We start from the raw sequence: 135,005 nt of genomic DNA, 5'->3' as shown, positions 1-135,005 counted from the left end.
TACAAATAATGTGAGGAATGATACAAAGAATATGAGAAATCCTCACATTCTTCGTACTCTTCCTCACATTCTTCATACCATGGAAATTTGACAATTTTTCATATTTTTTGAATTTTTTTTCACTTCTAAATATAATAATATTGTTTATTGATATTTAATTAAGCTTAGAAATGATTGAAATTATTCTCAAAAAAATTTAAAAATTAAAATACTAAAAAAATTGGAAATAGTACGAAGAATGTGAGGAAAAGTATGAAGAATGTAAGAAATCCTTATATTCTTCGTACCCTTCTTCACATTCTTCGTACCTTTGAAATTTTACAATTTTTCACTTGAAAATACAATAATATTGTGTATTAATATTAATTAAACTTAGAAATGATAGAAATTATCCTAAAAAAAATAAAATTAAAACACTAAATAATTATAAAGGATACGAAGAATGTGAGTATGAGTACAAAGAATGTGATGACAGATACAAAGAATTTGTACCATTGAAATTTTACAATTTTTTGAATTTTTCAAAAAATTATTTCCACTTGAAAATACAATAATATTGTTTATTGATACTAATTAAGCTTAAAAATTGTTGGGAATTGTCCTAAATTCCTAATTAGTAAAAGATTCATTTTTGTAAAGAATATTATATAGAATATTTATAAGTTGATAGATTATTGTAATATTAGATTTTTTTATAGAATAAGGAAGGTTATTGAAAATATCTCTATAAATATTATAAGTCATGAGGGAAAAAAGTTATGAGATGGAGATAGGCCTATAGAGACTATAGGATGTGGATAGAGATGTGAGGAAAAATGGGAGGTACCCGGTGGAGTGAGATGACTCGTGGTAAGGTATGAAAATAAAGAGTATGGAAACAACGGATGTTTTAGGAACTCAATAATTGTATCTGGTTCTATCCTTTGTAATATTTTCTATTGTATAGTAAAATGATTCTTTCTCATCCGTGGACGTAGACATGGTTGGCCGAACCACGTTAAAACCTTGTGTACCTTATGTGTAATTGTTTTATCTTTGTGTTGTTGAATTAACCTTATTTGCATGAAAGCTTTCGCTGTCACAACAAACGATATCAGAGCTTGGGTTGAAGATTTATAGAAGAGCAAAAGATTACAGAGCACACAAGACGAAGACAGAAGGAATTTTAGTTGAAGGTGGAGTCGATTGCTCCCCTCTCCCGTGGTGATATGATACAAAAAGCTTGTGTCAATGAGAGGTTGAAGATCGACTTTATGAAATTTGATACAAGGTGAAGATTGTTGGGAATTGTCCTAAATTCCTAATTAGTAATATTCATTTTTATAAAGAATATTATATAAAATATTTTTAGGTTGATATATTATTATAATATTAGACTTCTTTATAGAATAAGGAAGGTTGTTGGAAATATTTTTATAAATATTCTAAGTCATAAGAGGAAAAAGTTATGAGATGGAAATGAGTCGAACGGGAAGTACGAGAGGGCTCATGGTAGGATATGGATACAAAGAGTAGGGAAACATGAGATGTTTCGGGAACCCAATAAATGTATATGATTCTTTCATCTATAATATTCTCTATTTTATAGTGGAATGACTCTCTTTCATCCGTCAACATAGACATGGTTGGTCGAACCACATTAAAACCTCGTGTTAAATATATATAATTGTTTTATCTTTGTCTTATTAAAGTTTCCACTATCACAACAAAAATGATGAAAATTATCCTCAAAAAATTAAAAACATTAAAACATTAAAAAAATCTTTTTCCAATTTTAAGATTTGTTTTTCTTGAAAATATAATAATATTGGTTATCCATACTAATTATGCAAATGATGAAAACTATCCTCCAAAAACTTTTTTAAAAAAAAATGATACACTAAAAAATTGGAGAGAGCTCAAATTATGCTTAGAATTAATTGAAATGATACAATTTCTTTTTCAGCTTCAATTAGCCATTGTATTGGTTTTTCTACTTTTAATATTTCATCCAATCTTATCCCAACAAAAATAATCAAATTTACAATAAAAAATGAATAATACAATTTTCAAATAAAACTTATTTTAAAAAATTTCCAACTCCAAATAGTTATGATATTCTTTAAAAAAACTAATTACACTTACATTTTTCCTACCTTCTATTTTTTTTAAAATTAATTTTTTTTTTGTCACTTCTAATAGTATCAATATTGCTTAGGCATACTAATCATCCTTAGAAATGATAGAAGTTAGACACAAAAAAAAAAAAAATTGAAATTAAAAACACATAAATTCTTTTTCACATTTTTGTACCATTCCCACGATACTCTCCAAAATTCTCAAATTTTTTATATTAAGATTTTTTTTCCACCTCCAAAAAATACTTTCAATATTTAATCCCATCCTTCCCATAAAAAAAAATTATATTACAATTAATAAAAAAATTAATAATACAATTTTTAATTAATAATTGATTGATCATAATTCTAAATTTTAATAAAAAAAATACTCATTTTAATTTAATTATAATAAACCCTTATATCATAAAATAAGTGGCAATTTTTATTTCACAAAATTATTATTTTTACAAAATTTTAAATATTTTACAATTTTTATAAAATAAATTGTTCAATAATATAGTTGGTGGTTGAAAAGATAATTTAAATGTAAGCATGAGATTGCTTAAAAAGACAGTCACCGGTTGGTAACTTGTAGTATTGGTTTTTTAAATTTTTTTATTCATCCCCCACCTTACATGTGGCTTATTCTTATTGGTTAAAAAATGGAGGTATGGTAACGAAAAGCACTTGTCGGTCCCATTGAATGACCCGCTCTTGAATCTTTCTTCTTCCTATTCCAAATGCAAGAATAGTCAACCTCCTTAATTTCTCGGCTAATATGTCAGTGTTCTTGTCTGTCGGTGCCTGGTGCCTGGTACCTAGTTGTTTGGCGTTGCTTTGGCAATTTGCCGACTGAGAGTGAGCAAAAGTCCAATTGAAGTCGGATTGGGCATTATAAAGGGAAGGTTATGATTTGAGATATTTTCTTTAAAAAACAAAAAAAAAATTAAATATTACTATCTTGGATGTGAAGGAAACTTCAACCACTGAAGCCAAAGATGTACGACACAAAGAAATATTTGAACATAAATAATTTTTTTACTGGTGCATGTTTATTTTGAATTTAGAATTTGATTCAATGATTGGTAGTTTTAAAATGCAATATATTGCGAATTTTGTTTGTTATGGCTGTTGGCTTGTTGATATCAACCTTGCATTCAATGACTTGTGTTAATTTTCTTTTCTTGTTTCATAATCTTTTGGTTTATTTCATATGCAATTTTAGTAATTAAACATTATATAAAATAATACTTTCTCCTGACTTCAACTTGCAATGCGGTAGGTTAACTTGTTTTACAATTATGCATGATGTACAAAATATTTATATTAAATATGTAACACTGTTCATTTATGCATAAAAACCTTTTTTTATTTTAAACATTTCTATAAACCTTTGGTAAAATAAAATAAAATAAAATAAAAAAGTTTTTATTTTGTGTTTCTACACCTCTCCCTCTCTTCTAGTAACTTCTTTCTCACCATGCTATCGTCTTACGACTCTATCTCCTCCGTTGTCACAACATCTCCATTGTACCTATAATATGACTTCATCTCTACTGCATTCGACTATTGTTCTACATACATTGGCCAAGTGACTTTTGGCACACTGTTCCACACACTTTCTAAAATTGAGTTTCACCCATTGTGAGATACAAACCGTCCTATGGCTTTGTGGCCAGACCTTTCGCTTATGGTGCCCAAGCACCAACTCTATCACTTAGGGACATCAAAGGTGCTCATACTCCCAAAGCGTACTAAGGTTGAAGTTATCTCACATAGGAAGAAGACAAAGAGGGGGAAGCTTTTGTGTGTGGAAGCCTCCAACCCTTATACTATTCATTCTAAAAAAAAAGGCTTTTATTTTTATGTTAACTTTTATATTCTCTTTTTCTAATTGAGAGAGAGGTTGTAATTTTGTCTTAATTATATTCTCTCATAATTAAGAGAGTTTTACCACGTAAATATTTTTTACCCATTGTTTTATTTATTATTCTATTTTTAAATTATCACTATGGATATCATTTTATAACAATGGTATTAGATCCTAAGTTTAAGACAATAGATGGTTACTTGTGTGATTAGCACATGTCTAAAAAAGTTCTGTCAAAAGGGTGATAGAGCCTAAGAAAAGCAAGTTTAAGGGGGATCATTGTGTATTTAACATAGGCACTTACTACTATTTTGGGTTATTGTTCACTGCATAAGTGAAACAAATGGCGACAAAATTTGAAATAAAAAAATTCAATAAGAGCAATTTTGGGCTATGGAAAATGAAAATGAAAGTCATCTTGAGGAAGAAAAGTTGACTAGAAGCAATTATTGAAAGGTAAAAAAATGTTGAAGACAAAAAGTGAGAGCACATAGATGGGATGTTGTTTCAAGCTTGCAATTAGCAATAACAGATAATATACTATCAAACATCTCATAATTATAGTCAGCAAAAGAAATTTGGGATACTTTGACAAAACTATATAAATCCAAGTCATTGCACAAAAAAATCTCATTGAAAAGAAAACTCTGCACTCTTCAGATGTCAAAATCTACTTCGATGATTGAACACATTAACACCCTGAAAACTCTATCCTCTCAACTATCAACTATGGAGCATAATATTAAAAAAAAAAAAAAAAAAAAAGGACATGTTGAACTTCTACTCCAAAGTCTTCTTGATTCATATGATTATCTTATCATAAATGTGGAAAATGGTGCTTTGAGGATAATGCTAATGCTAGTCTTTAATGATGTTGCGGCCACTGTACTTAAGGAAGAAAGTAGGCGTAAAAACAAGGAAGACAAAATATCATCTTCTTAGTAAACTGAGTCTTTATTTATTTTTAAAGAAAGATCAACAAAACATGATTCTAGTAAGAGTCTCAAACAGAATAAGTCAAGGTCCCAAGATAAGAAGAAAGTTAAATGATATCACCATAGAAAGCAAGGGCACGAAAAAAATGAGTGTTGACACTACAAAGGGGTAGAGAAAAACATGAAAATGAAAGAATCTATGCCATTAAATACTCAAAGTCGTGTAGCAAGTACTTCCGATGAAGGTCAAATCTTATATAGTGAGGCAACAACAATTGTGAAAGGCAAAAAAAAGATTTGCTAAAGTTTGATTGACTTAGCAACAACATGACATATGATTTTTCATGAGAATGGTTTTACCAATATGAACTAATCTTAGGAGGATTAGTGTACATGGTTAATGATCATGCTTGTGAGATTGTTGATGTTGGCTCCATCAAAGTACAAATGAATGATGGTGTGATTCGTGTTATTCTAGATATACAACATGTGAAGGGCTTAAAGAAGAATATGTTATCAATGGGACAACCAGATGATCTTGGATATGAATTCCATGCTAAAAGGGGAATCATGACGGTTATCAGAGGTGCACTTGTGGTGATAAAGACAAAGAAGATTGTTGCAAATCTATACACGTTACATAGGAGGACATATAAGGAGATGTAGACTTCTATGACAAACTCTAGAGAAGAATTGACAATGAGATGACATTGCAAACTAGGTCACATTTCAAAAAAAAAAAAAAATTGAAAATCTCCTCTGATCAAAAGTTGTTTTCTGGACTCAAAACTATAAATCTACCATTCTATGAGCACTATGTTATCAGTATGTAGTATAGATTAAGATTCAATAGATCTATCGTAAAAAGTAAGGACATTCTAGACTTTGTTCATTTTGATGTTTGAGAATTACCGATCACATCTCTTGAGGACGCAGACTATCTAGTGTTGTTTGCAAATAATAACTCCAAAAGATGTTGGGTGTACCCCCATCAAGAAAAAATCATGTTTTTCCAATATTCAAAGCCTTTAAAGGGCCTAGTTTGAAATGGGAAAAAAATATTAAATGTTTGAAGATGTCTAGACAAGGGAGCTTGAAACTCAAATTATTTTAATAAAAACATAATTTAATGGTTTTATAATATAAGCATTCATGTTTTACTAAAAGCTATTTATGTTTTAACTTATTTATAATTATAAAACTATTTTTATTTTTAATAGAAGTTGAATTAAATTTAATAAATATTATATAAATTGAATTTATAAATCTTTTACAAAATCTATATATATATATACATATTTTAAAGACAATTTCTAAAAACAATTTTTTTAGTTTTTTGTTCTTTAAGAGAATTTTTAAAAACAATTTGTGAAAAAACTTCATTTTTAGAAAATACCAAAAAACTGTATTTTGTTGATTTTAACTTAAAAATAAATTTTAAAATTAAGTTTCAAAAATTTGGAATGCATATAATCATGACCTGTTATTGGGATGACTAAGGTAGTTTTTGCATTTTTAACTTAATTTTAAATAAAACTTAAGATTACACCACATTTAATCATAAAATTGTTTGTTTTTAAATATTTTATTTTTATTAAGTATTAGAGAGTAAAAAAAAAAAATCAATAAATTCACTTTTGTTATGATGATTCACTTTTAACATTAAAAATAAATAAATAAATATTTTAATTTTTTCTATTCAAGCAAAAAACTTAACAAATAAGAAATAAATCAACAAAAAGTAAAAAAAAAAAAATAACAAATCACATAAAATCTAAAAACAAGTTACTTTCATCAAAAAATTAAAGCAAAAAAAAAAAAAAAACAAACAAACAACAAGTTACTTTCATAAAAAAATTAAAGCCAAAAAAAAAAAAAACAAACAAACAAACATCACCTTAAGCAATTCACGTGCTTGACAATTGGTTCTGGGTAGCTTTAGTGAGACTAATAGCAAATTGTGCAATGGCTTTTAATTCTGAGAATTTGTTCCAATTTCTAACTACTAGTTTCCTGATTCTAATTTATCCTATTTTGGAGACCGAAAGTAAAAGTTCTACAATATGCCATGAGAAATAATTGATCCAGCGAATTGTGCTTGATCACATCCACAAATTCCACACTACATGTATCCAAGGATTACTCTCTTCTCATTCCATTTCTGTATTCCTGTGACTGCAATGGAATGGGGATGGAGTATCAGGCTGTCATATCCACCACTACAAGGGAAAAGGCGCTATCTTGACTATCATGTCACCTTCATACAGTAGAGAAATCTCTCCTCCCAGCATAGGGAATCTACCCTCCTACGGAGCTTCAATCTCTAAAAAGAACCTCATATTAAGGTCAGTTTCCTTGATAAACCCACTGTTGTTCCATCTGAGATACTCAACCTCAGCAATGATTATCACTTCCAAAGGGCAGATTCCAATAAATTTAACTCCCTGCTCAGATATGCAGGCTGATGATTCTCTAACTTCCAGATTTCCACTTGGGCTTGGCCATGTGCCAATATAGAAATTTAGTAGCTTGTTTGTTTCTCTAACTAATCTCATATGAAGCATCTCACACCGGCGCAGGTTCACAAAGTCACTTGCCTATGGCAAATCCCAGTTGTTTTTAATCTAAGTTCCAGCATCAAACTATTGGTAACTCCATGGCCGCTTGATCAAGCACCAATTCAAAAGTGCAGAGATCAAAGTTGGCGTGGAAGTTTGGAGGCAAGCTTCCCTATCTAAAAATTGACAACAGGATACAAAAGGCTCAATTACTTAATCACGGGCGCGCAGCTCCACCAATTCCCAACAACAATGACTCACCACACTACAACTGCAGTCTCCAACCACTTCTGATACTTCTTCAACGCCCCTCAGCTATTAAAGGTAATGTTCCCCCAAGATGAAGACACATCTCTAAGATGGACATCTATAGATTCACCTTTATACTCACACACTCGCATTCACTGCAATATGTTCTTAGCCTCGAAATTTGAGATTTCAGTTATCTCTCTTGTTCATCATCCCAGAACCTTTATAACTTGCCAATGGGACACCCATAAGGTGCACTGACACTACTCTCACTTCGCAGGTCCGCTGGTTTGCATACAGAGGCGTGGGAAGGATCTAGTAGTGTCAAGGAATCATTCTTACGCACCAATTCCAATGGTGCATATTTCAAGCTCAAGCCTATCTAAAAACCTATACAGTAGTTCTTCTCAAGCACCAATTTCGAAGGTGTAGATTTTGGGACTCTTGTCTAGAAACCAATACAGTTGTTCCTCAAAACAAATGAAAGTTCGAAAGAAGGTCGCCTATCTAAAACCCAATACAGTAACTCTAATCCAGCACCAAATTCAAAGATACATGGAAGTCTACAAGCAAGTTGCCTACCTAAACTTCGATTCAGCAATTCTTCTCAAAGAGTCAAGACTATATTCGCCCAATTAGAAGAGAAGAACCAATTAGCTATGTCACTCTGATAAGTATTTCACCTTTTATTTCCTTCTTCTTCTTAGAACTGTGGTTTGCTTAAATATCAAGATGAACCTTATAACTTAGCAGTCTAAACATATCTTAATGTAATCAGAGTGGTCTTAAAAATGTCCATGCCACAGCTTTGGAACTATCCTGTTAGAGATGTTCACAAAGGCCAACATACTCACAGTATGTTTAAGAATGGTCTGACAGCTACACAGATTTGCTAAGAGGAAGGCAAACATGGCAAAAACGCACACGATTATGGAAAATTCAATCGGTATTAGGATTTGAAATGATAAACTACCAGTAAAATTGTGCCTCTTCTTCTAGACCTCCAAAGGAGCACCAAAAGGGAAAGAATCCTAAGATCGCAGCTAAGCCTCCACAGATTTACTGAGATGAAAGAAAAAATGGCAAAAACACGTACAATTAGGGAAAATCCTCTCGGTGTAAGGATTTGAATTATAATCTACCAGTATAATTGTACCTCTTGTTCTACACCTCCAAAGCAGCACAAAAAGGGAAAGAATCCTAGGATCGCTGATGAACCTCCAACACAATAGATTCTTGCGTTAACAGACCGATAAAGAAGTACAATCCAATAACAGAAATGGAAAAACACTCTACGCTGAACTCAATCAATTAATGAATTCATCACAAAAAAGAAAACTCAACAATCTCTCACTCTAAAAAACCACAGAACTAACACAAAGAATTTGGATCGAATAAGAAGTTGTAAAAGAAATCAAACAAAAGGAGACGATAAAAGATCACAAATTCCAAAGCCTTTTGAAATCGATCCAAACCCGTAGAAAGGAGAGCGCCACAATTAGAACAACAACCGACTCAAATTAAAGAAAATTACAGATCCAACAAGAAAAGAAAATACAATTTTCTTTACAAATAGAGCCACGAAAACGATCTTATGTACACACGCGTATAGAGGATTAACGAGATGGAGCGCACCTCTGGTGTATACAAGCACAAACACAGATCACCGTTTGCAATCATAATCGACGACTTCGGAATCCGTGACGGATCTCGAATGCTGGACTATGGAGCGTCCGATGGAGTTTATCCATTCCTCCTTCTCCTTCTCGGAGTCGGCGATGAAGTACATGGTGTCGCGGTTGGTGGAGAGCTCGAAGGCAAACTGCTTGTTGAGGACGTCCTCGGCGCCCTTGACGGTGAGGCAAGTACCCACCGGGATGACGCCACGTGGCTTGGAATCGTGGGTGACGTAGGAGTCCTTGAACCAGAAGAGCTTGCCTCGTTTCAGGACGAACCAGCGGCGACGCCAGGTCTTGATGTACTCGCCTTGCTTGGTGAGCCAGCCGGCTCGCTCGGGGGTCGACCAGAAATCCACGCCCTCGTAGTCCTCTGGCTTCGGGTCCAGCCCAGCCGCGGCTCGCCACAGGCCCTCCATTTTCAGCTTCCGATGGAAAACGAAGATGTTAGGTTCTCAGAGTCAAAGCCAGGGCAGAGAAGGTGAAACCTCGGTTTAGGCAACACGACGTCGTTTTGACGAGGAGGTTACCAAAAATAGCAGAATTAGTTGGGCCGGGAGGAAGTGTCTTAATTAATTTTCAATTTTGTGAGTCGGGAAAACGATGTCGCTTTAGATAGTACATGTCATTCTTAACCAGTCAGTTCGAAATTCGAATAGTGGAAAAGTGAAAAAAATATGACAGATTTTTTTTTTTCACTTTTTTTAGAATTATATACCAATAAAAAAATTATAAATTATTTTTGTCCGTATTTAGTTTTTCTTCTTAGCTTTCATAATGAATCAAACAAAATATTTCAAATCTCTTCTAACTTAAGAAATAATCTCAATTTTGTAGATCTGAACTTCAAAAATAAATCATTTTTTACATAAATGTCCTTTGATCTTTAGATTTTTTATATCTATATTTTAATAATAAAAAATTGACAATAAAAAGGGGAATTTGATCAAAAATTAACTTTTTTTTAAGTTAAAAGATATAAAAAAAATTAGATTTTGAAGTCAGGATTATTCATCCTTTTAATGAAATAACTCTTCAAATAAAGTCTTCATGTGGTTGATCAGACAATAATTTTTTGATAGGTGGGGTTATATTCTTTTGGCCAATAATCTAGGCGACTAATGAGAGAAGCAAGACAAAATATAAAAAACCAGGAGATTCCCCCTCAAATTCGTATCAGTCCAAACAGGGAGTTGGTGAGACAGTAAAGAAGTGCCATTGAGAAAAGCCCAATATATATTGGGTTGGGCACAGCCTGTATAAAGAATCTGTCCCTATAATTTATAAATCACTCCTATCATGCATTTTCTAGGCTTCCCAGCTGTTTTAGCTTCATGAAAACTCAGCAACTCGTGGGGCCAATCAGACACCCTTTTAAGATAAAAATCTCTATTTTGAAAAAAAAAAAAAAGAAAGAAAGTAAATGAATAAGCTAATTTGTCCTAAAAGCATTGACAGAGGTGTTTAACGGGGCATACAAAAGATCCTATTGCTTGAGAATGGTGTGTTACAGATCTCAATTTTTTTGTACTTTCATTCAACGGTCTAAATCCGGATCTGTTAGGTTCCTTCAGAATTGTCCATAAGTTAATAGCATATCAATTCTGAAGCTGTTAAAGTTTGTATTTTCCTTCAACTTGTAGTACAGGATCATCCACAACGGGATTTTGCTATGCTGGGGCTGGAGGGTGGGGCAAAACTTTGAGCTTTTTAACGATTTCTGCGACATATTTACCCTGGTAAAAGGCTTGTTGGAGTTCCAGCTCTGTGGGCTGACGAGATCCATCTCCTGCATATGTCCCAGCGCCATAGGAAGAGCCACCCTTCACCTCATTCATCTCAAACATCCCTTTCCCAAAGGTGTACCCAAGAGGAACATAGATCATGCCATGATGTGCTAACTTCGTAATGGTTGTTAATCTGCAGAGACGGATTAGAAGGAAGATTAGAACACTGAAAATCAACTAATTACCAGCTTTTGCTTAACTGGAGAACCAGGAAAAAAACTGAGACAAGCAATAGTTCATTGGTAATTAATTAGCTTCACTTTTAGACTCCCTCATGGTCCAAAGCATTAGTCACCAGCCTTTTCCTTTGATATGTTCCAAGCCCTAATACTTCCAAGATAAACCCTAAAACCCTAAACCATGAGGAGAAATAATGTTTAGGAATTGAAATTTACGAGTCTTTAGATACTTGTGGGAGTGACCAAGGTTTGCTCCCATAGGTGTTTTAGAACTTATCAAAAGGAAAAAGAATTACTTGCTGGATTGAGAAGCGATAGAATGAGAAATCATCATAAATTAACCAGAAGGGATGTAGTTATTATCTTGAAAATTCCAAGGAAAATTGTGTAGGAGAAAGCTTGGAACTGGCAGACGCAGAGTAACAAGCAATTAGAAATTACCATTCCTAGTCTTTTGCACCTTGACATTACCCAATATTAAGAAGGGGGTTAAATGTGAGAAAGCTACATGGAGCCTCTAAGGGAACATATACAAGACAGTTTAAAAAGTTGCAAATTCACCTATCAAATGGATCAAATCTAGAAGAAAATTTACACTAGCAATATCAGCATACTTACATCATAAATAAGAGCTAGCAAAAGGAAGAGGAAGAAACTCACGCAGAATTCTCCTGCCCTCCCCCATGGAAACCAGTACTCCAAAAGATTCCAGCCGGCTTGCCTGCAAGAGCTTGAGATGCCCATAGCTCATCTGTGGCATCAAAGAAGGCCAAGAATTGTGCTGGCATCATGCCAAAACGAGAAGGAAACCCAAATAGAAAACCATCAGCCTCTGAAAGTTGTTCTGGTTTGATCTCTGCAACATCATTTGCTTTAGGAGGGGCCTTCATCTTTTCTAACACCCGATCAGGGAGTGTTTCAGGTATCTGTTCCACCCCAATCCAGTCAAAAGTAAATTAAAACTACTATAAGATTTCTAGCCCTCCTATTCGTATCTCACCGACATTTTGCCTGAGATATCCAAAAACTACCTGCCAAAGTGTTGCTTCAACACCATGAACTGTATTAGCTCCCCGCTGTACTTCCCGTGCCACAATCTCCACATGCCCATATAAGGAGTAGTACCTGTACAGCAAGATACAAATGGTAATTGTTTAGGGAAGGAAGGAAGGAAACCAAATTATTCCAAATTCATATCAATGGTGTGCATGTGCAAGTAATGACTGAGACAGAGGCACCTACACTATGTAGACCTTGGTGGCTGCCATAAGAGCAATCTGAAGAAGGGTTTTGATCTGAGCTCACCAACAATTTATGCAAGTATGTCCAGTCAATAGCATTCCCTGTTAAGACAATGAAACCTACATAATTCACATAATGCATGTACCACCAAGCTGTGTGATTTCTTCAGCTGCGGGATTGAAGTCTAATATGCAATTGGAGATCTCAAGTCCAATTTCTCAGGTTTTTTTTCCCCTCCTTTTTTTTTTTATTTGATGCAGGAAATTGAATGTAAACAAACAGAAAAATAAAATAAAATAATAATAATAATAATAATAATTGAGCACAAAAGCCATAGACCCCATTGACACATTATATTGAAGGTGTCAAATCCAATTCCAAAGTTGGTTCTCTTTTTTTTTTCCATTATATACCACGGACAGGAAATTGAATGTAAACTGAAAACCCCCATATGCTCAAAGACAATATAACTTCAAATCCCTAGACCCATATATACATTTGGGGGAAATTGTAAGCCCAGATATCAGATATAGAGAGCGAGGGAGAAGTTGACAGGCTAGATTTTCAAGTTCCCCAAATTAGAATTATAAATCAAATCCAATTCTGAAAAACGAAGTGGATTCACCACTCAAATGAAAGAACCCTACAACCATCTTTCCTGAACAATACCCAAAACAAACAGGAAAAGAAAACTATAAAACCCTGCATGATTCAGCAGCACACATTCATTCCAGACATTTCATCAAACAAAAAGAGCCCAATAATCGGATGACCCTTCTTGAAAAGGACCCCACCAATTAAAAAATTAAATCAAAGGAGGAGAAACAGAGAGTTATGATAGGTGAACCTTGCAGATCCGAAGGAGAGGCAGCCAAGAAATTTCAGAAGGGACGATGGAGACGGAAGCAAGAATAATTTCTTCAAAGCAAGTACCATGTCAGATCATACGTCAAGGCTTATCACATGTGCTCCTTTGGATTTTTGCTCTTATGCACTCCATTCACTATCTTACGAATTGAATGGATGATTTTACTCCGGGAGGCGATGTAATAGACTCACATGTCCTCAGTACCAGTGGCCTGGCGTGTGCACATGGGACAAAAGGGTAGCCTATACACAAAGCAACCAAGAGAAAGGTTAGGCTATCAATTTATGTTATAATTAAAGTACATTTTTTACATTGGTTGGTGGCAAAAGTACAACCCAAAAATAAGATGAATGGTAGGGGGCAAAATTGTGGTTTGTCCAACTTTGACTTGCGTATGAAAGGGTTGAGTACACCATAAGAAGTGTGTAACTTACTAATTTCACTCAACATATTAGAACACAAACACAAGTAGTCAATATGGCTGTGTATGTGCCTCTACAGTTAATATGCAAGAGAGCAAAGCACTTTCTGGCTTCATTTGATGCAAGAAGAAAGCAAATTTTTTTCATATTTTATGTAGAGCTGAGGTAAAATCTCAAAAGCAGACACAAGACAAGATAAATAGCTTTATTTGATCTAAAAATTCAACCTGATGAACACTGTACAATTTAGGATCATGAGATCCAATTGAAAAGTTTCCTCCCTCTAGTGCTACTCGAAAATGGATTAAAAGGGTGGACAAAAAATCTTAGTTATTTTTCAATGAATGAAGACTCCGCAAGATCAATGGCACGGGCAAGGGCAGCAGCTTTGTTTTCACACTCTCTCTGCTCATCAGCGGGAACACTATCAGCCACGATACCAGCCCCAGCTTGAAGGTGGGCAACCCATTCTCGCCGCTTGTTCATATCCTTGTATGAGAACATTGTGTCAAAACGGCTTCCAGATGGGAACACGATGGTTCTCAGAGCAAGGGCAATGTCCATATCACCCGAAAAGGAAATTCCCCCGAAACCACCACTATATGGCCCACGCCTTGTGACTTCCAGCTGATCAATCAACTCCATGGCCTTCACCTGTATTGTAGCAGAGCTGACAATGTCATCGACATAAAATGGACCCTCATGAAAACAGGTACATAGATCATGCATTAGCGTACTCGTGAAAGCCTGGATGGACTTGACAATTTATTTCCTCACAACTCAGGACCACAAACAACCAGACACCACAAATGTGTAATTAGAGAAGGAAGGCGGTTGGTGCGTGCATACCTTTGGTGCCCCACTAACTGTTCCAACAGGCAATGCAGCACGTAGAGCATCCCAGCTGGTTAAATGATCAAGTAATTCTCCAGTAACCTGCAAAGCCGGTTAAGGATTTTATTAGTAATGAATCAGTTGTTATACTGAATAACAAACTAATATGTTTCTCCAGCATCCATTGCCTTTTATATTATGTTATCAAATCCTATGATGATATGTAAAAACAGCCTTGATAAATTATTACAAAATTTATATTTACCGTGGAGCTGATGTGCATGACATGGGAGTAGCGCTCAATATTCATGAGCTTTTCAACAGTCACAGAACCAGGTTTGGACACCTGTAAGAACAGCTAGTATTAACTACAAAATTATGGCCATTAAGCATATGCTCTGAAAAAGAAATTTAGACAATTTATATATATATATATAGACATATAAGATTAAGATATGTTAATTGTAAATAAAGTGTCATCAGAGAAGCAACTTCAGATAAATCTTTAAATGATTAAATCTATAACTGGTAATATGGTACTATTGCGATCCATTTCCATAAGAATCCATCAACATACAGGAGTTTTTTTTGGTGCAACACACATCAGTATGACACTATTTGAGACTTGTATACATCCTCCATACTCAAGTGAGTTTACAAGGAGAATCAAGATGCATCTTCGAAGTCTGTAGCACCTTCACATAGACACTAAGACATGACAATAGAAATTGGTTCTATCTTAAGTCATTCCCGTCATTTTTCTTCATTTACAAAGCTCAAAGTTTTAAAGAAGAGAGTCCAAAGTTAGGCAACCAGACCAGATTTTTCAAATCAGCCCCACCTATTCAAGGTCTCTTCAAGATGCTATGGAATGTAATTGTGTTAAAAAAACCCCTAAATGACTACACAGGGATAAACCCACCACAAAAACCCACCAGCCACACCTGCGGAACCAAATTAGAAAATCACTTAATAACAACTAAACTTTCCTTTTTTGACAGGTTGTTTTTCTCAATCCTTGATGGGGACTAGAACCTACAACCTCACACATCTCTAGCCCAACTCCTAGCCACTTGAGGATTGAGCCAAAGCTCAAGGACTTAATAACAACTAAATAATAATGACCAATTGATGCATGGTTGTTGCCCTTCAATCATGTGACCAATAAAGTAGACCACACAAAAACAACATATCTTTGAAGGCTTATCTGATGCCAAATCCATGGGTAGCAATTTTAGTAGATTGAGCTTTACTTTATGTCTCTCAAATTTTCAAAATTAGAAAGCCACTTATGTTTAGTGAGCCCAATCATCACTCTCCCATAAACCATTCATTGAAAATACACCATTGCAAGATATATCTTGGATTTGCAATTAGGAATTTACCAGGAAACCATTTGGATTCATCCAAGAATTTTTGACAAACAAATTTGAAAATGGAAGCAGAGTAGCATGTTAAGGGGAGTTGAGAAACTATTTCCAACCTAAAATTATAGAATACTCTAGAATCATTCAGAATTATTATGAATAAATAAGACATTAGGGTGCACTTCACCTTTCCAACATCATTCCTTCCCAAATCAACCAACATAATGTGTTCAGCACACTGCTTTTCATCATTCCGAAGCTGGTTTTCCAACATGATATCTTCTTTAGGTGTCTTCCCTCTTCTAACAGTCCCGGCAAGAGGTCGATTAATAATCCTGTTCTGCAAATAAGAATGGAAGGGGGCCAATCCTTGATAGTCAGTGCCGATGAAAATGAAAATCTAAATAAAAATATGAAAAACCTCATTACCTTGCAGGAAAAGAAAAACAAGGGTTGAAAACAAATTTTTTTGGAATGGTATCATTAAATGTCACCATCATCAGAATTAAGAGTGGTGGAAAAATAACATCATTGACTTGATTAATCCTAGGCTCATTGTAATAGTTAACCTTTTTCACACGCGTGAGAATTTCAGGACTGGAAGCAACTAGAATACACCCTCTCGCCTGGTAACAAGAAATAAATAAATGAAAGGTCAGACTTTAGCATGAAATAAACACTTAAACCCAAAAATAAATGGAAGAGCAAGCACACCTGTAAATAAGTCATATATGGACTTGGATTAACAATTCTCAATGCTCTGTAAACTTCAAATGGGTCTGCAAATGTCCGTCGTTCAAAACGCTGACTTAATACAATCTGGAATATATCCCCAGCCAGGATATGTTCCTTAGCCTCCAATACTGCTTTCATGTATTCATCACATGTCATTGTTGACTTCTCCAATGAAGGACCAAAAAGGCCAGTTTGTAATTTTATTGAACCTGCAGCCAGCTTCGGGCTGAATTTGACAACCATCAAAACATGATAAAAATGAACTTTGAAGGAATATCGATGTTAAGAACGATACGAGAATGATGGGTAAAAATGAATGCTTACGGAACTATATCATGTACTCTTGAGACTAAAGCTTCCAATCGGTTCATTCCATCATTGAAAGCTTCCTCAACAGAAGAATATTGATCTAATCGCACCCAGTGAATCACAAACACTTGCTGAGGTCAAACAAATTACATCAATTAAAAAATCTTTAAAAAACAAATGAAAGAAAATCAATTTAACAAAAGAAACCATCTTATCCATTCAAGATGAACTCCATAGTTAAAAGCTGGAGAACAATACGAAGATGGCAACCTCTTCATAGACACTCATGTTTGAGAACTTCCCCAGTATAAAAGAGTCTCTGAATTACAACATTGTATCAGTGTTTTTATTGATATGTATTTGACACAAAGTACAGATGTCCAACTTTTTATTTCAGTCTGAATGAGCCCTAAAGAACATTTAGGGGCAAAAAGAAAGCCTTCCATTCAAATTAAAGAAATGCCAAAATGGAAGATAACTCTAAAACATACATATATTCGGAATTTTATGCAAAGAATGCAAAGAATAGGATGGCGTGATTAAACATATGTTTTAAAATAAATCAATGATTCATGGATCAAGTGAGACTACCTTCTTCACATGATCAAACACAAGCACATCCTCATAGAGGCCTAGATGAACATCAGGTAGGTTTCTATCATCCTTAGGGGCACTCAAGAATGGCAGCTTTTTCTTTTCCACATAACGCACCGTATCATATGAGAAATAACCAACCCACCCACCTGAACAGAAAAGCAGTAAATCAATAAAGATAGTTAATTATTTGATAATGAAGTTTCTATTTTGAGGACGAGCTGTGTAGTAATATATCAATCGGGAAATCTCTTAGGAATCTACAAAACCAACAAACTTGCAAAATATTTTTTTCCAATCAGAAAAAGAAAACACAAGGATGGACAAAACAAATGAAAAGCTTGAGTCCGACCAAGAATTTTATCTGGTTGGTTCAGATAGTAGATATAAATAAAAAGAAAAAGACAAAACAAACAGAAATACAATTATTATCCTAACCATACCTAGGTTAAATTCAATAATACAATTATTATGATAACATCATCACAAAGATATAAATCAATGTTTGTAAAATCCTCCATGCCCTCCTAATATTGCACATAAATTCTAGCAGTGTGAAATACATAACAGGACCTATACAGTTGTAGGAAGGGTTATAGCTGGACTAAAATGTGCAGTTGAACCCACATAGATGGAGTAAGGTTTTGTTGGATTAAGATGAAACAATAATCTTCTCTCTCCCAATATTGATCTCTCTCACGGTTTGTATTTAAATTATTCTTAGCTGCCCTCCACATTCCCAAACAGCAGCAAGCCTTTGCTCGGATGGAGACAGATGTGTTTCTGGATTTACATTAATTAACAAAATCATGAAGGATTAAAATGATATTCATTGGGATTTCTACAAGCTCAAGTTAACAATTCAGGGGTCTTACCACAAAATGCTTCAGGAAGTTCATCTAAGAGTTGGGGTTTCCACCCCTCCATCATTCTCCGAGGAATGGACATTGGATCCTCCACAATCTCTTCTGTCCTAGAACCTGCTTCATGGTCCATAATTGTAACCATATTCTCTTTTGCCACAATTTCTATGGTGGGTTGGGCTCCAATGACACTATACCTTCCCTAACATAAACATTTAAAAACGCAAATCAGAAAATGCCCAGATTTAGGCTAAAAGAACACATCAACATCCTTTTACATATGCATGCCTAACTCCACTTACGAAATCCTGATCCAAAATTTCCAGGTGTTGCGCTATCCTTTACCCTTCCAACATTTTCATAATATCCGTACAATTGCTATTCCTTATGTATAGGTGCAAAGAGTAAAGGTCTTACAACATTGGAAGACTGAATACCAGGCTCCACCGACTCATACAGAAAGCTGGGTGCATCCCTGTCGTCTTCCTTAACCAAGCATCGATAAGCCAGAACTGGAGTCAAGTGATCAGAAAATATGGATCGATGGAGAGGAATTAAATTTCCCTTCTTCGCAGCTTCAAAAAACTTCGCTGAATGGTCGACTGCAAACACTGGATCACACCAATTAAAACCAACACAATTCCCTGTTTGGTCATTGAGAAACCACAATAAAAACAGAACAAAAATAATAATAATAATAAAATATAGAAAACAAAACTCCGCATCTCATATCAGGAAATGCAGCCTCTTCCCCGGCCCTAAACAACGAGAACCCAAAAATTCAAAAATCCAAATCTCCTTTCCCTTCCCCACATTTCCTCACTAGCCAAACACAGCCACTCACTTCTGACACTAAATCAGAGGAATACCTAGTGAAGGAGACGAGTGAGACAAGCACGCGACCGCATGCCAACGACGCCCTGAGCTGACGAGAGCCAGAGAACCCGATGTCAGAGCTCTCCCGTTATCCGAAACTCCATTCAGACCTCTCCCGTTGCCAAAAACAACGTTCGTAGCTCTGCAGTTAGAGTTACCGCAAGTCGGAGCAGCATCGAATCTCCGATTCGCCGGAAGGAGACGGTGAGAAGCGGCTAGGGTTTCCATGGGAGAAAGAGAGAGAAAAGCAAAGAAAATTTAGAGACTGAAGCTGAGAAAAATGTAGACTGCACCGCTATTTATGGTTTGAGCGACTTGATTTAGGTCCTTTTTCTGACTCTTTCATTTCATGTGTTTGTAACTTTGTAGAGACAATTTTGAATTTCGCCTTCCAAAACAGTAATCCAACGACGTCGTTTTTATGCTTTTTTTTTAAAAAAAAAACGACAGATTTATGACATTCGGGAAAAAAGCATGGCATTTTTATTTTTTTTTCTATTTTTATACTTCCTACACTCAAATTAGAATTTTCTTTTCGATTTTAGGAATGGATCTGAGGAGATGATACTTGTGATCCATTTGGATTTTGGAATCCACGAAATAAAGAAAAATAATTAAGCTAATTATAATTACAATATTAACCCGAGATGCTCAACAAAGGAAAAAAAAATTATAAGATATGATTTTTTATGATTGGATATTAAGAAAAGGAAAAAAAAATATTTTAGAAGAAATACTGATGAAACATTCAAAAAAAATTTTGAGACTTTAGACTATGTTTAAATGATGAAAAATAAAAAATAAATAAATTATTTTGATATATTTTTAGAAAATTATTTCACCTTAGTTTTGTATATTAAAATTAATTAATTAAATTTAATTTTTTAATTATATTTAATTCTCCTTATTAATATATGAAATCTTTCTTTACAAAAAAAAAAAAAAAAATTGAAATTGAGAGAGAAGTTATGGTGAACTTTTCTACGTATCTTTTCAGGACGAGCAGTGGGAAAAGCATGAAAATCATGGGCCGTATCATTCTCAAGTCAGATTAGCATGTGAATTACATTGGCCTGGGCCCATTTCCTCCCAGTCCATATAACTGGCCCACAAAGCCATCTAATTGTAAACCAGAGTGGACGTTGAAGAAGACAGGAGAACCAACTTCATCCATTTAATTTTTCAAAATGAAATTTTCATGGTTCCTGGATTATCCTCAAACCAAACAGTGCGCAAGGCCAAAGAATTTATCAAGTAGGGTGTTACGACCAATAATTGTTTGTTCTTAACTATACAAGTATGCAACACCTCCACAAAGAATAAGCAAAACGAAAAAAAAAAAAAAAAAAAGTTTTCATATTTGAGTTTCAAACAAAACTTTGCATTGTACTTAAAGCTATGTTTAATTCTCGGAAAATATTTGGGAAAAAAAAATGCTAAGGAAAATAATTTTTTTTATGTTTAATTTTCCTATGAAAAATACAAAAGAAAGTTAAATATAATTAAAATTATTAAGAAATTAATATATTTTTAAATTATTTAATTTACATATAAAAGAGTTAAATAAATAAATAAAAGTTTGAAATATTATATAAAAATAATTTATTTACTTTAATTTTTTTTTTCATTTTTTCTTTCCTTTTACTTTTCGTTGCTATTTTTTCTCCCTCAAACTTTCTCAGAACCAAACATAGTCTAAGTATGCAACACTTCCACAAAGAATAAGAAAAAGGAAAAAAAAATCATAAAAATAATTGAAAATGGTTTTAAAAATTATTTTCTAAAATTGTTTTTAAAGAATCGGTTTCTAAAATATTGTGAAACATGCCCTAAAACTTTTTTTTTTTTTCTTTTTGAAGTTTAGAAGAATTTTTTAATGTCTCAAAATAATTTCATGAAAAGTGGTTTTTATTTATTTATCTTTTTTAAATTCGATATGAAAGTTATTACTCCTTGTCACTTTTGGTTTTCATATCCTTTCTATTAGTCCAAAGTTTCTTTTAAACATGATTTGAATGATAACAAAAAAAGGTTGAGAAACTCACATTTTATTTGAGCTTAAAAGTTTTAACTTCTAAAGAAATTGAAAGTTAAGAGCCAAATGAGGATTGAGATCTAAACATAAGGACTTTAGTACCTTGAAGAACCCTTAGGAGCAAATTTGTGAGACTGAAATTGATGCACTAGGTTTTGGTTCATCCACTTAAGCAATTATATCCATCCAAAATGTTTGCAAAATTGAAATAAAATCCTTAAAAATTGGGTGATTTTCTTCTAGAAAGAAAAGCCTACCTAAATATCGTCAAAATTATCTTTAAAAGGTTTCCAAACATGTTAGTAGTTTATAGTTGGACTTTTCCCTTTGCTTAAGTAAAAGATAAAAAATTAATTTTTTTTTTTAATAAGAATACATGAAGGCTATTGGATAGTCAATTGCGAGCAATTAGATTGTTTTAGATGTAATAAAATAAAGTAAATAAAATCTCATAATTCTAGTTTAATGAACCAAAATGAATCTATAAAAGTCATTTTGTGTCATTATAATAAAGATCACCTTATGTGGATTTTTCATAATGTTGTATCACTTTGGTAAGTAGCACCTTATCACCTTGTATTAGTATTGGCACCTTGTATTGTCTCTCTTTTTACTCTATCTCACCTAATATTTGTACAAATAATTAAAACTTTACAAACTTCGGATGAGTGGATAGAAAAATCGAAAGACCTTTTATATCATATCAAGTGACATTCCATCAAGAGTCACAATGAATACTTCCTACTAAAATATATACATCCACATTTTTCAATTTCATATAATATTTAATGGTATATGAAAACTTTAATGTATGTACATGACCTTGTTACCCACTTCAGCTCTTCCAAATAGTCCAATTTTTCCTCCATAGCGATAAAAAACTAAAAGATCCGCTACTTTAATTCCCGTTTGAAAAATAGATAATTTTATATTAAAATTGTATATAAGTGCACACATATCTATGAATATGAAATGTTATGCAAGTATCTATAGGACTTAAATTATCAATAGACTCTCCAAGCACGTTGAAATTCGTTTGAAAGTTGCTCCATCAACCGGAACACTTAGAGGAACGAAGTCATGAATCTTTTCACTATATCCATAGGACTTAAATTATCAATAGACTCCCATGTCATTTCTTCAATTTTGCAATAGCTTGTATTTCTCCATATACTTTATACAATTAATCTTTTCACACACATTAAATGTATAATAGTGGGAAATGTAAATACATTAAATTCATAATTTTGGTCATGAATCTTTATAATATTTGGATTAATTTCACGTGATCATGAAGGCTATAATAATTCCAACATTAGAGTCTCCAAACGATATTCCAAGTAATAACCAGCAATATTGAGGCAAAGCCTCAATCAAGCCATACCCCTCTGGTTATCCTAGATTGAATTAATTTGACTTCACATTTTAGCAAAAAAAAAAAAAAAAAAAAAATTATACCACTCCATGCATGTGAAAGAAAGCAATGTTGAAAAAGGATTATTCATTTTTATTTTCCTTTAAATCGAACACAACAGCCGTCCGATCGCGGAACGAATGATCAAATCCAGACCGTACCCACACAGTCCGACACACCCACTGTACTCACGCATAAAACACTGTTCATGTTAACGGCACAGAGCAGTGGCTACCTCCTTCTTCTTCCCGAGGTTTAGCGTTTTAGGGTTTTAGGTGGGTTTTTCTGAAGCTCAACAGCAGTTCATTAATGGCGGTGAAGCTTTCCAGGGCAGAGAAGAAGGTCCAGTATGACCAGAAGCTGTGCCGTCTTCTTGACGAGTATTCCCAGATCCTCATTGTCGCAGGGTTGAGAGGTTTTTGAACATAAATTAAGCATAAGATTCAACATTTTCATTTTCTTTGCTTTTGTCTTTTTCTCCCTTCAGGCTCTGTGTTTTTCCTGATGTGGGTCTCCACTCTCTAGCAAATTGTTGCTGCTCTGGAAAGAAACTGTGTTGTAATTTTATTTTCTGGGTCATGTATATTTTTTTTTTTAGGATCTGAGAAGATCAGAGTATCCGAGAAAATGGGAAGAAGCTACCTGGTTTTGGAGAACTGATAAAACATAAGATTCAACATCTTCATTTGCTTCCTTTTTTTCCTCTTTTCAGGTCCTATGTTCATGGGTCTCTCGGAATTTTTTTGTTCTCTTTTTTTTTTTTTTTTACTGATTTTCATATTGGGTGTTGTTGAAATAGGGAAACGTTGGGCTGATATTCACAAAGGGAGATTTGAAGGGAGTGAGTGACGAGGTTGCCAAGTACAAGGTATGGCTATGGGTGCTGCTGTGAGGCTGAATATTTTAGCTTTGAACGTATTCAGAACTTCATGATCATACAAAACCCCGTTGGTAATATACGATTACTGTTTGTATTTTAATATTCTCAACTCTCGTATGCTCTGTGATAATATTTCATTAATTTTCTTTGTTTTTGTTTATTTGCTTTCTATCTATTGAATCGTACTGTCTCCATCCTTATTCATTATGTGCTTATTTGGCTCGTTTTTCCTTTTTTTTCCCTTCTGGCAAGTTTGTTAGTGTAGACCCCTTGAAAAACCAAAGGAAATGATAATTTTTTCCTTAGGTTTTGGGACCACCCGGGAAAGGGGATGTCACTAGGAATGGCAACGGGCCGGGTTCGGGACGGGTCGCCCCCATCCCAACCCCACCCCGTTTATTAAAAATAATTCACATCCCCGTCCCATTTAAAAAATTAAACGGGGCGGGGCGGGTATAGGAAATTCCCAAACCCGCCCCGCCCCGTTTAGCCTCCTTTTTTTAAAAAAAAAAAATTTACTTTTAAAATTTTTAATTACATTAAAATAAATATATTTATAAATAATAAAATTATTATATTTTTTTATAACTTATTTTATTAATTTTTTTATTATTATCTATATATTAAAAATAGTAAAATAAAATTAATTTTAAATTTTAAATTAAATTAAATTTTAAAATTGATTTTATATGTAAACGGGGCGGGCCGAGCCGGGCCGGGATAGGGCAATACCCGAACCCGCCCCGGGTTTAAAAAAAAATCTCATACCCGTTAAAAACCCGTTTATTAAATTTCAACCCTGTCCCATTAGGGGCGGGGCGGGGCGGGGCGGGTACCCGAAAAAACCTGCCCGGTTGCCATCCCTAGATGTCATGACCCAAATTCCGGGCGACCCAAAATTTGGCACGTGATCCCAAGTTAAAGGTTTGACCCTAAGGGTTTCTCCTATTCCACATTGGCAGTCAACTAAAACACTCTAATTTTTTTTTTTTCACATATAAGTCTCACTAGGGTTCTCACCAACTAACAATATTTTAAAACCTTACTCAAACATATCAAGATTTAATAAACATCATTGCATCCCAAAATAAAGTTTCATAAAAATCCCCTTAATCAAACTAAAGTCTTATTACATTATCTATAATTCACTTATTACAAGGTCTCAATGCCACAAACACAATAAAAAAATAAAACCTTTTCACTAAACCACTCCAGGGGCATCTTGAAGTCCTCCCTGTCCCATCTGTGGATCCTCAGGAGTGATATTTGCATCTAAAAAGATATAAAAATGAAGGGGTGAGCATTTCCACATTGCTCAGTAGAGTGCCTAACACCCAAAGGGTTACTGGGAGATTACTATATTTCAATAACTCAAACACAACAGTTTACCAATATAAATCAAGTCACACAATTTAACATATAACATTATACTCAATCCCACAACATCCAATCATTAAATGAATGCATATGAACGTGTGACACACAATCATACAATGCACTATCGTTCTCGGGCTTTCACTGAATGATACGCGTCCGCACCCAAATATACTCCCCATTTGGAGTCTTCTCGAGGTAAACTTTTAGGTCTTTCACCCTAGGGATCTTTCTCCCTTCTTAATTTGCCTCACACGGGCTTTCACTTTTCATCACTATTTTATTTTTTTTTCCATTTCATGCACTTTTCACAAATCCCTTTTTTTTTTTTTACAACCATGATGCAAATGAATGCCACAAATTCCAAAATTCCTCAATAATTTCTACAATTCCAATAATTTCAACATTCTCAATAACCAAATAAAATAAAATTTTCACATTAAAATTCCCGAAAATATACCAACGAATTTTCAAAAATTCACACATCAATATACTTGAATTTATATCACATTTTCAGAATTTTTCAATAATTCTAATAATTTCTAATATTTGAAAATAACTAATTTTTCACAATAAAATTACCGCAAATATTCCAATCAATTTTCAAAAATTCATAAATCACTAGATTTGAAATCTTGCCCTAATTCCGGAATTTTCCTACATTTCTAACAATTTTTAACAACCTAAAATAGTTATTTATCAATTACAAAGAATTCCGGAAATTACAAAAAAATCCAGAAAAAATCTCAAATCATTCCAGAAAATTCACACAACATCACAATTACCTACTTAACTCATAATTATCAAATTTATAATTTTTTTCCAATGAAAAATACATTAAATTTGAGTTTTAGGGTTAGTTTTCCCCTACCACAAATCTGAGAATTTGGTTGTTAAAAACGAAATCAGTCATCGTAGACTTGTTTCTCTAGTCGAATAGAGTACTTCCTTCGAATTTAGGCTGAAACGGAGATCATTTGGCCGTCAAACGGCCAGTCAAAGATCCGGTAAGTGCCCTAATTTATGCACAGTAGCCTTTCTCTCTCTCTTCCACGCGTGCTGTAGTTTTCCAATTCTCCCCCGTTTTCCCTTTTTTTTTTTTTTTTTTTAACAGCCCACTTCACATGGCTTTTAAAAGCCACCAGCGACTTAAGCCCATATCCAAGCCCAACTCAATTCCTTTTTTTTTAACAATCCATTATCTTAAACGGCCAATATTCAAAGCCCAATGAATATTTTTATTTTATTTCTTTTATTTTATTTTCTTTTGTTTATTCTAATTGTTTTATTTGATTTTCAATTCATTTTTTTTTCATCATTTTCTTTTACACATAATTTATTTATTAACACCAATCTAAAACTAATTTTTCTCAATTTTATTATTCATCAATTTAATTTAATTTTTCTTAATTAATTCTAATTAATTTTTTTTAAATTAATTCTTTTTTTTTTTCCCGGAAAATTTCAATTTCTAAAATCCTAAGAAATTTTCTACCCTAAGGCTGACATGACATAAAATTTCAACTCGTTTAATTGACCGACACAATAAAAAGAAATTCACAAATCCAAAATTGACACGTGTTCTCCAAACACTTTTTTTTTTTACTTTTCAGCCATCACACCAAATAAGATTTTTCAAACTAAAAATGCTAACGTGGCATAAAATACCCCATCATTGCATGGGAAGCCTTTCTTTTTTTTAGTAGGGGACCCTTTTCGAGCATGGATGGCCATGTTGGTTGTTGAGAGGCCATGCTTACTGATCGAGAAACAGGAGAGTGGGTGATAGCTGTGATAGGAGGGTTTGAGGTTGAGAGGTTTTTGAGGTCACAGGGGGAGGTTTTCTGGGGGTTGGGGAGAAAGCCGCGACAAGAGGAGTTTTTGCAGAGGGATAGGGGGAGGTTTTTCAAGAAGTAGGGTGGGAGGATCCAGAGAGAAAAATGAGCTCAAAAGAGGAGAAGGGAGAGGTACGGTTACCATGGATCTCTGGACTTACTTTATGTATATAATCTCCTTATTTTTGTCTTAACAGTTCCGGTGGATTATCTGATCATAGATTCATATGTTTAGTTTCATGGTTCATGTTTGACTTATGGGTTGATTACTGCTATCTCTTTCACATCTTTGGGTTGTTTTGAGAGCAATGAAGCTCTATTTTAGCCTCACCATCTATCACGCAGGAGTCTTGCTCTGTCTTCATTGTTGTGAGATGCCCTCAGATTCACCCACCTCCTCATGACTATTACCATGCTCATCATCCACCCCTAATACCCGCACTGTCACTCTCCAATATATCCAGCGCCATGCATCATTCGTCCTGCCTCATGCTCACTGAATCCCTCAAACCTGCTCCATTTCATCACCATTTCACGTTCCATGCATGACCATCACCCTCACATACCCACCTCTACCTTTCTCTCTCTACACCACTCCATGCACCCCGAGCCTTCCCGCCTTAGCATGGTCATGCATGGCCACATCTTACCCATATCCACGTCCTTCTTCAAACCCACTTCTCTCCCTCTCTCTCTCTATCTCTACTATACTTTCTCTTGCTGGAAAACTGCTTTGGGTTCTTTTCTTTTCTTGCAAACCAAACAGCGGGGTCGCGGGCTGGTCCGCCGGAGACCGGGTTCAAGACCATTTCGAGAGCACGGCGTCGTTTAGTGCTCTGCCGCTACAGCCGATGCCCAAGGGCGGTGAAGTTTCCGGTCCGATTGATTGCAGCCTCTTTATGTCCGGTCCGCTCGAGCGAGGCACTCTGTCTGGTCCCCTCGATGTCGACGCCAACTCTGACGATGGAAGAGTCCATTTCTTGGCTCCATTGAGCGGACTTTATGTGAAAGAGAAGAGGACGAAGGGTGTTTCGGCAACTCGGAAGGCTCTTCACCGGAATCTTTTCGAGAAGAAGCGACCGTGAGTGGTGCCAGTGCTGAAGTCCATCAACCGGAAGGAAGTTCCTGCGGCCGGAGATAGGGTGGCTCGGAGGTGAAGAGTTAGAGCAATGTTCAGTGAGCTCTAGGGAATGCTCAAAGGGATCAGAAAGTGGGAAGTTTGAGGTAGGAATGGGCACGCAGGCATGGACTGCAGGATGTGTTAAATGGATTTTGAAAAATCTGAATATTTGAATTCGAGGGCATGTTTGGTTGCTGATTTTGAAAACTGTTCTGGAAAACCGTTTTTGAGAACAGTTTTTAAGAACAGTTTTTGGTGTTTTTAAAAAAAAAATGTGTTTAGGAATTGAATTTTGAAAAACAATTTTTGTTCTCAAAAACAAAAAAAACATGTTTGGTTGAGTTAATAAAAAAAATAGAACAAATAAAACAAAAAACACGTTTGAAAGATGTTTTTTTTCTTTTCTAATTAATAAAATATTTTCTTCAAGTAATTTTATATTATAAATTTATAAATAATTTTTAGATATATAGTTCATTTAAATTAAAAAAAACATTTATTTTATTAATTTAAAAATAAAAATATTTTTTATATTTTTAAAAAATAAATCAAACATAATAAAATCATTTTTATTAATATTTTTTTATTTAATCTTTAACTTTATTAAAAATTATAGCATATTCTATTAAGTTGAGATAAAATTGTTCTCGTGATTTGTTAATTTTTTTTTATCTCTACTAAATCTAAAATTCAAAATGCCACCCACTTCTCTCACTCGGGCATCAAGAAGCCCTTTTCTGAAGTTGCCCTCCAGTCGGGAAAATTCCTAAAAAAACCCTTCTCTCACTCTGCCACTCTCAATCCTTGCAGGTACTAATCTAATCATGTTATTATTATTTTTTTTCAACCTCCGTTTGATTCCCAAGAAAATCCATGCCCCATTCAATTTCCGGGAAAATTCATCCCCGTTTGATTTCCAAGAAAATCCATGCAAAACCCCCAAGGAAAATAAAAAAAAAATTGTTTTTCTTTTGCTCCCTGTGTTTTCTGGATCCGTTTTAAGGGTCTCTTTCCTATTGTGCCATTTGATTTAAATTTCACGAACCCTGAATCAAAACTGAGAAACGGGAAAAATCAAGAAGAGGCGACGCGACTGTGCTGGAGAAGAGATGAGAACGGGAAGAAAAAAAAAACACAGAGAACAGATGGTTTTTTTGTTGTTTAATTTTGTTCTGTAAACAGTAAAAAAACGGGGAAAACAACATTTTGTTGTTCTCTAAACAGTGCCATTTTGAGAACACGGGGAACAACAAAAACAAAAACGACTCTCGCAACCAAAAGAGTTTTTGGTGTTTTTTGTTTTCAAGAACAGAAAACAGTTCTTGAAAACACTAAACAAACAGGCCCTGAGTTTCTAGACGTTGTACTGGGCTTGTAGAGGGGAGTGCATTCTTTGAATGTTTGAATATTGAGGTAGCATGGGCCACGTTGAGCTTCTCAGGCAAGCAATGGGCCTTCAGCCATGGGCCACTCCAAATGAAGGAAAACTGATGTGGATAAGTCGCGAATCTTACATTAATGGTGGCCTTTTCGTTCTGATATGCTGCCTCAGGGCCGGTCTAGCTTGCATGGCCACCCTTCTTGGCCCATCTTCAAAGCCCACGAATTTTAAAAGTTGATTATTGAAAATTCGGCTTCTAAATAATTCAAGTTCACGATTCTTTTCACCATCAATTTTTTTTTTTAAACTCTAAATTCAATGTCTCAATTTCCAAAATCCCAAATTTCCGCATTTACTTAATCGTCGCTATTTTCATTATTATTATTATTATTAATTCACTTGCTTATTTCAAAAAAAAAAAATCCATTTCTAAATATTTCTTCAAATTTCCAATCTCTAAAATTTTGCTATTCACAGTCAGTCGCTTAATTGTTATTTTTCATCACTATCGTTAATATTCCGTACTTATTTATTCATTTCCTTTAAAAATCCCCTAAAATTTTAAAGTCCTAAATTTATTCACTTATTCATGTATTTTTTTTTTTCTAAAACAAAAAAAAAAAAAGAATTATTATTATTGTCATTTTCGAAAAATCTTCTAAAACCCGATTCTAAACTAAGTTCGCCAGACTCTAATTCTCGAAACTCAATTCCTTAAATTTAACTCTTCAAAGTTCAATCTTCAAAATAATTTTATTAGGTTCTAATTTTAACTTTAATTCTCCAAGATTCGCATTTTTAAATTTAATTTTCCGAAAGCCCCACAATTTCGAATTTAATTTTAGATCTTGTATATTATTATTATTCTTCCGTATTTATTTATTCATTTCTTTTAAAAATTCCAGTCATTAAAATTCAACTCTTCAAAAAAAATCCGACTTCCGAATTTAATCTTCAATCTAAAGAAATTCCACTATTCACTTTCATCCGTTTAAATATTATTTTTGTTAATTATCATTACTATTCCATAATTATCTATTTATTTCTTTTAAGAATCTCAATCATTAAAGTCTAATTCTTCAAAAATCCGATTTTCAAATTTAATTTTCAATCTCAAAAATCTCACTATTCACTTTCATCCGTTCAAATATCATTTTTGATTAATTATTAACGTTATTCCCTATTTATCTATTTCTTTTAAAAATCTGAATTTAATTTTCGATCTCAAAAGTCCCATTATTCGCTTTCATTCTTTTAAATATCATTTTCAATTAATTATTAACGTTATTCCATATTTATCTGTTTATCTCTTTTAAAAATCTCAATCGTCAAAGTTCTATTCTTCAAAAATTCGACTTTTGAATTCAATTTTCGATCTCAAGAATCTTACTATTCACATTCACTCGTTTAAACATTATTTTTGTTGTTATTATTGCTATTCCATACTTATTTGTCTATTTCTTTTAAAAATTTCAACCATCAAAGTTCAATTCTTCAAAAGTCTGTTTTCCGAATTTAATTTTCAATTTCAAAATTTTCACTTTTCACGTTCATTCATTTAAGTATTATTTTCGTTGTTACTTCCAAATCTAATTCCCTATCTCGAATATTCCACTATTCACATTCACTTGTTTAACGGTTATTATCGCTATTATTATTATCTCATTCACTTATTCATTTACTTAAAATTTCGTCTTTAAATAAGTCTTCAAAATTTTGATTTCCAAGTTTAGTTATCTGAAATTCCACTTTTCCAATTTTCGAACTTAATTTTCAATTCCTAATATTCTAATTCTCGCATTTATTCCATTACTTACTTATTATTATCATTATTATTATCATTTTATTCATTTATTTTTAAAAATTCTGTCTTCGAATGATTTCCAAGATTTCCAATTTTTATAATTCAATCTTCATAGTTTCTACTTCTCAAATAAATTTCAATTATGATTTCTTTCAAAATTTAATTTCCAAAGTCTCAATTTTTGTAATTTAATTTTTTTTAAAATCCCAAACTCTCAAATAATTTTCAGAATTCTAATTTCTAAAATTCACATTCTTACATTTAATTTCTAAAAATCCAATTTTCAAATAATCTCTAAGACTCCAATTTTCAAAATAAATTTCAAAAATCTAGTTTTCCTTCGAACAGTTTTAATTTCTGTTTGGTGATGTAAGTGATATGTTTTGTGCTCTTTATCGTACACTGACCCCAGGTACGCATCCACTCTCATTCTGGTCATTCTCTATGCATGTTTTGATTCTCATATGCGCATAATTGATTTGAGTATTTGTTGATTTTTCTCATTGATTGCTAATTCAGCTTCGTTTTATTAGTAGAGACCCAACTTTAGGGACTTAAAGGGGGTGCTATGGTCTTTACTGTACCTTCCCGATAAGTAACCTGACTTCCGAACCCAATCCGATTTTTCACAGACCACCTTTTTCAAATAAGGAGTTACACTTAGGGTTTTCTTTCTTATTTTGTTTACCCTTTAAAAATAAAACGAAAATAAGTGACGACTTCAATTCATCTTTTAATAAATAAATCATTTTTTCAAATAAAAATTGAGCTCGTCATCAAGTGGAAAACGCATGAGCCAAAATGCGAGGTCCACAGTTAGTGTCTTTTTTTATAAGTGTTTTGGAAAATATTCCTTAAAAACCATTTTATGATGTTTTGTAAAACAAAAATATGTTAGGAAGTTTAAGATGTTTTTAACCTATTTTTAAATATGTTTTTTAAATAATTTTTATATTTAGTGTTTTATTTTAATCAATTTACACGTTTGTATAAGGGAAAATTATAAATAATTACTTTTTAAAATAACTTTTAAAAAATAAGTTAAAACAGTAGAAAATAACTAAAAGATATTTTCTGAAAACATCATATTTTTTGTTTTTAAGAACAGAAAACAGTTTTTAATTGTCGAACATGTTTTTCTAATTTTTTATTTTGGAGAACAAAAAATTATTTTAAAAAACAGTTACCAAATAGATACTTAATCTCTTCACAAAGGTTTTGTCTTTTAAACACATGGGGTTCAAGAGTTACACCTCATTTAAGAGATTTCAATGTGGAAAGTAAGAGTGAAGATGTCAAATTAAATTATCAATATCTTATGATATATTTGATTTTGAAAAAAAAAATTAAGAAAAGAATGAGAGGGAAAGAAAAAACAAAATAAAATATAAAAAAAATTAAGTTCTATAAATTATTTTTATATATTAGTTGAAAACTAACTTCACTTATTTTAACTTTTCTATATAAAATTTAAATAATATGAAAATGTATTAATTTTTTAACTAATTTTAATTATATTTAATTATTTTCATATTTGTTACGGTAAAACCAAAATATGGCAAAATCATCTTTCTTCCAAGTTTTTTCTTTTATGGGCGCGTTCTCGAACCAAACATAACAATGTTGTTGATGGGAAAACAAAACATAGGCAGGTGATTTTGTGGGTTATGATGGGTGAACCAGGCTACCGTATAGGAACCAAACTCAGAGCATGACATGCAAAAGCTCAAAGATTTTATGTGGAAAAATACTGTCTAATGGGTGGAAGATAAATGGAAACAATGTACCCAGTTATATTCTCCAAACGTTTGTGAGGGAAGAGAGCCACAATCAGTCAACTTTAGGATAGAGGGCAGGAGCAACACCTGCTACCAAAAAAAAAAAGACCTTGGCTGTGATATTCTTTCTTGCCTGGTTAGTAAATATGGTGAATCTCACTTTCTTATCCTTTTCTTTAAATCATCCATAATTCAGGTGGGTTATATGTTAAATTAAGTGGACAAAATTTCCTTAGACTTTGAAATAGTACTTCACTAGTAATTTTGTTTGCATTTATTAACTGGCTGGAAATTTGATGGTGTAGAGTGATATCTCTGGCGTGTAGTTTGATATGTAATCTTTAGCTTTGGCATTTACTTATCGCCATGAACAGGTGGGAGCTCCTGCTCGCGCTGGCGTTGTTGCTCCTATTGATGTTGTTATTCAACCTGGAAGCACAGGACTGGATCCTGCTCTCACTTCCTTCTTTCAGGTCTGCATTCATACTTCACCCCCTCCGGCTTCTTTTCGGCCTATAGCTTCACAATTTTGCCTTTTTTTTTCAGGTGCTTAACATCCCAACCAAGATCAACAAGGGTGCAGTGGAGATAGTTGTCCCTGTGCAGCTTGTTAAGAAGGGTGACAAAGTGGGTTCATCTGAAGCTGCCCTTCTTGCAAAGTTGGGGAAGAAGTCATTCTCTTATGGTCTTGTTGTCTTGTCTGTTTCCGACAATGGGTCGGTCTTCAGCCCTAAGGTGCTTGATCTCACAGATGATGATTTGGCGGAGAAGTTTTCTGCTGGGGTCTCTATGAAAGCCTCTCTATCACTGGCCATCTCATACCCTACACTTGCTGCTGCACTCCATATGTTCATTAACGCCTGCAACAATGTCCTCACTGTTGCGGTAGTTGCAGAGTATTCCTTCCCACAGGCTCAGCAAGTGAAGGAATACCTAAAGGTACTTGGCGTCGAGCATGGCCCTGAAAATTCTATCTTGCCTTACAATGTGTCCATATCCAGATGATTGTTTGAACAACCAAATTGCAGGATCCAAGCAAGTTTGCGGTTGTTGTGGCCCCAGTTGCAGCTGCTGATTCTGGTGCTGCCCCGGCTGAGGCTGCCAAGGAGGAAGAATCAGTTGAGTCGTGCGATGAGGGATACTGTAATTTGGGTTTGTTTGATTCAGCTTACTAGTATAGCAGTCTGCAGCATGCAGAAGCAAATACTGGAATACTAGTTTAGTGGGTCTTCAAAATACTTGATTAAAAAGCAAAGTGGAATAAACTTTCTTGAAGTAATGAAATATGAATGTGGTTAATATTCTATTAGTTTTTTCAAAACTAAACATCATTATATGATTCTCTGCCCTTATAATCTGGTCATCAACCACAGGTTTATTTTTTGTTTTCTTAATGTGCTTTCTTTCTCTTGCAATTGAGCACAAAAACATTCAATGTACAGAAATTGATGAGCTTGTTTGGGTTGTTAGAAACTATATTTGTCTGAATATAATTATGCTCAAAGTCATTCCAATCTCGGGACTTGATCTGTCACATGCACCCAGGGAAAAAACACAACTTTTAAATGCTACTTTATACACTTTTTAAAATTTCTTGTAGCCCTTGAATAGTAAGGATTCTACAAATGCTTTCTATCAGCATTAAAAATGTTATTGATGTTACATATTGTAATTGGTTTGAAATTTTGAAATCACTCTTTTTTTTCTCAGAGTATCTTATTTTTCTTAACGGGAAAATATGGGGGATGATTGAAGTATCTGCGGTAGCTCTTTGCTTGCATCCGGCAAATACCCATTCAGATCTGCCATCCATCCAAACGTTTGGTTTCTTATAAACCAGAACCTTTGAAGAATCGAAGTTTTGCCAAGGAACTGATCTGTATTCACAGAGTGAAAGAAGGATTTTAGAATTGAGGTTCACTTTAACAACATATTCTCAAAGAATTATGAGCTCACGGTTTCTAACCTTCAAATTTGGAGTAGGCAAAGAGTTGAGAAATGAAGCCGACACCAAAATAAATCATGAGTTGATATTCTTTAACCAGGACTACTGAAGACAGTTCCGGAAAAATCGAATGCCCTGTTCCAGAGAAAACTCTCAAGCCTCAACAAGGAAACGGAGGCTAAAGAAAGAAGAATCCCAAGAAAATGAAAAGCAGAACCTCTCAGGAGGCTTCAATTTTGTGCCCATACCTGCAATGCAAAAGCAATATCTGCTTCATCTACTTTCAATGTTACTCTTTTCAATTTGTCTTCTCGAGCTTGACCTAGTTTAAGAAGGCCCTGCAGTTTGAATCATGTGTTATTATTTTGCCCGTTTCATTTTTTCAAGTTGGTAAAGATGGTATCAAATCCGATTGTGAAAAGAAGTAAATAACTTGACGTAAGCATGCTGTTATGGAACTATTTCAAGAAGCAATGAGAACTCAAACAGAATACGAGGTATGTTTAGGTTACCTGGTCGCTTAACACCCTGCACATACTTGAAAGTTCTAGAATTCCAATTGGTGGGACTAGAACTGATTTGCATATGTCCACATAAGATTTATTCAGCTGCATCCATGTAAGAAACTCAAAAATCAGCCAATTGCTAGGTGTTTCATGAGTCTTGAATTACCAAAGGTGAGAAAATGTACCTCCCCTACAGTTGTATCCTTCTTTCCCCCACGGAAAAGCTTCACAGCAGAGCATAGTATAATCTGCACCAAAAACAGGTTAATGTGAATATTATTGGAATTGAGATTCAAAATGAATGCTGTGAAAAAAAGAGAGGCAAACAGCATAAGGACAAGAGTTGAAAATCTAAACGTAGAAAGAAAAGAAGCAAAACATGCAGATTTTTATAGAAAGCTCTGCTATTTCCAAATGAAATACACCAGATTTCACATGCTGTATTCAGAAGCAAGAAACCGTGTGTTACAAGTTTCTCCTCGTGACTTACAACTTGAAATTTTACTGGCAACTTGTCCAAGGTTCTTGTTGAAGACAGAGTAAATGGAAAAAATAGAAAGGTAGACATCATCAATACCTTAAGCTTAAATTAGGGACCATACAAGCAACAACATCTAGGACACTACATTAATCAATGAAGTATAAATTAAGTAATATAAGCTCTATAATGATAATAATACAAGAAATAGTAGTACAAGTTTACCTGTTGGTGCTGTGGCAGAGATTGTATAGTGTCTACTATTGGTGATCGAAAAGTCTTGGACAAAGCAGTAGCCATGTGGTCAACCCTCACCTGTAACAAGTTTCTCAAACTCTAAGAACAAGAGGACAAGTACTATCATGGAGCAGATAGTAGTGAGTACTAGGTCACAGAATTATTCGGTCATGAGAATAGTTCAGGAATCAATCAGTAAAAAGTCGTGAAAAAAATTAGAGAAACTAATGATAACAACAAAATATGGAAAGAATTTTGTGAAAAAACTTGACAGAAAGCAGGAACAATAAAAATCAAAGAGAAGATAAATGGCATATGCTCAATATAAAATTATCTTCAATTGTTGGGGAATCTTGTGAATAATGTTGGGATTTATTCTCTGTTAACAAAATCTATGAAATAATTAAAAATTGTTAAATGTCCATTCGATCAAAGCGCCATTTTCTCATTGTGGGTTGGAGCCAGGTCACAAGAACAACTTTGAGAAATGCTCATTTTTTAAAATTGGAATATTCACCACTTTTTCATAGTTGTTTAGTTGGATGTAATAAGCCAAATAGTCATGAAAGCATGCTTGTGTATCAACAACTATAAGCATGGAAGATAATACATGATGTCAGAAACGAGGACTTACAATATTGATTTCCTGATTTGTTAAGGAGTCAAGAGCTGGAAGTGTTTGCTGATCAAAGGCTCCCTTCTCTGATGATACACTTAGGCTATTTACGGATTCTCTCAGCTCTGCTTCTACAATCTCAAGGACACTCCTGGAACAAAATTAAAAAAAAAAAAAAAAGGTTGGTGATCAACACAGTTTGTCTTCTATTCTAATCAAAGCAAGGTTCTTTTGCATTTGGATTCATTTTATTCAGTATATTAAATTTATTTATTTCTCACATCAGGGTTTAAAATGAAACATGCATCACAGGGCTAGTTGTTCACTTCATTGTAAAGACTGCTCAACATTTTATAACACAGGCCCATGAAAGACCAAAAGGTGACGCATTTTCTACGAAGTTTTCATCTTTTGGAATAATTGTCCCACTTAAATGAGGGCACAGGAAGGTGTTAAATATCAACTTACAAATTAGAAATAGGAATGCACCCATGCAAAGAAAAAAGGCCCCATGAAACTCACAGCAAACAAGCTCAGAGAAAAGGAAGAACAAGTAAATGTGGCAGCTTGGTAAAACCTGTCAAGAAGGGCTTCATGCCAGCCACCGACATTCAAAGGATTCTAGTGCAACTCCTAAATTTCTTTTTATTTAGTGGCAGAATATTTAATTAAGCTCCACCATGAAGTATCCACTGCATCCATTCCAATGCAATATTCCCACATGGGTAATTGAACATTTTTAAGCTCACCAACACTTTGCATAAATCCACGGAAAACAAATTTGTAGATTTAACTTTTTAGAATACATTTTACCAGCTTAACTGAGCTCTAGACTATTCCCAAATTATAGGGTTGCCTCCTAAAGTCCTAGTTTTCAAATCTGTAAGATGTAACCAGGGTAAAATTCCGACACTTGCATTCCAGTTCAAAATAGGCTACAAATGAACTCATGCAACAACTGCAATAAAAAACTGACCTGCATACACTAAGTGCTTTCCTCATATCTCCAGATGCAGCTGCAACTTTCTGTCATTTTTCAAACAGAGTCAGTCTTTAAAATAGCTTCCTGAACAAATAGGAATGTTCATTGGTTTTGGATAGTTCAGAAAGGGTGATGATGCAAAGTAATCCTTTTGAATACCTATGCCACAATACAATAGGGCCTAAATTTACACATGCCATGATGTGAAAATAAGCTTTGATTCAGGTATCCTGTCAGGACCCAAAAATTTGACCAATTATTAAAACCAATGGCATGGTTTACACTCAAACTAACTGCAACATCCTTTATATTTAAACAAAAAATGAATAGTTACTCATCAGTAACCATTTCAACCTACTAACATTTCTTTATCTGCTCAATGGAAATATGTTGAGTGAAGAGAAGCAAAAATGAATGATTACAACACATTAGATAATGGATGATAGAGGACTTACTCTTGCACAAAGTTCCAATGCCTGTGGTTGAAAGACAGGGAAAGGAAGTGCCTATTGGAAAAGAATAACCATCAGTCACAAGTTAATAAGAATTTTATTTCTCCTTCAGAATTTAAAGATTCCTACATAACCACTTTATTTTTGTCTTTCCAATTAATCATTCAAAGTTATAATATTTACTAAAAAATTTAAAATTTCTATATCATAAGTAAAGAAAATACCATCAAGGTGAATCTGATTCAGTTTCTAGTGAGAAAAATGGACATCATTGAGATGATCAGTGTTCTCAGTTCTCATGCAGCCAGTAGTTGGAATGAGAGAAACATGTTATTTCATTGATCTAGAACCTTCTTTTGGGACCATAATGATCACAAACTCAGAATTCATTGAAGTACATGCAGAAATATAAAATCATCGAATCCATTAGACAAAAGCATTTTTGTTTATTATTGGAAGGTAAGCAAGGGAACATAGAAATTACCATTAACCTCTGTTGAAGAATCTTGAGGATCTGATCCTTAGAGTAAGCCCGGAAAGTTACAACCATAGGCTTGCCTGGCACAAGAAAGCGGTAGAAACATCCAATGAACACTATTAATAAGGCTATTTTGTTGGTCAATGAAGCTAGAGTGCATCAATCTGGCAAGCTATAACAATTGACTACTGAAATGACTACAAACTTCATTCTTAGGTGCTAACCTCCAATAAGACACCTAAAAATAATCCTTGCTAGTGATAATTCATTGCAAATTTTAGATGACAATTAAGATAAGCTGGTTGCATAAAATTAAATAATTATCTAACTAACCTTTTAAGCACTACCATTTTCCTGAATTTCTAGTTAGCTTCGTCAACAGGATCTTAAAAGACTTGATTTAATAAACAATATGGTAAATATATAATCTGATGAAACCAAGTAAAGAGCTCACAATTCAACGACTGAAGTTTTGGAAGAAAACGATCCGCTAGATCTATAGCATTTGATACTCCTGCAAAATCAAAAGATGGCATGAGAACCCCTTGCACATAAATTTATCATACAGACTTTAACCCCAAAAATTCACCCTGTGCAAGAAAATCCCATATGAATGAACAAAAGACTTAATAATACATTTGCTACAAGTTACACCTATTAATATGCAACTGGAGAATGGTAAAGTTGTAAGCATGAATAGATCATGAAGCACAGTCCGGTCTCTTGTAATCAAATAATCCAATTCATCAGCAATTATCAGCCTGTCAAAAAGAACAAATAGCTGAGTACAAGAACACTTTGACTATGCTCGCATCATGAAACAAAGCAAAGAATTCATATGATGGTCAGTTCAACATGTACCAAGCAAGTATATCAAGGGAATCATGTGTGCTAGTGTAAGTAATGCAAACTTCATTGAGTACACAAAGCAAAAATATTTCCTTACATCATCTTCATCCCAGATGACTGCTGCTTTTTTGAATAAATGTTCCGAAGATGCTGCAAAGGCGAGGTAGAGCTCTTGGTTTTCTTTCTTGGTTGGTGTTTTTCAAGTATCTGCCATAATAAAAAAGCAAATGAGCATATAGAATTCCAGGTTATTCAGTGCAGTAACGAGCATCTGGTATACCTTGCTGAAAATCTCTTGAGTATTTGTTAGAGAAGTACAATTGATGGATAACAAATCAGGTGGCTGAAAACCTGCCTGCAATAGGGATCAATAGTCCCATGAGAACTGGTGTTAACAACTAATTACAAAATAGAAGAGACCAACATTCAGCATTGTCAATTTCCTTTCCGAAAACCCAAAGATGGATGTGGAGCATTGGTAATGTTGGGGGCACCCATTCAACCAGCCCAATTATGAAATTTTGGCACCTAAGTTTCACAAATTTCCATGTCATCTGAAAAAATAGCCATATCTATCACAGCTGATACCCATCTAGAAAGTTAGATCTTTCTCTTTTTAAGATGGCAAATGACTCTGAGATTCAAGATGAATGCATAAGGAACACCCTAGTAACAAATGACCAGAGTTATTGAAAAGAAAATTGCCCAAGGAAATAAAATCAGCCCATTTTCAGCAAATGGGATGGGAGCTAAATCAGCATCTTCCTCATTTCTTAATAAATTAGTCAAAATTCAATGTCCACAGTTGATTTACAAAAGTGTTTGCCAATATCATGAACTATAGTGCGAGAAGTTATTGGTTTTGTTTCTATGAATGATCATGTTTGCCAAGAGCAACAATTTTGAAAAGATCCTCCTACTGAACAGTGAGTGCATGCGCTATACTAAGTTTACCCATTGAGAATAAAAGAGAAAGGATTGGTACAGAATCATTAAACTGCATCATTGTTTGTAAGCCTCTTGGAAGGTGATCATCGCAATTAAATTCATTCCCCCTTTCTAAAGAAACAAGCAAGTTTAATGCCTTACCTGTCCTGCCCAATCAACGAGAGCTCGCCTCACTTTTTCCATGGACAGGGATTTTCCGGTCCCTGGACATCCGCATGCATATAAACTCCCAGCTTTCTCATGCTCTATACATGCCTTACAAAAATCCATAATCCTGTTCTGCTCATCTTCACGGCACACAACAGTGGAAGGCACTGTTGACACGTGCAAGGCCTCCTTCGCTGCACTCATCTGCTTAGAATCTGTACATGGAATAAAAAGTAGTACGTAATTAATATCAAGTTGACATAATTAACCAAATCATCACAAAATCGAAACAACAAATATCCCGGCAATCATAGCTTACCTCCTGGATTCCATTTGGATTTATCCAGAAAAATTTCTGACAAATTTTTCATCGGTGATTTATGCAACCTTGTGGCTTTAGCATCAGAATCTTTCTCGATCTCCTACAGAAAAATCAAGGAAAAAAAATTATTTCAAGAACCATGATGTAATGCTCGATTTAGCTCAGCTTTAAGTAAAAGCGAGACTGTTATTGAGATCTACGCATCACTTTTATTTTCGTATTCTCTTCAATTTTTCCCAGCAATCAAGGTATGTATGAGCGAAACAATTGAACTCACTTTTGAAGGAGTTTTTGGGCTACCATTGACGGATCGGCGAGGGGATTTCCATTTCACCGGCGATGGTGGAGAAATCGGGCCACCGGATATCGATCGCCGCTTCTGAGGCGTCGAACCACTACCGGACCTAACCTCGCCGGAACTCTCCGATCTGACTGCTCCTATGGACGGCATCTTAGTCTTCGTCGAGTCGGAGAGCTTTGGATTTTCAGACAATGTGGTTCTTGAGCAGGGGATACGATAACGATGATATAGGGTTTAGACTGGATCTGGCGTCTTTTCGCGGGAAAAGATAGCCGTAGAGCGCCTATATTTCCCGCCACATGCGTTTTGAGTTCTTTAACTGGGCTACAAAGCCCAACCTGAATATGGGCCTCATCTGGTTAGTTTAAGCCCATAAGATGCTTCAAAAGCTCAATTCAGGCCCGGTATTCAAACAATCAGGAAGGCCGTATCTGATTTGAGCATTGATCCGAAAAGACAAAAGTAGCCAAAAGGTTTATTCAAATTACATTTTGAATCACAGAGTGAAGTAAACGTCGAATTGTACATCAAATACAAACTGCAGCAGATGACTTTGTACTTAACATTTAGTATCAACCGTTTTTATTGACTTGGAGTAGGGGATTCGTATTTTGTATGGACTCCAATGGCGATATGGTAGGAACTGAGGCAGGCGCAGTGGTCCACCATGGCCATCCCTCGTCGAAAAGGACAGGCAGCCTAGATATTTTTTCCTATCAAATGATTAAATTACCGACATGTCCTGAGGGGCCATCCAAAAAAGGAAATGCTTTTCTCAGCTTTCTTTTCTAATCCATGTATGGATGAGAGGAGAGAATGAATCCAATTCACTGTCAGTAAAATGAAGGCCACTAAAACTTTGGGCTGTTTCTCAACGCTCATTGATGGGTTCAATTCAGAGAACCCGTAAGAAAGAAAATATCTTTGCTAGTGAAATATTTTTCACGGGTGGCCTAGAAAAGCCTACGATTTTGTTTCTAAAACTATTAAAAATAGTTTTTAAGAATTATTTTTGAAAACTAGTTTTAAGAAGGTTGAAAATTGGGGGATTGGGATAGAAGGAGGAGAGAAGATGAGGGGATAAGGAGACTGGCGTGGACCTGGCGTCCATAAGCCTCTGTCCTCATCTTGTGCCCATGTGCCATGTGAACTCACTGCTCCAAACGTTTTTCTTTTGGCTGTTCCCTTGATGCCAACGCTCCAGTCTACACCAACTCAAAAGATCCAATAGGGAAAGACTCTGATAGACTATGAAGTGTGCGAGTGAGATAGACCCTGTATTTTCGCTCTTCCCCTCCTCTTCTGGTCTATACGTATTATACAATCTTTTAGCTAACGTGCGTATATGCCTGTAGCCACCGTCATAATACAACCCCTGCTCTTTCTTCTCATCTTCTTATTATATTTTTCTCTTTCACACCCTTAACATTATGCTTCATGAGAACGCTTTTTCATAGGACCCTGAAATCAATGATTACAGGAAAAAAGCAACGCTTGATTAGGAGTCTAATAATACTAGGGCCGTTTAATATCATGCTTCATGGGATAACGTTTTGAACTACCTCGAAATCATTGATTAGAAGAAAAATGTAAATTGTGTTGTTCAAACTCGATATCGTGCAACATAATTTCATGTAATATTAAGTTTATTTCATTTTTTTTTTAAGAATTCTTTTTAAACACAAAGATTATGTTGGCAACTATTATAAGAACGAATTTGTGTTTTTGAGAACACCTTTGGCTATCAAATTTTGAGAATTATTGTTTTTTATAATATTAAAAAAAATCACTTATTTTACAAGTGTTAGTTTAAAATATAATTGTATAAATATGAAATTTTATTTTTTTAAGTAAGATAACAATATTCAAAGTTTTAAAAATATTTTTATTATAATATTGGAGTTGGGACTGAGTATCCAAATTGATTTCGACCTGAGAGATAAGTTCAAAACAAAATTCATCCCTTCTATAAATTTTTTCATCTCTTTGACAAGACACTTTTTGTCTTATAAAAGGATTAGAAAAAAATATTTTTTTATTTTTTTATTTTTTTGGCCGATGACATCAATTAGAGGAGCGTTAAAAGACTGTTGGAGTATAATAATATATTTAGTAAAGTTAATGATGGTAATCGAATATTGTAAATAGCTTAACAGATACTAATTAATTTTAAGATAATATGGTAAAGACTAAAACTCAAATTTGTTTTGAATAGCATTCGAAAGCCGCCTTCCGGGAAATAGTAAGGAGTTGAAAGGTGAGGTGGAAGGGGCCCACGGGGGAGTGATGAATGATGATGATGAGTATGATCGGCTTTAGTAGATAAAACCGTGCAACACATGGACGATAGCTTCAAAAGGGTGGCGGTGGTGAGCACACCCGCACAAGAGGGGTGGACGTACCTCCATGCTCCACTCAAAGATTATCTGCACCTCCTCCTTCATCGGATAAGAAAATGACATTCAACACACCCCACCATCATCGGATAAGAAAATGACATTCAACACACCCCACCATATCATTTATTTATTTATTTTTCTTTGAAGATTGATTTTAAAGAAATATTAATTAATTAAGATTAGAGATATTTTTTAATTTAAAACTTTTACATGCAAGTAAAATATTTCAATAACTATCTTATAGAATAAAGTAAGAATGATGGGATAAAAAGTACGTTGATATCATTATATGTACATATCTGATATTTTAAAATAATATATTCATTGAGGCATGTTATATTATATTTAATATTTAAAATAAAAATTATATCATATTTTAATATTTTCTATTTTAAAAAATTAAAACTTTTTTATATTTAACAAAATTCATTATTAAAATATTTAAATTTTATAAATAAAAACAAATTCATGTTATGTTATTCAATATATAAAAATAACTTATATATCTTATATTAATAGTATGTTATAAATACTTTTTAAATTTTTTAATCATAAATTTAATTTGTAATAAAAAAATATTTTACAAAAAATTTAATAAAAAATAAATAAATTTATGATATATGATATACACCTATTTCATATCTTAATATAAAACTATATTTCATTATTTATCCTATTTAATGTTTAATGTAATTACAATTTTAATTAATTAATTAAGATTAGAGATATTTTATAATTTTTTAATTAAAAACTTTTACATGCAAGTAAAATACTTTAATAACTATCTTATAGAAAAAAGTAAGAATGATTGGATAAAAAGTACATATCTTACTATATGAGTTGATATCACTAAACTTATATATCATATGATATTTTAAGAAAATATATTCATCGATATATATTATGTTTATATTTTAATTTATGAAATATATGTTATTTTTAATGCTTAAAATAAAAATTATGTCACATTCCAATATTTTTATTTTAAAAAAATAAAATTTTCTTAAATTTAACAAAATTCATGATTAAAATATTTAAATTTTATAAATAAAACATATTTATATTATATTATTCAATATATGAAAATAACTTATATATCTTATATTTAATACTACGTTATAAATATTTAAAAATAATAATCATAAATTTATTGTATAATAAAAAATTATTTTACAAAAATAAAGATATAAAAAAAATTATGATATATGAAATATACATATTTCATATTTATAAAAATGATAAAAAAATAATAATAATATATCTCACTATTTATTCTATTCAATGTTTAATATAATAAATGATAAGGTAAAATAAATTATGATATATGAAATATACATATTTCATATTTTAATATGAAACTAACATATCCCGTATAAAAATGATAAAAAAATAATAATAATAATATATTATGTTTTATCATTAATTAAATACGAGAAAAATAAAATATCTCATTTCTTATGTTATCACGTGGTACATGAGTCAATAAGTGTAAAAGGTTTTTATATCTTAGCCTTTTTAAAATCAGCTTAAAAAATTCATGCATTTTACCCTCGGGTGATATTTTGGGTTTCAACAAAGTCATGGAGCATGAGTTGATAGAAAGTGACATAACCATTATTACGCCACTCCAATTATGTAATAGCATGTGAAAATTAACTTTTAAGAGCATTTTCAAAAAAGGAATATGATACGTGTTCAAATGACATACAAAGACGATAAATCAAATATATTCTCAAAATTAGCAATATTTTACAATTTTTAATTACACCTCATGAAAAGAGGGTGGAATTTTATTTTTTTTAATAAAAATATTTTCCATACAAGCACCATGAACGGCATAAATTGTTTGGATTAGATTTTGAAAAGTTATAAAAAAACCAAAATCACTTAGTAAAATTTTTTATATTTTTTTGATTAATTTTATTTCAAAATTATAATATAAAAACTTTATTTTGGCTTATGAAAAAAATTATTTTTTAATATAGACTTTTTACGATACCAAAATTATTATTTAAAAATTATGACTCTAACTTTAATTTCAACTTTCAACTAAAACAAAAAACTGGGAGACTTCTCAGATGGGTTTTTGGTAATGTTCCAAGTGGGTTTTAAAACAATAAAACATTTGATTCCCAAAATATTTGTAAAAAAAATTATGGAAATAAAATATAAGGAGAGAAATAATGAAAAATAAAAAAAAAATATTTAAAATTAATAAATTATTTTGATGTGTTAATTTCAACTCATTTTATTTATTTTAACTATTTTATACAAAAATAGATAATTCAAAATATATAAATTTTTAACTAATTTAAATTATAATGGATTGTTTTCATATTTTAATAAAATACAAAAACTGATAAAATTAATTTTCTTAATAATTTTTTATTTCCTCAATGCTTTCCTAAAATCAAATATAAAATTGTTTAAATTAATCTTTTAAAAGTGGAGAGTGCATTTTTTAGTTCAATAAATATTTTTGTACATGTTGGAGTAATTTTGTTAAAAAGGTTTATGACTAAAAAAATTAGAAAAATGCTATTTTTCCTATCAATTTTTTTTTTCTTTACACATTAAATTGTTTTATTTTTATAAATCAAAGAAAATCAAATATTAATACTTAATTATTATTATTATTATTATTATTTTGGGTATATCTTACTTTATATATATAGAGTTGTGAAAAGAAGTATTGGGCAATCGATGGGAGTGGGCAAGCAATATAAGCCATGGAGAGTGTTGTGGTGTATGTTTCATGTAGAGAAATCTAGCCAACTAGTTAGCTACCGTTTCACATGTTTCTTTACAAACAAGGATCTAAACGCATCATTTCACATGCTCCCCTTTTGTAAAAGGATCGTCTAATTGAGAGAGACACACCATTTCCCCATGTTCCCTTCCTAATCGCTGCTCCATTTACTATTTTGCTTCTTTCCTTGTTATATCATATCATACATCTCAAATAAACCCTTTTCCATTGGCCGTTTCCCCCCCTTTCCCACCCTTTTGTATCCGACCTTTTGCTTTCGTCCTATACCATCATGCACCGCCCTCCTTCTCTTCATTAATGGAGGGTCATTCCACCCAAAATTTTGAATCAAATATTGGTTCTCACGTACAAAACAATAATTATAAGCCAAAATTCCTAATAAAAAATTAGAGGAAAAATGCTAAGGAAAAACAGTACCTGTCTGGCATAATTTCAAGAATTCAAAAATAATTTATAACAAAAATTTATATTTCAAAACTCAAATATAAAAAATAATTTAATGGCTTATTTTTTTTCATTAAATTAATGTAAATATAAAAGTTTGATCACAGGTCAAACTTTCAAAAAGATTATTAGAATTAGTTTTATTCAAAACGAGATTGATCGTCATCAACAAATATTTTCTACTAAGATTACTTCCAGTAAAATGAATTGTAATCACGTTTTTTTAAGTATTTGAGATGAAAATGTATATATACTACATTTTTTCCCTCGATCCAGATATCACATAGTATTACATGTTGAAATTAGAGAGACAATTATTGAGAAACAATGGTTTGACTTTTTTATTGATTAAGAATGGATTTATATACACAACTCTAAAACACAAAAATAGGAAATAATCTACCCAAAACACAAAAATAAGAAATAATCCTAAAATTAGGGGATTACAATCAAAATAAGAAATTACAACTAATTAGAATAATTAAAAAATAAAAAAGAAAATCTATTGTAATGAATTCTCTAATATGTCCCCCTTGACCTATAATTTTTGGAAGTGGCTTCGTGGAAGCGGTTTAATAATTGCTGAGGAAATTGGATGACGATCAAGATAAACAATATAGACACTTTGTGTTGAAAAGTAACCAAGAAAAATACAAGGAATTGAACAAGAGTCAAGTTTATGTTGAGAATAAGGATGAAACCACGAATAACATAAGCAATCGAACACCTGAAATTTAGTGTAGTTGGGTGGAGACTCAAAGAGTTTATTAAAAAGAGATGAGAGATGTAGTGTGGGTGTGGGCATACGGTTGATGAGGTATACAACAGTGGCAAGGTTTAATATGTAATTGTTCCTTCAATTGTTTTAATATGACCGTGAGATGGTTTGGTATAGATATTGACTAAGGTTTGCCATGCATCAAGGGAAGTGGTGGTGTGAGCAATAAGCGGTTGTAGCGAAACGGAAATAGCACCAAGGAGAGCACTAAAGATGAGACGATCATAACGCTTCCAGGTTGTGTATGCCGGATTTGGGGATGCAACACCACTGACGGTGACGATGGGTGGTGGTGGAGTATGAGCACCATCAATGATCATGACCTTCAAGAAGAGATTGAATTTAAAGGCTCCATGTGAGATAATTGGTGGATGGCAATTTGGTGATATTGGAGAGATTAATTGTAAGGAAGGGATGTTGAGGATCTTGGAAGTTTTGGATGGTGATAGGATTGTTGGTGGAAAAGAAGGATGCACCGGAAGCCATCGAGGAGAGGGAAAAAAAAAAAGGAAGAAAATATGTCCAAGAAGATTAGACTTTGATACCATGTTGAAATTAGAGAGAGAATTATTAAGAAACAATGGCTTGACCTTTTCATTGATTATACACAAACTTAAAACACAAAAATAGGAAACAATCTACCAAAAACACAAAAATATGAGACAATCATAAAATTAGGGGATTACAACAAAAATATAAAATTACAACTAATTAGAATAATTTAAAAATAGAAAGAAAATCTATTGTAATAAATTATCTAATATTACAATTATGGAGTGAAATAATTTAACCTTTATAACCCTTATTCCTATAAACATAAAAGTAAAGATAATATTATTTAACACGGTAATTTCTTTTTTATTTATTTCAAAAAGATTTTCGTGTTTGATTAAATTATCATAATGTTAATGTTATTCTCTTTGAAATATGGTCGTAACTTCAATTAAACTAAAGCCAAAAAATAAAAAAAATAAAAATATTACTTTGTGTTATGAGTCATACCATGGTATTAATTGTCTGATATATATTCCTCTTATATTTTTGTATTTTTATTTATTTTCATCATCTTCACAGCTAAAATGCCCCGATGACTGACTCGAGCCTATTAGCCAATAGCCAATAAGATTGGGAAAGCCCTGTATATAAACTACTCGGACGCTATCCGCGTACGCTACAAGCCGAGGAATCGAGACGTGTCCTTCAATTTTTTATTAATAATCGAATTTATCAGATATTCACATTCTAATCAAGTCACGCGAGACTCCAGTAAGCCAATCAGTTCGAGAGAAAAAAAAAAGGAAAAGAAGACAGCGTGAAATTAATCCGAGCCGTCACGAGAAAATCCAGGAGGACGACTGTGACCGTTGATCTTCCTCGATGTAATTTCTTCAGTGCTGTGCCGTCAGTTGTCATCTGTCATCTTCACCAGCCACCTTTCTCTCTCTGTCGCCTGATTGTAACTGGAGCAAGTTGGCTTCAGTAGTCTACAGCTTCGGTCGTTCTGGATCGTCCGTTCCTCACCTCCAGCTAGATTTTTACTTATTTAATTATATTTTTATTGATTTTTAATTTTTTATGCCTGGACTAGGAATAAAATTAATAAAAAAACAGGAAAATAACAAGTTTAGAAAATGACAACTGACAACAAAAACCCTAACTTATTTAATTTAAAAGTATATATTATAAAATAATAATCTACGGAAATGGACGGACGCATGGGTCTTAGAAAAATTAATTGTTAATTAGTAAAGCTTTGAAATATATGGCACGTGCTCATTCAATCCCCCCCACACAGCGACACAACACTTTTTATTTATTTATTTTTATTTTTTAATTTTGACTTTGTACAATGAATTATATTAGAGGTCGATTAGGAGAAATATGAGGCTCGCGTGGGCTACGATTGAGAGGTTGAAAATAAAAGTGGTTAGGCCCCCCAAACATTGTATAGTTGATGTTCAATTTTAAAACTCATAAATACTTTTCTCATTAAGATCATGGTATAATACCAAAACACATTTTTATCTCATGCTATCAGATTTGTAGTACGAATCATATTATTTTATACTCAACTCCTATTATTTTATATTTTAACATTATTTCTTGATAATTTCGTCTCACTTATTTATACTAATTTTTTTATATGTTTTACATTCTTAATTAATAATACAGATTTTTGTAGTTATTAATTAAATTATAAATGTTGTACAATTAATTAAATCTACTTTATGGGCTAGAGATGGCAACAACCTGAATTTGGAATGGGTTACCTCTATCCCAATCCCATAATGTATATTTAAAATAATTATTATCCTAATCTTATTAAAAAAATTAAACGGGATGAATATGAGAAATTCTCAATATGTACCACTTGTTTAATTTTTTTCTTAAAATTTTTAAAATCATTTTTTAAAATTTTAATTATATTAAAATAAATATATTTTATAAATAATTATGACTTTTATAACTTATTTTATTATTATTATTTTTATCCATATATTAAAAATATAAAAATTAAACCATGTACGACTTTTTAAAATAAAAATTTACATTTGTTTGTTTAAATTTCAAACTCGTTTCATTATAAATAGGTACATGAAAAAAACCACCTCATTGTCATCCCTATTTATAGCCACCATAGTTCACATAAAAAAAAGGAAAAGTTTTAATACAATTAAGGTATTGTTTGTTTTTTTGATTGAATATAAAAAAGTTTACATATATTATTTTTTCTATTCCGTAAAAAATAATATGTTGATTTTAACAAATATAATTAAACTGAATCTATTAATAATAACTTCACTTTTATTATTTTGATTCATATCAACATATTGTTTTTAAATAAAATTTTTTCTATTAAGCAAAAAAACATAAACACGCCCTAAGTGTCAAAGACAACTCTTATTGGCATTTGAAAATTATTTTTCTATTTAAATGTTAAAATGAGTAAAAAATCAATATGGGTAGACTTATAAGAAAGGTGTTGATGCAAGGTCAACTGGAGTCAGATTCGTTTAAGTTGTAAAGGTTTAGACAACCTTTTTCTTTGTGTTGTGCCTCTTAGAGTTTCTACTTAGCAATGGAATTGGGTGGGCTTCTTCCCTGCACAAAGGATGTCCGCACACGCCCCTCCGAAGCTTAAATCAGACAAAGATAGGTTAGATTCCCCAAAATAGAGAGTGAATAAGTTTGCTTATGTGCACCTGCCTTGCTTATGCTTTAGGATAATTTTTATAGTGCTCATGAGGAAGGTACCGTAACCAAGCACTTTAACATTCTATATAATGATAATTGTCTTGTAAGTAACAGAGCAATCATTACAGCTTTAGGCGGTTGGTAAGTGACGTCAGAAAATATGACATGATGTCTGATTGTGCAGTTACTCGTCCCCTCAACCTGCGGGAGGTGTGGAGTTGTGTGTGGTAATTAATTAACGTCGACTTGAGGGTTGAAGGAGGTCCCATCAGTCATTTCCCTGTCATATATGAATGATTACATAGTTCAATGGGCCTTGAAGGCTGATTGAGTGGTTCCGTCCGTTAAAAGAGTCTGATTGTGCTTGCTGTACGACCTCATGGTCCATATGGGAAATTTAACTAAATATCACCCTAAATGTAACTAATTAAATTTTCAATGTAAAAATTTAAGTATTTTTAGAACATGAATTAGGTCATGTTCAAAAAACGTAAACTAAATATCATCATTGAGGAAAAGAACCAATTGTCATGCTATTAAAAGCACAAATTAAATGTCATGTTCTCGAAAATACTACATAACATTGAATGACTCATAATAAATATAAATATCGAAAATCAGTGTATGTAATGATGACTTCAATTTTAGTTTTTAATAAATTTTTAAAAAATAAGACATCTTTGTCGAGAGACATGAATGTTTAATAAAAATTATAATATCAATATTTTCTTTTTTGAAAATTAATGCTAAAAACAAAAACCTAGAAACGTGGATTGTATTTTTTTTAGTAAAATATTTAAAAAAAGGGAAATTCCTTTTTCGAATGAAAATTCAAATCCAAGAAGAGTGAATAATTAAGAGAAAGTCACATTATTCAAAAAAATATAACCAATGAAATTTTAACAAAAAAAAATGTACATATAAAAAATTAATCTTATATAATCTTTAGTAGTTTTGCCACAAGTTAGGCGGCGGCGGATCAGAGTATTGTTGTCGTACAGGTATAAACAACTTCCTATCAATCAGGGAAATCTATGGGGCTATGGCAACTACTGATTTAAATGGACTCACTCAAATTAAACGAACTTTTCCCAGTAAAATATCCCATAATTTGATTTACTAGAAAAAAACAAAACCACTATTTACCACTTTTTATAATAAAAGAATTAAAATTGATTACGCACGTTGCTTCATATTCTCTACCCTAAAGATAATAATAATAATAATTAATAAATAAGGAAGTGATGGCCATGACAAAATAATAATAATAAATTGGATTAAAAAAAATAAGGGAGAGAGTTTTAACCTGATAACGTACGGTAGCATCTTAAAGCTAATGCACCGCCAAGAAAGAGGGTTATAAAGTGGCCACGTGTCCATATGCAAGAGAAGAGTCGGTGATATCACGGTTTCACAAACCATTTAATGGCCTTGTGCTCGGTGTGAATACGTGGCGAAAAGGGAACGGTCAGATGGGATCAGATTTCCGTGAGGCAAGCCGCGTTGGACCTAAATATCTGAGTCGTCCACGAGCGATTTCGTAGGCGGCTGACGCGGAGTCGGAGCCAAGTTCCCACCTTTCGATGCAATTTGACTGATTACCGAAACTGCCCTGCCTCCATATACACAATAATATACGGTTTCGTAGTATACAAAGTCATGTATTCAAGATCTACAACTCTTTACGTATTCGGTGTGATTTTTTTCCTTTCTGCGAGAAGGGAAGAGGTCTATCGCATATATAAGCCTCAGAGGCCACCCTTTCTCAGTCGCTCAGATAAAAGTGAAGCTACGGTCGTACTTTGCTTTAGCCTTCGCCGGAGTTCTCACCGGGCAATTATCGGAATATTCATTGAATCTGAGTAAGTGTTCTTGAAAACTACAGATGTTGTTATGGTTTTAGATCTCGTTTTCGTTGTTATCTGTGGCATATGTGTGGTTTTGGATTGAGTTTTCTGATCCGACTTTCTTGGGTGAATGATGGAGTGAGATGGTGTGACAAAAGGAAATTTCTTAATTTGAAGTAAACGAGTGTTTGTGTTTTTTTTTTTCTGTCCATTCGGTTTCTCAGATTTTCCGGGAATCGTTTATTGATTGATGCGTTGGCTTAATTTGATTTGATTTATTTGGTTGCAGGTTGGAGTGAATTGAAGGCAATAAAGCAACTCTTTTTTTCTGGATCCGCTCGAGAAAGTTGCGAGATTTCCGTTTGGAGGGACAGAAAATTCTTGTTTACTCAAGCTTTTTGGGAGGGACTTGGATTCCCTTTTTTAATGACTCTGTTTGGCTAAGCTTTTGGGGTTTTTTTTCTTCAACTGCATCTCGACGTTTTCAGAGTAGTTTTCCCATCAGAGATGGGAGTGAAGGTAGCTACGACCTGTTTGCAGTGGTCACAGCCAATTGTTTCCCACTCGCCTTCTTCTTCTCAAACTCTAGCTTCCGCTATCTCATCTCCCCCTTCCAAACGTCGGAACCGCTGCGACGGAGGAGCGCTCGTGTGTCGATACGTGCACAGACTGGACCGATCAGCTTTCTTCGGAATCCCATCCACTAAGCTCTGCAGTTCCCGATCCTTCGAGTCTCCAAAACCGAGAGCTCACAAAATAAAAAGAGCTTGCAGTGCAGGTCTAGATTCATTATCCGATGAAGAATTCTCGAAGAGAATTGAAGAATTGGCTCTTAGATTTCAAGTCTCCGACGAAGATGAAAGTACAACGAACAACGCCATGGATGCAGAGTCTGAAATGGTATCTGATTCTATAAGTATGGACGCCTGTAATAGTGGAGATTGTTTCAACAGTTCCATCGAAATTTCATCCAAGATCAACTTCGTACAGAAGCAAAGACTATTTCCGTCCTCTAAGCTCGAACCCGTAGAGCCTCCGTGGCCAGAAATCCGGTTAGACCCACCGGACTGGCCTGGAAGAGATGAGATTGTGCCGGCGAATATTGAACGAAAGGCGAACAGTGTTGATCTTCCGCTTTCGCTTCGAATCATTAAAAGAAAGAAGCAATGGCAAGAGGGATTCAGAGAAGCAGGGGAATCCGCATACTGTTCCGTGAAAAAGGCCTTCTCTTCAATGGTGTTCATCATTCGAGAGCTTCACAGTTTCACGTTACAGATGAGAGAAGTTCTCCTCTACCAAGATTTACAGGGCATTCTGGATCGTGTCCAACAAGAAATGCACGCTTCCTTTGTGTGGTTATTTCAACAAGTGTTCTCCCACACGCCCACTCTCATGGTTTATGTCATGATCCTCCTAGCCAACTTCACCGTCTACTCAATAGCCAACAACACCGCAATCGCCGCTTCTCCCCCACCAAGTCCTCATGCTGCTACCATCGAGTCGGTTTTAGTATCCGATTCTCAGCAAGACAAGCAACAAAAGTTCGATTCCTCCATAATCAAGAAGTTCTCGGTATCTTCTACAAACGGTAAAACAACTTCAATCGGAAACAATGGCGGCGGCGGCGGCAAGGTCCGACCCGCCGCTAGTGGAACCGACGGAGACGGCCGTTTTGACAGGTCGGAGTTCCACCAAACAATCCTTCCCGATGGGGTCTCTCAAATCTCCATTGGAACTACGAGAGAATCCGAATCAGTATCAGGCGAGGTAACCAGAGAAGAAGAAGTAGCTCACTGGAACTCAATCGTCGACGAAGCTTCGAAAATGCAAGCTGCATTGCGAGACGAGTCTCTAGACCACGAAACCATGCAGAGATTCGTTTCGCCGGTGGAGGCGAAGATCGAAGCTGACGACTACGCCGACTACTTCAGAGCAGAGCTGCTATACCAAATGGGCCTTGCCCGTGAGCCGAACAATCCTCTTCTCCTCGCCAACTACGCCCAGTTCCTCTATCTCGTTGCGCACGACTATGACAGGTAAAAGTCGCGTCACCCTCCTCCATTGCCGAGTTAAGTCGGTGCCCATTCTACGAGTCAAAAGATTTGTAGTCTTTTTCCAAATCTCCGATAGAGACGTGTGTGGTTACCCGTTCATAGAAGAAGAAGAAAGAAGTGGAATCAGTCACGAACTTCTCACGTGGTGTTGATTGTTGACCTTAATTTTTCTTTGCTTATTCACAGAGCGGAGGAGTACTTCAAAAGAGCGATAGCGGTGGAGCCGCCGGATGCGGAGGCGTACAACAAATATGCGAGCTTTCTGTGGGTGGCGAAGAAGGACCTTTGGGCGGCGGAGGAGACGTATCTGGAGGCGATCGCCGCCGATCCAAGTAACACCTACTATGCAGCCAATTACGCGCATTTTCTCTGGAGCACCGGAGGAGATGACACGTGTTTCCCCCTGAGCCCCTCTGACGACACCCAGGACGCATAAAACCCCCCAAAAAAATCGAATTAGAATTAAAAATGACACACCGCCTCTACCCTCGCCTGTTTGTTGATTTTTATTATGAAATAAGAAGAAGAAAGAAAAAAGAGAAAAGGAGACTTCGTTTTTTATTTTTCCTCTGGCTTCTTTGAGATGTGGGAATGTGGGAAATGCGGGGGCCGGTGTTGGGGCGCGCGCGAGGACGCACATGGTCGATAGGAGATCCGGAGATATTCGGGATCTGTTTGGCCACTTTATTCTCTTGGTGAGCGGCTTACTGGAGATCTACTAATAGGCCAATCGAGAGCTGTTGCTTTGGGTGTTGGGGATCGCATTTTGCATAGATTGATATGCTGCTGCCCACATGCCAAACTGTGATTACATTTTTGGTTTTGAATTTATTTTATTTTTGGAATATTTGTCATTTTTAAATCATAGAAAAAAATGTTGAGAAAGAGCGGTCTGAATAATCCAATCAAGTGTGGGTAATATTTGTTGAAAAGAGAAATTTTGAGTTGGGAATGGGGTGTGAACTAATGGGCTGTTATGACTGCATATAAATGTGAAAGGGGATTGTAGTTGATGGAGTAGGCTCCATTCTTCGATAACTCCACTTTTTTCAACAACACTAATTATTAGAAAGTTGATGCACGGGCAAAAGTCCATTGGCTAATGGGGCAACTATTAGCAAACATATACCCTGGGGAAAGCATATGTTTGGAGTAGAATCACCAAAAATTTGGACCCCTTCTATAAGTGCCCATTTGAATATGAGAAGCTTTTGACGAGTCCCACCAAAACAGGAAAGCCAAGAGAACATCAACCAGATGTGGTAGTTACAAGGTGGGTCAGGCAAAGGATGGTGGTGGTTGACTGGTTGTTGCCACATTAAGTGGCTCAATACTGCTTGTTCTCTCAATGTTTTACAATGCTGTCTTGTGGAGGAAGATAGACCTCCAACATATAGCCATGGCAATTTATAGATGTTTAAAAATTTTGTGAAATATATCATTTCTATTAAGACAGAAGCTCCAAGTACCAAGAAGCACTGCTAACATTCTTGCCACATACACATCATGCATGAAGAGGAAAGACGTGATATAGAATTTTCCTGAAATTGAGTGAATATTGGAGTTTGAGAAAAAAGTTTTTGTGAAAAACACATGGGGCGGACTGTGGAGTGCATATTTATGGGCCCTTGCTCATTGGGATGGGCGTTTGGACAAACAGACAATGACGGCAACTCACGTGAAGACATGGTGAGATTGAGCTGCTCCCATGTCCCCATTACTCTCCCTCCCATGCCTCCCTCCTACGCCAACAATACATTATGGAGGATGTTTTTCTACTTGGGTGTATGCATGCATGCACATTAATTTTTATTTCATATGGAACGCATTTATTAATGTTGAGCCTAGAACGGATGAATGAGTTTTCTTTCAAAATTAAAATTGCTTTTGGAATGAGGTTAATGGGGTGTTTGATAAAACTTAATATTTATTATTTAACAATTTAAATTGTCCTTAAAACTTAATACTTAATTTTTACTTTGTGTTAAGGTTGTTTGAAAAAATCAACTTAAGATTTATTTTAAATTATCAAATTAACATATTTATTTTCACAAATTATAATTAGGGTAAAGGAGGTTGAGTGTCAAGGTTGTGGAATAGCAGAAGTGAAAGAGATTGTGGACTTAATTAAAGCAAAAGAGATTGTGGAGTTAATTAAAGTAAATGAGGGTAAAAAGGTAAAATGAAGATATGAACTTAATAATAAATTAATTATTTTTACTTATTACTTAAAGTTGTTTTTTACTTTAAGTCATATCTGTTAGCTCAAGGGTTCTCATAATAAGGTTTTGATGATGACAAATCGTGGTTAAGTTACTAATTGGTTTGAATTGTAAAGAATCTCATGTATTAATTTGGAAATTCATCAAATGACTTAATGGATACAAGATCAATACGTTAGGAAGACCTTTAATTATAGGAAACAAATGTAAGATGAATGCATGAGTACACTTAGGTTTCACATATCATTTCATGCATCTTTGGAAAACTCGGTTTATTCTTTAAAGTTACAATTTCATTAAAACCCGAGTTTTATCAAATGTGCCTTAGGTAAAATGTTTCAAAATTGACATATTTATTTACCTAAAGACCTTGCTTAAGTATTAGAAGAGAAAAGAACATAAAAATATAGGTTTTAGGGACCAAAATGTTGAACCGGTCGAGGCATTGGGCCAATCGGCTCAACTAGCCAAGGTACCAGTCGACCGGTTCCCTTTGCTTGGTCAAGGAGTGCAAAAAACACCTCTTTTCTAGTAGCCTTTCCTTTCTGATCGAGGTATCTTTCTTCCTGGTCAACCTCTAATTGAGGTCCGGTCTAAACAACGGTAACCTGCTAAAACATTAAATGTTCCAACGGCTAGTGAACCTGTCGACCCTCAGATCGACTGGTTGAGACTGCTTTTTGATTTTATTGGCTCCTGATGTTGGAAACCTATAAATAGAGAGCCCCACTTCATTTATGAGATATAGAACATATGCATTTATTTGTATACCAACTTGTTGTTGCCTTAAAAGCTCTCATTTATTTCTTGGTGCATTAAATCTTCACGTGCATATCCTTTAGTGCACATTTGTAATTCATCCTAACTTTGATTTGTATTTGAGCTATTATTGAGCTAGGTTGAGGGATTCATTCTTGTAAAATTGAGTGTTAAAACCTTAAAATGAGTTGAATTTTGAAGAGATTGTGTAAGAGCTCATTGGAGTTAGAATTCAAATGTAAAGGAGATTAGAAGCTTGGTTGAAGCTTCAAGTTAGTAGAACCCTCACTCGGTTAGGAGCTTGAGGAGAGTGGATGTAGGCAAGGAAGTGTCGAACCACTATAAAATCCAAATTTGATTTCTTTAACTCTATCTCTATTTAGTTGCTTCACCCCCCCCTCTTGGGTGTTTTTCTCATTTAAGATTAACCTTTATTTTCTCAATATCATTAAGTTATTTTACCAAACATTATTAATTTAGTTAATGACTTAAATTAAGTTATTAAGCCACTTTAAGTTATTAAGTTAATTTATCAAATATCCACTAAATTATATTAAAGAAGCTATTAGTCAAAGAGTTCTTCTAATCGCGTTTTGATGATAACAAATCATGGTTAAGTTGTTAATTGGTTTGAATTATAAAGAATTTCATGTATAAATTTGAAAATTTATCAAATAACCCAATGGATGCATGATCAAGACAATTGGAAGACCCTTAATCGTAGGAAATATATGCAAGATGAATGCATGGGTGCACTTAGGATTTTCATATCTTTTCATACATCTTTAAGAACTCGGTTTATGCATTAAAATAACATTTTCATCTAAACCTGAGTTTTATCAAATGAACCTTAGACAAATTGTTTCAAAATTGATATATTAATTTACCTAAAGACCTTGCCTAAGTGTTAGAAGCAAAGAGATCAGAAAAAGATAAGTTTTCGAGCAAAAAATGGTGAACCAGTCGAGGCACTAATGAATCAGCTCAACCGGTTAAGGCATCAGTTGACCGATTGACCCTCCTTGGTCGAGGTTCGGTTGAGAGATGCAAACATTTTCTCTTTTCTAATAGCATTTCTTTCCCGGTCGAGGAATATGTATTCCCAGTCGAGGTTTAACAATCACCTACCAGACATTTAATGCCTAACGGCTAGTGAACCGATCAACCCCAAGCTCAACTAGTTGAGGTTGTCTTTTTGACATTTTGGCTCCTGAAGCTAAAAATCTATAAATTGAGAGCTCCACTTCATTTGTGAGTAAGAGAACACCAACATTTATTTGTTTACCTACTTGTTCTTGCCTTAAAAACTCTAATTTTTTTGTTGGTGCATTAAATCTCCGTTTGCATATTCTTTAGTGCACTCTTGTGATTCTTCCTAATATTTAAATTGTATTTAAACCTTTGTTGAGATAGGTTGAAAGTTTTAAACTTCTTATTTGAGTGTTAGAACCTTCAAGTGAGTAGAGACTTGAAGAGAATTGTGTAAGAGCTTATTGGAGTCGAAATCCAAGTGTAAAGATAATTAGAAGCTTGGTTGAAGTTTCAAGTATAGTGGAACTACTCTCATTCTGTTAGAAACTTAAGAAGAATGAATGTAAAGAAGTGTCGAATCACTATAAAAATTGAGTTTGCTTTCTCTAATTTTATCTCTTTACATTTGTGATTTTTGTGCTTAAATTTATTGTATTTGATTTTTTTTAAAAACCCCAATTCACCCCCTCTTATATGTTTTTCTCTATTAAAATTAGCCTTTATTTCCTGAGAAGCTCAAAGCTTTGGTTATAAGTAAATAAGTTCTCAATGAGTTTTGGGCTTTAAAATTTGCTTAATATGAAATACTACTTGGAATTGCTTTTTTCCTTTTGGTTTTTAAGTTATGAGAGAAAGTTGAAATGAAAATGATAAGTTTTTAAAAATAATAATAATAATATTATTATAAATTTGACTTCACACTAATTACTTTTGATAATCCTGGTATTTTTACTTAATATTTACTTTGGTAAAATTATAACTCTTCCTAGAGTTTTTCCATATTTTCATTGTGATCGTGCAAAGTGGGTTATTTAAAAAAAATTATTTTATGACTAATTTCTTTAAATAAAATTAAATTGTAAAAGTGAATATACAAAGCCAATCAAGTCATATTATGAAAAGCATAACTTGTATTGGGAAATGGGGAAAGTTTAAAATAATGAAAATTATTTAAAGACTTATTTATTTATTTTTTAAATTATTCATTCTATTCATACAAGAGAAATAAAATTAAAGAAATATTTCAATTTTATTTTTAAAATTTTGTCTTCAATCATTCGTTCCTTCCAAAATTTTTCCCATTTCCTCTTCATCAAAATTTCATGATTTGTGGAGCCTAAAAATGTCAAAATTGGAAACCCAAAAAATATTTAAAAAATAAAAATAAGTTATAAATAAGAAAGAGTGAATTTCGATCATATTCTCAGAAATGGACTAAATACATTTAATCTCCATAAATTTGAAATTTCATCATATACCTTCCTTATTTTAAATGAGAGGGAAGTTGGGTGAAAATAAAAAATGAAAAGAATAAGGAAAGTATTTGATAAAATTTCAAACCAGAACGAAACCTCAAAGACCGTGAATAAAATTAACCGAAAAATAACCCATTTTGATCCAACTTGCATAGAGTCCAAGTCGGACTTTATCTTAGGCCTGAAATTTAGTTTTGATTGGGCTCGGCCCACCCCACAGCCCGACAGAATTTGCATCGGAATTTTGGGTCTATGGGTGGGACAAAATGAACTCAAGTAAAGCCCATTTTCCATTCAATAGTCCCTCTCTTTCTATTTTCCCTTATTTTTAACATATATATTTTATTTATTATTTTTATCATTTCCATATTTTTAAAAATATGTGTTCTTATAATTTATTTATAATTTTTTTATAATTATTAATGAGACAAGTGATCACCAAATACGAAAAATTAGTGAAAATTTAAAAGAAATACTAGTCATATTAAAATTTTAATAATAATAATAATAATAATAATAATAATAAAAATAATAATTCTTTAAATAGCACTTCCACAAAAGAAAAAAAGGGCTTCGAGATGCATTGGAAGGGCATAATAGTCATTTAAATTTAAATTTGGTAAGAGATTATTAATCCTACAGTAATCAAAATCATAAAGATGATAGCTTAAAATTCTCCCAAAATTCCTCCCATTAATAGCCACAATTCAATCACATAAATGATATTTGGCACACCATATTGTCAATAAATGGGAGAATCCAAATATTAAGTCTGCACAAAATTCCAAAACTACCCCCATTCACACAGAGAATTGGAATCCACAAGGTATGTTTTCGTCCTCTCATATATACAAGCTTACAGCTAAAATTGATAGTACTTGTTTTAAATATTAAAAAAAAAAGGAAAGAAATTTGGGTTTTGTAATTTAATAAAAATAATTACAATTGTAATTATTTATTATTTAATAGTGGGGTTTAAATGTCTTGCCACCAATCCCTCCACCTCTCTTTCAGCTCGTCTGCGAGGAAGCCCAGGAGTTACAGCCTCTTCAGATTCTCAGCCGTTGGATGGGGTCACACGGTGGCCAAGATCAGCGGCTGGAATGCCATGTGGACATGTCAAAGGGTGAGGACTATATATAATTATATATAGTGCAAAGCTGGTTATGGGGGTTTCTCACAAGTAGAGAAAAATCTCAAAACCGCCTCAAATTAAGTTCTCTTTGATCAATTCCCTCCTTGTTTTAATCTCTTTCAAGCTTTTTTTTTTTCTTCTTTTTTTTTCATGGCGGGTGGTGGTGGTGGTGGGTTTGATGGTTTTGGGGGCTTGGGAAGTGGCTTTGGGTGCGGAAATTTCCAAAGCCACCATCCTGTTTACCGTCCAAGTCCACCATTAACGGCCATAGACAGGTTCTTGGTGGGTCAGAGCCATTTCTCACAGAGGCAGACTCAGAACTCCGAAAGGAACAGTGGAGACGTAGTTTCAAGTAACGGGTTTCATGATTTTTACTCAGCAAGTGGTGCAATTGGTAGCATTGGAAGTGGGGGTTCATGGCAGTTTCTGGAAGAGGATGGTCTGAATTTGAAGGAGAAGAAGAGTTCAGAAGTGGTTCAGAGCGGAGAAGAGAAGGTGGCGAAGAGAAGTTCAAGAGCGAGCGGTAAGAGAGCGAAAGGTGGCTCTTCCGCAACTCTGATTAAAGGGCAATGGAGTGCAGAAGAGGATAGGTGATATGAAAATTCTTCATTTTCTCGGTGAAATGTTCTTTTGTTTCACGCTCTTACTTCGTTTCGAGTTCACAGCACTGAAGTGATCTAGACCTCATTTTTCTTTCTTTGATATGAAGGCAACTGTTGAGGTTGGTGAACGAGTTTGGCGAGAAGAAATGGGCTCAAATAGCTAAGAAGCTGGGCGGGAGGGCAGGAAAACAGTGCCGAGAGAGATGGCACAACCATCTGCGTCCTGATATCAGGGTTTTCATCTCCTCTTTCATCATTTTGTTGGCCATTATCACTTCATTGATTTTATGTTTTGATCACTACTACTTTTTTTTTTTTGGTTTATGAAAGATGAGTATGGGATTTCTAGGGATTCTAGAATGAGTATCTAAGATGTTAGATTTGAACCTAGATTTTCAGATCTTTTGTGTATGATTGTTTCTTAGTAGTTTAATAGGAAAAACCCTAGATTGTCATATCTGGGTTGTCTTCTATTTCATATTCTTTTACAATTCTATATTGGACTTTGAAGAATCTAATGATCAGGAGAATTGTTTGGTCATCATCTCAAGCTAGTTTTTTTTCCTCTTCAAGGAGAAAATGAACTCGCTTAGGGCTTGTTCTACATTCTTTCTCCGTCTTCTCTATGTGATCTGTGTGTTCATATTGATTCTATTTTCAATTTTTTTTTCTTTGGGTAATTCAAACTCAATTCCAAAAAGTGCTTTCTTTCTACATAATAAGCACCTTGACATGCGTCCTTAGGGTTTGAGTGCCTGTTTACACCCCTTAGTTCTCACATAGCTTATATTCCATTTCAGTTCGGCCTTCACTTTCATGTGATCATGGAAACTTTTCAATGATAGTTATGAAAAAGTTGTACCTTTTATCTTTATATGACATTAAATCTCCATCAGTTTTTTGCCTTTTTGGTTATTTTAATATGAAATTACTTACATGGTGAACATTTTCTTTGTGACTCAAACTTTCAGAAAGACGAATGGGATGAAGAAGAGGAAAGAATATTGATTGAGTGGCACAAGAAGGTGGGCAACAAATGGGCTGAAATTGCCAAACGCATCACTGGTAGAACCGAGAACACCATCAAGAACCATTTTAATGCCACAAAGAGAAGGCAAGACTCGAGAAAAAAGAGCAACAAGGATGATCAAAAACCTCAATCTACTCTCCTCCAAGTTTATATCAAAAGCAAGAAACTAGACGATAAATGGACCACCACCACCACCACCCAAAACGCCACCGCCACACCCACATCCTCCACCATCTCAGAGGATCTACCCACCACCCATTACAAAGCTTTCCTCCAAGATTTTTCTGAATCAACCGTCCATGATTCTCCATCCCTCATGACTCAGACATGCGATGAAGAGTTACTATTCATGCAAAACCTATTTTCAAGTGACTGCGGTAATCCACCATTTGTGGGCACCTCCGAAAACATTAGCTCCAAGGGAGCAGAAGAACCAATAGAAGAACAAGATGACATGGCTTTGGACTCTTTTGATTTGTTCCAAGCCAGTGGCTCAGCTGAATGTGGGTCTACTTCCATTCAAGGAAAGGCTTCGTCGACCCATCTTCACTCAGATATTTACATATCCAATCTGCTGAATGGAACTTCAACTCCATCATCAGCTTCCATTGATCATTACTACAGCTATAATATTAACCCCATGAACGTAGAGTTTCTCACAGATCCACCTTCTTCTTCAAGTGGAAAGAGAGAGATGGATCTGATAGAGATGCTCTCTTGCTCTGGGTTCTGCAACCAGGGCACTCACACGAATTTGTAATGCTTGTGGCCTGATGTTTGTTGAATATGTATTTGACGTAGAAACTGTTGGAAGAGATGCTGTTCTTCCAACAATAACTTTTTTTTTTTTTCCTTTGTTTGTGCTTCAATCGCGAGTTCCAACTGTAAATAAATGGAGTTTGCCCTCTCATGTGTAAATAAACTTATTTAACTCTACACTAACCAAAAAATTAGAAACAAATCCTTAATTAACTCTAATAACTAAGGGTGCAATATAGACGGGTTGGCTTGACCCAACCCGATGTTTGGACTTGAGCAAATATTTTTATTATTTGGGTTGAAGTTGAACTAAGTTTTCTCAACTTAAGCTTAAGTTGAGTTGGACTCGGATCAAGATTCAAACAATCAAACCTAACTTGAACCCTATCTAATATTTTTATCATATTTATTTATGATGTTTGTTATCAATTATCATACATGACAATATTAATTTTCTTTTTAGATTATTTTTTTAAAATATCAAATTATAATTATATATATATATATATATATATATATATATATATATTTTATTATTATCTTGAACTTTTGTATTATTTATTATTTAAATTTTAGTATAAATATATATAAAAAAAATAAAAATATCATATGTGAATTTTGAATCATACAACCGAATCAATTTGACCAAACCAAGTGTAACCCGATCAACCCAAATTTAATACGATTAACCCAAGTCTAACCCAAATTTATAAAAATGAGATTGGATTAGGCTTAAATTGAATACCTCAAGTTAGAGATTGGATTGAGTTGAACTTGGGTTAGTTATTTCTTAATTCATGTTGAACTTGGGTTAGTCATTAATCTTAGTAACCCGCCCAAGTTGCAGCCCTATAAATAACTGAAAAAAATTCCTAGAATGAAACTTAGCAATGATATATCCTTAAATTCATTTTTTATATTATCTTTAATCCTTAATTTCATCCTATTTTCAATTTTTTACACACTACCACATTGTAAATCCAAAATAGCCCTAACAAGCTCTTTCAAGTCCCATGGCTCCCAGCCAAGGCAAACAAAAATCAAGATTTGCTTTATTTGGCATCAAATAACTACAAGTAAATAAAAGACATTTAAGGAGCTTTAGAGTTGGTTTGACCCTACTTTCAAAAACTGCTTTTAATATAAAAATCTATTTTTAAAAAGTTATTAATTTTTTTATAAAAAAAATTAAAAAGTCACTTATAATCATTCATGTTGAAGTACACATAAATGATTCTTCAAACAAAACTTTTTTAGATAAACACTCGTATTAAACATATTTCAAATACAAATATTATTTAAAATATTCTTAAACTATATTTGATTCTTGAAAAATATTAAAGAAAAAAAATTATTAAAGAAAATATGTTTTTATGGTTGATTTCATTACGTGAAATAAAAAGAAAATTAAATATGATTAAGAGTTTGTTTGACTATTATTCTAAAAAGTGTTTTTAATGTAAAAAATGTTTTTTTAAAATTAGGTATTTAAAAAAATTTATGAAATATTTTTAAAAATTTTAAAAATTATTTAGTGTTTCAAAAATCACTTATATATAGTGCTTTTTAGAGGAACACTTGATAAATAATTCTTTTAAAAATATTTTTAAAGAAAACGTTTTTACTAAAAACATTTTAAATTACTTACAAAATATATAAAAATAATTTATTAGCTATCAATATAATTTTTTATTTATTATCCTTTCATTTTTCTTTTATATTTTCTTTCTTTCTTATTTTCCTTCAAAATTTTCAAAAACTAAAAATAACCTTAAAATGACAGTGGTGGTAAATCACGGCTCCCAAGTCAACTAGAAATTTATTAAAAATACATAAATATAATGAAAATTCCAATTAAAAGGAATGCTACCAACTTTTATGAAAACTTGGTTTATATTCCTATAAATAGAATTCCTCACAAGGGAAAAGAGGTTTTTGTTACTTTCCTGAACTAATCATTGTTATTTTGTTTAATATATATTTCATATTTTAAATTTTAAATTCAGTCATAACCGGCCCAATAAGTGGAGAAGGATCGGTTGAAGGGTGCTCCATAAATGATATCCAATCTTAAATATTTATATTTATGAGCTTCAATTCTCCTATTCTCCTACAAATCAAATGGTAAGAAAATTTATTCCTTAAATTTGAATTGGAATGGGTTACATTGAATCAAATAAATCCAAAAATAAATGTGCTCCATTGGGTGATTTTATTGACCCATCAAATATGAACAAGCAAAAACAATTCCACCTGTATTCATAAAATTTGTGAAAAAAATAATCTGCCAGACAATTCTCAGAAAAGGTTTTAACTTATCTTTCAGCTAGCAGCTTGCCCCGAGCTGAAGTGATCACATTACAGATGCATTTTGTTCCTCCTTGAGGAAAATTCTACATTTTGGCTTTGACAAAGAAAACTCCAGCAAACAGACCTGGAAGAGAATGGACATGGATCAAAATCAGTTTAAAATGGATATAGATTCAGGAAGCATTCAAGTTATAGGATCGATTACCGAATAGTATACTGAAGAAATTTGGTAGACTGAGGGGAACGTTGAACAACACTATACCAGCAAGGGAGATTGGGATCTTGTTTAAGGAGCCCACCAGACTGCAAAACAGATGTAAAGAATCAAATTGAAGTTGTCAAAACAAATGGCATAGTATTGAAGTCATATGATATTTCATTATTGGATTGTATATTATGAATTAAAAGAACTACAATAGAAGCAAACAAATCAGCCTTGCCGATTAAAATTTCAGTAGCAAATTGTAATTTTTTCTTCAAGCAAAATATATACTTTGAGTTGCACAGTAGCTTCATCGAGCAAGTCAGTAGAAACACTGATTCAAAGATAGATAGTATCAGACAAAAGTTTAGGCCTTAATTGGAAACTATTCTTGAAAACAATTTTTTATTGTTTAAAATAGAAAATAAATTTTTAACTCAGGAAACAGGTTGGACAAGCTCCTAACAAAAAATAGTTTTTGAGAATTTTGTTGTGAAAATAGGTTGTTTTTTTAGAACAAATTTGAAAAGTTTCAAAGTCATTTTTCCTTTTTTTTGTAAACTGTTTGCATTGTATATAAATGTATAGTACTTTTATGGAGAATAAAACAAGAAAATTGTCTTTTATATTTAAGTTTCCAACTAGAATTTTGTTACTGAAAACAACTGAGAGTTTCTAAGAACTGTTCTCAAAAACTATTTTTTTAAAATTATTTCTGAAAACACACCCAAACCGGCCCTTATTTTTCCTAATTTGCAGAAGTCATTCTTGAGTTGATCAATTAACATTACCTATAGGTGGTTGGGCCAGTCTGATTTAAAAACCACATAGAGGTGAAGCTAATGGAAAGTCCAGTCAATCCACTGGTTGTTGCAAGAACCCAAAACATTGGTATCCTAACTACATCCCTGCAGGTTGGCACCAAAAACACATGCATTAAGGTGACAGCACAAATTTGTGAGAAAAATGGAAGAATTAAAAGCATTTACTTACACATTAATAACATATTCCCATTCACCAAATAGGAAAATCAACAAGATAGAAAAAGGTAAAGACAACAAATTATTCAGCAACACCATTGAAACTTCATTAAGAGATCCAGATCTTGTCAACTGTTTGGCTTTGTCCATGACCAGCCGTAGTGTAAGCTGTCACAAAGAATACATTTTGCATGATAATGGATATTGAAAATATGTACAGAAATTCATACAGAGAGCACTGTTGCCAAAGCTCAAACTCAAAATTGCACATCTCCAAAATGAGGTAGAAACAAATAAGCCATGTAGAGAAAATACATACTGAATAGCTTGCTGTTAGAACACAATTCAAAATTTGCCATACATAGCCCTTCAGATTGAAAGAGAGATCTGTGATACCACCGCTTATAGCAGAGATGATCTGCAATGCATTGAGACACATATCACCCAAAACTTAAAAATTATATTGTAACTTTGCAAAGGTAAAATAAAATATTAGAAAGATGGAGAATTCAAGCAACCATGAATAAAAAAGCATGTTTTGGCAATTTTTTGTATACCCTGGCAGAGTGGCAGGTTTCATGTCTTCAATTTTGGTTTTTAGTGAACGACTCTGACAAATATCAGCATATGTAAGGGAAGAAAATGCTAAATTCTGCAAGCTTCAAAATGATGTGCAAATTTAATCAAATTCAGAACTTCCAATGTACCAATCTCAGGAAACACAAAAAGCAAAATATGCAACTACGTATCCAATATAACTTCCTTTTCTTAAAATCAAAATTATCCAGGCAAAGAGGATTGTATTTAAATGTGCCCTATTTCAATGATACAGCCAAACAAATTCTAAGCATAGTAAAGGGTAACAGCCTATTATCTGGCCTATTCATTCCATCCTTTGCTCACACTTAATCATCATCATCATCATGAGAAACCATTTTTCAAATTGTGAACCAAATAACTACAAGTTAACAAGTTTACATAAAGCGAGATTGGAGTATCACGCACCATTAAGAACATGGCAGTCCACACTTTCTGGTTCTGATGCTTATGGAAAATGTAATATTCTCCGATTGCTGTTAAAATATTTGTCACATTCTTCAGAATCGTCACCATTGCAATATTTATGTATTTCAAACTGAAAAAATTCATCAGAAAATATTAAGTTCCCTCAATGACTAGTGGAATCTTATCGTATTTGGTTTCATATGAAAACAATCTTGTTGGTGATCTCTTTTCCATTATTTTCTCATCATAGCATTCACTTCTTTTCCACTTTAAATCTAATAGTAAATTCAGTTCATAACATACCTATACATGCCTGATACAAGCATGCCGATGAAGATTATGTTAACAGGGATCCAGACTCTAATCAGCTTCCAATTGAGCCTTTCTACTGAAGCTACCCCACAGAGGGCCAATACAACAACAACTACAGAACTAATAAAGTTCTGCAAAAATTATGGAGAAAGAAATTAATTTACATCATGGTTGGATGACTTTCTTTAAAACAAGCATGAACAAAGGGGAAAATATCATCAGGAAGTGTTAAATACAAAATCTTCAACATATACAACAAACATGCCACATACTTCCACACTACAGATGCCCTTGAGGCCTGGCTCAAGTGGTAAAAGATTAGAGCAGGTGAGTGGGTTTGTGGGAGGTTCCAGGGTTAATTCACAGTGAGGACAGAAAAAGGAAAAAGGAAAAAAAATGCTTCCACACTACAGATTGGTTACTGATAAAATCAGAACAGATACACAATAGGAAAAACTTTCCTGAAGCATTAATCCTCATATTTAAGTGAAATGTACCTGATAAAACATCAAAGATATTCCTGCATTGAAACCATAACTTGATAGCACAATTTTGTTTAGCAGTATCATGCTGCAAGAAGAAATGCAGTAAGCTGTTCCAGATAGAAGAGGCTCAGATTTTCTTCCCAATCCATGTTCACGCTTTTCACCCCCATCAATCAGAATATTTACACTGTCAGCAGAAGGTGCTCGAGTCCCCCTAAAATACCTGCTTGAGGGAAGTAAAATTTTTTACATGTTGATTAAGGATCAGCAAAATGCATCCAATTTTACAGTGAATTTTAAATCATTCAAATATATTTTTCACAGAATTCCAATTGTCTCTAACTTTCCAATCACTTTATTCTAGGTAGAGTTTTTATGTACTGTCTAAATACCGATATATCAGTTAGATCTGTGCATACAGTAGAAAACAACTAGTAATTGCCAGTTAGAATCTTTATAACAGATACTAGAGGCCACTTGGAAATAAAGAAAGAACAATCCTAATGTTAGTAATAAACCAGAAAAATAATCAAAGATCTTTTTTTTTTTAAAAAAAAAGAAATTGACACGGGTGGAAACTGCATGTTCACTGTTGATATACCACAAATCATTCCTGATCTCTGAAATTCAAAGAACCCAAACAATAAAACTTGGCAATTGCATTCTGAAAATATAAATAATAATAGAATGATAAATCATGTTCATGTGAAAATGCAAGGTGAAAAGTTGCCAAACATACAAAAAGAAGATTAAACTTGCATATGGGAAAATATTTAGACGATACAAAGATTATGATTAAGAAAAGCACTTGCTAGATGAGAAGATGAACATGTTATACCTTGTTGCTTTATGTTCTGCATTCATTGCAATATTGCTAATTGACCTGTTTCCTTGTTTCCGCAGGCCATCAAGGACCTTGTATACTGCATTAACCCTTTCACGAAGTGTCACTTTCCCATTTAAGGAACTTACATCTGATTCTTTGTAATCGTTGTAAATATCCACATCCGGATTGAAATCAGATGTCATGGCATGGACCTGCATTTGAGAGTTAAAAAAGACAACCTTAAAACGAGGAGCAATCAGATATTCAGCTGACAGCTAAGCACAAATTCAAGAGAGAAACAAGAAAAAGAATGATCAATCCCTAAATTAAATCTTTTTATTATGATGTACACATAAGATGAAGGGTGTTACTCTTCTTCAATGAGCAACACAATACATGTCAAATTTATCATAAAGAGTTTCCCTAGAATCATTCATAAATAAGTGTTTAGAAATTTCAATTTGTTCCATTTTAAGATAAATACATTTTGAAAAATGTTATAGACTTGCAAATAGTATTGAAAGGATTTTCAAAAGGGTTTGCCAATGAAAAATTGTTAAAAAAGAAAGAAAAAGAGAGATGTAACTTGATTTTAGAAGCAAATTAAGAAAATCTAAACTATTAAATATTTACTTTAAAATTTCATTTTATATCATATTTTTACTGTATTTAACCTTTAAACATTCAACTAGTTATGGTCCTTGTGACTTAGTCTAAGTGGAAGGTTGTACTGCATCAACATGTGTAAGGAAGCTACCAGTTGCTTACTCTATCTTGAAATACTAAAGATTTGAAAGAATCCTATAAGTATCCCTTGCTACAAATATACTTAGTCTAAATGGTATGATCAAATAACTACCAGGGGTTGCCAAAAGTTGCTTACAAAATCTATAGAAATATAAAATTACTAAGGGAAAGAAACTAAGGTTTTACTCAAACACTGAGTAATCATATATACCATAACAAGGCGTGCTTCTCAATTAAAACTTCTCAGACAACTGAAAATTAGTCCAATCAGTGACTCTGAATCCCAAACTTTGCTATCTCAATCTCAACACGGTAGAGTCAAAGAATAAGAAAGAAGGCAATATTTTTAGAGGTGAAATTTTTTGTCTCCATATCTCAATTCTCAAACAAAAGAACAAAGATTGAATCAATGACAAATCTGCCTGTATTCCATATGCTAAGTCTCTTTACTTAATGAAAATGACCACCTCATCAGCATTCAACAAAAGAACTGACTTTAAACAAACAGGCACCTCAGCTACTTATATCCAAAAAAATACCAAATTTGAACAACTCAATGAACTCATCACAGTAACAAACTTATGCAGATTTCAAAAGCCATGCAGGAAAATTGAAATTAAAAGAAAAATGGAAGGCATAACCAAGAGGGAACTGAGATTGGTTTGCTCGTACTTCTTTATATCCGAAGAATCACAAAATTTCCCAATAACTTCTCTCTCAACACAGTTGAATCCACCACACAAGAACGATTATACCAAATCCTCAAACTCCAAATGAATTAAAAAAAATAAAATTAAGCGTCTTGAAATAGAAAGATTGGGCGAGCCAGAGGGAATAGAAAAAACCAGGAGGACCAAATAGATCAGGTAGAAAACGTGATCGCCATCTTCAGTTTCAGCGTGAACGCAAAGAAAGGAGGAAGCAAAAGGCGCGGATCTGAAGAGCAGAGGTCGAGAAAAAGAAGAGAAAAATGTACAGAAAGAAAACGTAGAGAATGGAGAAGAGGTGTAATGGGGGTGGAAGTGTGAAAAGGGGAGAGTTGAGGAGTTGAATTATTGGCGAATGGAACTGGAATCGAGGTTTCGAAAAGTCAAAGGAAGGGAAGAAGCAATCCATTATAGCTGGAGAAGAAAAAGAAGAAATAGGTGGAATATCTAGGGTTTGTTGATTCTGGAATGGAGTGGAGTGCAGATGATGATGACCAGAAGCAACGTTTTGAAACTGAAATTCAGGTTTTTTGCGCGCAAAATGTGGGGTGGGCCACGGCCCATTTTGATTGGGCCACTTGCTTCTGGGTTTCTTCAATTTTAATCCCATCCTTCTATTTTAATTTTAAATTCTAAAATTTTAACATTATTGTAAAAGGAAAGAAAATAAAAAGAAGGATTGAGAGGAACAATTCAAGCAAAGTGATATAAATTGCTTCATTGCATGCAATTTTTTTTTTTTTTTTTTTAAAGTAGAAAACAAGACTAATTTCTTTATAAAATACAATAACTCTTGTATAAAAAAAATATAAGCTTATGTGACATTTGTTTTTTTGGCTTAATTCTAAATAGAACTTATATTTAACTTAATACTAAATAATGCTTAATAGTATTAAGTTGTTTGTTTTTTAAAATATTTTATTTCTATTAAGTATTAAACTATTTGTTTTTTTTATATACTAAAAAACCAATATTTTTAATGTATTAAAAAAAATATAATTTAACGTATTTCTAAAAATTTCAAAATAATAAAATTGTTATAATAAATAATTTATCATTATCATCCTTAAAAAATAATTAATATATTTATTTTTTATATAACTAAAATAAAATATTTAAACTTAATAATTTGAAAAATAATGGATTGATAAAACCTAAATCAAATTAAAGAAAAAACATAACAATTCAAGTACATATTTTCAAATATCCAAAGACATCACATTTTATGCTAATATCTAAACATTGCATTTCTTACAATGGTAAAAAGCTAAAACTGACAAGTTAATTAAATACTTGAAAGAGTTCATTTGCGATTTGGTCTTGGAACTGTTGCATGAATTCTTGATCAGATGCTGCAAAAAAATTGCTTGTAGTTGAATTTTGATTTTGATTTGCATTGTCACTTTCCAATTCCACTTCATTGTCATATTTAGAAAATAATCTATCCGCAACTGAAATTTGTGGAAGAAAATTGTGAATGGAGAAGCATGCCATGACAATTTTTGTTTGAGTAGTAAACGAATAAGGTGTTATTCTCTTCAATATTGGGAAACACGCCTTAACAACACCAAAAGCACGTTCAATGACATTGCTTAATCTTGCATGGCATTGGTTGAATATCTCATTTTTTCCTACAACTTTACCACCACTACGAAAATCACTCAACCAATAGCGTACATTACGATATGGTGCCATAAAACCTCAAGTGTGTGTATGCTGCATCTACTAAATAATATTTTTCTAAAAACAAAAAAATGATTGAGTTGATTATTATAATGAATAAATACAAATTATATTAAATAAAATATTTACCTAATGGGGGTATTGGAAAATTATGTTGCGGGTTATGGATAGTTTCTATCAAGACTCTTGAATCATGAGCTATTCCTTCTCATCCAACAACAACAAACCTAAATATCATATCAAAATTACAAGTTGTCATAACATTCTGAAAACATTCTCCTTTCCCACGACCTTGATAAGGTACTTGTTGATTAATAGGAATGCATGCATGGATAAGAGTTCCATCAATTGCACCAACAACATCCTACATGGTAATAATTCTTTAAAATATAAATAATTATTTTTATATGAGAATAATACAAATATGATATGAATAATTAGAAGTAAAAAATAATATACCTTAAAAATTTGTCTTAGCCAACGATTGGAGATACCATTTGAACTATCATTGAATGATGGAGGAGTACTCGTCTCTTTTGAGAAATTCACCATGGCCACTAAAACCTTATGGAAGTATTTGTGAATTGTTTGACTTGAGTGTTGGAATCTATTCTTAATCAATTGAGTCCGAAGATTATGACTAATAGTCATAAAAAACATGACCATTTTCTCTTCAACATTCAAATGTTTATTGTCAACAAGCCATTTTTTTTCTTGAAACATGTAACATAGAGAAATAAATCCATGTCTTTCCATCTGCATTAGTTCATAACATGTGTTGGATGAACCATCTAAAAGCTCTTGAATGAAAAGTGAACTTGTAAATGATGATGTAGAGACTCGTTCCTTATTATGGATGTGTCACTTAATAATTGGAGCAACAACACAACCAATCTTTTTTTTTTAAACTCTTGTCACTTCTAACTTTGTATCTTCATATTTCCTCGATTATGATGAACTTGAACCATTTGAGTCATGTGAAAGATTCTCCATAAGAATATCTATTATAAAAAAACAATAGTTGTGAAATAAAAGCATAACAATATAATCAAATAGTTATAACAATGTATGAGTAACAAATATCCATAAAATGCAGAGAGAAAGTCTTATACTTGGAAAAGTTTAAATGTATCAAATATCCAAAACGAACAAACCAAATGTACCAAATTACAATCATCATATAAGCCATATACCATATGCATTCCACAAATCTAAAACAAATATTTAAAAAGTTATTTTCGCAAGCTTTGAATCTATCTTATTCGCTCTTTGTCACTTTCCATCTCCACCCACACCTCTCTATACTCTTTCTTCTTGCAAAACACATTAATTGCTACATAGTATAATGGATCCTCATAAGTCAAGAGCCTCTTCAAAATCTTCATGCATTCTTTGACTAAGGGTCCTTCAAAAGTCTCTAACACATTCATTATTCTATTAATTTCTTCTCGAGTTTGCTCTTTCTTTCCTTTCTTTTGTTTTTTCTTAAAACCTTCTACTTCATCATTAGTATTTCTCGGCAAATTCTCATCTTCTTCTAAACTAATTGAAGTTTCGCTAGACATAGATGTAGAATGTGTTGATGATTCCTCAGCCCCAGAAGCTATCACTCCTCTAGAGCTCCGATTTTTAGACCCAATAGCTAACACGCCTCCAAACAATGCCTCTAATTCTTCCACTTTTGCTAATGGTTTAAAACATAATTGTTTAGTTTCTAGATATTTCTATTTTACAAGATAAACAACAAATTAGTCATGCATACATATATGAGACAATTATTTTTAAAATTCACTCAAATCCATAAGAAAACTACTTGTAGATATTCTTCCCATTTTTCAACTGGAAAATCAAAAGTTTTGGTTACAGAGTTGTAACCATGTCTTGTCATAGTCATCATTTTACTTCAAATGAGATATTATATTTTCATGTAATCCTACCCATTCTTAAGTTGTTTTGAAGTATAGCGTTTTTCAAGTAACTTCTCAAACTCTTCAATAATTCGAGGCCAAACACTAGACTTTAAACCTCCACTTGATCTAAAGCCTTTGTTTGCCTCTTGAAGACGAAGATCAATAAAGTGCTTTCTTTGGATAGGGTTAGTCCGATTTGCCCTACTAATCTCAACATTTTGACTCATTACTGTACAAAAAACCAACCAACATTAATGATTAATTTTCAATTTTTTTTTAAATGTCTAGTGGCATTTTGCATATATATCTAGTGTGTGGATTTGAAAATTAAATTCAAATAGTAGCATTAAATTAGAGACAATAAATATATAGTTTGGATGATGGAAGAATAGACAACAAATATCAATCCATTCACAAGTAACAATTCTATGTAGGTAATGAATTCAAGTAGCACAAGAAGCATTAAAACCCAAATTATGCCAACAACACCATAAAAATTGTCCAAATATGAGAGTGTTTAAAATGATTTTTTCTAAAACACCCAAATATGGACATGCACAGAGAAGAAGGTAGGAAATGTGGGAAGCATATATATATATATATTTTTCATTTTTAAAATTATTGCATAAAAACCCTCACAAGCATTCAGAGGAGTTAATGAAAGTGTTTGACCAAAAAGATTTTTTAAATATTTGATCAAACATGTATGCAATAGCAATTCTATGTCTAATTAAATAGGTTCCCAAACATAAGAACAAGTTATGAAGGAAAGAAAATGAATTCTAGATATCCAGCTACTTAATATCAATGACAAAATAACCCTAACACCATTGAAACATCATTCAAAGCTCCTTGAATATGCTTTGAAAGTTGGAAGCAACTTTAATATTTGACTTTCCATCTATCTAGAGCACATGTTCGTTTATAAGATGCTTAAAGAAAAAAATAAGAAAGATACTTCAAGAAAATGCAAACATATTCTACTTCTAAAATTTTTTCCCCGTAAGTGTAACAAACAGACATGAGCAAATAGAAATATGGGGTCACATGTAGTTTTCTAAGGGTCTCTCTTCTAATGAACTTTATAAAATCATGTATTTAAAATAAAGCTCCAGTATCAACTATGTCCATATGGTGTTCTATACATTCCCAATATGCTAGCATTAGTTCATTTTACCTATCAAAAGAAGAAAAGGAAAAAAAAAAAAGACAAATAAGATTGGCATCTAACCAACATTCTAGCCTAGAACCTTGTGCATTATGCATATGTTATTAGATTTCTATTCATGGTGTAATTTATATTGTTAAACTAAATCACTTCAACAACCATTAACCATCATCTCTTCAATTTACGTTCATTTGAATTGCTTTAAATTGTTCACCCCATTCATTGCATATTTCATACACTAGAAATAATGATAATTACTAAAATGATATTCAAAGACAACCCATGGCCCAATCTAATACTTATAAAAAAAACCCATGCACCTTGAGAAAAATAAGAATTGAAAATCTCAAAGAGGCCCTAGTCACTATAATAAAAACTACAACAAAAATATAACCTCCTTTTAATGGTGTTAATATTATTTTCCAAATAAAAAAGAACAGAAAAGAGTTATGTTCTTTTGTAGACACAATAAGGAGTGAACTTCCTATACTAACAAGGAAGAATCAACTATATTGGAGTCTATCTACTTTGCAGAAAGTTTATACAAGGCTTTGATAAATGTTTGTAAAGAAAGACTAGTGTTGGATTCCATTGAATTAAGAATCCAATAAATCACTTTAGAATTCTTTTGTATGGCATCAATTTGTCACTGTAGGCAGGTTTTAAGGTTATTGCATCAAAATACCCTCCAAGACCTCGGCCTTCCAACTAGTCCTCAAAGTAAAAGAGAGCATTCCCTATAATCCCTACTATTGAATTTATCTAAAACAACACCATTTTCCTCCATGAGGCAGCAAATATCATATATTCAAATAAGATATGGAAGTGCATAATATTGAAAACCATGTCTAATGGAGAGAGTGTAGGAAAAAAATCAAACTAACAATGTAGTACTTGAAAAAGAAAAGAACTCTTAAGAACAACAACAACAACATATGATTGGGAATTTGATGATAATCTTATGGATGCTTCAAAAACTGAGAGATTGTTGGAGAAAATGTTGGAATTGAGCTTCAGTGCCATGCTAAACTACCAATACTTAAAACTCTTACAAAATGGACCAACAATGTATATCAAGCTAACATCCTACCTCATATGTGGGCCAAACTCACACATGGAGAGACAAATAACCTATAACACACACACACAAAAAGAATTAATAGATGGAGCCTCTCAAACTTGAGACCTCTAGGACTAGAGCTTTGACAGTGAAGATATTACCAAATAGAAATTAACATGGTACTTCTAACAAAAGTGAAACATTTTCTACCATTTCTTCTCACCATAGCTTTGAGAAAGCACCTATGGGAAGGCAGTATGTTCTCTACAATAGTGGAATTATTCCAAAACAAAAACATACAAACATTCTTTCCTGCAATATCAAGACAAGGAATGCATGTCTGCAAACTTGCAATGAAAATGTCTCATGAGATGTTTTAGCAACTTGAACAGATTAGACACTGAATAGTTTTGTATTACAAATTCCTATATTAGCAAATAAAATGGAATTAAGAACAAGAGCATATTTGCATACAATGCATTTCTATTGTTTTTTCCTACTGAAAATAGATATAAAAAACCTCTATCCATGATAAACTCATAAAATAAAGAGGGATAACAAATCTTCAAAAAAAGTAGCAAGGTGAAAACATATTCCAAAAAGGGTTTATCCACAAAAAGAAATGTGCGCATACATCTAAAAAACTTAGTACAAGGAGAGAGAGAATGGAAGAAAAGGAAACAAGAAATTATACCATTGCCCAAATTTCATATTTATACAATCCTTTCCTGTCCTCGAGGCAAATGTAAAGGCTTCATCAAGTTGTAGTTCGGGAGCAAATCAAGCTCCACAAGCTTTGAAGGAATAATTTTATTCCCAGAAACCAGGCTTTCATCAAGTTGTGGTTTTGGGAGTAAATCAAACTCCTCATGCTTGGGAGGAATAATTTTATTTTTGATTATCACTTCACACAGGCGCACACACACATTTGGTTATCACAATAGAAAAGATTGTTTCTAGCAACCAAGTATAAGTGAATGACATAGCTTCACTCTGCTCATTAGACAAGTGAATGACACAATATAGGGGCAACAAAAAACAATCCAAGCAGGCCAAAAACAACCCACAAAATCACACAAATGGTTCCTCAAAGCCAGAACTGAATCACACAAATGCATCCACAAAACCCATGAGCATCTCTACAAAATTTGTTGAACCTGTAAACCCATTAAACCCACTCCCACAAAATCAAAATTCCCCACAAAACCCCAAAATAAACCATTGGCATGAGAATTGTACCAGAGAATATATTAATAAACCATTTCCAAATAGAAAACAACCATTCTACCTATGGTTTAACCCCATTGCTAAGAAAGAGTAAGAACGAAAGTTGAAATCTGAATAGAGAGAGAAAATAGGGAAGAAATTACCTTGAGAAAGCTTGGTGATGGTCGTGGAACCAATGAGCTACATAGTAATGAGGTGAGGGTTGGGGATCGTTGGTTGCAATTGAGACTAGAGAGCTACAAGGGATGGGCTAGGGTTGGGCATCGGGTGTCAGGCGTCGGTTTGCAATCATGATTTGGGGGAGGTTTAAAAAACTTGTTTTTTCTATTTAGTCAAAAATTTTAAAAATTCAGTAATAAGTCATCAAAAACTAGAAAAAAAAAAACAACTTAAATTCTAAAAGCAAATTACTTTCAGCAAAAAGCCAAAAAAACAAATGTTACTTTATGTCTGAAATAGTTACTTTTAGAATTTTTAAAATTTGAAGTAGTAATTTTTTTTTAAATTTCTCAAAAATTTGAATAGTCTTTAAAAGTTATTATTTTTTAAGGTAAGTCTTAAAGAGTATTTTTATGTTATATAAAAGTTATAATCATAGAAAACAAGAAAGTGTATCTAAATAAAATCCAAGTTATGAATTTTTAATAACCTTAAATAGGGTTACAATCACAATTACTATAATTAGGGTTTTAACTTAGGCAGGTCCAACCTACCCAGCCTGTGCCCAACCCATTCTTAAGGCATGGGTAAGGTTTAAATGGGTTAGAAAATACTTATGTTAAAATATTAGGATTGGTATAGGTTGAAGGTTTAGGTAGCCTGTTAAAAAAAATTGAAATCGCACATTATTTGCTTATTTATTTATTTTTAATTGTATTATATATTATTTTATTAAAATATAAAAAGGATAAAAAAGAACTTTTAACATTTCTTATTTTAATTATATTAGACTAGTGAATTTATCATTTTTTTATTGCTAAAGTATCTTAGTTAATTGAAGTTTGAGTTTATGGGTAGTTATTTACGTTCAATAAGTAACTAATAATTTATTTTATCATAATAAATGTTTTTTTTTAATAAACGAGAAGGTTAGATGAATATCCAAAAAATTCAACAAGTGAACCGGTAACACTCTCCCTTAGATGTCAATCATTTTAGCATGTCTCATTAAAACTATATTAGGAAAAATTAGTGGGAAAAACCGTAGTGAGGAAAAATAAATCATAATGTTCTTTTAATGCCTTTTAGGTTATTACTATTGCCTTGTTAAAAGCCTTGTTAGTGAAATCTAATGGGACAAACCACAAATGAAGGGAAAAAGAATATAGTGCAATATATATTTATTAGTTTGGTGTCCCTCGTGTTGACACAATTGTATTTTCTTGAGTATTTAATTTGGAGTTCCTTAAATCTTCGCATTCCAATATTGTGTATGAGCTTTTTGGATGTGCAGTAATCAAGGTATTTATATCTATTGGATTATCGTTGGATCTTATTTGTTAAACATTGATCTCACCACTTTTCTAAAACTCATATGTATCGAAGAATTTTGGTGAAATGTGTTTGATTCTATCATCATTAATATATTCTTCTTTGATTTGTATAATACATGTAGCATTGTCTTCATATAAAAAGATGATAGTTTATATGATTCTCGAATATGTTAGATCAAATCTTTTACCATACACATCCATGACTTGTTTGATGAATCACAAATATTTTTGAACTATTTGAGGAGGTGGCCACCATTGGTTGTTTGACTAATCTTCATAATATAACAACATACCATATGTAAATACGTGTGGATGTAAAAGATAGCAAATATCTATATATCCAAGTAGTTATAGTTGTGCTCTTTTTATATAAAATAAACTCATATTAATAGGTCCATGAAGATAACACAATATATGCTTTATATCACTCCATTATTTTTGAGTGGGTGCAAAGCTATCTCTTACTAATAAATTAATAGAACATGCAATGTCTAGTCACATGTTGCTTACAAGATATATAAGTACCTCAATTGCATTAAGAAATGGTACCTTGGGACCAAGTAAAATCTGTCATTTTACAAAGACGAATGGGTCATTTTTCACTTTAAGTGATCAGATAACCATTAAAGAGCTTAATAAATATGTTTTATCCATATGAAAATGTTTCAGACTTTTTCTATATATGTTATTTGATGGACTAGTATTAAAGTGCTCGATTTACAAACCAAGATAAAAATTTTGTCATTCTAAGATCTTTCATTTTAAATTCATTTTTCAAACAATTAGTTATTCTTGTTAACTCTTTATGGATCCTAATAAGTTCATTACATATATTGACACAATTACAAAACCAATTGTTGATTTCTTAACAAATACATGTGTGAATATGATTATTTATATATCATTTCTCAATAAATATTCATTAAGACAATTATAACACATGTCCAAATTGATTTAATACATATAGGGATTTTTGCAACTTAATTAAGTATAAATTACAAACTTTTGAGTTTTGTAATGACGGCTATGAGAAACATATTTAATCGTTTTGAGATTGTTAAACTAATTAAATATATAAATGTAATTACATCTATTACATGAGAGTATGTTTTATCATAGTTAATACTCTAAGTCTTTGTGAGAAACCTTGGGCTACGGGTTGTATTTTACATCTATTTTTTTCCTTGTGTTTTCTTACAAACAACCATTTGTATGTGACATGCTTGACACCTTTTGGTCTTTGGATCACTGATCCAAATACTCCTTGGTTTGTCGATTAGTGTTGCTTTATTTTTACTACATCTTTCAACCAATTATATTTAAGACAACATTTATTCAGAGCTTATATTTCAAGAGCCTCGTTATTTTTTATAATATCAAAAGAGTCACTTTAAAGGATAATATATTATCAATAATAAGGTATTACCATCCCATTTTTCTCCTATAAGTGAACAACTAATTGATATCTCCTCAATTATAAATACTTGAGCCTTTTCAAGGGCTAACTAATTAATTTGCACATGCTTAAGGACTATTTATTCATTTGAAATTGATTAGTCATTTCTATTGACTTTTTGGTACTCATGGTTTCTTTAAGAATGTCAATTTTCTCATATGTTTAGCCTCATGTCTTCCTTTGAACTATATCTTTTAAGCCAATATGTTTACTACACTTCAAGCACCTTTTCGATCATTTGTTATGACATTGGATAATTATCTTATAGGGACATTAATTCATGTTAAAATGTTTATAACCAAAATATGTGACTTTGACATTATTTTCATGTTAATGAATGCATTTAGTAATTAATTTACATATTTTTATAAGTGAATAATTTTTTAAATTTCTAGTTCACATTGATTCATTCGAGAATCCAAATGAGAAATTTGGCACATTTTAAGCAATTTATCATCATTTTTTGGGAATTGACTTTTCTTCCTTGGGTATATAACTAGTTTTATCAAAATAACAATCCACAAAATATGTCGTAAAATGGTTCTAAATATCAAATAATAGATAAAAAATCAAAATTAAAATAAATCTCAAATCATCTTTGAGGACTCATTCTTAGTTCTTTGAGAAGGAGCCATTGGAACATGTGCACAACTAAAAATTCCAAAGTAAAAAATATTTGATTGTTGACAAGTACCAAGTTGTGAAGTTGAGAACTCACGGTGATTAAAGGGTTGAAAGCAAATTTAATCTCTAAACCTAACCCAATTGTAAACATCATAGAAATATTAAATCATGTAACCAGAATTGAGTTGGGATCAGAAAAAACTAACTTCATAGAAATATTAAAGCATGTAACCAGAACTGAGTTGGGATCAGAAAAAACTAACTTCGAACCCACCATCCCAATTGCTTTCAATGATTGCTCATTACAAATTAGGAACGATTTTTCCATCCTTAATGAGACCAACCCGATGTGAATGGTAAAATGATAGATAATCTTACCCAGAACTCTGCACAGGGTCTTGGAGTAACACGACATAGAGGGAGGAATGAGGATGGTAGTCACCAAATCTTTCTTCATTGATCTTTGGAAGAAACTCATCTCAAGCTCAAGCTCCCGTCCTCTTTAAATTCCGGACACTCGGAATTGGGAAGACTAAAATCAGGTACCTCCTCGATTTCTTCAGGGGGCTAAATTGGAATATGAAAGAAAAGGGGTCAGCTCATGAAAAGAAAGCAAAAAATAAAATCTTTGAGATCGAATTTTGTAAAGAATGGGCACAACAAATATAAAGCACTACCTGCCATAGTTGCAATAAACGCCATAACAAAAAATCTATTATCATAACCAAGCAAAAAAGCTTGCCTGCCCAACCACCACATGGAAGGTACCTGACAACCAAATTAAGTCATCAGCAACCCATGTTTGCCTGGATTTTTCTCTGTAATTTCCCAAAATACCAAATATTGAGACAATTCCTTCTATATTGAAAATTACTATTGCATGATGCAAAGAAGCCATGCTGCTCCAAATTAAGGAAAGGACTATGTATTTGATACAATGCAATATTACAGTTACATTAAACAAATCTTTTAAAGACTAAGAGCTCGTTTGACCGTGATTCTAAAAAGCATTTTTAACTTTTCTAACAATTGAAATTTTTGATCAAAAGAGTTGTTTTCAAGTGTTAAAGAGGCTAAAAACATTTCCTAGAATCTCTGTCAAATAAATGTGATCTTGAGGTATTTTACCCAAATGAGGGTGTAAGCCTTTAGGAAGAACAAGACATAAACCTCAACTTAGACAAGTAAATAAATAATAATGATAATAATAAATTCTCAAAAAAATCATAAAAATACTTATAAAATTACATGAAAATTGTATCATAAGAAAACCATGAAATTCATATTCACAAAGCCTATAAAAAATAAAATAATACTCATAATAACAAAATTAATGATTTGTCATTGTCAATATATTCTAATTTAGGCCTCCCTGCAGACCCCTGTACAAAAAGATGGCACCAATATAAAAACAAAATCATGCCAAATTTGGTTGCAGGAATAAGTTTATGGACATTAAGGATGCTTACCTTAAAGAGCAATTGGATGCATTTATACTAACGAAGATTCTAGCATTTGGATCATACAAGTACTCACCATGAAGACCATTTACACCAATTGCAAAATGAATCCTTTATAATGAACTTGTTCCGTAAAAATTTCTATATAAGCATCTAAACTGACAAGTTTGCAATTCCATACCGTGAAAGTCTGTCTACAAGATTTTGATTGGAGCATCCCAAAGCACGATCATACACAATCTCCGTTCTTTTAGCAACATCATGCCAATTGTACAGTTTTTTCATCTGGCAAGAGATGCAAGAAACAGAAAAGAGACATATCTCAGATATTATAAATTTCAATTTAGAAAGGATTACAGTTATTTTAAATCAACTCACTCGAAGGTGCATAACTTGTGGGTCAATTTTGGGAAGTATGGATATTGCCTTTGTGATTGCTCGTACCATATCACTAGGATCTGGTTCTGCAAGGACAATCATATCATCTGGTAAAACCTGATAAAAAGGTGAAATGGCAAACATAAATTACCAAGCTAAATGCAAAGACAAATCTATGATCAGTAAAAAGACAAATGGCAAAAAATTATCAGATTAATCAGGTTAAAACAAAATATCTAAAGATGCATGCCTCTGGGACACCTCCAACACGTGTACTGACTGTTAATAATCCACAACTAGCAGCCTCCAATATGGCTATACAAAATGCTTCTGTCAAAGAACTGCCAACATGAGAAAATAAAATAAAATAAAATCAGGTGAAATTATTGATAAAGAACCTTAAGTTTGCTAAAAGACATGAAAAAACTGAACATTGATACAAAATAATATTTTATACATGCTCATGTGTTGTGTCAAAGATACATGCCTATACGCTAATACGAGTTCAAGTCTACATAACGATGGGCATTATGACAAGAATTAACAACTATATTCAAGGTTACCCAGCCCAATACTACGAAGTTTGAAAACCCTAGATTCCATGTTACTATATATGATTGTTTAGGTACAAATTTTGGACAACAGTATAGACGATTAAGAACCCATTAGGGAGTGATTTTGATTAAAGGACTTTTAATTTATAAGCTTTTTAAAAATAATAATTGGAAGGATCACCTCCCAGATCATTTTAAGAGGTTATCCAGGTTTTTAAAAATGATTTTCAAAAGTGTACAGAACACCTAATTTCTGCAAGCGCTAGCAAACATTAGGAAGCACTTCTAACTCTCTAAAAAATCACTCCCAAATGGGCTCTAAGAGTCTCATCTCCCAGATCATTGATTCTTGAGGGTAATGGGTAGTGTCCATTGATTCAAGTAGTAAGCACAGCCAACTCTGGCATCAAGTTTCTGTTTATTCCAATTTTCACCTGAAAGAAAATGCACCTCTAGAGCACTAGTACAAGTAGAAAGTTAAACAGAAGGCCCAAGTGCCTTAATCACAAGGACTAAGAAAACAAAACCAAATCCCATCGATACAAGAATCAGAACCTTAGATAATTACTTATTATTTTTTGATACGCAAAAAGAATTCATTAAAAACACCAAGCAAGATGGGGTGCTCCACAAATGCATAGGATGTATGCAATGGGAACCAAGAAGCAAGAAAAGAGAACAGAACCAAGACAAAGCTAACACCTACCAATAAAATCAACAAAATCCAAGAGAAACAGATCTGAAAACCCTAAAAAATCCCCAGTTCATATGCAAAAAAGATTCTTATTATTGTTGTTGGCAAGTTTATTAAGTATTCCATTCATTTAGGAGGTCAAATTATTTTTATTACATGATGATATGTAATTGATGTATTTTAGGAAGGTTCATGTTCTTTTCTGAGATATTTCTTTCTGATCTTCAGGACAGATTCTACAGATTAAATTCCCTAACTTCCATGTAGCTTATATATATATACTCATCTTTGAAATCAATATACAGAATTCATTTTTCCTCATGGTATCAGAGCTGAAGGCTCTTCATGGTAGGGTTTTGCAATTGTTCAACACTTATTACTGCTGACGAAGAATGATCTTTCATTTATTTATTTTTTCAAATCCTTATCTATCACACCATATCAGAAATCTCTTAAGTAATGAGCCAAGCAGCCACCCCTCAAATCATGAACACTCAACAATTACACTCAGGCTAATACCAGAATCTCCAAGCTGCTTCCAGCCGAATGGTAGAAACTATCTTGTTTGGTTTCAGTTGGTCCAAATCTTCCTCAAGGGCAAAGGAAAACTGAGTCATCTTATTAGACCAACACCTGACCAAGAAAATCCTAAATTTAATATTTGGGATGAAGAAGACTGCATGATCAGATCATAGCTTTGGAATTCTTTGGAAATGACAATAACTGGTACCTGCATGTTTTTAACCATGACTAGAGAAATTTGGGAAGCCATAAGACGAACATACTCTAAGATCAGCGAGGCTACTTAGATTTATGAAACTAAGACAAAAATCACATCAACCAAACAGGGAACCATGTCTACAATTGAATATTCCAACACTATGGAGGACTTGTGGCTGGAATTAGATCATTATCAGAACCTGAAAATGAAGTGCAGTGAAGACACTGCTATGATACAGAAATTTGTGGAAAGAGAGAGAATCCTTTAGGTCTTGTCTAGTCTGAATGTTGAATATGATCAGATTGGATTTCAAGTCCTTGGAAGGGAATCCTCACCACCATTGAGTGAAGTTTTCTCCATAATCAGAGCAGAGGAAGGCTGCCAGACAATGATGTGATAATCACTCTGCAGAAGGATCAGCACCTGTCATCTCTTTCACCAAACAATGGAGTGCAGGCTGCCACTTGAGGGGTGCTAAATAACAGCATCGGTCTTATTGCAGAATCTGGAAAAGCTGAAACATCCATACCTTCAACAACAAAGATGGCTTGTGGTGCAACGACTGCAAAAAGTTGTGACACACAAAGGAGAATTTCTGGAAGCTTCGTGGAAAGAACCAATCATGTGGTTAGAATAAAGCATGAACTGGACAGCTTAGTTGAACAAGCTTATGCGGCTCAATTTGAAGAGTTTTCTCATGAGAAAAATGTCAAACAAGAAAATGAAGGATTCAACAAAGACGAAATTGAACGACTCAAAAATCCCCTCTCATTCCTAGAAAATCCAAGTGCTTCAAGCTCATGGGCACGCTCAGTTAAGTACAGTGATTCTTATGCTCTAAGTGATTCAAAAGATTGTCTCTCAAGCTCCTGGGTAATTGACACAGACCATTTGACAAACTCTTCACATAATTTTTTCACATACATTCCTTGTCCTGGTAATAAAAAGATCAAAGTGGCTGGTCAAGGCACAAAAAAAACTGCCACTATCTCTATTCTTGAAGTCTGTTTTACATCTGCCAAAGTTATCAATTAATTTCTTGTCAATCTGTCAAATTACAAAAGATCTAAATTGCAACGTTACATTTTTTTCCTTCTCATTGTGTGTTTTATGACCAAGTTATAGGAAAGAAGATTGCATGTGATAGGGAACAGAAAGGGCTCCACCTTCTTGAAGCTAGTAGTGGAACCAATAACAAACTACCACTCTCTTACCTTTAAGAAAAAACCACATCAAATAAAGACTAGATTTGGCTACAACATCTTACATTAGATCATCCTCCATTCCCTTTGTTGAAAAAAATGTTTCCATTGTTTTTTGAAAGTTTAGACATCAATAGGCTTCACTGTGAAGTTTGTGAGTTGGCCAAACATCATAGGGCCTCATTTCCATTGTGATTAATAATAGATCATATTGCCCATTCACTTTGATTCATAAAGATGTGCAGGGTCCTTCTTGTATTCCTAATGTTTCTGGATCTCGCTGGTTTGTGTCTTTCATTGATGATTGCAGCACTAGAGCCACTTGGCTTAATTTGTTAAAAAATAAATCAAGCATGAGCAGTGTGTTTCCTATATTTCACAAAATGATCAATAATCAATTTGAGGTTTAAATAAACAATGTGACGTCTAACAATGCTCGAGAGTACTTTAATAAAATTCTATCCCCATATTTTCAAGAAAATGGAATTATACATTACTCATCTTGTAGTGATACACCACAAATAAAATGAGGGAGTGGAGAGAAAAAATAGGCACCTTTTGGAAATTACAAGAGCCTTATTGTTTCAAAACAATGTGCCTAACTCCTATTGAGGGGAAGCAGTACTAACAGCTGCTCACCCTTATAAACAAAATATTTTCTTGAGTTTTAAATCATCCTTCTCCTATGAGGCATTCTTGGAATTCTTTCCTGAGTTTAGTGGTTTCAACCAAATTCCTCCCAAAGTGTTCGATTGTGTCTCAGATGTTCACATCTATGCACAAAATCACAGCAATCTAGATCTTAGAGCACTAAGTGTATTTTTTTGGGGTACACTTCAACAAAGAAAGGTTACAAATGTTATCATTTATCATCAAAAAAATTCTTTTTACTTCTATAGATGTAACCTATGTTGAAAGTCAACCTTTTTTCCCAAAACCTTATCCCCAAGAGGAGCCTATAGTAAAAGATAAGAATTGTTCATTCTTTGATCTTGACCTGCCTAAACCTACTGAATCCAAACCTATGTTCACTCCTAATACACCAATTCCTACTCTTTTGTCCCAAATGAAAGGTGAGAAACTTGGTAGTCCAGTTATTGCTCTGTTGCAAGTCTATTCAAGAAAGAAACAACCACGACTTGAATCAAAGCAAGTCCAAGACTCGGATCCTATGACAAGTACTAAATTGCTCCCTTCTAATTTGCCTTCTTTAAATGGTGAGAACATACTAGAAAATGATGGTATCCATGATGATCAAATGGTATGCATGATGATCATATGGTATCCATGATGATCATCTTATGTTTAAGGATTTAGTCCATGATGATCATTTTATGTTTAAGGATTTAGACTTGTCAATCGCCATTAGGAGAGGAATAAAAAAATGCACTACTCAACATCCTATCTCCAACTTCATTTCATTTGATAGGTTGTCACCCTCTCATAAAGCCCTCTTATGTAAATTAAATCCCATTGATATTCCAAAAACTGTCCAATAAGTACTTAGAAATGAGAACTGGAGGAAAGATATGAGTGAGGAAATGAGAGCACTAGAAAAAAGTCAAACATGGGAGGTTGTTGAGCTTCCTAAGGGGAGAGACCAATTGGGTATAAGTAGGAGTTCATTGTGAAATATAAGGCAACTAGAACTCTAGAAAGATTTAAATCTAGATTGGTGGCCAAGGGCTATACTCAAACATATGAGCTAGATTACCAAGAAACCTTTGCTTCAGTTGTAAAATGAATGATGTTTGAGTTTTATTGTCATTGGCTAGCTAATCTTAATTGGTCTTTGCAGCAGTTTGATCTCAAAACACTTTCTTACATGGTGATTTAGAGGACTAGGATTGGATGAAAATCTCGACAACAACCATGTGCAACAACTTAAGAACACATTATGGACTCAAGCAATCTCCTAGGGGCTAGTTTGGACGATTTACTAAAGCTATGTTGAAGATGAAGTGTCAGTAGAGTTAAGGAGACCATACCTTGTTTATTAACACTCGTCTTCAGCAAAGGTGACTGCTTTAATTTTTTATGTAGATGACATTATAGTTATTGGTGATGATCTGGAAGAAATGGAACAACTAAAAAGACACCTCATTGTAAAGTTTGAGATAAAAGATCTAGGAAAATTGAAGTACTTTTTGGGGATTAAGGTAGCTCATTCGAGAAAGGTACCTTTATATCACAAAAGTATGTTATTAATCTTCCTATTGAAACTGGGATGCTAGGATGTAAGCCAGCCAAAACACAAATTGAAGCAAATCACAAGCTAGGTAATGATAAAAAGGAGGCAGTATGAAGTATGTATCCAAGGCTAGTTGGGAGGCTTATATACTTCTCTTTTACTAGACCGGATATAGCCTATGTGGTAAGTGTTGTTAGCCAATTTATGCATTCACCAAGAGAAAGTCATCTAGAAGCAGCGTACAGAATTCTCCGATACCTAAAATTCACTCTTAGGAAGGGTATTCTCTTTAAGAAAAATAGAGATTTGGGTTTGGAAGCAGACAGAGATGCAAATTTTTCAATCATAGAGCCTAGCTCTATCATGCATTTTCCCCCACATTTGGTTATTATACATATATAAAAACCCTAAAAAATCCCCAGTTTTATCATGTATTTTTTTTCCCTACATTTGTGTATCATATATCTCATAATACCATGTATTCTAAGTTTTTTTTTACACAATGAAAATTGAAAAATAAATATAAAAAAATTACTTATATATGTAAATCATATTATAATAGAAGAATGAAGTAAGGAGTAATTTATAACTACTTTATGAAAAATAGTAAGATCACAAGAGTTAAAATATTTCAATGAATAGTAAGATGCATACCATGTTTTACATAAAAATGTTTTATCGCATTGTTGTGTTTTATCAGGTAGCCTAAGTTTTAAATAACTATGATTATATCTCAATTATTAGTTTTTTATTGTTTTGAAAGAGGCTCTTAATCATATCCACAATTCAATAGATCAAAATTAAGGTTTAACTTTTATAAAGAACCATAATATCTGGTAAGTTGATCAAGCTACAACATGAAGTAGAGAGACCATTTTCAAAGATAAAGCAGACAAAAGTTTGACATACTAAGAACTAACTCATTACCTGTTCAAGAATATATGGCCAGAAATTAAGACCGACCGTACTCTAGCATGTGGAACAGCCCCCAGCATTTCAACTCGATCTTGAAGAGAGTTCTTTTCCCTCATTTCTTCCAGCCGCACTCGTTTAGGTCCATCACCTCCGACAATGAAACGAACCTTAACACATTTTTCTAAATGAGATGACAGAATGCAGACAAAAACATACTAATAATTGTGATTCCATCATGTAAATATGAAACTGCCATCCATACACTAATTTTCCCATATAGAGATTTTCCAAATAGAAAAAGAAAAACAAGCTCCACCACGATTGGCTTCCTTGAAAGGTAATTCTATACCCAGCAAGGCCAGCTCCTAAGTTAAAATTGTGAGAACTTATTTCCACGAATATGTTTTGATCCCAAAATAAATGGTAGGATTTCTAAAACCGATATGGTATGTTTTTGATCCCCAAAAAAATACAAAAAAGTAAAAAAAAAAATAAAAGACGAGAGAGAAAATTCTAAAACTGCTTGGAAAAGATAACAATTCTATTGAATCTTCAAAAAAACAATAAAATGGTCATTAATGCACAAATAAAACTCACAAATCCTGCAGAATAAAATTCATAAATAATGAATCTGACAAGAGTAGGCAGCAAAGTACTTCTTAATAGCATATAAGCAAAAGCCAAAAGCAAGTTATTTCTAACATCCAAACAATTAGTTTTCAATCAACTATTAAAAGTGGTATAGCAAGAATCAATGACAAATTAGAAACAAAGAAATATATCAAAAAAATTCCTAAAAAAAAAAGTATTGACAATTCAGATCTTGATATGTAGGAGATGAACCAATATATTATTGATATGCTAATATTAGTTTAACATCAACGATTCATCAATAAATACCTCAATGAACAATTTGATGTTTTAAAACATAAGTCAAAATACATATTTATAGCCATAGATAATGGAGATGAATGTATTGACAAAGACAGGATTTAATCCAATAAACCTAATTTGATGGCCATGGATCTTTTGCAAGATTTCAAGGCTAATGAATGTTTTTATCTCTTATATGCAATAGATGTTATCTTTCTCAACTTCTGTAGGGGAACGATGATCCACCATTTAAGATGGTGATGGCTTAGCGCATTTGATGCTACCCATTTTTTGGAAGGAGAAGAAACCAAGTACATGTACATCAAGGGATTGAGGTGGTGATAGGAAGGTATAAGGTTCCCATAAACCAAAAAAGATATAAAAATAAATAGAAGCAAATCCCTTATCCAGAGAAAAAGAGAAACCAGGAATGACAGGTTTAACAAAGAGTACTGTGTATGCATCAAAATCAAAAGGGCACTACCATGACCTAAGCAACTCACATTGGAGAACAAACGGCATATTTCAGGAATGACTTCAACAAGCAAATCTGCGCCTTTTCGATAAACCAATCTACTTATCACAATAATTACAATTTCATTATGGCTGAGTTTTTCTGGGGCAGGTGTGAACATAGCTGTGTCCACAGCATTTGGTATTACAAAGACCTTCTCAGGTGGTAGCCCTGACCGCAGGACTGTATTTTCCTTACTTGTATGAGAAACACAAATGGCCTGACTCACATCTGCTAAAGTAAATTGCAGCACCTTGTTCATGTGGATGCTCCCCACATCAGCAAAACCATAGAGTGAATGATCAGTGAATACGACTTTGTATCCCATAGTGCGTGCGTGCATCAGAGCTTCATGACAGAGAGTTGAGAAGGCTTGATGTCCATGCACCAATGATATCTTTTCCCGAATGAGGATTGTCCTCATAATTGGAAGAGTCCCATAAAATGTGGGTAAGGTGTTCTGCATGAGAAATGGTTTCCATGGTATGTAGTAAACTTTCAAGCCACCTGTCATATATCTCACTCCAGAACGATTTCCATAAGCATGAGTCAGAACCACCACCTGGATAACAATATAATAAAAAATACATAACCAGCTGCAACTACAAGTGAGTGAAATTAAATCTGATTCTGATATGCCTGCCAGGTAGACAGTAGTAACAATACAATTTTCTGCTTAATGACTTACAGTCCATTCCTTGACAAGAATTGAAAGAGACAGGGTTGACAAAAAGGGAATTCTGTTAGTGTTTTCTCCAATTTTCTTTCATTTTTGTTCCCTTCCCCCCACAAAACAGGAAGAAGCATTCAAAAATTGTCTTTTCTTTTCTCCCTGTAACACTCCTACGAAACACAATATAAGGGCTGCATGCAAAAATATACAGGCCTAGCAAGCAAGGAGTTACTTTCTGACCTTATGACCAAGCTTGAGCAAGCATTGTGATAGGTAGTAGATGTGATTCTCCACCCCACCAAAGTTGGGATAAAAGAAATCAGACACCATTAAAATTTTATGTCTTTTCTGGTCACCCATGACACCTGGTGTCTCAACAACTGCAATAGAAATAAAATTTTGTTTGAGATGGAAGCTAACCATCCATGCAAACCATGACAAGACAGACTGGATGTAAACAAGACAGCAACCAACAAAAGATATATTAAAATGATTTAAAATAGTAAATATCAATCAATGCAAAAAATGAAACAACAATGAAAACATTACATAAATCTTAGTAATGCTATGGGAGGAAATACAGTGGCTACTAATCATGGTCATACTGCCACTCTCTTGAAGGAAACCCATCAAGGAATTACTCAATGCGTATGAAGAAGCACAGTCTAAAGAAATAAATTTTGTGAGGAAAAGACCACATGCATTGGGCTTAAAAAGACTCCAAACCTCTCTTGACCTGATAAATCTCAAGCTTAATCAAATGATCAAGGAAAGCAGAGAAGTAGTTGCCTTACACGAGATTATCCCATTAATCAAAAACATAATACCATTGCCTACATTCTTTTTATTTCCATTTAAGGTGCTATTATCACCCTGTTTCTCAGCCACAAGTTGTAGCAATCCACTTCCCAAATCATCTTTATCCTTTATCTTCTGTCTCTTTTCCTGCTTTCCGTGATTGACCTTTTCCATTATATTCCCATCATAGTGCTCCCTTACCTTTCCAATCTATTTTGCATACACAATGCTGTCCTTCTCCTCAATATCACTACTCACCTTGTCTCTCTTTCCTTTCTTATTCTTCTTTGTTCAATTTCTTTCTTCCCCATTCTTTATTTTGGCAATGTCTTCCTTCTCGGTGATTTTCTGTCCCACAACTACCCTACATTTTCCCTTTTAATTACACTTGGGCATTTCCATCAAAAAGGAAATTGAATCGATTGCATATTTGTCACTATTCTCCCTATAGCTCCTCCTCTTATCTTTACTTGCTTTTGACATACAGTTATCCCCAGCATCATTCTCTTCATTCAACTTAAGGCTCCTTTTCTTCTCCCCTCCATCGTGGAACTTAACGTCTGAAAACTCTTTGACCACAGTAGCTTCTCCACCAATTCTCCTATGCTTCTTCAAACCTTTCTCACATCCCTTGTCATCTCTTATAATTTCCGATTTCCTCCTTGTCATCTGATCATTCTCCTTTCTATTACTATCAATCACTTCCACATAATCCTTCACATGTACAGCCTCATTTTGAATAGTATTGAATCCAGCATCATTGCAAACCACATCTTTCTTGCTCTTCTTCTTCTTGTTCTTGCCTTCCTTTTTCACTTTGGCGCCATCCTCCACCCTAGCATGCATGGCATCACTACAGTCATTTAACTCTTCAGGAGCACTGCCCTGACGCTTCTTCTGTTTTTTACTCTTCCTCTCTATCTTCCCAAGCATGTTGCCTTCCTCTATTCTACCCATGTATGTGAAATCTCCCTCAAGCTTTTTGACTAGTTATTGCTAACTCCTCAAGCAAAGCTGAAAACAAGAAAAATTCATCATGTCAGAAGGCCAATGGCTGATTAGAAACCCCTTCAGATGATTGTGGCAAATAGTCGTCACACAGAAACAACCATAAGAACCAAGCCCTTTGTTTGTTTACTTCGCTTTTTTCAATAATTTGAAGCAATACATTTCCCTAATAAATGGAGGCACTCGGTCCCACTTAAGGGCCCTTGTAAACACTATATTTACATGACTGGATCTATTCACGTCTACCCTAAGTATGTAATTTAACATTTTTACCTCCATCAATAACATAACTGAAAAATGATTATTTGAATCATTTACAATGTTCCGGGAAGCAACTTCATGTTTGAAGGACCATAGATAGAACTTCCATGAATAACATTTCTATTTATCTTTATATAATATTTCCAGGTTACTTTGGAGTCCAACTACTTCAAGCAGTTTCACCCTTTCTCCAACCTCAATTTTGTTGTTGGGATGATTCCTAAAGAAGCACCGAACACCAGGCCTTTTGAGTAAATTCAAAAGTGATATTTATCAGAGGATCAAGGAGAATATCCAGCTGGATTTACAAAACCACACAGTAACTTTCTCCTTCACTTCCTTCACTTAAAAAGAAGAGGGACAAAGGGGAGGATCACCAAAGTTGCTCCAGTCACACCCTTTTACCCAAATTTAAGCATGCAGAAATTCTGGAAGAAAGTCATGATAAAGTTTTTAAGTTCCCTCAGAATCACTCAAAGTTACATTTCCCTTGTTCACACATCAAAACCCCACAGCCATCTTTGACTACATCAGGACTTAAATTAAGTTGATTCCGACTATGGTCTTAATGAAACTGAAATAGAAGCAGTATGTTACAACATTTCATTTTACCCCATCTAGCACCTTATTCTACACAACAGCAAAATAATTTATGGCAACTCATTTCATAGACTAGAAAAAACCCAAATAACAATGAATCAGATACATATCCAGAAATTGAAAGAATCCTAATAATAGAATAAAACTTATACATATACTCAGTCATAGTAGCATGAACTTTCCAAGATTTCAATCATTTGAAAGTGGAATCCAAAAATCCAAAAATTTTAAACCCTTTGATTGGATTGAACAAACAATTCCCATGTCAAGCATTTTAAAAAAACACACTGTGCAAGAGAGAAGCTAACATGAAACATAAAATCAATAAATCCAATTCTTATTTCAGAGCTTCTAGCTTCAGTTTCTCCTCAGTCCCATCCTCAAAAAATGGGTACACCCCTCTCTCTCCCTCCCTCCCTCCCTCCCTCCCTCTCTCTCTCTCTCTCTCTCTCTCTCTCTCTCTCTCTCCTGTCTTAGAGTTTCCTCTTTCTCACATGTTGGCCTCTCATTGAACTTTTATGTCTACTTCTAACCCAATTTGGTTTTTCTTCAGGATTTTGCATTATATTTATTAATACAAAATCTAGAAGAAAAACCAAATAGTGTTAGAAGTAGCCATAAGTAAAAGTTCAAAAGGCTTACCTGTTTTAAAGATGGGATTGATGAGAGACTGGAGTTAACAGTTCTGAAATAAGAATGAGGAATCAATTCCTACCTTTTCCCTTGGTTCAATCTCTCTCTTCACTTTTCTCTCAAGGTTTCCTTGCATTCTTCTAAGAAAAATGAGGAAAATATTTTAACATTTTCCTCTTCTTTTTTTTCTTTTTCCCCCTACCTTTTTGCATCTCATCCATGCATAAAAAAAAAAAAATTCCTTTTCATTTTTTTTCTTTTCTCACATTTTCCAAGGTTCTAAATATGTCCTAAAAAACTCATAAAATTTTAATATTTTCTTTTTGAAACATCAATTAGGATTGACTACATATGAACTTTGTTTAATAGATGTTTGCTTATCTATACTATATATAAAAAGTACAAAAAGTTCCTTGGCAATCATTGTATTCATCCTGTGTACTATGGTGCGCTTTCTTCATGGCATTTTTAATGCATTTCTTGTTTACCTATCAAAAGAAAAATAAAAGTACAAAAAGTTTGTAGACTTTTTCCTTTCTAAACTACCTCTATTGTATATTTGTATCACTTATCTCCCCTCATATTTCACATTTTTATTATTTAAATATAACAATCATAATAAGCTCATCTTAAAATACATAATAAATTCACCTTTTTATTACTTATTGATTAAAACTGATAAAAATTAAATTCATTTTACTTATTTTATACCTTAAAGTTGCTTCTTTTCTATTTTTAATATACAAGTTTTTATTTTTTATTTTTGTGTTACTCTCCCTTTTCTTCCAAAGGCTTCCATTTTGGTATCATGATAGATATTATTTATATTTTCATGCCAAAGTTAGTGAACTTTTATTCAAGATAAATCCTTTTTTATATATTTAATTGTTAGACCCAAGTCTACTCCATTAAATGATTGAAATGAAAGGATAAAGCATACAGAGCATAGACATTCTATTGCAGATGAATCTATCCAGCTAATAGAAATATAACACCATATATAGGTGGTAAGACATTCATCTCTAGGTTTATTCAATGATGGAATTAAATGTTCTCTTCAAACTTCAGCCAACTGCCAGTGAAAACAGCATGATCTAACAGAAATTTCAAACCTCATATGCTTCGCTAAATTACCCATTACTTAAAAATGAGAATGTGTTGAAACTCTAAAAGTAAGTTTAAATATGCAGCCATTCAACTGCAAGGCAAAATGAATTAATAACCCAGATTAACATTTTGCAAAATTTGATACTCACATTACTAGGGAGGGTTGAGGAACACGCTTGGATGTTTCAGATAAGTCGAAGATAGACCCCATGACCATCAGACGGAAGAGGCCTGAAATTATTAGAATACGAGAATAGGTAAGATGAAATTTTCTCCACCACAAAAGGATAATATACACTCGTATAAGATTAACTGTAGAAACTGCCTAAGAATTTTCTTTTTGTGTTTTTTATAAGCTAAATACATAAGAAATTGTGAAGAAAATTGCCTTTGCAAGATCATCCACTTCACAAAAAAAGGATGTCCAGATCAGGCTGTCATTCTAGATGACACTTTCTACAAATTCCTCTCTTGCTCAAACTCCTTTCCAGAATTATTCAATTTGTTCTAACATTTCCTCAGTGGGAAATTCTCTATTTTTATCCTATAATTAAAATTTTAGCATCATGAGGAAAATGATGACTGGTGATCATTGGCATTTTTAATGTAGTCCATAATTTTTGATGGGTTTTCAATGTAGTCCATAATGTAATCCTAGAACTCAAAATTTTCAACAATAGCATTGACAGGTTAAAAGCATTCAAAGATAAACCCTATCCCTCCGTTTGGTTTCCAAGAAAATAGAGAAATAAAAGAAAACAACATTTTCCCTCCTATGTTATTTTTCATCTTTTGCTACCAAAAAAGAGAGAGAGAAAAAAGGAAAAATGGAAAAACCCTTGACAGTGTGAACTACAAGTGAAGTGGCATTTTTCTATATTCACAAATCATGTTGATGAAAAATGAAAATTTTACAATTCAAATTTAATTAATTTTTTTCATATTTTCTCTCTATTTAAACTAAAAATGGTTTTATATAAGAAAACATTCTCGAACAAAAATCCTTTTTTGATATTTTCTATCTGTATAAACTAAAATTATTTTATATAAGAAACCATTCTCTAACCAAAAATCCAGTCCTAGCTGTAATCCAAACTGGCAATAGTTCCAGGGCTGTTCAGAAACCCTAGAAATAAAAACTTCCGGCAATTGCATTCCCAAATTATAATGCACGCAGAGTGAAATCCGGCACTCCGCTTGGGTTACTAATAAAACGAAGAAAAGTACAAGAAAACCACATTTTGATTACTGCGTTTGATCTCTCACTTTCTTTGCTACCAAAAATAAAAAAAAAACAAAATAAAAAATATAAAAAATTCAGAACACCTTAGCCAGAGAGTCATGAGTTTTAGGTAAAATACAATATTCTGTATTCTCGAGCCTTAGACGGTCAAAAATTTTACGATTTAAAATTTCCTTTCATTTAACATTGTTTTCTCAGCATGCAAACGAGTCGATTGATTGAACTGGGATAGAGATTGGAACAATACCTTGAACTCAGAAATCGACCGAAACGCAGAGTTTGGAGATTGATTGATTGAATGATTTTGTGTAAACAGAGATGAAGGATTCTTCTGCTGCAAGCAAACCCAAAGCGGCGTATAACGTGACGTGAGTTCAATCAAGCGTCCGAATGAAAGCCAGGCCAAGCTCAACGCTTCGCTTTAAAATTTCAATCCATGTAAATCTAATTTTAGTTTTGAAACATGTTTTTATTATTATTGTTATTATCGTCATCTTAATTAATCAATTTCTTTATCTAGGAAAAGAAAGAAAAGGGGAGAGCTAAAGAGGCCAGCTCACATGAGTTGGTCCCAAATAAAACCCACTTTCTACTGGGCCTCAAACGGCTAAATACTTGATGGGCCCTTTTGGTCGCCCACAACCGTGGGACCTAGAAATGCAACGTCCACACTGTCGCTTTTCTTTAGGCTAAATTGTTTATCAGAATGGGCCACATCAACAGAGTGATGATTGGGCCAGATTTTCCTTTCGGTTTAAAGTTAAAGAAAAACTGGCCCATTAACATCATTACAAGGGAATTTTCAATTTTAATGCAATTATAGACTTGGTGTCAGCAAGGATGAAAGTCTCCATTTTTTCGCGGAAATTTCGCCGAAATTTCGGGTTTCGGTGGCCGGCGATACGAAAGACGGGGGCGAAATGTCGACGGGAGAAATTTCGCCAAATTTCTGTTAAAATCGGCGAAAAAATCACCGAAACATGGCTGCAAGCAAAAAATCGGTGAAATTTCGGTTTGTATCGCCGATTTTTCGGGAAATTTCCCGATATTTCCTACCAGTCCAGCCCGCGCACAGGATACAAAATCTGTCCAATTTTTATTTTTATTTTTTAAAAACATAAGATGTTCCTTGGTAATCTGATCATGACTTGCAGGCAAAGGTTGTTTTTCAGCCTGGCTCAAAAATCGTGGATTTAGGGTTCGTGAAATTTAAATCCAATGGCACAAAAGCAAAGCGACCCTAGAACAGATCAGAAAACACAGGGAGAAAAAAAAAAAAAAAAAAGCAATTTTTTTGGTTTTCCTTGAGGGTTTTGCATGGATTTTCTCGGAAATCAAACGAGGATGAATTTTCTCGGAAATCAAACGAGGATGAATTTTCCCGGAAATCGAATGGGGGATGGATTTTCCCGGAAATTGAATGGGGGATGGATTTTCTTGGGAATCAAACAGGGTTGCAAAAAAAAAAGTAACAAATGATTAGATTAGAACCTGCGAGGATTGAGAGTGAAAGAGGAAATTGGGGCCGATTCTCTCGTCCGGAGGGCAGCTTCAGCCAAGGGCTTTTTGATGCCCGAGTGAGAGAGTCTTCGGCAAAGGGCTTTTCGGATGGGTGGCCTTTTGATTTTTTAAAAATTTAGTAGAGATAAAAAAAAAAAAAAAAATGGAAACAAATCATGACTCCATGGCGATGGTCAAAGTGAATTTGGATGTGATCCAACGATCCAAAGTGAACCCAACAGCTATGCGATAATATATACAAATTATTGGTATTTAATAAAATCAAGTTAATATATATAAATTATTTGTATTTAACAAAATCAAATTTTTTATGAAGCTTGATAATGAATACATAATTACAAAATTCGTATTTTTTATTGACCCACATAATATAATTACATATAATATCGTAAATCATATAATATATATATATATATATATATCAAATTATTCAACAAAATAAATTTAAATTATTTATTATACTTCTAATTACATTGTTATGAGGTTTTTTTTTTTATATTTTTATAAGTTTTGATCAATTTTTTTTCCAAAATATCCATCGATATTTCTTCGATATATCCAATATATCCGTAAAATCAAGTTACCGATATATCCGTAATTACCGATATTTTCATCCTTGGGTGTCAGAAGGGTCGGTCTTGTGTAAACTGGCTCCTCGTAAGTTTTTTTTTTTTTCCAAAACTCCATAATAGCTTTTATATTTATTTTCATAAAATTTTTAAAAGATTCTATAAATTTTAAAAAATATTTCAAAAGAAAATTCATGAAAATATTGTTTCTCTTAAAAATTCTATTTAATAAGAAGTTACTTTTATGTTATGATAAAAATTTTATAATAATAGGAGGCATGAATGAAATACATTTTTCAATCTTGTACCGAAAAAATGTTGGTAAATCACTAGTTGTAATATCTATAAATAAGTCTTATTATTTTGTATTTTATATGTTCTCATTACTTTGTGAATTGTGACTAAAGGATGTTTGGTAAAACTTAATATTTTTTACTTAATAATTTAAGTTGATTTTAAGATAAATTATATTTAAATTATTGAGTTAAAACTTATTATTTAAAATATTAAGGGTACTTGATAAAATTAATTTAAATCATTAAATTAATATATTTATCATCATAAATTATAATTAGAATAAATAAGGTCAAATAACAATAAAAATTATAGTGTAACAAAAAAAAAAATTCATGAAGGTAACTTAACACATGAAAAAAAAATGTAGAATGAAGATATGAATTTAAAAATATAAATTAATTGTCTTTACTTATTACTTAGAGTTATTGTTTACTTTAAGTCATATTATTAAATTATTTTATAAAACATATTTAATTTAACTAATAAATTAAATTAAATTATTAATTTATTTTAAGTTATTTGGTTGGTTTATCAAACATCTCATTAATGTATTTTTTTTATTTTTTTTTATCATAATTCAAATTGCATATTTGATATGACACCAAATAGCCATTGTAGCCTTTTCCTAATAACAATACAAAGTCACAACTTCAAGCCTTTAGCTTTGATTCTAGCTTATAAGTGAAACCAAAATAAGAAGGTATGGTTCCATTTGGAAAATATTTTTGAAAACAATTTTAAAAAATAGTTTTGAGAATAATTTTTGAAAACCGTTGGCTAATATTTTGTAAAATAAAATACTAGTTGGAATAAAAAAAAAGTGAAAATAACAAAAAAAAATTAAAAAAAAAAACACAATTTTCATTGTTTTTATTTTGAAAAATAGAAAATTGTTTTAAAAAGTAATTACAAATAGCCTATTTGATAACTGTTTTTAAAAATAATTTTAAAATTGATTTTTGTAGAACAATTTTAAAAAATAGTTTTGAGAATAAGTTTTAAAAATTGTTGGCTAAAGATTCGTAAAATAAAATACTAGGTGGAATAAATATAAGTGAAAGAAACAAAAAATAATTAAAAAAATAGAAAACTATTTTAAAAAGTAATTACAAAAAACCTATTTAACAACTATTTTCGAAAACAATTCTCAAACTTATTTTTTACAACAAAACTCTATTTAAAAATTTATAATATTTATAATATTTTTAAATATATTTTAAATATAATTTTTACATCTAGTGTTTAAAACAATTCTAAAAAAAAACAATAAAAATCTTTCTACTATTTGTGACTGAAACTTGGAAATGATTTGCTCTTGAAATCAGCCGAAGAGTAAGGACAAAGAAAACAAATTGATGATTAAAGAGTCAAATGAAATGGGCTGACAAAGTGGCTTAATTCGGTTTATCACATTTGAACAAGGAATGATGAGTCTCCATGACCAATCAATCCTCCTACCAAAAGGGCTCAATCCACGGAGCTCCAGTCAACGGGATGAACACAGGAAAAAGTGCCAAAAGGCCAAACTACCTATTTTTGCCTCTATCATGATTATTATACTCTAACTCATCCAAATTCCCTATACATATATGGAAATAATTCACACAAAAAGATTAGTTTGTTCCCACTAAACTGACCATTTAACAGCAAATCTGACTAAAATCAAATGGCAGAACTAGATCATATACATTAATACTGAAGATAATAATAGTCCATGATCAGAGAAAAGAACAGAACTAGCTGACATCAAACACAGGAAATAAGCTCGTGAGTCGTGACTCACACAGAGTATACTATTACAAAGCAAGGTAGCACAGACCTTGGGTTGAATACCAGTAACTCTTCGTCGTCCACCAACCTTGTCAGCGATCCGCCGCCGCCTATGGCGCTTCTGCCCACCACTGAATCGAATCCGCCGTCCTCCTTATCCACTTCGTCCTGGTCGCTTCCGATTCGGCCGGCCACCACTCTGCACACAAGCATCGCTCTCTTCACATTCATGAACCTGAACTCGTCTTCGATGTCCTCCGGGATCGTGGCGTGTGCTCTCCAGCTGGTGGATAGCGTGGAGATTCCGTCCAACTTGGGTGAGAATCCGGTTCTGATGATCCCACAGACGCTGCAGTACTGGTGGTTGCAGACGCTGGAGTTTCCGTTTTGCCCCAAATTGCATAGGAACGTCGAGCAGTGAAACCTCAGGAGCTCGTTGCCGTCGGCGATGCACCTCTCGTCGCGTCTCCGAACGGCGCCGTTTCTCGCCGCTTTGGATTTTACAGACTCTCTGTACTCTTCGAACCTCGCCAGTATTTTCGAGCTGTTGTGGATTTTCAAGATCCGCTGAATTTTCGGTATCTTTTCACTGTCGGTCCAACCGGTTTTGAATATGATCCGGACTATGTTATTCCCTGAATCTCCGTCAATGAGCTCCGAAACCGCGTGTTTCAGGGCTTGATGCTGTTCGAGATTCTGCGGTTTCTGAAAGACTTCGCCGCATGCCGGGCACGGAAAGATATCGTTTCGGAGAGGAAAGAACTGATGGTCGGCGGAGATATCGGACTCCGGGCGAGTCGCAGTCGGGACTTTGCGTTGAGGATCCGACACAACCATCATTTCAGGCAGTACAACGGAGACCACGGAGTGCAGGGACGATCTGGCGGAAGACACCGTCGCCGTCGCCGGTTGCGTGTCCATACTCGCCGTACATGGCTTGGAAGCGAAGATCTTTTTCAGATAAAACCACGAAGACGAGAGAGCATTTCGCGATCTACTGCGAGAATCCATGGGCGAAAGGTGGTGGGAAGACACCGGAGACACCTTCCTTTTTCTCGAAGGGCGGCGGTCGCCATCCTCCACGGTAAACATAAAACAACCCAGATGAAACAGAAGTATAAAAAGAGAGATGAATCTGCTACAGAACGAAGATGTTATGCCGGCCATCATTAAAACTGAATGTTGAATGAAGTTATCTAAGTGCCACACAGAAGCTTACAAAGTATTGCATTGCATGACCTGTTCAGGACGAAGAGAAGGGACTTGGGAGAATGAGTCTGATGATGAAGAAGAAAAAGAATGAATGTAACCCGACCGGGGTGGGGACATGGAAGAATAAAGTTAAGAGTAGGTGTAACGCAACTTCATAGCATCTATCACAAACTTTTTACAATTTCTCTTCCTGGATATCAGAGATTCATATCTTTATATAATACATAGCCAGTATCACAAAAAAAATAAAAAAATAAAAAATAATAATAAAAAAATCATTTCATTTCATCCACACCAGAAAGGTAAGTACTCTGTCATTTTATTTCAACGATGTCCAAGAAAAATGGATTTTTTTTTTCCTTTCAATATTTTCTATTCCTCTTTCCCTTTGAAGAATGATACACTTTTCATATCTTATTGTTTTTTCATTGTGGTTAATAATCTTTGAGCATTGCCTCTTAATGAAAGTTTAATTAGATTTGAGATGCTCTGTCTCGAACTTTTTCTTAATGGAACTATTAAAAATGTAAATATTTTTTTAATGCCCCCTAAAGGAGAATCCAAAGCATGCATTCACGCAAATCTGCCCATTTCCACTAGTCTTTGCCCACCAATGCCCTGTACTCTTTAAAGCTCGAATGAAGCCATTTTACTGATGTAAGTTTTTACCTTTATTTAATTTTGGACTATTAACTATGAGACAAATCTCCTAAGAATCTTAAGCCATCTTGTAAAGGTTTGAGTGGAACCAATTTCAAGGAAAATTGATTTCCACTGCCCACTGAAATGGTTTGTATTATGAATCTACTTTGAGGGCTCTTATTTATGTGTATTTCTTTTCTAAAATTATTTTTCAAACACCTATTTTTTTTTTTTAAATATTTTTTAAATAAAAAATAATTTCTAAAATCACTGCTAAATAAACTCTAAATTAATTTATGGATGCAATTTTTTATTAAAAGATTCTCGAATGAGTGATTGTTTGATTTTTATTTTTATTTTTTTAATCGGGGATCTATGATTGAATAAAAGTAGGGACAAAAAGGACAAAAATAAGGAAAATATTGGTTTGGATATAAATTTGATATACATGCTTAAAATGTAAAGGGAGAAGATTGAGGAAAATAATTAATTTGTTTTGTTTGTTTGATATTAATATTTTCTTAAATAATAACAGCTTATTTTAAGAAGGCCATACAAATTTGTTAATTTTTTATATAGGTAAATAGAGAAATAGAAATAATCTAATTTTTAAAATAAGATTTTTTATATTTTATTTCTCTTTATGAGATGTTTGGTTGATTGAATATAACATAATATATGATAAAAGAATATATATTATATTATATTTCATATTTGTTTGACGATAGAATATGATAAGTAGTGGAATATATTATCCACATTTTTTTATCTCTTCTATATGGGATATGCATATCCCATGTATTATAATTTTTTTTTTTTCATATACTCATTTTGTAAAATAAATATTTTATTATAAATTAAATTTATGGTTAAAAATAAAAACTAAAAAAAAGTGTTTATAAAATAATATTAATATATGATATATATATTACATATTGAATAACATAATATATAAAATTATTTATAAAGTTTAAATATTTTAATCATGAATATTGTTAAAATATAAGAGAAATTTCAATTTTTTAAATAGAAAATATTAAAATATGATATAATTTTTATTTTAAACATTGAAAATAATATATATTTTATTAATTTCATGAATTAAATATAAAATAATATATTCCATTATATACCATGCCTTAGAATATCATGTTAATAGGATATATATATATATAAATAGATCATATCTCATTGAAAATCTATTTATAAAATATGTGTTTCATATGCAATGGATATGATATCATAAAATATACATATCATATCTTATCTCGTCAATCAAATGTCGCATTTATATTTTTCATAATAAACCAAATTGAAAACTATTTTTTTTAAGACATTATGGGTCAAAATACAACGCAAATTTATTTGGATAAAATAAAACACCTTACATAACATGAAATACAAAAAATTGCAATTCATGTAATAGATTATTATGATATAGGAATCATATATTACCTATTACAAAAATTAGGCTAATCGAATCTAAGGTGATCACCCTAGAGGGAGGTGAATAGGGTGATGATATATTTTTGTAAATTTAAATTATGTGAATGCAAAGGACAGTTATATATAAATATACAATAAAACAATATAAAAACAATTACATATAAAGTAAGATAGTACGGAAGAGAAAATGCAAACATAAGATTTTTATAGTAGTTTGGCGCAATGACCTATGTCCACTCTTCTCTAACTTTAATCACAAACTTGAGGTTCCACTGATTCAAGACTTCCAACACAAACCTTTAAACAATACAATTAAATTATGGTTCTAATCCCCTTTTAGACTTTTGGCTATAAACATCATTTACAATTCTCAAGAGATACCCTACTATTGAACAACTTTTCAAGTGACACCTCACACTTAGACTTTTCTTCTCAAAGATTTACAAACGAGAATAAGAAATATTCTCATAAAATCTTAATACAAAACTTTAGGCTTAAATGCTATAAGAAAACTAGAATTAAATAATGCACTCAATATATGCAAGTTTTAGAACAATGGTGCACTAAAAAACATTATCCCAAAGCTCAAATATATTCAAGAAAGGTTTAGGAAGGTTAAACTTTTGAAACAATGAAGATTGCAACATTTTTATAAAGGAAAACGACCAAACTAGCAGTTAGGGGTTCAATCAGTTGAGTTGGGAGTTGATCGATTGATTAGCCGTTATCATTTAATACTTGGCAGATAACATTGGACCTCGACCAAACCTTGATCGGTTGAACAAGAGTTGTGGAAGAGAAATAAGGTTTTTGTATTATTCGACCGGTTGAGCTAAACTAGTAGATCGATTCCTCATTCGATTCAACTGGTTGAACCGTTTTTTACTCAACAACCATCATTTTCAACTTAAAACATTTTAAATAAGTTTAGAAAACATTTTATACAAAATTTTAGCTGATAACGTGAAATTATCTAATTTTAAAGAATTTAAAACAAAATTACTTTTTGATGATTTTGGTACATAAATTAATAATATAATGCATGAAAAACATAATGCATCAACAACCTTACAAAAAAATCTTATGAAAATTAGGTCTTGAAAAACACTTATCTTTGAGATATTTTTCTTTTTATCGATTTCTCTTTGGCAAATTAGCCAAATATTAGTTTCACATTACTGATTGAGGTTTTATAAATGGAATCAATTTTATTTTTTTTGTGAAACAAAGGATATCTAGATCAAAGGAGAGAACATATTTAATTGCACTTTATGCTCCGATCTCTTTTGGGTGAAACAAAGGATATCTCGAAGAGAACGAGAAAATCTCATATGACCAAATTTCATATTAAATTTAAAAGGAAGTTAAAACCAAACAAAAAATCATAATATTATAAATAAATAAAATTTTGCAGAGCTTTTATAGGAAATAATATTTTTTTTATTAGTTATAAATTTTGAATAGATACGAAAATCTCATATAAATTTTTTTTCCAAAAAAATGGTTTGACATTTCCTTCTTGTAAAGATTAAACATCAGTTTCAGAATTGGACACACGTAGTTAATACTGCAACTATTCGCCTTTTAAAGGCCATAATCATTATTGATTTTTAAGGTAGTATCAATTCAATTAAGCTTCTTATCGCGCTACAATGGAAGCCATCTAATTATGTATGGGTATATTTGAGGGCGGTCCACGTGATCTCACATGTTTCACCTTTCTTCATCAGTGGGCCCATCGTGATCTTCCCTTTTGCCTATAAAAATTCTACTCTTCCCTCCCTCTCTCTTTTCCCTTAAAAGATACACATATAATATTCTACAACCAGGCCAAAATTTATTTATTTTTTTAATCTTTTGATGTGGACTTTGTAATCAAAATCCACATGCCCAACATCCATTTCGATAACGAAATATTACAAAATAAAAAATATTAAATCATGAAAAAATAGAAAAATAAATATTTTAAAATTTTAAAAAATTGCTTTCAACAAAAAAAAAAAAAAAAAAAAAAAACACCATCTTACATATTAAAAAAAATCATATTAAATTGTTATTTTTGAATATTTTATTTATATTAATTATTAAAAAAAAATCAACATATTACTTTTTCTATTTAGAGAAAACCAAAATAATAAATCATCAAAAAATAAAAAAATAAACAATTTAAAATTTGAAAGTAAATTACTTTCAATAAAAAAAAACAAACACCCTTTGTCTTATTTTTAAAATGATATTGAAGTGACTTTTCTTTAATTTTAAAATAAAATAATGTTTTTTTATCTTATATTTAAGTAAAATTTGAGAAGGAGAACACGTTTGTTGTAAATTTTCTTATTAAGTGAATAATCGTCGATATTTAAAACTATATATGACATGAAAGTTAGATAAAGAATGTGTTGGACAATAATTTTAAAAAATACTTATAATATTTTTAATATTTAAAATATAAAAAATTTTAAATATTAAAAAAAAAATTTAAAAGTGTTTTTTAAAATCTTTGTCAAACAAATTAGAAATATATTTAAAGAAACATATATGACTTTTTTAAAAGATTTGATTTGTAAAAAGGTGATTAAAATAAGAAAGGAAAATTAATTTTCATATAAGCTTTTTTTTTATTTAGGGTGGAATTTAACTATTTTATTAGAATATTATGCCGACACAATACAACGGAGAGATACCATACTCCCGTGATAGTAAATGATTATTATATTAACCATGGTTTTTTTATGAGTTCAAAATTACCCATCATTTTGCTGTGATAAAACCAAAAATTTGAATAACAAAACTTAGGGAGAAAGGGTAAAAATGGAATAACTTAAACTAGAAGCCAAAAGAGAGAAAAAAAAAAAAAAAAAAAAGGAAGAAAGAAGGCATCGTCTTTTTATTTTTGACTGTAAAAGAAGGAGTTTGACTTTGAGGAGTAAGGTTGACCCGCCAATGGAATAAGTGCTGCTGTGCCGGCTCCTTTCTCTTCTACTTATCTTTCGAAGCTTTAATCCACTTTTTTTTTTTGGTGCTCTTTTTACCACAACAAAGCTGAAAGCAGAAAGCTGCCGACATCGTTGGAAATCATCGCTACTAAATATTGGCCACCCCTGAACAATAAAAAGCCTAATATATATTTAAAATTATATATAACAATGTGGTCCATTGTTGTAGGCCTAATCTGCAGTGAAATCCCAAGGGAGGTTGGATCGGATCTCCCTGAAAGCGAAAGTGGACGGCGTTCGACCCCATGTGCCACCCTCCTTGTGTCGGCGGTGAACCGGATTAAGATAACATCTTGCTTATGTGGTATTTGTATATATCTTAATGATCGGTCATAATTATTTATATTTTATATATATATATATATATAATTATTCATTGATTTATACTGCATTTATATATTTTTAAATGGTCAAAATTATAAATTCAGTAAATATCGAACTAAAGCGATTACATTTTATATCCCCATTATAATAAATCCGGTTTTTAAAATCCAAATTAAAGCAACTTATAAGACCGATAGATACCGACATCGAACATGATGTGAGGAGTGTGTTTTGATTTAAATGTTATTAAAGCTCCACTTTGGGATAATTTTTTAAATATTAAAAACAACTATTAAAGGGCAAGCTTAACTTTTCCTTAAAAAAATTGTGTGGGAAGGAGAGCGTCTACTTTTTTCTTTAATGCTATGTCCAAGGTAATTGTTTTTAATTAAAAATATAAAGAAATTAATTTTATTTTTAATGAATATATTTAGAAAATTCAAATGCACAACAACATCATCTATTTTTACTTCCACTTGTTCCATTTCTAAATGCAAAAGCTAAAAATAATCCTACATAGGTTATAAAATTTTGAATTTAAATAATTAGTTTTAAGTTTATGATGACTTCATGTTTTTTCTTAAATAGAAATTCAAATTAAGATCAAAATCATAATTAATAAAGAACGATATTAGTATCATAAAAAATTTATTAAATATTAATGAATATTTTACATAAATCAAAATACAACTGTACAAACTAGAAACAACATTTTCCTAACTTTTATAATAAACCTTTTTTAGGTCATAATCTATTTGAATAAAATTAATAAAAAATGTATAAAAACTTTTTATCGAATTGGAAAAAAACTTCCTAATTCTCGTAAATAGATTGAAATATGACTTAAGCTTTCTTTTAATTTGCATTTAAGCTTAATAAATAGAAACAAAAAAATATTCAAAGACCATAAGTTTGATTTATATGCATATATGTTAGAATAGTGAACACCCGTGCATGAATAGTGAATAGTAAAATTAACTTACAACTCAACATCATGCTATAATAATAGAAATTACATATTTGGCGGTGAAGCTTATACACATAGCACAAGGGAGCAAAGCATATGTGTAAAATTCCAAGCGAGATAATAAACAAAAAGAAGAGACATTGAATTGAGATCCCATACCAATCTATTATGTCTGCGAATTAAATTGTGTTGCCATGCATGGGACATCTTACCTGCAATTGATAGGCCCCATGAAAATGCCCTCTTTTGGCCTTTCCCATATGACTTATCTAGTTATCCCACATGTAGCAAAAAAAGAAAAAAAAAAAAAAAAAAAGAACAGTGAAAATAATACTGTTATCGTCATTTAATATGGTCAAAATATACGGAAATTCATATCTTATGATATATGTAAGAGTACCCTATGAAAATGGGTGGTGACAATTCAAACTTGTGGGATCCCCTTCTTGAATGGACACACTGATTTCACTGCAGTTAGGGCATGGGGATGGAGAAATTTTTGGACCCATATACTTGAGAGATTATTATTGGTACTTAGTGTGACGAAGCATAATGATATAGAATCTGTTACTTACTCTTCAGTTAAGGGGCCTTAAGGCCATGGGGTGATGAGTTGACAGGGTGTGATGACTGACCCACTTGAGTTTCAAAGTGGGTTGATGTTGGGTGTTATAATTGCTACTTAGGGCATTGCTACTTTAGAGAGTGAACACAATTGAGAATCCCAAAAGGGTGTCTCTTGCTTCTTATTTACTTATGGTGCAATTGGATTATATTGGAGTTGTTGAGGAGTTGGGTTTTAGTTTATGGAATGTTTCTTTGGAGGGGAATTGGAGTGAATGTACTTGGTTTATATATATTATGTGGAGAAAGTGTTGAGAGGATTGAGGACTCATCTATTTATATTTTGTTATTTAGAGTTTAAAAGTAAATAAAAAAAGTTATTGGGATTTAGAAATAATTTTAACTATTAGACACTTGCATTTTGAAGTTTCCTTTTTAATGAAAGAACTTATCATTTTATTTATTTATTTTAGTTAATTAAATTTTAATGAGATGATAAAATATATATATGAGTGATTAGACCATATTTAACTTATTGATTTGGTAAAATATATGTACTAAATACCTTCTCAATCATGAATGATAATATATTTATAAAATGGAAAAATACTAAGGTTTTGAATCGATATTTACTGAATTTCTTCATCTTGAATGTTTAGGGGTGAAATTTAAACTGTCATGTAACAATACAAATAAATAGGATTAAAGAATATAATACAAATAAATATGAATTAGATATCACCTTAAAAGTATACATATGAAGAACACCACTTGATATTGAAAAAATATCTTTTGATTCTATAGGTAGGTCTTTATATATATATATATATATATATATATATATATATATATATATATATATATATATATAATTTGGTATCAACTTTTGATATACTCCTAAAATAAATGTTTTCTTTCTTATGGGGATGCTAAGTTTTAGAATTAAATAATCAAGGTTGAAATTAATCATTTTATAAATAATATTAAACTTTTTTCATACTAAAAAGTCTATAACAAAATAAGGTTATTGCACCATGTTGGCGGACTAGACTAGTTTAACCTAATGGCTTCATAACACACAATCCTTTTTAATCTATGAAATTTCTTGAAGTAAAAAAAAATAGTGTTCTATCAATTCCTTTATTGAGAAAAAAAGTAATAGACATTCAAGTGAAGAAGGAATTTAGTACCAAAAGTAAGCCCGCTCAACCCTCCCTACTAAGCATATATTTATTACTAGATTCAATAACAACGATCCTCCATCTTTAATCAAGAGGGATATTAACCACAAATGCTAACTTACGTTATTTATGGCAAGTCACGGCATTATGTTTTTAAGGAAGCTATTCGAGCTCAACCTACCTCTTATTTCTCAAGGGTTAAATATAATTTTTAAAGATATTTAAATAAAACTTTATATATGTACCACACACTTTTAATGTAATTTATTCATATTTTGGAAAATGAAAAGACCTATATTTTTGTTCAAATAAGAGAAAAAATGATTTATAGTTAATTATGTTTTTAAAAATTCTAAAAATATGCTAATTTTTAACAAAAATATCAAAATATAGTTCACTAAGTCCATTTCCCCTACCTAGGAGATAGAAGGGTTAAGTCCAAGTCATCATTGTATTCTTTTTATTATTATTATTATTATTTTTCTATTTTTTCAAAATATTTTTGTTGGGTAGTTTTGGTCGAGGGTAATCATGGTAGCTTTTCTAATGTATATGATTGTTGTTGTACTCATAATACTTTATTTCAAACATAAATATGTATCTTTTTATATGATGAAGCCACTTTTTCACTTTAAAGTTGGTGGGTGTTTCAATTTTTTTTTTTTTTTTTTGAGAAATTCCAACAAATTAGAAATTTTCTTTTGAAAGGATATAATTATGGATAAGAAATGGCTCCACTCTCAATAATTTCTAAGTACCCAATGTCTTAAGTTGAATAAGATGATGGCAAAAGACTCATCATGATCACTTTATTTTAAAATTTGGTGACAAAATTTGAACCTATACATACTTTATGGAGTAATTTTAATTTTATTTACATAATATTATTACTTAAATTTCATTTGACAATATTTAAAATTTTTTATCTATTAAAATAATTTTATTGTTTTTTTCTTTATAATTAAAGCATTTTGAGATTAAGACACTTTTTTATTAACTTTTTTTTTTGAAATTTAAAATGTTTCTCAACATCAAATAGAAATTTATTTGGGATACTTAGAACCCATTTAGCGGTATTTTTAGAAATTACTTCAAGTAAAAAAAATATTTTTGAAAAAAAATCAGGAGCTGGACGAAACTTTAAAAAATATTTTTAAAAAGTTGAAAAAAATCCTTAATAAGTGATTATTTGAAAATATTTCAATTATAAATATTATCAAACTCACTTTAAAAATTGGGGTGAAGGTGAAATGAATCAAACCTTATGATTTATAAATATAAGTTAGTGTAATGGGCACAAAAGCTCCAAGTCATTGTCATGAATGATTAAGCAAAACAGCCTTTTAAGACTTAAAAAGCATTTGCTTCTCTCAATTTCCTGACACTAAGGAAGGTCACATGTTACAGCTCATATAAGCTTCAACTTTTGAGGTTGAATAGGATGTGATGACCACACTGCTTAAAGTCATGGAATAAAGTGTTGCATTCCACTTTGGAATATGGTTTCCTAGGTTTTAATAATATGTTGATTCAAATACAAAGAAGACAGGGTAATGGAACTTATGCTTATCCATAAAGTCGTAGCAATCTCGTCTATCACTGAGGGTGCGAATAAATCTAGAGCAGTCACTGTCCTTAAGTGCGATGATGACAATGCTCGATGCGGGATCGGACAACTTAGCCCATGCCCAACAACAAACTCAATTTGGGCTTATATACTTCACCTGCGTTGCGCTCTATTAGTCTGTATGTAATTCTTCGGATGGTAGAGCTCTAAGATGATGTAATTGATTTAAATATGCTCGTAACAATCCTTAAATAGTAATTAGATCATAAACGGAATTGAAAATAGATTGAGAACGTACCTTCTGCCTTTGCCATTCTTACAAGTTAAAAAACCTCCACTTAGATGGTGTTTTTTTTAGACCGAAAGAGATTAAAGGTTTAAGAACTTACCTTTTAGTGTTTTGTCCCTTTTTAAAGAGGGATAATTGTATTTTAGACTCAGTTGGACCCAAAAATTAAGATTTGGCCCATGAAATTTGCATAATTGATGGGGAAGATATAAAATATGAAGAGACCAATATACCCTTCAAAACTATTTTGAGTATTTTTTATCACAATGTTTGACAAATTTTTTTATTTTAATTTTTTTTAATAATTATTTTGAAAATTTATTATTTTTAGAAAATTAATTTTTTTTAAAAATATATTCTAAAAATATATCATTTTAAAAAAATAATTTTGACATATTTTTAGTTATTTTTTACATACATAATTTAAAAAATATATATTTTTCAAGATGTTTGATTTTTAAATAATAATAATAATAATTTATTTTTATTTTTTTTTGTAAAAGGGTGTATTTTTTTCCAAATCACTAAATTAAATTAAAATTTATTGAAGTTTACAAAATGAATAAAATTTAAATTAATATTTTTCTATTTTTATTTTTCATAATCAATAAAGGTCATTTTTTGAAAGATAAAAAATTCATATCTTTTTTCTTAATTTCCACACTTACTCTAGGTCTTGGGCTTAAATAGTGAACTTATATAGACCAAAACTTAATTTTTGGGCCCAACTAAGTTTAAAACACAATTGTCCATTTTAAAGACTCTCCATATCACCGAGTTTGTTTCAAGTGTGCATAGAACATGGGGTAGTTATGTGAACGTAGTTTCCAAACGTTAATACCCGTTCCTAAATTGATGAAATAAATGTGGACCACATTTTGAATCATGTCTCGATTTATTACCTAAGATCCAAGAGAAACAAAATCCCAACAATAATGCCAAATGCCATAAAAGAGTTTAAATATTGATAAACTCTTATGAACTTCAAATTTTTAACGTTCAAGAGACTCATCCCAAATGCGTCCTAATTAGGGCCGACTTATTTGTCATCTAGGAGATGATGCTGCAGGATATCCCAATGGGCTTGTATATGTAGGCCAACGGTTAACTATGAAGAAACCCTGGACTTATATCAGCCTAACTTAAGCCCACATTGGGCCTGAATTTGGAGATACTAGATGAACGCCTGCATTATTCAATTTATAGTGTAGATATTAAGGTGGCAATGATTTCATTACAAAATTCATAATTGGGAAGGAATACGGCCCAATTTCATATGTCTATTTTGGGCCAAACCCATCGGTTGCAAGTTGCAACCAAGAGAGGTAGGCGATGAAAGGAAATGCTTCGGTCGATTGAAGCTGAAAAGACTCCCCTCGCTAGAAGACATTCTCCTTGACTTTCAAATGGGGTGCACGGCAAGAACAGCTCTTAGAGTGAAAACAGAAAGAGACGAGATCATTGACACTAATTTAAATCCTTGAAAACTGCCTTCAATCAGAAACCATAGAACTCAGAAAGAGGACCATGTAAGCTAGAATCCCCGATATTTATTGTTTACCGGATGACCGGTTTGGCAGTTTCCAAATCAGTTTACCGTTAATGAACCCAACTTAGAGAATGCCATCTTCTCCATTCAACTTGACACGTGTCGAAACAGTAACCAGTGCCCATAAATATCGGCTCCTCACTCCATCCATGTCTTCTTCCAACAAAAAAACACGAAACCTGTTCAAAAATCTTCACCCGGAACGATTCTTCTCCACTTCTCACATTTCCCCATGAACGCCAGAGCTTATCTCTTCTCTTTCTCTCCCGATTTTCACTCTCTCCACAGCCACAAGGCCTCATCCGATTTTCCGCTCCCAAAGAAGAGACTGTTTCGGTTTCGGTTTCAAGACCGGACATGCGTTTTTCGTGTTTCGGGCCGAAACGCGGGGGAGTTCACGGGCTTAGCCCGGAGGGAAATTGGGAAAGTTTTTGCGGAAGTTAAATCGGAGCAGGTGAAGTTTCAGGAGGCTCTGGACGACGTCGTTTTAGGGGAAGAGGATTTGGAGGGTGATGTTCCGTGGTGGGAACAGTTTCCGAAGAGATGGGTCATTGTGATTCTGTGTTTTTCCGCTTTTCTTCTCTGCAATATGGATAGAGTAAGCTTGTAATTTTCATTTTATTTTTTAAATTCTATCTGCAGATATGGAAATATTGAATTATTGATTTCTATTCCAGTATTGTTTAAATTTGTTGAATAATTCTACATTCCATTCGTTTAGTGGCGTTTTCTTCAGGTTTTAGTGGATGCTTTTAGTATTTGGAGGTTTAATTGTATCCTGCATAGTTCTACCACACTGAGTAGCTGAAATTCTTTTAGCTATTATAAATTTATAATTACTGATGTTTGTGTCTGCATTGTTCTAGGATTTTATAAGCTAAGATCATTATAATGATTAATTTGATTACTTGCTATCGATATTTGGTAATTTAGGAGTAATATCACTGTATAGATTGTTCAGTGAAGTCTCATTTTCTCACTGGTTCTACATGGCAGGTAAATATGAGCATTGCGATACTTCCCATGTCGGCCGAGTTCAATTGGAGTCCAACTACTGTTGGTTTGATTCAGTCTTCTTTCTTCTGGGGCTACCTGCTTACTCAGGTAATGAAGCTTTTCTTTTGAATTGCTGTTGTTACCATAATTCTGAGTGAAAATATTGAGCACCCTAGCTTGGATTCTCTTTAAGGTTTAATTTTCAAATGTTTTGGTTTTCCTTCTGATTTGTGATTTTAACCTATAGATTGCTGGCGGAATATGGGCAGACACAGTTGGAGGGAAGCTTGTCTTGGGTTTTGGCGTCGTTTGGTGGTCTATTGCCACCATTCTTACTCCAATAGCTGCCAAGATTGGGCTTCCATTTCTACTTGTTGTCCGTGCTTTCATGGGGATTGGCGAGGTTGGTAGCTTGGCGCTTGAATTTTTTCTTCCATCTATTTTTTTCCCTTCTTTAGTATGATGTGAAGAAGCTTAAAATGAGTTCAACAGCCAAAAATTAGCTTTAAAATCTTAATGAAATGAGGTGATGATGATGCATTGATATTGTGGTTTGGTTTTTGTTACTCTCCAATCCCTGTAATTGATTACTGTAGGATATAATTTTTCTTGTTGGGTAAAATGAGTTCTTTTTGACAACAAATACTGAAATTTTGCTTCTTTGGCTCTCTTTCAGGGTGTTGCTATGCCTGCAATGAATAATATTCTCTCAAAGTGGGTTCCTGTATCAGAGAGAAGTAGATCGTTGGCATTAGTGTACAGTGGGATGTACCTTGGATCTGTTACTGGCCTAGCCTTTTCACCATTTTTAATCCATTCTTTTGGCTGGCCATCTGTATTTTACTCCTTTGGTTCTCTAGGAACAGTTTGGCTTGCAACATGGCTAAGTAAGGTATATTTTTACTGCCAATATTCAACTTCTACAAATTCTCTGTCAGCTCTTTCTTTTACGAAATTTCTTGCAATATGTCCATATGTTATAGAACCTGCTCCTTACCATTGGTTTATTTATCTGCTTTTCCGTGTTGGAGAATAAAAATTTCGATATGGTGTTTTTTATTTCTCCTTTTCGTTGTTGCTGTAGGCATACAGTTCACCTCTTGAAGATCCTGAACTGCTGCCTAAAGAAAAGAAGTTGATTGTTAGCAACAGTGTAACCAAAGAACCTGTTAAAAAAATACCATGGAGACTAATCTTGTCAAAACCACCTGTATGGGCCCTAATAGGGTCTCACTTCTGTCACAATTGGGGGACATTTATTCTTCTAACATGGATGCCCACATACTATAACCAAGTAAGTATCTTTCCATAATTGCAACATATATATGTATATCATGTGTGTAAAAATTCTGGTAAATCACAGACTTGGTGATTTGCCCCTATCATTTGATGGCGTATCTCGGGACCTTTTTTTAAGCAAGTCATGTGCTGCATTGTACCTCATCATGGTTCTTTTTCACATGTCACCAGTTTTCTGTAGTAAACTTGATATTGTCTGAATTGTGGTTATCTAGATTTGTTATATGCAATATAGCGGTCTGAATTGAACAAGCATTCCAGTTGGTTTGTATCATAGGCATGTTAAGTTTCCATCATCTCGTAACTTGTGGTTGGATATTATGCTACTAGAGCTGTACACAATGTCGAAACCTGATGTCACTTTGGCTACAGTTCTTTAATTTCAAGTAATATTTTTTCTTGGTTTTGTTAAAAGAAATATTTTGCCTGCAATGAGATAATTGAATGCGGAATATTTTATAGGTTTTGAAGTTCAATCTTACAGAATCTGGGCTTTTTTGTGTGTTGCCCTGGCTTACAATGGCGTTTTCTGCCAATCTTGGAGGGTGGATAGCAGATACACTTGTGAGCAAAGGTTTATCTGTCACCACAGTTCGCAAGGTATTGCTATTCTTTTTTTTAAACTATAACTCATTTTTTAGCATAAAATTGGAAGGATACACAAACCGTAATTTTTTATGTCAATATTATAAGATTTTAATGCTAATTTTCATAAAAACCTTTTCCCCCAACATAAGAATCATATTCACTTCCATTGACTGTGGCATGAGCGGCTATCTCTGGTTTGAGCTTTGGCTCAACAAGTGATGTATTGAATTCAACACGATGTACCCAACGAGTTTGCTGCTATTTTCCAGTTAATGGACCTGCCAGTATGGCGGTACTAGGCTGGTCGTACTGAGCTGTCATTGTATCACAGAGGAATTCAAATTGCTAGATCACATATATGATTGATTGAGGAAAACGAAGCTTGGTTTTCAGATTTCATAAATATTGCTGCTTTGAGTAACTCTAGCTTTCACTGAAGTTTTCTGTGTTCAAGTACCTCTATTGCTGTTACATCTTATTTCATAATCTTCCTCCCAGATCATGCAAACGATTGGATTTCTTGGCCCAGCTTTCTTCCTAACTCAACTAAGCCATGTTAATTCTCCTGCAATGGCTGTCTTGTGCATGGCATGCAGTCAGGTATTTTTGCACAAATAATTATTTCACTGCTGTAACAGATTCTACATTCTGGGTTCTCCATTCCCTGAATCCCTGTCTCCATTTATTTTTCGTTCACCGTTTCATTTGATCAAGCCCAGGCACATTTTTTTTAATTATCTATGTTGGTTCTTTACTCTTCTCTTAATTTGAAATTAGATCATTGATTCATCACTACTAAGAAAAATCAATTTAATGTTTCTGTCCCAAAATAGGGAACTGATGCATTCTCACAGTCTGGTTTATACTCAAACCATCAAGATATTGCCCCTCGATATTCTGTGAGTATTAACACTTTCAGTATTGTTACCATACCAGTTAATGTTTGCTCATGCACAATTCAATATCGTGGTTGCTCATCTTTGGGGTTTGAGTGGTGGGCATAACCTCATATTTCCATCATAAGGTTGGCCCATCATTCAACTGCCGGCAGATGCCATTAGAGATGCAAATTCCTGTGGTATTTGAATTCACTGTCTTGCTCCATCAGAGGTGCTATAACTGTGCCATCATAGTCCGTCTCTTCTTTTACAAAGGGAAAGTAATGTGCTAAATTTCCTTTTCTAATGGCCAGGGAGTATTGCTTGGACTATCCAATACCGCAGGGGTGCTGGCAGGTGTCTTAGGAACGGGAGCAACTGGCTATATCTTGCAACATGGTTTGATCTCATCCCTTTCATTTTCTTTTACAGCTGAGACTGTGATAGGCTAAATACGATTTTATCTCAAATCACCAAGTTGTGGCCAAGTAGGCTGGGCTGGGTTTTTTGTGGTTTATTGAGAGTATTGAAAGCTGGACTGATGTAGTTGGTATGAAGACCCTGATTAATAGAAAACAAATCAGACCATTTTAACTTGAAAGATCTAATCTCTGCTCCAATCCTAGTGGTTTAATGCTTTGACTAACTTCAAGGGCCAACCTTTTACACTGAGGTCCATTGAGATGCTCTTTAGATGCTAGCTAACCTCGTAGACCTATTGGTATTTAGACTGAAGACGTCCAACTCCTGGTCTCTGCAAATGTTTGTTTTCTACCCATTAACCGACCATGGCCCTGGTGGCCTGGGGGCATCCTTGTTATGCTCCCTCATGGACTGTCAGGAGGTGATTACTCTGTTTCTTTGCTGATGATCCAGTATGTTTCTCATCTACTGTTGTTGATAATTCTCAGGTTCTTGGGATGACGTCTTCAAGGTCTCAGTTGGGTTGTATTTGGTTGGAACCGTGATCTGGAACCTCTTCTCAACCGGTGAGAAAATCTTGGATTAAGTCTCTCAGATGAATTGAACATTCAGCAGTGCTCACTCGGCTTCGCACACCTGAGAGTGCAACCAAGAGAATGCAAAGAAGAAGACAAGGAAGAGGCTAGCAATCTGATCCATTCAATTCTTGAGCTCGAAGGATTGGTGAAATTTTTTCTGCATCACCAAGAAGCAAGAAGCCTATGAAAACGGTGGAGCTTCCATCTCAATGTAGCAAAGATATATACAAAAGTAGCCTCCACATGACCTGTATATGTTATATATTCAATACTCGACACATCATCTTGTGATCATGCAGTGAATATACATTCTTTTTAATGAAAATAAAAAATATTTGCTGAAAAGTATAAAAAAACAAGAAAATAACATTATGCTTTATTGATAACAAACATATAAAAATCCATATCTATACGAATATTGCTATTTGATATGGAGTATGGACATATATTAGAAAGACAACACTCTTCCAAATGACACGTGTATAAAACAAGAACAAATTAAATGACTAAAACACCCTTCCAATACTGGCACATGGACAACTATACCCTCGTAGAGTCCAAAGACCAAACCAATACACAGCCGAAAATGCCGAAACCGTCGTCCCTACGCTGACGTGGCGGCCCCAGGAGGTTCAAGCCCACGTGGATGCAAGTACACGCGCAGTCCATTCTTCATGAAGAGAGTCAAAGACATCTTCTGCTCCACCCGGTGGCCGGGAACAGGACTCAGCCGGTAGCGTAACAGTACGGCGGATGCCACCGACTTCATTTGCAGGTAAGCCAAGTCCTTCCCCAAACAGGTTCTCGGTCCAGCGTTGAACGCCACAAACTTGTAACCATCCTTGGGCGGTTCGAAACGGTCGCCGCCGGTTGAGAGCCACCGCTCCGGCTTAAACTCCAAGCAGTCCTCACCCCATATCGTTTTCATCCTCCCAACAGAATATATAGAGTACGTCACAGTCGTACCTGCCGGCACGTAGGTTCCGTCAGGTAAAATATCGTCCGATACTACGTACTTGAAGTCCTCCGGTACGGATGGGTATAAACGCAGCGTTTCGGCTAATGCCGCTTTCAGGTAGATCAACCGATCAGCTTCGTCGAAGACCAGAGGCTCTTCGAGCCACTTGGTTTGGTCGTCGCCGCGTGTTTCTCTGAGAACTGTCGATAATTCGGTGGTGATCTTTTCTTCGACTCGTGGGTTGTTCATGATGAGCCAGAAGAACCAGCTCAGCGCGACTGATGAGGTGTCGCGGCCGGCGAGGACGAAGTTGAGAGCTATGCGTTGGAGGACGGAAGTTGGGAAGACGTTGCCATCGACATCTCTCTTCTTCATGAAGCGAGATAGGAGGTCATCTGATGGCCTTTCTTTGCGGGCGGCGACGGCGTCGTCCATGTAGTTTTCAACGACTCTAAGGCTCTGTTTGAGCCTCCTCTCCGCTCCAATTCTCAGAAACTTCTTCAGTCTCCATAGAAATCCGGGGTAAAGCAAGCGTTGCAGAGTGGACTCAGTGGCGGAGTCAAATGCCATGGAGAACGGATTTTCTGGAAAATCGGGGGAGAGCGTTTCTGGATCTTTTCCGAAGGTGAGTCCGCATATATTATCGAACGTCAAACGGAGGAGCAAGTCCTGCATGTCCACCGACGACTTCTCGGAGGCGGCCTTCTCTAAAATGCGCCATAAGCGCATCTTAATGGTCCGGTTCACCCATCTAGACATGGCTTGGCGAAGCGTCCGGGTGGTGAACTCCAGAGCAGCAGTTTTTCGTTGAATCAGCCACGTGTCTCCATCACTGTTGAAAATCCCTTGCCCTAGCAGATCATGAAAAGCCGTTTGCCATGTTGGTCCTTTGGGGTAGTTATCAAACCGAGTCCTGAGAATATGCTCGATGTTCTTGGGGTGACAAGTGACGGTATAAAACCCCTGTTTGTAAGCCAAGAAAGGAAGAGCAAGGGTGCATGTTTGGTACGTGGCAGCCCCACCAGTTTCTCTCAGGTTTCCAGAGATCCAGTCGTGGATTCTCCTCCGGTTCATGAACAGCGCCGGAAGGCTACCCACCACCGGCCACATCTTTGGGCCGGTCAGCTTCCGAGCCAGGAGATAGAACCAGAGGACATATGCCGACGCTGCAGCCACAACAAAGAATACGATCGACGGAGTTTCCATGTGGGATCGATAGTCAGTGAATGGAGTAGACTGTTGTGCCTACACCGAACAATGAAGATAGAGATGGGTTGGCATATGGACACCGGTCTCTGCATATATATTAGGATATTCTGAGAAAAATTTAGGAGTAGTAGTTGGGACTTTTTGCCTCAGATGGTCGCTGTTTGGTTGACGAGAATGTGCTGGAGTTTGCACACGAAAACCATGCCAAATCAAGTTCATACCCTAATCAATGAATTAGGTGTGAAATACGTACTCTCTAGTATTAACTGAAACGTGTCGTGCCCTTGATCTAAGAAATTGAAAATAATTCTAAGGTTATGACCTATACCTCTCCACTCTATATCATAATATTTAAATAATTATTCATAGTTTTACATAAAATATATTAATTTGTAAAGAGAAAAGTCCTTGATCTGCACTTAGCCACCAGTTGATTGCTTGCGCATGGGTAGACCAAGCTACCTACTCCATCTAGAGCAGGCATGCAATTTCTCCTTTTCTTTTCTTGTTACTATTGTTATTGACCCATTTGTCTTAGTTCGTGTGAGAGGGTGGTGGTTAGAAATGGTTTACCCGTAATGAGAAATTGGCCTTGTCCCTAAACCTGGAAAAGAAAATTATTTCTCAAGGACAAGATTAAGAAGCCTCTTTGACCTTCTTGAGTGTGGGTTAGTAGCTCTAATCCCATGCAGGTAACTTTGGGGTAAAGAAATGAAGGGTTTGAGTGAGAATATATAAAAGAATATTCATCCTAATCAAACTTTTTATTTTTATTTTTTATTTCTTATTTTATATTTTTCAATTTTTGACACTGGCTTCATGGGTCACGTTTCCAATTGTGTCTGGTTAAAGAGACTTGAATATGAAAACATTTTTATTTTTTATTAAATTATTATGTTTTTATGTATAATAAATAAAGATTCCTTTGGTAAGATCCTCCAATTCTTCCAAACTGCTGAAAGATTCAAATTATTATGTTTTTATGTATAATAAATAAAGATTCCTTTGGTAAGATCCCCCAATTCTTCCAAACTGGTGAAAGATTCCCATGGTAAGAAACCTCAATTCTTCATTGTTCCTCTGTAAGAAATCTATTGCCAGGATGAGAGGGAAAGATAAGAAAATGGACAACCCTAGGTTCCTACCCTAGTATTTGGTTGTCGGAAATTTTGAGGTGAAAGATGAAAGGAAAAAAAGAAGATAAAGAAAAAAAAAAGTTAATAAATTATTTATTTATCTTTAAATTTTATTTCTTTTATATAAATGTTACATAATTTAAAGATGCATAAAATATTATTATTTTTGATCTTATTTATATGATAAAGCAGGTATGATAATTTTTTTTAATATTTTCCAAAAACTAAAATATTGTAAAAAAAAACAAATGCTAAAAAGATAAAAATTTAGAACAGAAAACATTGGAAATGACAAAAACAAAAACACGATTGTTGAAACTTGAAAGTATAAAAAAGGATTGGGTAGAAAGAGAAATTTAGGTTAAAACCTAAAAATCGAAATGGCTTAGGTTAGAAATCTAGCCAAACCTTGTGCATTATGAAAGAAAAGGCTAAGTTACAACCCACGTGTCTTAAAAAAATGTGGGGTTAATTGTAAGATAAATTAAAAAAATAATTTGTAAAATATGATAATGAGGAAAAAATTTATGAAATTACAATAAACCAAAATTGTTTCTTCAAGAGAAGTCTAATTTGAATTTAGAGAAATTTTTTTGTCTTTCTAGGAAACAATTTTGAAAAGACATCTTCAAAGTAAAAAGAGATTTTTTTTTTCTTTTAAAAAAAGCTTCAAAAATAAAAATCGTCCCTCAAGAAACTATTTCAACTTTTGTAATAATATTTTTAATTAACTATATATATTTATAATAATAAAACTATTTGAAATATATGTATTATAAAATTAATTAATTCTATGTAACAAATTTAATGTAAAAATAATTATTAGTTATTATGGTCATATTATTTATAAATAATAATATTATCAATTAATTATTATATATTGTTTTGAATTTAATTAAAGGTTAATTTAATTTCATTCAATAAAAAGATTAATGATTTGGTTAGTGAAATGATTGATTAATAAATTTAAAAAGTTGATTAGTTTGTTGTAGAAGTCACTCCTAGAGATACAAATATAAATTATTGAGGACTTCACTTACTTATTGGAGGGATTCTTTATATTGGCATTGGATTCTGACAAGAAGTTAGTGTGATATTATCATACGACTTATATATTACAATTCATTGTTTTTTTATTTTTTCTAGAAGCTAGTCTAATAGTAAAGTCTATTTGATGTTTTGATGTTTTTGATTTGCCTGACTATATAGAGAGATATGTCGAGCATCTCAAATCAACATACATGATATATTAGACCCAATTGTAATACTTATGGTTATAGGGCATGAGATAGACACGTGATATTTTCAATACCATATAATAGATAATTACCACCATCCCCATTATGCATATGGGTATATACACTACCAACACATCACATGTAAACATCTATACAAACAATATATATTACAATTTCTCTTTTCGAAAATAATTATCAAATATGATCCTAATGTCTAAAAAAAAGTAATTGATAAGAAATTTTACATATATCATATCTTAAAGACATGATTTTATTACTTTACACTAAAATCATGTCCTAGAGACATGATTTTATTATTTTACATTGAAATCGTGACTTGAACACATTGATTTTCTATTTTTAAACTAAAATTATGTTTTTGAAACATAATTTTTTATTATAAAATGCACCACAATCAAGGGATAGTAATTTCCAAACGCACTGCACTAAAGTTGTACTTTTTAAACATAATTTTAATATCATGGGACACGTTTCCAATTGTGTCTGGTTAAAGAAATTTGTTGGGAGATTTGAATATGAAAACAATTTTATTTATTTATTTATGATAAAATTATTATGTTTTTATGTATAACAAATTAAGATTCCTTTGGTAAGATCCCCCAATTCTTCCAAACTGGTGAAAGATTCCTATGGTAAGATACCTCAATTCTTCATTGTTCCTCTCTAAGAAATCTATTGCCACGATGAGGAAAGATAAGAGAAAGGACAACCCTAAACTTATATTTGGTTGTTGGAAATTTTGATGTGGAAGATGAAAGGAGGTGAAAAAAAAAGATAAGAAAAAAAAAGTTAATAACTTATTTATGCATTTTTAAATTTGATTTCTTTTATATAAATGTTACATAATTTAAAGATGCATAAAATTCTATTATATTTGATTTTATTTTTATGACAAATCACGCATGAGAAGTTTTTTTTTTAATATTTTCCAAAAACTAAAATATTGTAATAAAAAAATGCTAAAAAGATAAAAATTTAGAACAGGAAATATAGGAAATGACAAAAACAAAAACATGGTTGTTGAAACTTGAAAGTAGGGTAGAAAAAGAAATTTAGGTTAAAACCTAAAAATCATGTGAAAGAAATGGCTTAGGTTAGAAATCTAGCTCAAACCTTGTGCATTATGTAAGAAAAGGCTAAGTTACAACCCACGTATCCTAAAAAATGTAGGGTTAATTGTAGGATAGATTAAAAAAATAATTTGTAAAATATGATAAAGACCAAAAAATTTATGAAATTAAGATAAACCAAAATTGTTTCTTCAAGAGAAGTCTAATTTGAATCGAGAGAAGTTTTTTGGTTCCAAGAAACGATTTTGAAAAGAAATCTTCAAAGCAAAAATAGATGATTTTTTTTTTCTTTTTAAAAAAAATAGATGATTTCTTTTAAAAAAAGCTTCAAAAATAAAAATCATCCTTCAAAGAAACTATTCAAGAGAATTATCCTATAGGGTGGGTGGAATAATTATTGAAAAGGGTGGTCTCTTCCTATAATTCTTAGGGAGGACAATAATAAACTTAAATATCAAAACTATCCTTTAACTAAAACTTCTAAAATTCAAAGCATTTAAAGCACTTCACTTGATTTTTCAAGACATTTATGGTGCATGGGGCCCACATTTATTGTAATTATTGACATTCAAATTTTAAATCAAAATTTTGAATTTAACCCTTACAATTATTATATATAATGATAGTATAATTTGTTATTTAAATTTACTATTTAAAATAAAAATACTTCTAAACCATATTTTCAAAATATCATTTATTGTTTTTTTTTTAAATTTTTTTAGTTTTATAATTATATAATAAAAATGATGATTTTTTCATATATATATATATATATATATATTAATTTTAAATCGATAAATTATGTTTTTGTATTAAATTCAAGGAAGTTAAATATTTAATTTTTCATTCAGATTATCTAAAAAGAATAAGAAAATGATGTAGAATGTTTAATCATTTTTTATTTTTTATAATAAAATAGTTTTTTTTTCTCAGTGTATCGAGTGGATGATATTAATACATTTGATATGTTGAATATTAGTAAGATATAAAAAGTGATCTTCAAGATTATTACTTTTATTATAAAATATAGGTACAAAAAAAATATGTTATAATTACAATATAAATACATTTACATTACAATATAAATATTTAAATTTTATTTCTTTTATATAAAGGTTACATAATTTAAAGATGCATAAAATATTATTATATTTGATTTTATTTTTATGATAAAGCAGGTATGAGAAAAAAAATTTCTTCATATTTTTTTAATATTTTCTAAAAACTAAAATATTGTACGGAAAAATGCCAAAAAGATAAAAATTTAGAACAGCAAATATTGGAAATGACAAAAACAAAAACATGGTTGTTGAAACTTGAAAGTATAAAAAAGGATTGGGTAGAAAGAAAAATTTAGGTTAAAACCTAAAAATAACGTGAAAGAAATGGTTTAGGTTAGAAATCTAGCTCAAACCTTGTGCATTATGTAAGAAAAGGCTAAGTTACAACCCACGTGTCTTAAAAAATGTGGGGTTAATTGTAGGATAGATTAAAAAAATAATTTGTAAAATATGATAAAGACCAAAAAATTTATGAAATTAAGATAAACCAAAATTGTTTCTTCAAGAGAAGTTTAATTTGAATCGAGAGAATTTTTTTGGTCTTTCTAAGAGACGATTTTGAAAGAAATCTTCAAAGCAAATTTGTTTTTTTTTTTTTTTTTAAAGAAAGTGTGGACCTCGTATTTTTGCACGTGTGCTTCCACTTGATGGTGAACTCGCTTTTTATTTGAAAAAGATTTATTTTTTAGAAAATGACTTAGAGTTGCCACTTATTTTTGTTTTATTTTTAAAGGGAAAACAAAATAAGAAAGAAAACCATAAGTGTGACTCCTTATTTGGAAAAGATGGTCTGTGAAAAACCAAATTTGGGCTCGGGGGTCAGGTTACTTATTGGAAAGGTACAGTAAAGACTGTAACACCCCTCTAAGAGTATGACATGGGGAAAACATGGAAGAAATGCTAATCTGAACTGAAATGTGCAACGCATCAAAGTGTAGAAGGACTGTCCGACTGTAACTTGAACTCATACTGATATCTGTGCACTCTCAATTGGAGACCAAAAGATGGAGTGCTAGACCCAAACTGTAACCAAAGAGGCTCTGAAGGCCCTCAGATGCACTCATGTGTAGGAAAAGAAATCCTAGTCGAAGGATCTAAGGCTCAACGTACAAGGTCAATGTGGCTCTAAAAGGAGATGAGTGGACTTTAAAAGATCTCTAGTAGAAACGATCATACCCTCCGACGGTACGCAACCCTCTACACGCCTCTGAAAAGATGAAGTGCTTCCATGCAAGGTGGTCATCATCTCCACACATGCACTACATTAACATCTTAGGGGGTTTCCTACAGCAAAAACTCTTGTAACTCTCAACACTCAAGTAGTCAACTAGAGTGCGTAGTGAGCGGTGTGGGTGCATCAGAAAACCCTATGAAACTAAAGCAAAAGAGAAAGCATACCGGTTGCACAAATATCCATGAAACCTAGTTTTGGGCTATACATGTGTTCAAAGGTCGGCCTCCTCTAAAATGCTCCCAAACATCGATACAACTCGTTGCTAGACCCTACTCCTAACCTCTAGCTTGGTTAGAGAAATAAGCACACATAAGGCCCCACACTTGCAAAAGTAAGAGGTGAAATGAAGGAAATGATTGAAACCAGAAGGTTAGAGGTAAGTGGATAGATGTGCGACTCACACAGACAAGCAACATGCAATCAAATAGAAAAATAACAGTCATGCAACAAGCAGTCAAGCGGAACACATATATATCACCTATGTCCACACACAAACCATGGCAATCAAGATGATTAGAGACAAAGACAACATGCTCAAAGATGATCAAGATAATATACAAGCTAAAGAATCAACACATTAAGTCAAAAGATATACAACAATGAGTCTATACATGTGAGGTGAGCAGAACAATCATGGCAAGATCGAAGTCACTATGCTAAGACAGGCAAGATAATCAATCAACATAATCAGCATGTCAATGTCCCAAAATGAATATAATGACCAAACATGCATCAAGAATAATGATATCAAGAGCTCTCAATGTGCAATCAATAGTCAAACAAACAAAAACACAAAGAGAGGTGAGTACCCACTGATCAACCAATCAAACGCCACATTTGCCTCATCTTAAGTCGAGCTTGACCTTCTTGAGACTCCCTAGTGGAGTCTCCATTTTATAGATCCCTCATTTCTACACATGCACTTCCACTCGATGGCGAACTCACTTTTTATTTGAAAAAGATTTAGTTTTTAGAAAATGACTTAGAGTCGCCACTTATTTTTGTTTATTTTTAAATGGAAAACAAAATAAGAAAGAAAACCCTAAATGTGACTCCTTATTTGGAAAAGATGGTCTGTGAAAAACCAAATCTAGGCTCGGAGGTTAGGTTACTTATTGGAAAGGTACGGTAAAGACCGTAGCATCTCTCTAAGCCCCTAAAACGAGTCTCTACTAAATAAAATGAAACAAGTGTGACAATTGATTGATTAAACATGGATACCAAAAGAACATCAATTTAAAAATAATCGAATGAACAAGAGAGACAAAGAGTGTACCTGAGTAATGAGTTGATTGTTTAATGAAAAACAAAGGTTAGTAAACGAACACAAAACAATCACATGTGTCATAAAGCAAGTCAATCAAGCATGACAATCAATTAGTCAATGAAAAAAACATCACTGCTGTTGGGCCTCCACCAAAGCCCAATTTATTTTTTCCTCAATCAATTCCATAAATTCCATCATTTGAAATTATATAATTAAATTCATGCTTATTTTAAAACATTTTAAAAAATCAAGGAAAATGCGAAATGATGCTTGCCGAAAAGAAAATGACAACAAATTTTATTGGAAAATGGATTTGTGGGACCTAAAAAAAATCTAAGGATGAAAAATTGAAGAGATGAAATTATTTGAAAAACTAGAATTTGGAAAAATTATTTGCAAACTGGGGTTTGGAAAATTATTTTCAAAATCAAAGAGGAAGAAATGGAAGAATGACATGTGGCCTAAATGTTGCATGCAAAAGGTGGCATGCATGGAACATTTTCTTTTGGGCGCATTTTGGAGGAGTACTCTTTCTGTTGTCTCTTTCTTCAGTGCAGTGAGCCTAATTTGAAAGGTTGATTCAACTTCTGATCCAGGTCGCCTTGAGGAAAATATCACAATTTGTTTCCCTTTAAATCTTGCCAAAGAGTACCGTGCCTTTGTCAGTAGTTTCAATCCTATTGTGTCTTCACACTCTTCTTCTATAAGTGGTTCTGGGAGGGGGTAAACATCAAGCCAGAAATTATTAGATACGAAGGTTGACCTCTTCCAATGTGATACAGAGCCAAATGTACATGTGGATCTCAAACTACTTAAACTTTCATAAAAACACTAGCTCTGATAATTCCCACATTTACAACATCACCTGTAAATTTTTGACTTATGAGGTAACGAAATGCAATGCACTCAGTTGACCAGAATGGCATTGTTCCTTCATAGCTTACATGAACACCATCAAAGCTTGCAATCACGCTCCCCTCCTTCAAGACATTGTTTGCATCAGAAGTGGGCTCAATTCTTCGCACCAGTACATCCTCATTCGATTGAACTTTTAGGCAAGAACATAATGCAAGATTCTCCAACTTTTGCAACAATATTCCAAGGCAAGGGAAACCAGTGTACTTCCCATTTCTCTCGTAGTCATCCAAAAAAATAAGACACAACTATAGTTGGAATCACATATCCAATATTCTCAACATCCTCAGATCTGAAAACCTGAAATGCAACTCCAATGCACTCCCCTTGGTCAGTGAACGTAGGACCACCACTATTACCAGGATTTATTGTTGCATCAATTTGAATGCCCAACAAATAAGATGAACCATGAGCATAAGATTTAACCTCTATGCGATATACCCTTCTTTTGTAACCGAAATAGTATCTCCTTGAAGCGAATATCCCACTACAGTTACTGCATCTTGAAGACGTGGCAAACGTCCAAAATTGAGTGGTTCAACTACTTTCTAGAATTCTTTACTTTCTACTGAAAGCAAAGCTATATCACATTCAATACCTCATGCTAAAACCTTAGCCACATATTTTATATCATCTCCCATTTTTTTCACTTTGCCTCATTCTTGACGCTCAAGGTGAGTCCCCCATCTTTGAGAGACGTGGCGACGAATATTCCATTTGTGCCAATGCAACTTGTAAAGTTGCTTCATGTGTGGTTGCTCTCTGGTTAAAGATATCAAGGATGAGGACGGAGTGGTCATAAACTCTAACATTTCCACCAAAAGCCTTTTCCAAATCATGCAACTGCCCCGTTGAAAACTCATAATCAAATGTTATGGTCTCAACATCCAGTGCATGGATTATACTCTTAATTTCTGCAACCTTACTAGATCTAATACATGTCCTTGGATTTGGAGCCCTAAGTTTTTGAGATGTAGAACCAACAACCATAAGTCCAACAGTGTCAGCTAATTGGGCCAGTTTCTTAAGTGATTCTTCTATGCCAAAGGAATACTCCATGTCACCTTTGCACTCAACAACAACTAGGTATATTTTTTCCTAAAAAAAAAAACCTCTATTTCATTACACAACTTGAACCCATTATCATCACTTTCTCATTCACCTTTATTTTTCTTAACTTTAGTGGGGGCCTTTAAGGTTTTCTCTTCCGCTTTGGTGCTTGCGACTCCATCAACCACTGCAAACACCTTTTCTTCTTTCACATCAACCATGGGCTTCGGTAGAGATAGGCCGTCGGAGACACGATTCCAACTCTTTGTTGGAGAACTCTAACAAGTCCGAAAGAAGTAATGGTATGCATTCTGAAAGTAATAACAGGATTTGGATGAAGACGGACTAGAGGAAATGAAGAGTGAGGGTCGTGGACTAGAGACGATGAGGGAATGATGGAAAAATGGGTATGGTGACAATTTCAGTGGGTATGAATGTTTAGAAGATGGTGAGCTGGTCATGATGTTTCAGACGGGAGTGGTTTGGCCTGAAATTCAGGTTTGATGGAATGGGGTTTCGGTGGAGGGTTTACAAAGGTTTTAGATTGTCATTGGTGAAATGAATGATGAAAGGTAGAGAGAGAAGTGGGTTTACAGGGTATTGAAAGATATAAATATGGGTATGGTTGTTAGTATGATGGGTATGTAGTGAATGTGGAAGGAATAAGCTGAAGGTGGTGGTCAAATGGAAAGTGAGTAATGGTGTGGATATAGAAGATGACTTAATAGTAAACTGGAATGGGGTTGGCCACACCCATGCATGATGATCACATGCATGTGGGTTCATGACTTATGATGTGGCAGAAAACAAAGGATGATGTTTTGGTGGTATTAGGCAGCGAGGTGCATCTTTTATATGACTTCTCATTCCCAAATCCTGTGTTTCAATGAAATATGAATCATTTTTTCTAGTCTTTTCAGAACTCAACTGACATGATGAACTCGTTTCATGGATTTTTGGACCCGTGGAGGCAAAATCTGCAGAACTGTTATCCTTAAGTGAACTTAAATACTGAAATAGGTTCATTGGCAATCTTTCCAAATTTCTGAACTTTTTTTTTCTAGTGCTTCCTGAACAAACTAGAGTGCAATGATGGAGTCGACCAGTGGGTTTACATCTATCAAGGGCTGATCAGTTTCACATTTTTCCTTTTTAATCTCCCAAGGCAAGTCAGCAGTTAAATCATCTTGTAAAAGATCTTCAACTTCTCCTATAGTTTCTTTACTGTAATCCGTTTTAAGTTCCCGACCAAAAGGTCAACATCTCAATTGCACAAGACCCATTATTATTGATCTTAGTGTCCTTAACAAGTGAAATTCCATCCGGAGCCCAACTGACACTTTTGACGGGATCGCTTTCGTTTTCAAGTCTCTTTCATCTTCAAGCATAACAACTTCTGAAGTAGAACCATATGAAGCATCCCATAGATATGCAATGACTCCAAGAGCAATAGCTAGAACGTTGCTACTACCTCAGTCCAGTAAATTCAAGTGATAATCATCCACCAAGTCAAGAACATCCAATACTCTCTTAGATGGTGATACACAGACCAAGGCATTCCACAAATAGATACACAGGAGCAGGGAAATACGGAGAATGAAATTGCTAAAAACAGAGTAAGAATGAGAGATCCGAGGAGTTATTAGGTAAAACCTTGTTTCATGAGTGATAAACGGGCTGAAAACTGGGGGGGGGGGGGGAGGGGGGCAAACTGATGACAACAATATGACTATCAAACACCCAATCCCAAACCCAAAGAGGAATCCAACTATTTACAAGGGAAAATCAAGAATACGAGAGGGAACCAAAATAGGGCATTATATACAAACAAATCAGATTCAACCAAAATAACCAAGAAACTTTTGATATCCAAACTGAACAACAAAATAATGCTCATAGGTTAGTAGAGAATGAAATAAAACATTAAGAAATGGAAACGTTCCAAGTTCAAAGTGGCCTTACCTAGAAGTTCACAACACAACCTTCTTCCGTTTCTCCTCTTTCAGCTCATCTGTAAGACCATTTTTTTTCCTCAACTGGTTTCCCCTCAAGCTCCCTTCACTAATTTCCTTTAATCTCAATTCACCATTTTCACTCACACAAGAAATGATTTCTTCCGCTTCCCCAAAATCTCAGCTCACTCTTTTTCTCTTTATTCCCTTAAGCTTTCTCTCAGTTGATCCATTCCAGCTTCTTTTCTTCATAGGTTTTTTTTTTCCTCTCCAACTATATCTTTTTTGCAAGCAACCACCATGCACCACAAGCAACTACCTCTTTAAGCAACCAAAAACACTTTTATCTTTGTAACAACTTGCTCTCTCTCAAATCTTAAAAAACCGTTTCTGAATATTCCCATAGCACGTGTCTTTCTCTCTTTGCACCTTTAGCCCACTACTGCGATTCCCCAATGGCCTCTCCAAAGGTGACAAGTGGACCTCTAAGATTCCACCACGTGACAAAATAAACACATGTAAAAACAAACCTTGAAATAGGGGTTTACAAATATGCCCATCTTCGATAGAGCTCACGAGTGTAAGAAAAATAAACACTAGAGTGAATAGTGAGTGAAATGAAGTGAACTCTACTGAACAACAAAAGAGACCCCCAGAGGGACACTAGTAAAACACAAACTTGCTCAAACCAACAAGAGGAACGAAAAGACTCTAATCTTAAGAGAAACGTGACTTTTTCAAAACGCTTCTAAAGGTGCACCAAGGACCCAGACTCCCCTTAAAGCATCTCCAAAAGTGACTTAAAAAACAATATCAAAGTCGAGTAATGGTCGAACTACCTTGAAGTATAGGAAAGAATGTGTCCAAAGGAGACCGACTTATGTGAACCACATGAGAACGCTAAACGTGGGGTGCCCAACAATATGACCGAAATATGTGCTGTGAACTTAAAGGACTATGTCATGTGCAATGGATGGGGAAATATAGAAGAACATGGTGAAGAAACGATGAGCACGAAGTAACGAGGTGAGAAAAATGAAGACGGATGCAAAACCGTGAAGGCAAGACACACAATGCCAGTGAATATGAATGCCAGGAGCTATGAATTTGAATGATAAGCCTGATGAGAAATGACTCTAAACGCCAAAAGGTTTGAAAGATGGTGACTCATAATGCCGGAATGAGTATGCACAACGAATCTGAACGCTAAAACTAAAGAAAGATGTTGACACTGAATGCCAAGCTGAACATGGCTCTGAATGCTAAAATGAAGACACGACTCTGAACGCTAAATTGAAGATGATGAAGGCTCTGAATGTCAATAAGGAGGAAATATGGTGACTGTAAATGCCTGAATGAGTATGCATAACGACTTTGAATGCCCAAAACTAAAGAAAGATGGTGACATTGAATGCTAAGTTGAACAATGGCTCTGAATGCCAAAATGAAGACATGGTGGTACTGAAGACCAAACTGAATGATGGCTTTGAATGCCAAAATGAAGACATGACTCTGAATGACAAACTAAAAAATGACATGATGGCTTTGAATATCGAGCTAGAAACAAACAACGACTTTGAACACCAAACTAAAGATGCGACTTTGAACGCCAAATGGAAGAAAAACATGATGACTTTGAATGTCGAACTAGAAACAAACAACGACTCTGAACGACAAACTGAAAGAGATATGATGGTTTTGAATATCGACTTAGAAACAAACAACGACTCTGAAAGCCAAATTGAAAATACGGCTCTGAACGCCGAACTAGAAACAAACAATGACTTTGAATGCCAAACTAAAGATGCGGCTTTGAATGTCAAATTGAAGACGCTTTCTGAACACTAAATGGAAGAAAGACATGATGGCTTTGAATGCTGAACTAGAAACAAAGAGCGGCTTTGAATGCCAAACTGAATATGCAACTCTGAACGCCAAACTAAAAGAGATATGATGGCTTTGAATGCTGACCTAAAAACAAGCAACGACTCTGAAAGCCAAACTGAAACGACTTTGAACGCTAAACTAGAAACAAACAATGGCTCTGAATGCCAAACGGAAGAAAGACATCATGACTTTGAATGCCGAACTAGAAACAAACAACGACTTTGAACACCAAACTGAAGATACGGTTCTGAATGCCAAACTAAACGAGATATGATGGCTCTGAATGTCGACCTAGAAACAAACAACAACTCTAAAAGCCAAACTAAAAATACGGCTCTAAACGCCAAATTGAAAATGCGGCTTTGAACGCCAAACGGAAGAAAGACATAATGACTCTGAATGTCGAACTAAAAACAAACAATAACTCTAAATGCCAAACTAAAAATACGACTCTGAACGCCAAACTGAAAATATGGCTTTGAAGG

The 135,005-nt window shown here is 33.2% G+C and overlaps 12 protein-coding genes and 1 pseudogene across 21 annotated transcripts; 4 read left to right on the top strand and 9 right to left on the bottom strand.

Annotated features, from left to right (window-relative positions):
• Window positions 1-9,209: 9,209 nt before the first annotated feature.
• Window positions 9,210-9,987, bottom strand: LOC100263774 (pleckstrin homology domain-containing protein 1-like). Its single transcript, XM_002279595.4, has one exon. The coding sequence runs from the start codon at window positions 9,804-9,806 to the stop codon at window positions 9,375-9,377; it is 432 nt and encodes a 143-aa protein (XP_002279631.1). The 5' UTR covers window positions 9,807-9,987; the 3' UTR covers window positions 9,210-9,374.
• A 772-nt stretch (window positions 9,988-10,759) lies between these two features.
• Window positions 10,760-13,957, bottom strand: LOC100258625 (probable NAD(P)H dehydrogenase (quinone) FQR1-like 3). Of its 2 annotated transcripts, XM_002279632.4 has the most exons (5): window positions 13,443-13,957; window positions 12,596-12,696; window positions 12,385-12,478; window positions 12,014-12,279; window positions 10,760-11,307 (listed from the first exon to the last, which is right to left on the bottom strand). In XM_002279632.4, exons 2-5 carry the CDS (start codon window positions 12,619-12,621, stop codon window positions 11,058-11,060), a joined length of 636 nt encoding a protein of 211 aa, XP_002279668.1. In that variant the 5' UTR covers window positions 12,622-12,696; window positions 13,443-13,957; the 3' UTR covers window positions 10,760-11,057. The 2 variants fall into 2 exon arrangements, with proteins under 2 accessions (XP_002279668.1, XP_019076226.1); XM_019220681.2 differs by lacking the exon at window positions 13,443-13,957 and having other exon boundaries at window positions 12,596-13,435.
• A 110-nt stretch (window positions 13,958-14,067) lies between these two features.
• Window positions 14,068-19,886, bottom strand: LOC100255399 (anthranilate synthase alpha subunit 2, chloroplastic). Of its 2 annotated transcripts, none has more exons than XM_010652620.3 (11): window positions 19,457-19,886; window positions 19,005-19,198; window positions 18,600-18,789; window positions 17,722-17,873; window positions 17,146-17,261; window positions 16,801-17,047; window positions 16,656-16,712; window positions 16,274-16,426; window positions 14,985-15,065; window positions 14,735-14,821; window positions 14,068-14,539 (listed from the first exon to the last, which is right to left on the bottom strand). In XM_010652620.3, exons 1-11 carry the CDS (start codon window positions 19,689-19,691, stop codon window positions 14,216-14,218), a joined length of 1,836 nt encoding a protein of 611 aa, XP_010650922.1. In that variant the 5' UTR covers window positions 19,692-19,886; the 3' UTR covers window positions 14,068-14,215. The 2 variants fall into 2 exon arrangements, with proteins under 2 accessions (XP_010650922.1, XP_010650923.1); XM_010652621.3 differs by having other exon boundaries at window positions 19,005-19,189.
• A 9,653-nt stretch (window positions 19,887-29,539) lies between these two features.
• Window positions 29,540-34,541, top strand: LOC100250225 (large ribosomal subunit protein uL10y). The gene is made up of 4 exons (XM_059737290.1): window positions 29,540-29,653; window positions 33,459-33,557; window positions 33,631-34,023; window positions 34,113-34,541. The coding sequence occupies exons 1-4, from the start codon at window positions 29,540-29,542 to the stop codon at window positions 34,257-34,259; spliced, it is 753 nt and encodes a 250-aa protein (XP_059593273.1). The 3' UTR covers window positions 34,260-34,541.
• Window positions 34,542-34,633: 92 nt separating this feature from the next.
• Window positions 34,634-41,835, bottom strand: LOC100245101 (cell division control protein 6 homolog B). The gene is made up of 17 exons (XM_010652623.3): window positions 41,322-41,835; window positions 41,042-41,144; window positions 40,717-40,937; window positions 39,908-39,982; window positions 39,725-39,834; window positions 39,433-39,539; window positions 39,233-39,292; window positions 38,785-38,858; window positions 38,304-38,354; window positions 37,843-37,892; window positions 36,885-37,017; window positions 36,239-36,328; window positions 35,721-35,783; window positions 35,542-35,637; window positions 35,278-35,367; window positions 35,051-35,164; window positions 34,634-34,961 (listed from the first exon to the last, which is right to left on the bottom strand). The coding sequence occupies exons 1-16, from the start codon at window positions 41,493-41,495 to the stop codon at window positions 35,132-35,134; spliced, it is 1,530 nt and encodes a 509-aa protein (XP_010650925.1). The 5' UTR covers window positions 41,496-41,835; the 3' UTR covers window positions 34,634-34,961; window positions 35,051-35,131.
• Window positions 41,836-52,471: 10,636 nt separating this feature from the next.
• LOC100253483 (uncharacterized) lies at window positions 52,472-55,737 on the top strand. The gene is made up of 3 exons (XM_010652624.3): window positions 52,472-52,793; window positions 53,068-54,814; window positions 55,019-55,737. Exons 2-3 carry the CDS (start codon window positions 53,286-53,288, stop codon window positions 55,266-55,268), a joined length of 1,779 nt encoding a protein of 592 aa, XP_010650926.1. The 5' UTR covers window positions 52,472-52,793; window positions 53,068-53,285; the 3' UTR covers window positions 55,269-55,737.
• Window positions 55,738-61,605: 5,868 nt separating this feature from the next.
• LOC104879608 (transcription factor MYB64) lies at window positions 61,606-63,882 on the top strand. Its single transcript, XM_010653129.3, has 3 exons — window positions 61,606-62,045; window positions 62,165-62,291; window positions 63,029-63,882. Exons 1-3 carry the CDS (start codon window positions 61,606-61,608, stop codon window positions 63,845-63,847), a joined length of 1,386 nt encoding a protein of 461 aa, XP_010651431.1. The 3' UTR covers window positions 63,848-63,882.
• Window positions 63,883-66,009: 2,127 nt separating this feature from the next.
• On the bottom strand, window positions 66,010-71,983 carry LOC100262025 (GDP-mannose transporter GONST2). The gene is made up of 10 exons (XM_019220405.2): window positions 71,386-71,983; window positions 69,979-70,178; window positions 69,153-69,363; window positions 68,647-68,786; window positions 68,344-68,473; window positions 67,658-67,756; window positions 67,352-67,506; window positions 67,150-67,266; window positions 66,362-66,459; window positions 66,010-66,280 (listed from the first exon to the last, which is right to left on the bottom strand). The coding sequence occupies exons 2-10, from the start codon at window positions 70,167-70,169 to the stop codon at window positions 66,240-66,242; spliced, it is 1,182 nt and encodes a 393-aa protein (XP_019075950.1). The 5' UTR covers window positions 70,170-70,178; window positions 71,386-71,983; the 3' UTR covers window positions 66,010-66,239.
• A 10,243-nt stretch (window positions 71,984-82,226) lies between these two features.
• Window positions 82,227-99,500, bottom strand: LOC100256927 (phosphatidylinositol N-acetylglucosaminyltransferase subunit A). 8 transcript variants are annotated; one of them, XM_059737503.1, is made up of 12 exons: window positions 99,358-99,499; window positions 98,114-98,850; window positions 96,773-96,854; window positions 93,011-94,028; window positions 92,457-92,596; window positions 91,533-92,105; window positions 90,169-90,323; window positions 84,130-84,220; window positions 83,880-83,996; window positions 83,683-83,786; window positions 82,719-82,809; window positions 82,227-82,608 (listed from the first exon to the last, which is right to left on the bottom strand). In XM_059737503.1, the coding sequence occupies exons 4-12, from the start codon at window positions 93,186-93,188 to the stop codon at window positions 82,516-82,518; spliced, it is 1,542 nt and encodes a 513-aa protein (XP_059593486.1). In that variant the 5' UTR covers window positions 93,189-94,028; window positions 96,773-96,854; window positions 98,114-98,850; window positions 99,358-99,499; the 3' UTR covers window positions 82,227-82,515. The 8 variants fall into 8 exon arrangements, with proteins under 8 accessions (XP_059593486.1, XP_059593487.1, XP_059593484.1 ...); XM_059737504.1 differs by having other exon boundaries at window positions 98,114-98,285; XM_059737501.1 differs by having other exon boundaries at window positions 98,114-98,200.
• A 2,420-nt stretch (window positions 99,501-101,920) lies between these two features.
• Window positions 101,921-103,412, bottom strand: LOC100248366 (uncharacterized). Its single transcript, XM_002279894.5, has one exon. It carries the CDS (start codon window positions 103,191-103,193, stop codon window positions 102,033-102,035), a length of 1,161 nt encoding a protein of 386 aa, XP_002279930.1. The 5' UTR covers window positions 103,194-103,412; the 3' UTR covers window positions 101,921-102,032.
• An 11,178-nt stretch (window positions 103,413-114,590) lies between these two features.
• LOC100246658 (sodium-dependent phosphate transport protein 1, chloroplastic) lies at window positions 114,591-119,886 on the top strand. Its single transcript, XM_002279558.5, has 10 exons — window positions 114,591-115,358; window positions 115,757-115,864; window positions 116,004-116,159; window positions 116,433-116,648; window positions 116,841-117,050; window positions 117,518-117,655; window positions 118,142-118,243; window positions 118,477-118,542; window positions 118,836-118,920; window positions 119,433-119,886. The coding sequence occupies exons 1-10, from the start codon at window positions 114,993-114,995 to the stop codon at window positions 119,528-119,530; spliced, it is 1,545 nt and encodes a 514-aa protein (XP_002279594.1). The 5' UTR covers window positions 114,591-114,992; the 3' UTR covers window positions 119,531-119,886.
• Window positions 119,871-121,750, bottom strand: LOC100243236 (cytochrome P450 86A1). The gene has a single exon (XM_010652629.3). The coding sequence runs from the start codon at window positions 121,684-121,686 to the stop codon at window positions 120,127-120,129; it is 1,560 nt and encodes a 519-aa protein (XP_010650931.1). The 5' UTR covers window positions 121,687-121,750; the 3' UTR covers window positions 119,871-120,126.
• Window positions 121,751-128,054: 6,304 nt separating this feature from the next.
• Window positions 128,055-130,690, bottom strand: LOC100241528 (protease Do-like 2, chloroplastic; annotated as a pseudogene).
• Between the last annotated feature and the right edge of the window lie 4,315 nt (window positions 130,691-135,005).

The sequence above is a fragment of the Vitis vinifera genome, chromosome 6, assembly GCF_030704535.1.
Source record: "Vitis vinifera cultivar Pinot Noir 40024 chromosome 6, ASM3070453v1".
NCBI lineage: Eukaryota > Viridiplantae > Streptophyta > Magnoliopsida > Vitales > Vitaceae > Vitis > Vitis vinifera.
The sequence above is the reverse complement of the archived record's forward strand: the minus strand, read 5'-3'. Positions and strand labels throughout refer to the sequence as shown.

Excerpts from the sequence above, each read along its gene's own strand:
- LOC100263774 (XM_002279595.4), bottom strand. The coding sequence starts at position 9,806 with ATGGAGGGCCTGTGGCGAGCCGCGGCTGGGCTGGACCCGAAGCCAGAG.
- LOC100258625 (XM_002279632.4), bottom strand. The coding sequence starts at position 12,621 with ATGGCAGCCACCAAGGTCTACATAGT. Across the intron at positions 12,479-12,595 it reads GCCACCAAGGTCTACATAGT|GTACTACTCCTTATATGGGC; the intron begins GTAGGTGCCTCT and ends CTTGCTGTACAG. Across the intron at positions 11,308-12,013 it reads GGAGGGCAGGAGAATTCTGC|ATTAACAACCATTACGAAGT; the intron begins GTGAGTTTCTTC and ends CCGTCTCTGCAG.
- LOC100255399 (XM_010652620.3), bottom strand. The coding sequence starts at position 19,691 with ATGGAAACCCTAGCCGCTTCTCACCGTCTCCTTCCGGCGAATCGGAGA. Across the intron at positions 19,199-19,456 it reads TCACTCGTCTCCTTCACTAG|TGTTTGCAGTCGACCATTCA; the intron begins GTATTCCTCTGA and ends GGTGTGATCCAG. Across the intron at positions 16,713-16,800 it reads CATATATGACTTATTTACAG|GCGAGAGGGTGTATTCTAGT; the intron begins GTGTGCTTGCTC and ends TCTTGTTACCAG.
- LOC100250225 (XM_059737290.1), top strand. The coding sequence starts at position 29,540 with ATGGGCCACGTTGAGCTTCTCAGGCAAGCAATGGGCCTTCAGCCATGG. Across the intron at positions 29,654-33,458 it reads ACATTAATGGTGGCCTTTTC|GTGGGAGCTCCTGCTCGCGC; the intron begins GTTCTGATATGC and ends CGCCATGAACAG. Across the intron at positions 33,558-33,630 it reads CTCTCACTTCCTTCTTTCAG|GTGCTTAACATCCCAACCAA; the intron begins GTCTGCATTCAT and ends TTTTTTTTTCAG.
- LOC100245101 (XM_010652623.3), bottom strand. The coding sequence starts at position 41,495 with ATGCCGTCCATAGGAGCAGTCAGATCGGAGAGTTCCGGCGAGGTTAGG. Across the intron at positions 39,540-39,724 it reads TCATCTGGGATGAAGATGAT|GCTGATAATTGCTGATGAAT; the intron begins GTAAGGAAATAT and ends TCTTTTTGACAG. Across the intron at positions 39,293-39,432 it reads CTCCAGTTGCATATTAATAG|GAGTATCAAATGCTATAGAT; the intron begins GTGTAACTTGTA and ends TTGATTTTGCAG.
- LOC100253483 (XM_010652624.3), top strand. The coding sequence starts at position 53,286 with ATGGGAGTGAAGGTAGCTACGACCTGTTTGCAGTGGTCACAGCCAATT. Across the intron at positions 54,815-55,018 it reads GTTGCGCACGACTATGACAG|AGCGGAGGAGTACTTCAAAA; the intron begins GTAAAAGTCGCG and ends GCTTATTCACAG.
- LOC104879608 (XM_010653129.3), top strand. The coding sequence starts at position 61,606 with ATGGCGGGTGGTGGTGGTGGTGGGTTTGATGGTTTTGGGGGCTTGGGA. Across the intron at positions 62,046-62,164 it reads TGGAGTGCAGAAGAGGATAG|GCAACTGTTGAGGTTGGTGA; the intron begins GTGATATGAAAA and ends TTTGATATGAAG. Across the intron at positions 62,292-63,028 it reads ATCTGCGTCCTGATATCAGG|AAAGACGAATGGGATGAAGA; the intron begins GTTTTCATCTCC and ends TCAAACTTTCAG.
- LOC100262025 (XM_019220405.2), bottom strand. The coding sequence starts at position 70,169 with ATGACATCTGATTTCAATCCGGATGTGGATATTTACAACGATTACAAA. Across the intron at positions 69,364-69,978 it reads GCAGAACATAAAGCAACAAG|GTATTTTAGGGGGACTCGAG; the intron begins GTATAACATGTT and ends TCCCTCAAGCAG. Across the intron at positions 68,474-68,646 it reads CTTGTATCAGGCATGTATAG|TTTGAAATACATAAATATTG; the intron begins GTATGTTATGAA and ends GAATTTTTTCAG.
- LOC100256927 (XM_059737503.1), bottom strand. The coding sequence starts at position 93,188 with ATGGAAAAGGTCAATCACGGAAAGCAGGAAAAGAGACAGAAGATAAAG. Across the intron at positions 83,787-83,879 it reads CACAAGTTATGCACCTTCGA|ATGAAAAAACTGTACAATTG; the intron begins GTGAGTTGATTT and ends ATCTCTTGCCAG. Across the intron at positions 82,609-82,718 it reads GTTTATTGCAACTATGGCAG|CCCCCTGAAGAAATCGAGGA; the intron begins GTAGTGCTTTAT and ends ATTCCAATTTAG.
- LOC100248366 (XM_002279894.5), bottom strand. The coding sequence starts at position 103,193 with ATGATGGCCGGCATAACATCTTCGTTCTGTAGCAGATTCATCTCTCTT.
- LOC100246658 (XM_002279558.5), top strand. The coding sequence starts at position 114,993 with ATGAACGCCAGAGCTTATCTCTTCTCTTTCTCTCCCGATTTTCACTCT. Across the intron at positions 115,865-116,003 it reads GGGGCTACCTGCTTACTCAG|ATTGCTGGCGGAATATGGGC; the intron begins GTAATGAAGCTT and ends TTTAACCTATAG. Across the intron at positions 118,921-119,432 it reads TGGCTATATCTTGCAACATG|GTTCTTGGGATGACGTCTTC; the intron begins GTTTGATCTCAT and ends GATAATTCTCAG.
- LOC100243236 (XM_010652629.3), bottom strand. The coding sequence starts at position 121,686 with ATGGAAACTCCGTCGATCGTATTCTTTGTTGTGGCTGCAGCGTCGGCA.